The sequence below is a fragment of the Pelobates fuscus genome, chromosome 11, assembly GCF_036172605.1.
Source record: "Pelobates fuscus isolate aPelFus1 chromosome 11, aPelFus1.pri, whole genome shotgun sequence".
In the NCBI taxonomy this organism is placed as follows: domain Eukaryota; kingdom Metazoa; phylum Chordata; class Amphibia; order Anura; family Pelobatidae; genus Pelobates; species Pelobates fuscus.
The window spans coordinates 137,820,731-137,950,616 of record NC_086327.1 but is presented as its reverse complement, the minus strand read 5'-3'; the positions used below and the strand labels follow the sequence as shown (position 1 = coordinate 137,950,616).

Sequence of the window (129,886 nt, the reverse complement as noted above, 5' to 3'; positions counted from 1 at the left end):
CCAGTTCTGACACACAGATGTTAACCTGTGAGACGCCCGATGATCAGTGAAGATCTATTTGAAAAGAGAGTGAGTAACAAGGTACCTATCACGCTTCAACAGGGAGAGGGCGTTTGACATGACTAAGTGGACTTGTATTAGGGACATGTGTTAGTGTGTGGGGAAAATCTGAATGTTTCCATCCAAAGTGTTGCCAAGAAAATCATGAATAACTTGTAAGATTTAAACTTTCATTGATGATCAGCTGCTAATGTCTAAATATTATCACTTGGAATAATTTATCAGGATTATATCATCAATTGCGTTGGTTACATTCAGGTCAGGAGGAGAATCTGTACTAAGAGCTGATTAGAGCGTAAATTTTCATTTAATTATGTCATGGATGCATGCGTATGTTGCAAGATTCTGGTTAACTGTCTGTGCTCCAGTAGGCTGCTCTAGTAGACTTGTATTTCAACTGTGTATTATAACTGCAGCTATAAGGTTATGGTGTAAGGAGGTCCCCTGTCCCTCTTTCCCCGCACACAGTGTATTATGACTGCAGCTATAAGGTTATGGTGTAAGGAGGTCCCCTGTCTCCCTGCACAGTGTATTATAAGTGCAGCTATAAGGTTATGGTGTAAGGAGGTCCCCTGTCTCCCCGCACACAGTGTATTATAACTGCAGCTATAAGGTTATGGTGTAAGGAGGTTCCCTGCACAGTGTATTATAAGTGCAGCTATAAGGTTATGGTGTAAGGAGGTCCCCTGTCTCCCCACACACAGTGTATTATAAGTGCAGCTATAAGGTTATGGTGTAAGGAGGTCCCCTGTCTCCCCACACACAGTGTATTATAACTGCAGCTATAAGGTTATGGTGTAAGGAGGTCCCCTGTCTCCCCGCACACAGTGTATTATAACTGCAGCTATAAGGTTATGGTGTAAGGAGGTCCCCTGTCCCCCCGCACACAGTGTATTATAACTGCAGCTATAAGGTTATAGTGTAAGGAGGTCCCCTGTCTCCCTGCATACAGTGTATTATAACTGCAGCTATCCGGTTATGGTGTAAGGAGGTCCCCTGTCTCCCTGCACACAGTGTATTATAACTGCAGCTATAAGGTTATAGTGTAAGGAGGTCCCCTGTCTCCCTGCATACAGTGTATTATAACTGCAGCTATAGGGTTATGGTGTAAGGAGATCCCCTGTCTTCCTGCACACAGTGTATTATAACTGCAGCTATAAGGTTATGGTGTAAGGAGATCCCCTGTCTTCCTGCACACAGTGTATTATAACTGCAGCTATAAGGTTATGGTGTAAGGAGATCCCCTGTCTCCCCGCACACAGTGTATTATAACTGCAGCTATAAGGTAATGGTGTAAGGAGATCCCCTGTCTCCCCGCACACAGTGTATTATAACTGCAGCTATAAGGTTATGGTGTAAGGAGGCCCCCTGTCTCCCCGCACACAGTGTATTATAACTGCAGCTATAAGGTTATGGTGTAAGGAGGCCCCCTGTCCCCCAGCACACAGTGTATTATAACTGCAGCTATAAGGTTATGGTGTAAGGAGGCCCCCTGTCCCCCAGTACACAGTGTATTATAACTGCAGCTATAAGGTTATTGTGTAAGGAGGTCCCCTGTCCCTCTTTCCCTGCACAAAGTGTATTATAACTGCAGCTATAAGGTTATGGTGTAAGGAGGTCCCCTGTGTCCCCGCATACAGTGTGTTATAACTGCAGCTATAAGGTTATGGTGTAAGGAGATCCCCTGTCTCCCCGCACACAGTGTATTATAACTGCAGCTATAAGGTTATGGTGTAAGCCGCAGGGATAGGCATCCTTCGGCTCTCCAGATGTTGTGGACTACATCCCCCATAATACTCTTACACACAATGCTGGCAAAGCATCATGGGAGGTGTAGTCCAAAACATCTGGAGAGCTGAAGGTTCCCCACCCCTCGAAGGAGATCCCCTGTTCCTGTCTCCCTGCACAACTGGTACCAACAAAGGATTATGGCTCCCTTAACATACAAATTGTCAGCAAGTAAAACATTTTATATATATATTTGTGTAAGGGGCAAATAGCCGTATATAGAGTAAGGATCCAGCATAAGCGTAGGATAGTATAAAGGGAGCAAGTCGGTTGTGGTGTGCCGAGACCGATGATACGGTAGGCCTGTAAATAAAGAGGGCCCACCATGGAGTAAGAAAGTAAAGTAAATGGAAAGAAAAGAAAGTGTTGAAATGAGGAGTGGGTGGAAGGGTCATTCTGATGCTGACCTCAAGCGATATGAGTCAGGTAAGGGGTGTCCCTTATATAGGGGAGTGGATTCATTTAAGCCCCTCCCACAAATACAGGCCAAACGGCCTTAAAAAATTATATATATATATATATATATATATATATATATATATATATATATATATATATATATATATATATATAATCTATTTTTTTTTTTTAAATCAGAAGGTAACATTTAACATAAAGTCTAATCATAGTGCGTAGTTCATTACTCATCGGTTACGGTACTTTTATACTTTCTGAGATGGAGCTCTGTGTGGTCAGTATGGTAACCTATAACCCTCGCAATTAAGAAGCAAAATGTAGATTGTAAGCTAATTTCAGCAGGTCCTTCTTCTCCTTCTGGATTTGTCAACATTATTTTCCCTGTAAATGACTAACTATTCATCCCCTCTGTATAATTGTAAAGTGCTGAAAGAATCTTGGCGCTGTAGAAAGGCTACTGATAATATTTGACAGCGAGGCAATATGGATGCAGGGCAGAGGTAAATGCAGTGTTAGAGATCTCTACATTTAATTTTATTAAGATCTCACAAACACATGTATGTTAAAACTAGGGTATAAGAAAGCAGAATAATAAGAATGCTGTGAAACATCAGTTTCCCTTTAAATGTTTGTTTCTATCGGTGATATATCCTTTCCGGCCACTTTAATAATAATTCTGCAATACTGGTAGAAAATTGCATTAGCCATACTACTAGGAAAGTATAGTTGGATCCTTGGACCAAGGCAGAAAAAAATCATAGCCAGTCTGGATAGCAGATCTTCAACACCCTGTGAACTCTGCAAAATGCCCACTACCAAGGGATAGTGCAAGGTTTAGTGTTCATGCAAGAGGGCATAAAGCAGGAAAATAAGAGAATCTAAACTTGCTTTTACTGTTTTCATAATTATGTAATGTTGTAGTTTTAGTAGGTTACGTAACTGCAAACCTAATTAGCAAGTGGAAGATTTAGTGTCATGGAACCATTTTTACATTTTTTAAAAAAAAAATTTGATGCTGATCACATTACCTAATTCAAAGATAAACTGCTGGGATTATATTAAACACTTCACTGTATAAAGTAGCTGCTAATGAATACATTGCATACAGTAATACATCGTAACAAGACACTGCATTTTCACTTCAGAAACAACATATAGCGATCCTCTCCATGACACTGTGATTTTTATAGATAGATGCTGGGGCAAAGTTCTATATGTGTAGAGCATTGGTAAAATTCTAGTCTATTGGTTTCCATGGTAATTGCTCACTTTTAGAGCTGTCTACCATTTTTAGAGCAAGTTGCACCATTAATAATGAATATCAGTTATTGCATAATCATTTATTGATTACCTGCCTAAGTCAATACATTTCCCACCACCCTTAACCCTGCAAGTGTAATTATTGCAGTTTTAATAAAATTATTGCAGGGTTAATCTATCAGACAGCCACTAGAGGGACTTCCAACACACGAAAAGTGTTTTAAACAATGCTGGACGTCATCACGCAATGCCTTAAGACCTCCAGTGTCGAAAGAATCCCCATAGGAAAGCATTGAAGAATGCTTTCCTATGGGGAGGTCTAATGCGCGTGTGGCCATTGCCGCGCATGCGCATTAGGTCTCCCGTCGACGGTCGGTGTGGGAGGAGCCTGACCCAGCGCCAAGGGACATTGGCACTGGATTCAGATGAGTCACTGAAGGGGTTTTAACCCCTTCAGCAACATGGAATGGGGGTTGGGAAGGAGAGGGGCACTGGAGAGTCCCTTCAAGCAACTCAGCAAGCTAGCTCCCTGATCATTCCTGATTCTGCCTTGTAGTATCTGCAGTATACATATATTGGTATATTTACTATGTGTAGGGTATATGACAGGTGTAGGCAACCATTTTTGGCAGCACTGTGCCAAAATAAGATTGTGATGGCCCGTAGCGTGCCGGTCCTATATTTTTATTTTTTAAATTGAGGTGTGTATGTTGCCGTATTCTGCTTGTTATTCATACTGCGGTTGCTTTGCGTCATTGTATTTGTGCGTATATGTTCATGAGTAGTTAGTGGTATTGTGTCCCTATGAATGTGGGCTGTGTATGGGGGCTGCTTATGGAATTGTATGTGTGGATGGAAATGTCACATTGTGTGTATGTGTGGGGTTGTTTGGGGTACTGCATGTGGTATTGTGTGCATGTATGTGGATTGTTGTGTTGCGGTTGTGTGTATGTTCGTGTGTGGGCTGTTTGTATTATTTGTATGAGGGCGGGTTATTGTGCCTTTCTGTGCATCTAGCAGTGTAGGTGGCTTCCCTGGAGTGCAGTGGGGACCATGATGACCAGGTACAGGTCAAGGACAGGAGCTGCAATAGCAGCTGTGGGCTGCTTTACTCCAGTGTGGATTCCCATTCACAAGTGTTAAGAGGAAGTGCTCTGAGATCACTTACTCTACGTGGTGCAATGCATAAATTGAGGATTTTCCTTCACAACCTTTTCGTATTGGCAAATATCTGAAGTTTAAATGAGACTCCTGATAGGCCAGACCCTGTTTGACTCTGGCAGCCTCAAGTGCCATAGGTTGCCTACCCCTGGTATATGATGTGTTGAATGTGTGTGTTTGTATATATGTATATAATAAGGTATATTTACAATGTGTAGGGAATGTTATTATTGGTATTTATATAGCGCTAACTAATCCACAACGCTTTACAATATTATGAAAATGAGGAAATTTACAATAAATGAGACGACACAGGAACAATAGGTAGATTAGGGCCCTTCAAACTAGCTAACAGTCTAGAGAAGGTGGGGTACAAATACACAACAGGGCAGCAAGAGTGACAGCCACCAAACAAGGTGGAAAAGTAGCAAAGCTGGAGGTGAGCGTGGAGTATGGCTCTTTTAGGAGAGCAAGGGACAGATTTAGAAAAGTATAGATAAGCTACTCCTGGAGTCCATAAGCAGTTCTAAACAGATGTGTTTTGAGTGACTAGGGAAGAGTCTGACGGGGGTAGGCCGGCTGTTCCTAAAGAAGGATGCCGCTCGCTAGAAGTCCTGCAAGCGCGAATTAGCAAGGGTTCAAGCAGCGGACAGGAGAAGGTTACCAGCAGAGCAGAGAGACCGAGAAGGGGCATATCTATGAATCAGGGAAGAAAAGTCAGAGGGGCTAGAGTTGGTTAGAGCTTTATAGGTAAGGGTTAGTATTTTTAATTGACACCTATAGGATACAGGAAGCCAGTGTAAGGATCAACAGAGGGGCGAGGTATGGGAGGAGTGACTGCTGAAAAAGATCAGCCTGGTGGCAGCATTCATTACCATTTGTAGTAGGGCAGTTCAGCTTTTGGGGAGACCAACTAGGAGAGTTACAGTAGTCCATGTGAGAGATAACCAGAGCATGAACAAGCTCTTTGGCAGCATCTTGCGTAAGAAAGGGGTGGATGCGGGCGATATTTCTAAAGTGTAATCGACCTGTTTTAGCAACATACTGGGTATGTGGCGCAAAGGTGAGGCCAGGATCAAAGATAATACCAAGACGAGCTTGCAAGGATGGACTGATACAAGTACCATCAACTTGCAGGAAAAGCGAAGGAGGAGGATCGGCATTATGGGGGCGGGGGGAGGGGAATAAGAAGCTCTGTTTTAGAGAGAGTGTTTCAGAAAGCAGGAGGACATCCCATCAGAGATTGAAGAAAGGCAAGCAGTGACATGTTGCAGGACAGGGGAGGAGAGATATATCTGGGTGTCGTCGGCATACAGATGGTAGCGGAATCCAAAGGAGTTAATGAGTTTGCCAAGAGAGGCAGTATAAAGAGTACAGAAGGGGACCAAGAACAGATCCTTGGGGGGACTCCAACCGAGACAGGGTGCGAGGAGGAGGAGTCTTTGCAAAAGACACTGAACCAACATTGGAGAGATGGGAGGAGAACCATGGGAGGACAGAGTCACAGAGACCAAGGGATTGAAGAGTTTGGAGGAGGAGGACATGATCAACAGTGTCAAAAGCAGCAGAGAGGTCAAGAAGAATTAGTATGGAGTAGTGGCCTTAGGATTTAGCTATGATTAGGTCATTTGTAAGAGCATTCTCAATAGAGCGAAAGCCAGATTGAAGGGGGATCGAGGAGGGAATTGGAATTTAGGAAGTGAGTCATACGACAAGTTTTGACGAAAAATGAAGCAGGAATATGGGTCGATAGTTGGAAAGGGAAGACTGGTCTATTTATATATTTGACGTCTACGTGTATATTTATGAAATTTATGTAATTATGTATATGGACATATGTATATTTCGTATTATTTTTATTTATTTATACATAGATATATATATATATAATTACATTCTAAGTGTGTTTTGATATAAATATATATATATATATATATATCAATATCAAAATACTGTTAGAATAAAATTGCATATATATATATATATATTTTTTTTTAATTATTAAAAATTATTTTTATTTTTTGTTATTTATTTTTATTAACATATTATTTGTATTTTATAATATATATATATACCATATATATAGTAATTATATATATTGTATATATTCGTGTGTAATTTAAATATAAGTGGTTTTTTTTTTTTTTTTTTTTTAAATTCTTTATTTTTGGTGTGCAAGAAAGATACCAAAAGCCTCGATGTGCCACAACAGCGACATCTGGGTACTTGATTAAACATTTGTTTTACATGTCATGGAAAAAGATTGTCATGCACATTTTGGTTATGAATAATAACATTGTAGCATTTTAGTCGAACATTTAGCTTATTCAAAAGAGTGTCCATGCGCTTTCAAACTATGCATTGTGAAGTATAACGTATATTTTAAAGTAAAGTAAATCATAAGTAACTTATAAACATGAGTAGCTCAGTGATGCTTCGGTCCTAAAGGTGTGGGAACCATGTTGTCTTTCGTGTGTGCCCTAGATAGCCGTGTTAGGTTGAACTCACTATGTCAATGGGGGTCTGGATGGTGTCTCTCTGTGTTGGACATAATTGTGTCGCAAATTATGTGGTCCTGGATCATATGGGGGTAAGCGACCCTCATCGGTACCCCCTAGCCTGCCAATTCGCCGTCGGTGCATACCCCGAGTTGAAGGTGTGTAGGTATAGCTTGGTGTGAGAATGGGGCACTCGGTGAGGTGAAAAAGCTTGTACTGCCATACTTCTGTATTGAGTGGTTTGCCTATCAGAATGCCCAGGTGGTGTGGCCAGTGTAGGGTTGAGTAAATATGTTAGCTAATTGTGGGGGTAACGCTTTCTAGCTCTGACTGGCGGCTAGACCCATGAGTTTACTGTCACCTACTTGGTATCTCTAGGTGGCCAATATTCGGGGATTTGGTGTGCAGGGTTACGCTGAGTTCGCTGCCCGCAGAAAGTTAAGGAGCTGCCGGCGGGATGTAAGAGTGGTGGGGCTTATTCCTGTCTGTTATCGGTCGTTACCAAGGCAGAAAGCTAAGGCTCAGGGGAGTTAGGAGTAAGGTAACATGCTGTAACTGGGCTGTTTACATAAGCAACATAGCATAACTTAATAAGAAAATTGCAGCAAAAATAAAATGTAGACTCAGCAGTATAGTCCGACAGTTCTGGTAGCCTGTTCTTCTGTGTGCCCCTCCATGGCTCAGGTGCCCATCGGTTGGCGGCTAACCCTCTGCGCCTTGAACGCGGTAGAGGGTGAAGCAGGAGTCCCAGTCGGCTGGAATGTGCGCACTTTTGTCATGTCCCAGACGTGGGGGTGCCGCTGTCTCGTGGCTTGGGTAGTTGGCGCTGGGTGTGCAGTCAGTCCAAGAGCTAACATCACCGAGTCCATCTCTGCTGCTTCCGTCAAGCGGGTTGTGGCTCCTCCATGGGAGATGACCAGGTTTCTGGGAAATGTCCATCTGTATGGGATGGAGTGTTGTCGGAGCGCGGAAGTGAGGGGCTTGAATCGGCTTCTCCAGAGCACCGTGGGCCGAGACAGATCCCGATAGAAGGACAGGGTAGAGTTTTCAAAAAGAGAGGTAGGTTTTCCTCTCACAGCTGTCATGAGGGTTTGTTGAGCTGCCCGTGTCTGTAGTTGTATTATGACATCCCTTGGGGTGTCCGCCGGGGTTTTTGCGGCTCTCGGGATGCGGTAGATCCCGTCGATCACGGCTAGAGTTGCTTGGGGTGATGTGAGTAAAGCAGCAAGCAGTCTTCCGGCGTATTGCGGTAGATCATTTGGGGTCACTGTCTCCGGGATTCCCCGGATTTTTACATTTCTGCTCCTGTGCCTATCCTCTAACGCGTCGAGGCGGCCGGAAAGATGTGACTGGGCGCGCTGCAGCTCAGTATTTTGGGCTTCTAGCTGTATGCATCGGGCTGTTAGGCCTTCGGAGGGTCCCTCTACAGTCTTCACTCTCCCCTCCACCGATTGTATTTCCTCACGCAGAGCGGCCACGTCTGCGGCAAATAGCGTACGGAGGTTGCGGAGAAGGGCTTTAATGTCTCCCTTCGTGGAGGGTAACTCGTTGTCCTCGTCGGAGGAGGCCTGGTGTAAGCCCCCAGAGCTCGGGAATTCATCCAGCTCGTCCATAGCTTGTTCCTCGGAGGAGGCCGAGGTCGCGTCGCCATATTGTTTTGGCGCGGTGAGGCTTGAGGCCTTTGCGGGACGGAGGAGAAGGTCTCCGATATCGCGGGCCCCAGCTGGTTTTACGGTTCCCTGGTGTTTAGCTTTCTTCCCCATCCTGCGATATCGTAGTTGGGGTTGGTGATGGGGCTTTTAGGGTGAATATATCGCTTTTTTAGGCTTGTTTCGGCGGAGCTGTCTAGAAGTGTATTTTTATATTAATATACGTATATATAAATATAAAAATACACTTGGTATGACAATATATATATATATATATATATATATTTTTTTTTTTACACTGATTGCTTTATTTTGCAACTTTATTTTTTATTTTCCACTTGCAGGGAGACTGCCTGTCAGCACAGACAGTCCCCCTGCAGGCAGACACATGGACACCTATTGGGGTCTTGATCTGCTGAGGGGAGCGCTGATCGCCGCCGGGGGACCGACGGCGATCAGGTAAGTAGCCCCAGACCGTTATGACGGTTCAGGACAGTCAGCGGTCCAAACGCACGTTTTACCGTTGACGGTCCTGAACCGTCAGCGGTCCTGAACCGTCAGCGGTCCTGAAGGGGTTAAATCACTTTGTTTATTTTTATGCAGCCCTAGCCACACCTCCCCTGGCTATGATTGACAGAGCCTGCATGAAAAAAAAACTGGTTTCACTTTCAAACAGATGTAATTTACCTTAAATAATTGTATCTCAATCTCTAAATTGAATTTTATTCTCATACAGGAGGCTCTTGCAGGGTCTAGCAAGCTATTGACATAGCAGGGGATAAGACAATCTTAATTAAACAGAACTTGCAATAAAGAAAGCCTAAATAGGGCTCTCTTTACAGGAAGTGTTTATGGAAGGCTGTGCAAGTCACATGCAGGGAGGTGTGACTAGGGTTCATAAACAAAGGGATTTAACTCCTAAATGGCAGAGGATTGAGCAGTGAGGCTGCAGGGGCATGTTCCAAGCCATGGTTTGTGTGGTCCATGGCCAGGTTTGGGGTTCCAAGCCATGGTTTGTGTGGTCCGTGGCCAGGTTTGGGGTTCCAAGCCATGGTTTGTGTGGTCCGTGGCCAGGTTTGGGGTTCCAAGCCATGGTTTGTGTGGTCCGTGGCCAGGTTTGGGGTTCCAAGCCATGGTTTGTGTGGTCCGTGGCCAGGTTTGGGGTTCCAAGCCATGGTTTGTGTGGTCCATGGCCAGGTTTGGTGTTGCAGTGTGTTGTACATAGCCAGGTTTGTGTGCTGAATGCTCAGGTGTGGGGGGTGCTATATGGTCCCTGGTCAGGGTTGGGGGTGTATGCCCAGGTATGATTTGGAGGTCCCCGCTCAGGTTTGGGGGGGTGTATGCTCAGTTGGGTTTCCCAGCTCAGGGTTGGGGGTGTATGCCCAGGTTTTGGGGGTCCCCGGTCAGGTTTGGGGGTGTATGCCCAGGTTTTGGGGGTCCCCGCAGCCTCCATCCCCCAGCATTGCGCAATGATACTGCGGCTCTGCGCACCGCGCGCTGCAACCTAACCTGAAACGGGTCAGTCGGGCTTCGACTACCGACTGGCACCTCCCCCGGCCAATCAGCGCCCACTCCGCCCCGCCCCGGCCAATCAGCGCCCACTCTGCTCCACCCGGCCAATCAGCGTGTCGCGGGGGCGGGTCGAGGCTGTATAGAGCCGGCTAGGCTGCGCCCGGTTGCTGGAGCCCGGACTGGGCTGACATGGAGCCGGGGGAATGAGAAGGACATGGGGCGGCACTGAGTGCACCGAGCCGGGGCTGGCCGGGCGGGCGGGCGGGATATGATGCGGCTCCGGACTGGTGCTCTGCTATACTATGATTCGCTATGTGCTCACATTGATTGTCAGTGTGCTCAGCGCCCGGGGGCTGCGGGGACTGCCGGCTGCTCAAGGTGAGTCAAGTGCAGCTTACTGCGGGCACTTACCGGGACCGGGGGGAGGGGGGGACACTGTGCTAAACCCGGGGGCCAGAGGGGACAGCCAGCACTGTGCTAAACCCGGGGGCCAGAGGGGACAGCCAGCACTATACTGCACCCAGGGGCCAGAGAGGACAGCCAGCACTGTACTGCACCCAGGGGACAGCCAGCACTGTACTGTTATCCTAGCATCCCTGTCAACAGCACTCATTGGGACATGATCTGCACCCATAGGGGTATTATCACCATCCATAAGGACATTGTCAACACCTACAGCATCACCATCACATTAGCACCCTCAGTGATTTTAGCACCCATAGGGACCTCCCATATCCGCTCCCTCAGTATCATATGTTCACCTTTATCCTCTGCACCCACAGACACACTATCTCCCTTATCCCCTGCATCATCACTCCTATCATCTGCATCAGCACCCAAAGCAACACCATCAGTACCAACTAATTGTAACAAGCACCAGCCTGTTCCAGTTAGGGCTATATAGCAGGAGCAGTCAATGTAAAATAAGGCTGTACAAGCACAATCCAACTTCAAGTTGCACTTTCTACTCCTAGCTCTGCATTTTGCGTCTAATCATTGTCATTTGTAGACATGTTGGGAAGATAGATTTACTGCTTTATGTATGTCCTCCTTCTTAAAGGGTCATATTGTAGTGTGAGCCATCATTTATATTGTATTCCAAGGGAAGTATTGGAAATGTCTTTAATCTAGCAAACAGGAAGGGTTATGAGGAGAAATGTACAAGGTCTTAGAAATCCTGCAGTTAAAATGTGACCTTAATGCTTTTTTAAATGCCCCATCCCATTACAGGGTTTGTTGCATTGATTCATTTGTATTCATGCCATTGCAAAACGCCTATCTCAATGTCTGTAGACTGGGATTTTCATAGAACCTCTTGCCAATCTTACTACAGGGAAGATCAAATGATTGAAAAAATTGTAAAAGCATTATGGGTATTCTAGTTCTAAAGAAGTTGGAGTTCCACCCTTTGACCACCCATGCTTTGCTACCTCTTACTGTGCATCCAGTTATATAGAGCAGAAGGCAATGCTTCCCTCCTGGGTCACTCACAGACACTGGCTTCATGCAGTTCATGATTGATAAGTGGCTTCTGATAATAGTATAAACTATAAATAGAAGCACTGGCCCAGGGGGTGACTGTCACCCGCTAGCCCGCTGCCTGTCATTGTGTGGACGAGACTGGCTGACTTAATGAGCAGTTTATTGAGCAGGAATGCCTTTTTTTTTTTCCTCCAAAGTGCAAATGAGGACAGGATGATACATTTGTTTAATTCCGTTTCGGAATGTTGCTATAGATAATATAGGACAAGGTGCAATTTTAAATCCCTCGTAGGTAACTTTTTCCTTGTCAGAGGGCAGAGACTTGCTCTGTGGCACTAAAAGGGGTTAATGATATGTAAGTAGACTCATTCCACCTCTAACAGATGTGTGGTAGGATTTACTCACACAAGTATGTAATTTTACGTGGAGGTGTGAATGTACCACATGGAATCATTCAGGCGCTGTATTGTGGGGGAGGGTGGGGGGAGTATCTCACGAAGTAATATAGAGGTCACTCTTCACAAAAGTATTAACATAGCAGCAGGCCAGTGCATAGATTGATTTAGCCACCTTAGATGTAGTTGGCTCAGGGAGTGGGCAAGTTGATCTCAGGCAAGGTGATGAAAGTGGGTGAGTGTTCCCCAAAACACAGAGCTCAGAGTTCATCCCCTTGAGAGTGGTGTGAATCAGATAAAGTTCTTGTTCCCTCCAAATGATGGAGAGCTGTCCATGGTGATGCTAGGTTGCTCACCATTCAGGGACAACAGTAGAAGACAGTATGTGAATTGAATTTAAGAATGAACCCCATTGGAACAGGCCCCACTAGTTGTGCCAGTGGCAGATTGTTTTATTGGAGTGATTGAACTTCACTGCAAGTGATCGCATACGTCACTCACAGTGCATTTATTAGCATATGTTTGAGTTTAACACTTGGGGTGTTAGAGCAGTATACAGCACCAAGCTGTGTCCTGCTTTACCCACATGGTATTTAAAGGGCACAGCACGTCAGCTGGTTTTAGATTTATTCAGGGAACTGGTAGATTTCAGGTTTGTGTTTCGCTGCCCTAGATGATGCCTCAGTTCACTATGATTCTGGTATTTCTGGACTGTAGGGGTCCATGCTCCATTATTCATAAGTGAGAACTGGTAAAGTAAGCTCAGTATTGCACTTAGTATGGACTATATCCCTCCTCCTAATTTGGAGAGAGGGGGTATTTAACCCTATCAGTCTTCTCACTCAAGTTGGCATCAGTTGACCAGGGGTTGGGGCTTGAACCACTTCAAATGTAACACACTCTCTGTATGTGGATATTCATTTGCAGTGCCTCTCTTCAGATTTGATGGATATCTTGTGAAAACCCTTGTTGGTTCTGCAGGTGCCTGCAGAAGAGGGGTTAACTAGATTTAGGACGGGCGTTGCAATCTAATTTCCAGGCTGTGGTTCCCATGCTCTTGATCGATGACAACTTGAAGTTCCTGTCAGTAATTGCAGAGATTCATCTTGATCTAAGGTGACTCTACTGAGTGCAAAATTCCCAGCCACATGCCTGAAACACAAGGATAATTGTAAAAGGTGTCCACAAGTTGTATATAAATAAGCCGTGGATCTGAACTAATACACAAGATTCTTCTTTTTATGCATAACAGGATATGTTAGCAATAGCTTCTGCTAAGTGGGGAAAAAATGTCTGTAGCGGAAATGATAATGCATCGTTGGGATAGTGGGATGTGTTGACCGGAAAATGAGGTAATGATGTATTTATGGTGAGAATCTAGAATGAATGGTGCACATTGAATACCCCATTCCATACCAGAGAAATACAGCAGTGAATTGGTGACTAGAATGTGCAAAAATGACAGCTCCAAGGGGGAGTTCCAGCTAATGTTCCTCCCAAAAATGATCTCTACCATGAATCTACTTTCACACACTTTTTTTTTTCTTTTCTGTATTGCAGATACAATTCTGTTATTTGGCTTTATGTTTATATTTCCCCCCAGTCAATCTGTTTTTATATTAAGTTATTGGTGCATAAATACTACTTTATATTTTTCTTTCCGTGATATTTCTTCCTAGTTGCAATATCAAGATTTAAAATGCCTTTCCTTGCAGTGTAACTTGATTGATTGGCTGAGGCTGGCCAATTGTCAAGTTACCTATAGTGTGGGATGTGAAAAGTGCGTAAGGGAAATTAATACTCTACCGCAGTGGTTCCCAACCCAGTCCTCAAGTACCCCATAACAATCCAGGATTTAGGGATTACCCTGTTGTGTCTAAGGTGTTTTTGAAGAAGGGGAAAAAAAAAACCCCATTAGCCACAACAGGGTATTTCCTATATCCTGGACTGGTAGGGGGTGGGGGTACTTGAAGAATGGGTTGGGAACCCCTGCTCAAACGTATCCTTACTGAGCCTACAGCAGAAGAGGTTATAAGATAGTGTTGTCTTCTTTACCTTACAATAATTTTACAACTGGTCTATTGTTCAGAAACCTGAATAAACGCTGCATGTAGAGATTTTGAAACAGATTTTACTAATAAAAAAAAAAGAAATTATCGAAGTGTTACTATGTCCATATGTTACTTATTTGTAAAAGCATGGAGCCAAACTTAGCAACTGATAAGTTTTGTCTTTTCGCAGTCAATTAAGAGAGCCCCCTCAAATTCTGTACATAAGCCAAGTCTGAGGCGGGCCAGCGGGTGGCCCATGCCCATAGGGCCATCCGATGGCAATGTGTTTTCAGGGACCCGATCTGTGCTGCGGTGCTTTAAGAGGGCGACTGGGCCCCTATAATGGTGTCATTGTTGGGAGGAAGTGTCAGCCAGCTGGCCACTTACTCGCAGCTATCAAAGAGCCGTGCGGGAGGAAGACAGCGATGAGGGGAGTGCAGCATGGGAGATCCTTTTACTCCCAACAACCTGAGCCAGCTGATCTTACCCCAGGGAAGTACCCTAAAGCTAGGAAACAGGAGGGAGGGTGGCTAAATAATGTCCATTTTGCCTGTGTATTTGCATGTGTGTCTCTGTATCTGCATGTTTGTCCCCTGTGTATCTGTGTGTGTCAGTGTATGTATGAGTGTCATTCTGTGTGAGTATGTGCCTAAATCTCAGCATTCAAACACCAACACTACACAAAAATACACCCCTGCATGGAGTATTGTATGCAGTACTGGAGACGTTATCTCCAGAAGGATATTGATACTTTAGGGGGGAGGGGATATGATGGAAACATTTAAATACATAAAGGGAATTGTGACACACCACCTGGCACCCCAACCAGGTACCTCTGTCAATCAATGCTCCTAATGCTCACGGAGGACTCCAAGCACTCCACCAGACACCATTAGCACCGTAGACCCCCAAACTGCCGCAGCTTGGTCAGGGTCTTGCCGTTCTTTACCCACTCTGGACCCAAGACCAGGATCCAGCTTCCAGTGGGTGAACCTCTCCTCCTACTCCAGAGAGCGTAGCAGGAACAGCTCTTATAAGAGCTAGTGATTATACCCAGGGTAGGATTATATTATAGCAACACCTAGAGTGAATATAGCTATCCCCTCCACACATGAGACGAGGCTATATGTTGAGGGTGAAGAGGAACTGATTTTAATGGTGCCACACTTTGCCTTATATGACAATTCCCATGCAAGGGGTACGCCCACATGGACCTTGTGGGGAACTGAGTTACAATATTCACAGACCAATAAGAACCGTATTCCAATTCATGACCTTCCCACACATAGCATACAATCCCTCCCCTCTGCCTGGGAGATAATTGAGTCAGACAGTGTATTAACCCAATTATCTCCAGGCAGAGAAAACACACATTTCTATAAAGTCCCAAAAGTACCACAAAACACATAATATCCCCACAAATGTTACATCCCCCTGATAGCTCTGATCTGGGTGACAAACCTATCCAAAAATCACCCAGATCAGTTCAGGAATTTCCTGGAAGTCATAGTTTTTACCGCAAACCATGAAGTCTTCATGACAAAAATAGTTCCAGGGTATTCGCGGCTAAGTCTCCCTGAAGTCTATTCGCGGTTTTGGTCCATGCAAATGGCCGCCAGGGAGCTAGCGTTCCCTCCAAGCACCCGTGACGAGGTTCAGTTCTTCACATTTCCTCCCCCCCCCCCCAATGAAAGACTAACCAGGTACCTGACAATCTGTTGGTCGGCACCTGAGTTTGTCGAGTAGCCCACCCATACACAACTACTTGACCTGGTGCTCTGTACTGTATGTCCCAGGTTGCTGAGTGGGTGTCTGTCACCCCCGACTTTCCTTGTGCTCCCAGGCATGGAGCCATGAGTACCTGGTGGGCAGAGGCCAGCGGCCGTCTCATCCACTAACCCCATTACCCAGTTGGGAATTTGATGTGGAGAGGAAGGATCACCTACCTCCTCCTCCAGGTATTCCTGCAGGGTTGGTTTGGGATCTGGACCGGCCGTCCAATATCCCTGTAAGTCTGCTGCAGAGATGACTGTCCCATCTGCACCATTGGGGTCAGGGGTGCTGTCCCCCTGTCTCCTCTAACTGTATATCCAGCTGCTGCTGGGGGGGACGGACAGTTTGTCTCCTCTTCCTGTAACACACACTGCCGCTAGGGAGTGAGACCGACCGTCTCTTCTCCCATCAACACACTCTGCTGCTGGGGAGGAAGGACGACACCCTCCGCTCCCTGTACTGCACACGGCTGCTGGGGAGTGAAACATAGAATGTGACAACAGATAAGAACCATTCGGCCCATCTAGTCTGCCCAATTTTCTAAATACTTTCATTAGTCCCTGGCCTTATCTTATATCTAGGATCACCTTATGCCTATCCCATGCATGCTTAAACTCCTTTACTGTGTTAACCTCTACCACTTCAGCTGGAAGGCTTTTCCATGCATCAACTACCCTCTCAGTAAAGTAATACTTCCTAAATTAAATTTTTAAACCTTTGCCCCTCTAATTTAAGACTATGTCCTCTTGTTGTGGTAGTTTTTCTTCTTTTAAATTTAGTCTTCTCCTTTACTGTGTTGATTCCCTTTATGTGTTTAAATGTTTCTATCATATCCCCCCTGTCTCGTCTTTCCTCCAAGCTATACATGTTAAGATCCTTTAACCTTTCCTGGTACAGTTTAGTAGCCCTTCTCTGAACTCTCTCTCTATCAATATCCTTCTGAAGATACGGTCTCCAGTACTGCGTACAATACTCCAAGTGAGGTCTCACCAGTGTTCTGTACATTAAATGTCAGTTGCCACATCTCTGGCCATTTTTCTAGTTTACCTAAGTCATTTGTAATTTGGCTTATCAACCCTGTTACATATCTTAGTATCATCAGCAAAAAGACATACCTTATGTAACGGATCGACGGGCACCCAGAATGGGTACCTCCGTTGAAGGATTTTCCTAGTGCTTCCTGAGGACTCCAAGCACTGCAGAAGACACCACAACCACCGAACCGGAGAAGCATATGAATGCTGTAAACAGTTCAACAGGAAAAGCATACAATCGGCTTACACTCCTGGCAATCAGCATACAATCCAATTCCCCCAATAACGAGGCAACACTTTGTTTTGAGGTTAAGCAGAACTGACTGTACTGCCACATACAGTCTCTTTTATTCACAATCCACAAACATACTGTAGTACTGCACACAGGGTTTTGAAATACAACCAATCAATCCGTACAATACACACAGAAACTCCCACACAAAATCCTCCCCTCTGTCTGTGATATGATTACTGAACACAATGGGTAATATAATTATCACAGGCAGAGAAATACAGTTTTTTATAAAACATTTCACAGGGACCCCAAAACATGCAATAACCCCATAAAAAGTATATCCTCTGAACTGGGGGATCTGGATGAACCACATATCCAAAATTCACCCAGTATTCAGTAGTTTGGAAGATACAGTTTAATGCAGATTCCGGAGAACATATACAGGCTATATGAAAAATAATTACTGTATAATGTGTCCCCTGTTGTATAGTTTAAAACTACTGCACGATGTCTTTGTGCACCAAATACCGGCGAGATGGCACCTTGTAGAAAAGTCCAAACAGTGTCTGTGAGTTAAAATGGCCACCATCCATGGTTCTCACCATGTGCTTCATCCATGGTTCTCACCATGTGCCTCTGATACATGAAATGGTGGCCACCCAGTAACTCCACAGTATGTCCCCAGATGGGTCTTAAAGGGCCAGCAGCAGCATAATAAAATACAATATGCCCAAATCTGTTATTTCAAGGGCCAAACCTCCCAGGGACCATAATCACATGGCAAGAGGCTGGCAATCAGTCCTCTCCAGGCACAAGTGGTGGGGCTGTTTCCGCCACATTTCTCCCCTTTACCCACCAGACTAACAGGGTATCTGACCTCCTGCTGGTCAGTGCCCTGGTTAGTCTAGCAACCCACCCACAAAACAGAATCTGCAGTATAACCCACCCATGAAACTTGGTTACTACATCTGGAGTAGTGGGTCGCTTGTCCAGGTCCAGGAGCTCCACCTCGGCTCTGAAGGCTCCGGATTGGTGGGTTGCTGAGTGGGCAGAGACAAGCAGTACTCTGCCCTGTTGCCAGCGCTACTATGGGAGTAGCCTGGTTGGAGCCCAGTTGAGGGAATGGCATAGTAGGCTCCTCACTCTGGACCTGGTACTGCTGCTGGAGGGAAAGACAGGCTGTCTCCCCTTTGGATGAACATCCCTGTTGCTGGGGAACAGGACCGACTGTCCCTAGCCCCTGAGGGGCATGTGCAGAGACCACGGTCCCATCTGCACTGGTGTGGGGCTTATCATCTCCCCTTGGTGGGCTAGGCTGCCGCTGGGGAGAGGGGGTAACAAGTTCCTCTCCCTTACACACTTTCTGTCTCTGGGTAGAGGGGGTGACAAGCTCCTCTCCCTGACTCTCTCTCTGCTGGTGGACGGGGGGACCGACTGTCTCCCCTTTCAATATATTATCCTGCTGCTGAGGGGCTAGACCGACTGCCTCATCTGACCCATCTGGGAGAATAGGGTCTCCCCTTTGTGAAATAAGCTGCTGCTGGGGAGAGGTGGTCACCGACTCCTCTCCGTGGAACACTTTCAGCCACTGGGGAGAGAGGGTAGCAGGCTCCTCTCCCTGACACTCTCTCTGCTGGTAGAGAGGGGGACTGACTGTCTCCCCTTCCAATAATGCGCTCTGCCGCTGGGGAGTGAAACCGGTGGTCTTTCCTTCCTGTCATGTACTCTGCCGCTGGGGGTCTGGGCCGACTGCCCAGCATCTCTGTAGGGCCGGTAGAGAGATCTCGGTCCCATCTCCACCTGCCATCTGTGGGTCTCTCCAGGACCAGTGTATGAGGTCTGGTTCTGCTTGTTGGGTAGGTTGGGGCTGCACAAAGCTGAGCAGGTGTTGGTAGTCCTGCTCCAGTTCCCACTCCCTTGTTACCAGGTGGGTCATGTCTTGGCTCACCTCGCATTCGTCAGCCCAGACATACATGCCCATCCGGTAGTCGTAGATGTCCCAAAACCTAGACCCCTCCGTGCTGCCAAGATCAATGTCGTCCTCCAAGGCATCCCATAATAAACCCGGGCCATCATAATCATCCCCCTCCGGTAAGTTGTGCTAGGCCGTCCAGGCCGTCCAGGTCGAATGGTATGCCACCAGAGGGCCTGGTATGCGTTGTCTAGCCAGATCTCTCGCCCTACCAGGGTCTCTAGTCTTGTCACCCACTCATCCAGGGGCTGCTCTCCCAATAGATACATCCGCATCGCCATACGCTTCTGTAGCCGCTGCTCATCACTGGGGAGACTCTCACCTCGCCGCCACTGGGCATCTTCCAGGTCATCATACCAGAGTTCCTTTTTGTCTGCATCCCTGTAGTCCGTGGCCGCCGCCGCCTCCTCCTCATCATGGAACGCTGTCCAAAAACTAGCCAATTCCATCCTGCTGTAGCCAGGGGCGCTGTACTGATACTAGCATTGCCCTCAATTTGTAACTCCAAACGTTACCAGTGTCTCTGAGCTGCTTCTTCTTGGCTCCTCAACGACTTGTTTTAGAGACAATCCCAGTAGGGAGTGCTCCTGGCACAAGCCACTATTTTGGTTTTCCAGTTCACATCAGGAAGATTAAAGTCACCCATGATGATAACTTCCCCCTTCATTGTCATTTTAGCTATTTCCTCAACTAGTAGATTATCTAACTCTTCTATTTGTCCTGGGGGCCTATAAATCACAGCTACACGAGTTACTGTGTGATTACCAAATTCTAGCGTAAGCCAAACGGACTCTATGTTCGCCTCACTAACTTTTATTAGGCTAGATTTTATGCTATCCTTCACATACATGGCCATCTCTCCCCCTTTCTTGCCTTCCATGCCTTTTCTATATAAAGAGTACCCTGGTATTGCTATATCCCAGTCATTTTCTCATTATACCATGTCTCAGTAACAAATCTACAAGGTCTAGTTACGCCTGCCACTGTGGTCTGGACCCTGCGGTTTCCAGTTTACCGTCTGGAAGGCAGCACAGTGCTGTGTTGTGTTCTGTGCTGTGTTCTACCGCTCTATGTAGCATGACCAAGCAGTCTTACAGGAAGTGCTCACTAAGAGGGCAGTTCCTGACAGATGGGTACCACAGCGAGCAGGTACCACGTGTGAGTGAGGTAGAGACACATGTCTGAGACACATGGAGGGGCTGGTGTGGGGAGGAGGGGAGAGTGAGACAATGAGTGGGAGCTCCAGGCCAATTTTTACATTGGTGTCCAGTGGTTTACGCCTCCTGGTTCTAAATGAAAATTTAAGTTGGTCATTGAGTTTGTGTTAGTCATTGAGTTTGAATGCTCTCCTTTGAGGTAAACTATCGTTATAAGGTTGGAGATGCACCGCGATGAGGAAATCTGAAAGGATTGCAGGACTGTGTGTATATATTTTTTTTAATTTTTGTAATTTTAGAAAAGCAGAAGAAAATTAACATATCTACATTTAGTGGCATTTGGGGTTTGTTACTGTTGTCTCTCACAATGAGCGGCAACGTGCTTAAAGGGACACTCCACTGGCCAAATACAAAAAATGAATCACTGTTTAGTAGGTATACTCTCAATGAAAACATGCATGGATTTAATTATGCATTTTGTTCCCCATTGGGCTATATCTAGGCCAGCTTGCAAAAGCTGCAGATCTCTTGTCTGCAGCCTTTATGTGGCTGCCCAATCACAGACTTTCCAATGCAGCTTAATTAGAAGTCTTTTCAAGACAGGTGCTCTGGACAAATGCTGCCTCTTGAGTTTAGCTTTACAAGTATTGGGTAAGGCATAAGAGTATCACACTTTTTTAAAGTAGTGAAAGAAAAGGAAAATTGTTCATGCTAGGTTAACTTGCCTAAACTTTGAAACACACAACATACGAGATAGGAGAGAAGTCAGTTATGGTGTGTGTGAGACAGAATATGCAATGAATAAACCTTGAGAATTACTGACATAAGGCTCATTCTTGACAAACTATGCTAGTGTGCTTACGATTTTCTAGATTTGAAAACTATTAAGGTAAAGCATATGATGCAGAAGTTTGAAAATAATAAAATGTGAAAAACATGCTGACAAAACACCTGACCTGAAACTAGGACTGAGCACTGGCAAATCAGTCCACAGGTGGGTTGTATGTCCAGGATGCTATGTTTGGGCAGTAGTCCCAGAAAATGCTGCATAGGTGAGAAATGATAGGCAAGGTAAGTAATTCAGCTGATGCCCCTTTGCGAGGCTGATTCCGGCAATGTGCCAGGTGTTCCCAATGGAGACTGCCTCCAGGCTTCCCACGGTTATAGCAGATGGCAGCTCCATGCAGGTATCGGTGCATAGGGACAAGCTTGCCCCAGAACAGTCCCTTTCACAGTTGGGAGGCAGGTGCCACTCTGGTGTCTCATTCATCTCCTGTTTTGGACCCATATATGCGTCAAGCCTACTGAGCTTTCCCAATTTTAGCATTTTACACCCTCAGGGAATACAAAGGTCTCTGTAGCAGTCCAGGGTGATCCACCTCTGAGGTGCTATCTGTTCAACACCTGTGTGCTTCAATCGGGGATCCTCATGTTGCCTTAGCTAAAAGGCTGAATAGATGCTGTTAAATGCAGGGACCAGGCCTCGCATGCCTCGTGGAGTCTTTCTCCGTCACCATATTGCATGCAGGAGCTCATAGCAAAGTGGGCTCAAGTCAGTCCCAGATGATGGTAGGTGACTGAAAGTGCCGGGATATCCCTCAGGAGCCCCAGGGATGAGGTAAGTCAGCAGAGTTATATAGAGCCAGATTTGCATTAAGATTAGTTCATATTACTTTGTTTACCACAATTCAGTTATCAGTAGAAAATATTGCGGCTATGGTGTGTATTAATGAAACGCACATTTTGCAGACTTGCACGTGAACAATTGCAATACCTGAGGGGTCTTTGTACAGAGAACATAGAATATATGGAAATGTTCTTCTTAGTGGTTGGTACCACTCTGGATCTCGATTTATGCAGGGTTATGCATGCCTGAGAACTATCAAGATTATTTTTTGCGTTATTCACATATGAGATCAAAGGGCCACATTGTCCTATGCCCCTGTTGGCTCCGTATCTTGCAGATTCCAGTAAGAGGTGGTAAAGTCAATAGGAGCGATCAGGGAGTGACACTGAAAGCTGAAAAACTACTGAGCTCACAGAGTCCTCCATACCTCACTGATTGTGCAACTTCTCCAGCATCTCCAAATATTGGCATAGTTCCGGGGGGAGGCACTCCAGATGGTGTGGACTACATCTCTCACAATGCTCTTGCAGCCATAATGCTAGCAAAGTCCACAACATCTGAAGTGCCCAAGGCTGACTACCCTGGCCTAGTGAAAGACAAGATTTGCAAGCAGATCCTGCCCCCATGTCTATCTCATCAGGGAGATTTCAATTTTACTCTGAACTCTTTCAAAGAAGGGGAAGAATGGTTGGCCTTTACTGGCTAATGTATGTATGTATGTCACTGCAACTGACGCGGATGTTTCAAGGGAATTTAAATTTGCAGATCTTTCTATTAATACTACAGCAGAGCCCTTGCAGTCCTTTGCTTGTGTGTACATCACAAGAGCTGGTTGGAGAATGTGATTATGTAAGAATGGCCCCTGTTCTCATCCTGAATTGGTATATTTCACCAGAAGTGAACCAAGCAGTCTAGATCCAAAAGTAGGTCTGTCATCATTTTGCTCACAGAATAATACAATTTAGCAAAATCTGAAGGCTTATTTAAACTTTTCATCAAATTATAGTTACAGGCAATGTAACTGATGACAAAAGCCTGCCAGCAGTAAACTTATAAAGTGTTTGTTTAAGCAATGTGAGTTAATGAACATTATTTTGGAAAAATGTGTTAGAGATTGTAAGGATATGCAGTAACAAATGTGTCCCCTCCCATCTTCTATAAATACATTAAAAGTAGATACATCAGCAAATACAGTACAATCGTAAATATAATGTAGTTCCGCAATAATGCCCAATAATAATACCAAGAACGATGTTATAATTAACCAACAAATATACGGAGAGAGGAATGTAGGAACTTTAATAGAAGGAAGAAACACAGAATGCTTTCATAATAGAAAGTGACCAAGTAGACGGTTCTGTGGCAGCCAAAATAATTTGTAGAAAGGGAAAATATCCCTCTGGTTGTGCCTTTCATCTCTCACCGAAACAAGGCATGTAAGATAAAGCAGTTCCTGTTTTACTATAGCAACGCCAAATTGGGCAAATTATTGGGGAGGGGTGGGAGTGGGGGGGTTGAAACAAACCATACGTCGAGCTGGCGTTTAATGCAGAACCTGTTAAATTTGAAATAAATCAAAACCAATCTTTATTAACACCTTGTAATTGGCCAAACCATTAAAAAAAAAAAAAAAAAAAAGCTAAACTACTCGCCACCCAAAAACTACATTAACCAACAGACCAGCTGCTATGGGTTAAATTTTTTTTTAGATTTTAGCCCTCTCCACACATTTCTACACCATGCTTAAACTGTTATTTTTTAAATAAAAATTTACTTTGTATCCCTTTAACGCAGGTCGATTTTGGTGAGAATTGGCAGTCCATGTTACTTAAGCTACATAATAACCAAAATAATTTGATTTGGCCTTGCCGTCCCCATTGTAATGACATTTCCTGTGGCACGGGAGAGAGGGTCTATATATAATATAGCTATCTGAAGAACGGCTTGACTAAGTTAATGCCAGGTACAGAATTAGATTCCCTGTCAAGCAATTGCGCTAGGACTGTAACTGTTATCTTTACACTGAATCCCGTACTTTAATATGTTTCGGAGATTATATGAGGAGATGAAATGGTCAGATTAGTTTTGCAGTTATTCACTGAAGTGAGCATTGATGTGAATTCAAAATTGGAATTCAAATTCTAGGCCAAAATAGTTGTGTGTATGTATGTATGTATGTTTTTTTTTTCCCTCCAGTTTGGCTATTTATAATGTCTCTTTGAATTCACTTTGATTAACTGACAAATCACACTTAAAGGAACACTATAGGGTCAGAAACACAAACCTGTATCCCCGGCCCTATAGTGTTAAAACCACCATCTTCCACCCCCACCCCTTGCTCTCCTCAATATAGTAATATCTAACTTGTATTCAAGTTTGAGCTGGCTCTGCCCCTGATCTGCCTGCTTAGCTGACATCTTCAGAACTGATTCTGTGAGCCAATCACAATGCTTTCCCATAGGACTGGCTGAGACTGTCAAGGCAGACAGATCAGGGGCAGGGCCGAACACATCTCTATGAGGAAAGTTCAGTGTCTCCATGCAGAGGGTGGAGCCACTGAATGCCAGTTACACTGTGCAGCACTGCCCCAGGAAGCACTTCCAGCAGCCATGTGAGGAGTGGCCAGTGGAGGTAACCCTAGGCTGTAAATTAAACCTTGCATTTTCTCAGAAAAGACAGTGTTTGCTCTAAAAAGCCTGAAATGACTAATTCTACTCACCAGAACAAATACAATCAGCTGTAGTTGTTCTGGTGACTATAGTGTCCCTTTAATGTATTCCTGACACTACAGCTGTAAAAACATAGTTTTGGTCCTCTGCCTCCCTGTTAGAAAAGTAAAAGGTGTTTAATCTCACCTTTTTTCCAGCTCCGTGCAAGTCTTGTCACAGCTGGCTCTGCCCCATGCCACCTCCTTTACTAAGATCATCAAATTTGTCGATCTCAGCCAATCCAATGCTTTCTCATAGGAAAGTGTGGCTTGGATCCCTGCCAGAGTTAGAAGTCAAACTGTTTTAAGAACAGTTGACAAGTTACTTGAGGTCCACCCAAGTTGGAACCTCCTGCACTGAGCTAAGCCCAGCGCTGCAGGTCTGTGCTTGATTGAGCGTGCTCAGTGAATACTCAGACTTGGCCCTGCATTCTAGAGGCTACTTGCAGGAGGGAAGATGGCGACGGCCGACGGGTGGTCTCCAAGTAAGTTTAGACCATTATTAAACAGTTTATTTAATGTTACTTTTTCTTTTTTTGACATATACAGCTTTCATACCTTTATAGTTAGTTCAGGGATTGACTTTCAGCGAGACGACTTGAGAGCATGCAAGAACCTAAAACATCATTGGTCATTAAAGACACAATAAATCAAAAAAGATTTAAACATCTCTGCTTCAATGTCACCCCAGAGGAGGAATCGGAAGAACTTTTTGCAGCTGCAGAAAGTGTCATTCTTTCTGCCTGGACTTGACAGACAGAAAATATTTTAGTAAAAAAATAAATAAAAACTAATTAAGTAAAAAATACAACAAACATATTTTATTTAAATTACTCTAAAATGTCAATGTATTGCTCTATTCACCTTTTCAGTGCCGGAGATGTACGTAATGGGCGCTACCGTCACTCAAATAATTAAATGTAAAATTTTGTGATCCATTTACTAAACTTGCTATGAGAAGGACTTGACATTTGGCGCACACTGACTTATTTCCCCGATCTGGATTCACCGGTACATTTCAGAAAAAAAAGGGTTATGTATCAACATGTCTCCGTAAATCAGCATGAATGCGACAGCGGACGCTTTGAAATAAGGCAATTCTAACCAAATTAGCTACCAGTGTCTTCTATGCACCAAAAATGTTAACCTTATCTGGTTATTATTCAGGAATGTTTTGCAGATAAAGTCTAGAAATCATTGCAAATGGCGCTGTGCGTTTAGATGACTAGATTGCCCCACAGCTCCCGACCATCCTTTTATCTAGCCTCATTTACACTGTGTGAGAATATAGCAGATTTAAAAAAAAAATTTCTGCCCCCTCACTTCTCATACTTAAAGACTTTAGAGATCTTTATATGGACCGTGCAGACGTCAAGGTGACAATATGACCAAATAAGTCATAGAGTGTTAAAATGCGTGCTGTTATTTACCAATAATCCCCATCCTTGCCATTATATCTGCAAGGCCCCCAATTCCCCAGACACTGTTTGTAGCTTGACTGGTATAGTAGGACCCCATGAGGTATTGGAGACTGACCGTGAGAATTCAAAGTAAATTTCAAACTTAAGGCAAACGTAGCTGAAATGGAAACATTCTCCAAGTTCACTAAGCTTTCAGCTTGATTACTCCGGCCTTACACTTAAAATTCACTGTGAAATCGTTTTGAATCTCACTTTAGTGCATAAGAAAGTGGATTTCTGATTTTACGTCGGTATAGCTATATTGAAACCATTTTTAAACTGTTTTCAATTTATATATGTTGGTCAAAAATGTTAAATGCACTTTGAATAACTGACAATTCATTTAATAAATCACCTTGGTGTGTCTAGAAATCTCTAGTCTAGAAAATCAAAGTCTCTGTGTTGCAGAAACATTCTTTAGGTTTTGATTCCTTTCCGGATTGAAAATAATGACATTTAAAACCATGGAATACATGAATGTGCTTTTTTTTTTTTTTTTTTGAGCAATTCAAGTCTTGGTGTAACGTATGATCATCAGAGGCGAATGTCACATATATAACATGCCGCGGATCATTCCGCTGGTGATATTATCCTCAATGTTTGTTTCTTTTTTGCAAAGAGACATTGTCGGCGGTATGTGACATTAGATTAGGCATGTCATTTCTTCGAAGAAAGGACTAATATGTTCTCTCACTGCTTTGTTGTCGTACAGTGTAAGAATACAGTTATTGTTGTTCCGGAGACAGGTTGACACTCCTTGCAATACACTGTTTATAGCTAATTAAAAATGATCTCATCTAATTCACGTTTTCCTAAATCGCTGCCGGTAACAAAGCGAGCACTACTCTACATTTATATATTCTCTCTGGAGTTTGTAGATACTGACAGGGTTATTCACTAAGGTGTGAATTTCTGTGAATTCAAAGTAGATTTAAAATGTTAGGCAAAATAGCTGATTTGGAAAAAGTCTCCAAGCCAGCTATGGCTTTAAGCAAGCTAGTTTAGCCCTACATTTTAAACTGAATTTCCATTAAGTTACATTTTAATTAGTTACCCTGAAGATGGACCAGTGTAGCATCCTATAATTTGTTCTGCGTTCCCCTTGTGGTGCGCTGCGATCTATTGCCGGGCAGGGGGTGGAGTTGTAGTCGCCCCCCACTATCAGAACTCTGAACGGGAGCATTTGTATTAGCCTACATAGCCGTTTTCCAAAAGTCTGGGTCAGGTTGGTTGGGCGCATATATGTTAACCAGGTGATATGTGGTGTTATATAGGGTGCCCGTGAGGATAATGTATCTGCCCACGTCATCTGTCTGCGAGTTTCGTGTTACAAATGGGCATCGTTTATGTATTAGTATGTCTACCCCGTTTTTCTTTGAAGTTCACCTTGAGGAGTATGATCTGGTGTATAGGTGGTCTGTGAGCTGTATTCGGGCCGAGCGCAAGAGATGCGACTCCTGTATAAAGGCTATGTCCGGTATTTAATCCATTTACATTGAGGGAGGTGAGCTTGAGTAAGGCCATGATGTCTGTCCTGGTCTTGGGAATTGCCCCTGTCTGTGATCAGTTGGTGTTCAGGTCTGTTCTGTCCCGCAGCGCGCTCCCTAAGGTGGTGTGGAGTCTGGCGGGGTGGGTAGTGTATCCTTAGGCTCCGGGATATATACTCCCCTAGTCTTCTGTGTGTTCTGTGTGTTTTCCCCTCCCCTCCCCTCCTTCTTTTCTTTTTCTTTTTCTTTTTCTAGTTTTTTTTTTGTTTTGTCTTTTATTTTCCCCTTCTTGTTCCCCCCTCTTCCCTGGAGCCAAACATTTGTTTTTTCCCTTTTTTGTATTTTCTCTTTTTTGGGGGGGGGGGGGCGTCCGATTTTATGCTGCTTCTGTTGCATTTCACTGTGTTATGTTGCGTGGGGGCCGTGCCGTTGTGGCACCTTAGGGAGCGTTTCTGATGCGTGCCTATCCCTCCCTTGGTATTTGCCCCAGTGCCCGGGCACCCCTGTCAGGTATGCGGAAGTGGGCCGGTACCTCTATGCCGATGTCTCGGAGGAATACTCTGGGGTCCGCTGCCGGTAGGAGAACCGCTGGCCGTGGGCCATTAAAAACCCCAGGCGAATTTCAGGCCCCTGGCTCTTACCAGGTCGGCTATTGGCTTCCAGTCTCTTCTCCTCGCCAGCGTGGCAGGCAAGATATCCTGGTATAGGTGTATAGGTGAGCCATCATAGGTGTAAGTGTGGCTCCTGGTGCTCTTTATAATGGCTTCCTTTGTAGCAAAATAATGCCATCTCATTATCACGTCCCGCGGGAGTCCGTCAGGGGGGCCCTTTGCTCTGCGCGCCCTGTGGGCCCTATCCACTGCCCACAGGTGTTCGGGGACATCAGGGAGGCGAGCGCGGAACAGCCTCGTGAGTACCTTTTGCAGATCAGTGTCTTTGACTTTTTCAGTGAGGCCTTTAATTCGGAGGTTGTTTCTCCGCAATCTATTTGATGCATCCTCCACCTCAGTCTCCAGCTCAGCCACCCTGGCAAGCAGATTATTAGTTGTTGTAGCGGCTTCGTTGTGGGCTGCGACCACATGGTCCATTCTCCATTCCAGGGCCTCTGTACGCTGGCCCACAGCTTGTATTTCGGCTTTAACTTCTTTAGTGGATTTTTCTATTTCTGCTGCCAAAAAGTGCCTGACCTCCGCCAGGGATTGGAGGATTTCTCCGTGTGTTGCCTGGTGTGGATGGTGGTCGAGTTTCCCGGCCTCCTGTGTGCACGGGGGGTCCGCGCTTTCAGGGCCGGCGCCATCTTTAGTGGCGTGCGGCCTGTGTGTGTGGAGCAGGTCCGCCACTGACGGGGTGCTGTCTCTCGATTTTTAAAAAAAAAATTTTAACCGCATTTTTTATTCCCGGTCGAGGCCATCGTCCTCCCTTCTTGTCTGGGGTAAGTTACAGCTGTGTTCCCAGGGTTAAATAGCAGTTTGCTGGGTTTTGGAGATCGGTCGGGGCGCAGAGCTCGGAGCTTAAGCTGCCATCTCCTTCGGCGTCAAGCCACGCCCCCCGAGTTGCACTAATTTTGTAGATAAAACAGACACACTCACTGATACTGCAACCCTCACACACATTTTCACACATGATCACAAATTATTTGTTTGATTTTAATTTTTCCACTCAGCCTCCCTACATTTGGGAGATCTGGAGTGGACCCTTTCCTGCGGTCCAGCTGCTCTGCGTCCTATTCCGGCTACGGGGAACCAGAGTTTGCAGAGCAGGAGCCGCCCGCCTGCCTCCGCTCTCCGAGAGCTGGCCGCCCACCTCCGATCTCAGTCAGCCAGTCACCTCTGGGGCTGAACGGACTGGCAAACACCCAGCTTCTAGGACAAAGTCCCTTCACATCACCCCCACCCCAAATAACAACAGGCTGGAGTGTTCCTTTAACCCCTTAAGGACCAAACTTCTGGAATAAAAGGGAATCATGACATGTCACACATGTCATGTGTCCTTAGTTAAATCTAGTCCCTGAACCTGTATCTCTATCCCAATTTGTTCATCACTCCCTGTATAGAAAATCCACTTCTACTGCTTGAGTCACTCCTGTTTGTTCATTCTGTCTGTGTTCTGTCTCGCTGTGCATTGCAGTATGTTCATGTGTGTCCTCTAGCTGTGTATCACTAACATACAAGGGATCAATAGTACGTCCCCTAGGATTTGGTTTGCACAAAGGGCTGGTGACTGAATTAAAACTGTCCAAAGGGCACAGTTGCGGATTGTCTGCTTGGGGAACACTGTCTCTCTGATTCCAACTGCATCTACCAGCTTCCTGCCTTAATATGATCACAGCGTGCCCATTAAACCATTCCCTGGCAGTGCCGCTCCCTGCAGAGTTCACCTCGTTTCACCCCTCTCTCGCACTTATTTTGCTGATTTTTCTAAAAGGACATGGTGAAGAATCACTCTTAGCTCTGTTCTTGGAACGTGGAGTGCCAAGATTATCACTGACCGTCATTTTGTTATAGCTCAGCACTCTGGGACGCATATACCAAAAGTACAAAAAAAGTTAAATATTTTTTTGCATTTCAGAACAGCCAGACATATTGATAAATTATAACTATTTTTGCTTCTTGGCTGATAGCGTGTTAAAAGTACACATAAGTATTTTTTACATGCCATTTTGTGCAAGTGATATTTACCATGTGACAATTTATCACAGGTGTGCAATTATATTCACTATCCGGGAGTTTGACAGTGAAGGATCGGTTATTAAAAATTAGGTAGGTGCAACTTTTTATCTCACACTGTTCATTGTGGCTGCATAGGTTGCACCGTAATTAAGGTAATAAGGCAACTAATTGGCATAGAATCCTTTTAAAATGCATCCATAACTTATTTTTCAGCGTTTCCCCTTACATGAGAGAGGCCGCTGAGCCTGTGATTATTTGACGCTGTAGGGGTTTGCAAAGTGAAAACGAAGACTCTTGCTGTCCAACAAAAAAAAAAAAAAACGTTCTCTGCATCAGCTCAGAAATATTCAGGGCAAACTAACTTCAGAGAGATTGTTTGTTTATCTATCCCCAGAATTTAACAAATGTGTCTGGGTGGTCTGAAAAAGAATCAAATATAGAAAGGTACATAGTTTTTGTATTTTGCTATATTCTAGAACTGGGCGAGTCCATCTTGGCTCCCTGTCTGTCATTGCTATAAGCTCTGCCCTTTAGATCCCGTTTACATATACTCTCAGACGCAATGTTCCAATGCAAGTTGCATCCTGGCTGTGCCAAGACGAAACTCTGTTGTGACATCCGTTGCTAAATGTTTAATATACATTTGAAAGGAAATAGAGGATCACATGAAAACTGGTTTACACAAGTTAGTCTTTTAGTGTTTTATTTCTTGGTAAGTGGCAGCTCCGTATATCCCAAGTGTTACTATTTAGGAGAGACAGTCCCCATTTTGGATCTAAATCCCTCTGACCTTCTTTTCTGTCCTAAATAGTTTCTCAGAACAGCCCAGTGTCTGACCACAACCCTAAAATTAAAGTGCCCCTCTTTGTCAGTATCAAATGTTGGGAGGTTTGCAGTTCCCATTTAAAACCAAATTCAGGTTCTGTGTGGTGACCGTTCACATCAGGGAAGAAATATAAAAGGTAATTTTAAATCGGTGTTCCTAAAAGAAGAGCAATCACCATGGAAATAAGTGGAATGTTGATGCTAATTGCTGCACTTTTAGCATTTTTAGTCCCAGAGTGCTCTTTTTGCAGACCCTCATTGTTATCCTGTTGTATGGTATTGTATGGATCTCTGTCTTGCTCAGTAATATGACAGACACCAATGAATCTGTTAGAATGTCTACTCCGAGGTACACTCAGCTGTGATTTTTAGTGTTTGTTGTGAGACCATTACAAATAGCCCATCATTAACCAATTCAGTGCTGAGGACATGCACATGCTGATGGAGCTTGAATGGTTAAAGGGCCCCTTTGTAACAATGCTATTAGAAAGACCTATTATATACTGCACATGTAAAAAGAGTTAACATAATGTAAAAAAACAGTACTTTACATGTAATCTTAAAGGATCACTATAGAGTCAGGAACACAAACATGTATTCCTGACCCTATAGTGAAAACCCACCATTTAGGTGGCTTGCTTCCTCAGAATGGGTTAAAACTCACCTTCTTTCCAGCTCTCCACGGGTCTGCCTGTGCTGGCCCCGCCCCCTTCTCCTCCTAGAGATGCATTGAATGAATGTATATCTATGAGGACAATTCAGTGTCTCCATGCAGACCCCTGACCCAGGAAACCCATCCAGTGGCCATCTGAGGAGTGGCCACTTGGAGGTGTCCCTAGGAGCAATGTAAACACTGTATTTTCTCTGAAAAGGCAGTGTTTACATGAAAATGCCTGAATGGAACTATTATACTCACCAGAACAACAACATTAAGCTGTAGTTGTTCTGGTGACTATAGTGTCCCTTTAAAACCGCACTATCACACCCGCCCCCCACTTTGTCTCTGTATTTCTCCTCTACCTGACTTTCGTAGACTCTGGGCAGAGTCTAAGTGTCAAACTCCACAGCCGTCACCAGTCATGGCTGCAGGGAATTGGATGTGTCCATGGAGGATCCTGCAGACCTCAATGTAGTACTCTCGCGCATGCTGAAGACGAGCAGACTGGCAAAGAAGATGGCATCTGCAAGAGCCAGGTTCGGGTAAGAAAATCTCACCTTTACCTGCCCCCCCCCCCCCCCTCTGCCTGCTAGCTGCCAGACCTCATCAGTGATATCATTCGGGAGTCTTTGTGAATTCGGTAACATCCTCTAATGATGACAGTGCCGCTTTAATGTTTTACTGGAGGCGAAAGCAGTGATCCATTTAAAGGAACACTATAGCGTTGGAAACATAAATATGTATTCCTAATGCTGTACTGCACTAGTCACCGTTTAGGTGGCTCTTCCAGCGCTGTCATAGTCATCATCCCCCACCCCCCCGCTACACCGTTCTCCTCGCTCAAGTTCCGGCTCTTGTTGGTGATCTGAGCCAATCCAATGCTTTCCCACACTGTGATGCTAGTGTGTATGAGTGGCAAAACACCACTGCACCAATCTAATGGTTTCCTGACCATTTACTCTTTCACTGAAGCTCCTCTAGTGGCTGTCATATGGTTAACGCTTCAGAGCAGCAATGTTTTCAACTGCAGGGTTGAAAGTTCGGGCACGTTGTACCCACACCACTTCATTGGGGCATTCACGAAAATGATGGAATCTAGGCCTAAAGACCTGTGTTGGAAATAAATCCCCACTGTCAGACCTTGGTCACTGCCTTGTTATACAGAGAACTATGTCCCCGGGTTGTCTAGGGTACGATAGTGCCCAAACTTAATCTCGTGTTTACGGCTGAGAATCGGATACACCCCTTAGCTCCGCGATAAAGGGTTTTGGTCTTAATTCTAGTAATGGGGGTAAGCAGGGGGAGCAGAGCATCTGGTTGTCAGCCATAGATCAACTTTGAACCGCAAATAACCGTCAGTCCTGGACTTGAGAAAGCTTGGTGTCAAGTGTCAGTCCCATTGCCTCAGGTGGTGGCTGCGATATAGGCATCTGGCAAGGCTTTCTGCAGCACAAACAGTATGACCTATCCCGGGTCCCAGCTGTGTGCTGTTTGTTTTGTTCCCTTGGATCCAGGTTGAGGCAGAGAGTCCTCCAGTAGTCCCAGCGTTCTCAGAAGGGTGGTCGCTCCTTGAAGGCCAAATATGCAATGGATAGCATCCCCTTACACGACTTGCAATGCTCATGGGGAGTGCCACCTGTATGCTGTGGCCCCTGAGAAGAATGGCTGCATGTGTCTTCTTCACTGTAGAGTATCTCCAGAGAGGTCGGCATTAAACGATAGGGACATCTATTCGAAGGAGTAAGGCGTATTCCCCTTAAAGGCGCACTGCTTGTTTGTCTGCCCTGTTGCAAAACCTCACCACTAGGTTTCTAGGGGCTGTTTCGGGACCCCAAAAATCCTGTCAAAGCTGACATATTTGGCTTGTTTTGGGGCTAGTAGTGCTCCCACTAGTCTCCGTATCAGGTGCGCAAGCTCCACTGTGGCAATCTCCTCTGACCGTAAGATTATTGTGGCAACCTGCTGCTCCGATACAGCTTGCTGCTTCTTTGCACTTCTAGTTTGAAGTCTGCAATCATTTGCGTGTGTTGGTCCATGGAGTTCTCCACTACTCCCAGGCGGTCAACTAGGCCTGTGAGGTCATTGCGGAGTGTAACGGATCGCCTGGCACCCCGACCGGGTACCTCCGTTAATGGATGCTCCTAGCGCTTCCTGAGGACTCCAAGCACTCTGGCAGACACCACAATCACCGAATCCGAGAAACCTTTTAAATTCTCCCAAGCATATGAATGCTGTAGACCATTGAATAGGAACCATACGAATAGGCTTGTACTCCTAGCAGTCAACTGGAACAGCACTCAATAAATCCTTCCCCCCAATAATGAGACGACACATCACTTTGAGGGTAAAACAGGAACTCTGGACTGGCTCATCCAGCCCGGCTTTTATTCACAAACAGGTACATACAGGACACTCCCAGGGGGAGGATGAAATTGACCAATCACATGGATGTACCTCCCACACCTTTCCTCCCCTTAGATTAACACTTAATCCAATTATACAGTACACACTTTTCCCCAATTCCTGGATGTACCCCAAATACATATGATACACCCCTAAAACAGGTATCCCCTGATAGCCCTGATCTGGGTGAGCAACATACTCAAAAATCACCCAGATCGGACCAGGGGTTCGGGAGTTATGAGCAGGCAAAGTTTTGACCGACCGCATGGGTAAAGTATCCGAAAACAGTTCCATGCATTTTGGCCCTGCGGTCGGTCACAAACAAGGGAATGAAAACAGGCGAATTGCCTGTGTTATAGAGCCTGGAGAGGGTTTGAATGAATTCCCTTGTTTGAGGGGTTCTTTCTACCGAACGGCGGGCCATTCGGTAGTTTCTATACGAAATCCTGGAAGTCTGGAGGTCTCAGCGGTGTTTGCCTAGTCGAGTGTCCGATTTTAGTTCCAGACGCTCGACGGCAAAACACCGCTGTTCGGTAGTTTAAGATGGCCGCCGCCACGTGTTCGGCTCCCGAATGGCGGCCACCCAGAGGACACAGACCACACTGCACTGATTGCCATTTACCTGTTTGCAACATTGTTGCAAACGGTAATTGGAGGCACACTCATTCCTGGGTGGTCTGGTTGTTCGGTAGTTTCACTCAATATACTGAATGGAGTGATTCTACCGAACAATCAGCTGAATGCTGCATACAAATCACCCAGGATAAACACATCTATAAATACATATATAATATTACAGGCAGTACACTCGAATATGCTTCACAGTCTTAAAGGGACAGTAGTCCCAAAAGTCCCAATATGTCCATAGATGCTGTTAAAAGGGCCAGTAGCAGCAATATACAGTACAATATGCCCCAAATAACCCAGGGGCCATAGTCAGTAGGTAGGAGGCTAGCAAACAGGCTTCTCCAGGGCCCAGTGGCGAGGTTGGTTTCGCCACACGGAGCATAGCTACATCCGCCTGTAGTGTTCTCTAGAGGCTGCCCAGCATCTTTCTGAGCTGTCACAGGTTCGTTGTCTCCAGTTTTTGGGGCTGGCTGTGACTGTGGTGGAAGTGGCATCCTGCTAATACCTCCGTTCAGATCCTCAAAGGAGTTAGAGAAATCCTCGAATTTGGCGGCCATCTTGGGGTTCACACACACACACACACACACACCTTGCGCCTGCCAGAGAAGATCTCCTGTATTAATGCCTGACCTGGACTTGTCCGGTTTCTGCTTTTTAGTTTTGTGGCCCATGGTGAACAGTAGCCTGGTGAGTGCATTTTCCAGGCGCTAATGTAGCTTAAAATTGCTGGAATAATGTATTTTAACGGAGCCCATCGATCGAGCGACCATCCAGGTCAGTTGAAAAGCTCCGCCCCCTCATTAAACCTTTAATACACAGTTAAAGGAAAACAGTGCACTGCATGAAAAATGCAATTAGGCAATTTTCTGTGGTTTCTTTGAATTTTTTTTTTTTTTATTCATTGGTGTTTTTTCAAGAAAAGTGACCGTTACCCTTTAATCGAAAAGTTACCCTTCCATGTTCTTTGGACACTAAAATGCCTCTTTGGTTTGGTCGGGGGAGGATAATGGAATTTGTGTATTTTTTAAGTGCTAGCGAGATGCAGGACATTAACCCTGATTTAATTGAATCCATTAAAGTCCGGATGTGATTCTGATCAATGGGATTTACCTGTGTTCTGTCGGCAGTGCGGCCTGTAGTGTTCTGTTTATAGCGATAGTCCTCTAATGGTTTGATATGTGGTTCGACCTGCTGTAGCAATAATAGTGTGGAGAGGGTTATGAGAGTTAATGAGGATACTATCTAAGCCGAACAAGTGACTTAGAGCAAGGCAGAGCATGGCGCACAGGGTGGATGGCGATTGCTGGTTGTATTATTGTGCAATTATACAACTGCCATTGCAGTAATATTCATCAATCGCTTTGGTAAATAGAAGATGGAGTGCATTTTATTACAAAAAAAAGATTTTAATCAGCAACGTGGACAGGCTCAATAACTAGCGGGGTAACAGTCCTGAATTCAGAGAGGTTTATTCTTTAAACTCCGATTTGTATTGAGGCTGAAGCAGAGGATGATGTTAAAATGCAGCAAATCCACTATAGTCACATAATTTCAGATATTAGACTCCTTTAAGTTAACTGACTTTTCCGCTAACAATTTCCATAGTCCATAGTTGTTTTTGCATATCCAACAATTCAGACTTCAGCTGCTATCCCTACCGGAATGTCCAAGGAAAAATATGGGCCTGCCTATCTTCTCTCTGTATAGTCAACGTTTTCTTTGGAGAAGCTGACATTTGTGAACCAGTGATGGCTTAGACGCTCAAGATATGTGTGAGCTACATTTCCCATGAGCCTTGGCCAGCCTTTAACCAAAGATTCTCAAAACATGCTGTAAAGCAAGCATTTTAAACTCAAAGGCTAGCAGGGTCCAAATAAACAAGGTTTAAGTTTGTGTGCCACAAAAAAACAAAAACTTAAATTTTCATAGAAACTTATGTTTATTTTGAAAAGTTCAGTATATAAAAAAAACAGCTCCCCCTTCTACTAAACTCCTGCCCCTGTTTAAAAACCAAGACACACTAACTCACTCACTGACAGACACACACATTTACACATTCTTGCACACACTCACAAATCATTTTATTTATTGCTGGTGTGGGGCCTCTTCGTGGGGATGTTCCCTCTGCAGATCTCCCTACATGCTCCTCACTGCTCCCCCAAACACGCATTTAAGTGATTCCGGAATTACATCATATTCCGGCATCACCACAGGGGGCACACACGACCAGTAAGCAGGAAGAACAGACTGTGCTCGCTGCCGCCAGCTTCCTCTACCCTGGCCCGGGTAAAGTTTAGCAGACTAGGCACCTGCAATGGGGAGAGCAGGTGCCTACTCTGCCTTAACAGTAAGCATGTACTCGCGGCTCGCCAGGCCGCAAAGATGTTCATTGTGGGCCGCGAGTTTGACATGCTTGCTGTAAGGCATGTCTCTGCGTTCCACACCAATGGAGCTTATCATAGCCAAGCCTGCAGCTACTGCAGATTTATTTATAAACTGAAAATGTTAATGATTCAAATCATGAATAAACACTGTATACTTTGGACATCCATGGAGTGAATATAAAATTAATAATCCCATATTAAACATGGTACAATACCAGCACTTAAATGGGGCGGCTAAAATACGCTCTAATCTGCACTGTAAATTGGGACTTGTAGTTCTTGAATAGCTGTGCAGGAGCTTGTGTTAAAAGATTGTAGACACGAGTTCCAACATTCATGTAAGTTTGGGGAAAGGATGGGTGACCTGGGTGGGATCTTCTCTGACCAATTGTTTTCTTGTTTGATACAAATTTACATTTTAAAGGATCACTATAGGGTCAGGAACACAAACATGTATTCCCGACCCTATAATGTTAAAACCACCATCTAACCCCCTGGGCCCCTCATGCCTCCATAAATATAGCTAAATCTTACTGTATTCAAGCCTGAAGCTGTAGATCTGCATGCTGTTTGCCTCAGAAAAACAAGCTGTCTGCTGACATCATCAGAAGTGGTAGCCTGATCCAATCACAATGCTTCTCCATGGGATTGGCTGAGACTGACAAAGAGGCAGATCATGGGGCAGAACCAGCATGATTCAAACACAGCCCCGGCCAATAAGCATCTCCTCATAGAAATGAATTGAATCAATGAATTTCTATGAGGAAAGTTCAGTGTCTGCATGCAGTGGGAGGAGATACTGAATGTTTGGATGCATTTTAGGCAGCCATGACCAGGAAGGATCTCTAACAGCCATCTCAGGAGTGGCCAGTGAAGTTATCACTAGGCTGTAATGTAAACACTGCATTTTCTCTGAAAAGACCGTGTTTAAATTAAAAGCCTGAAGGTAATAAAACTACTCACCAGAACAAATTCAATAAGCTGTAGTAGTTCTGGTGACTATAGTGTCCCTTTAATCTTATCATAATTACCCTCAATAATGCTGGACTTTTTTTTTTCTCTCTCTCTACAAGCCAATCTCAAGTGAGACTGCCCTAAACATTTCTCTCTTTTTGTTTTTATAATGTATATAAGAAATAGTCCAGTATTACAATGCCAGTCTGCAACCTGGGCCAGCGTGATATAAATTCGTTGTTAGGGTGTAGGTACGCCCACACGCACACCAACCCACGGATGTTTTGATACATTGCGTCTTGTCGCTCGTGTTATTTCAACTTTGTGGCAACAGCATATCACTTTCTATTGCAGGAGCTGTGAATTGAGGGGTAAAGCCATCTTTCTGCTCATTAGTTTACCTATTTTACATAATAACATCATTTTAAAACTGTGTACACTCAGAAAATATTTTAATTAGAGCTCATAATTATTGTCCGTTCTGAGCTGTTTTTAAAGAGAGAGTGAGATGTGCTCATCTATGTGCGTTTACAATGTAATGCATGGATTCCTTAAACCACCAATAGCATGAGGGCCTTTTGGTACAAGTTACTTCTGGGATGTTAAAAGCTAATCATAGAACAGAAAGTCCAGCGAGAAGATAAACCGCCCGTGCACAGAAGTTCAGTTTATGCGTCCAGTTTGTCAGACCGGGGACCTCGCTGGTCTCTTCAGGCGTGCATGTGACAAGAATTTGTTTAAATACAATAACACTACTCCCAGCTACACATGCCAACAAGCAGCCATTTTTATAAATCTGTACTTTGATGTCTGAGGTTCTGACTGGCAAGCAGTAAGATTTGGGAAGAATTCACTGCATTGAAGACATCCTGGAATCATAAATGGCATCTCCTCCAGTTCTGTAAGGACTCAATCTAACATCCTAACTCTTCCAAGAGATGTAACTCATTGAAATCTGTCTTGGAAGTTATTAACATTGTTCTTCAGGTTAATAGGAATATCAGCCAGGCGTATCTCACATTTTTGGAAGACATTGGTAGCTTAGTATGTGGAGTCCCCCAAATCCTCCAATTCCTGCAAGATGGACTTAAGAATGTATGTACATAGTCATTTTAAATCATTATCTGTTCCTCTATTTCTCTTTTTTATGTAACCCCCCCCCCCCCCCAAAAAAAAAAAAATTAAAACAAAGGCAAATTTCACAAAAAATGTACCCACAATCCAGGGCTGCACAGACTATCTTCATATCTACTTAAAACATTACTCATCTGGGCATCCTGGCCTAGGAAGACTTTCATTTTGGACTAAAGGTGCTTTGAGTTGTATATTAAAGGGAACTATAATGCCAGGAAAACAAAGTTGTTTTCCTTGCACTATAGCTCCCTATAGTGAGTGACCACCTCCCCTTCTGTCACTTACCTGAGTCCAGCGCCGATGTCCGCCTCTGCTCCTAAGGAGACCTAATGCGTGGCAATGGCCCCGCTCACATTACGATTTCCTAATCGAAAAGCATTATTCAAGTAGTCTGGGTGCCTATAATGTCCCTTTAATTGAAGATCTTACCCACCCTATTCAGTAATTGTCTTGTTACATTGCATAAGAGAGAAAACTGTCCATAAGAAAAACATTTTATTTTTTTCATTTTTTGGAAACTTACTATTCCCTCATTCTTTCAATAATATATTTTCGCAGCATTTGGTTGTTTTGTAATAAGAGACATGTTGGGTCTCTTCAGAGTTTTAAGGTGATTGGAGGTGGAATCTGAGACCGTTCCTGTTCTGTTAGTAATAGTCTTTTAAAACCAGACTTAGTAGTCCCGATTTGGTTTTGCTCTGTCCATCTAAACACCTAAGCAGTTTTGCAAAGCCTGTGATTGGACAGTCACAGAAAGTCTGGGCGGTATTAGAAGGGGAGGGCTTGTAACGACTGCAGATGAGATAAGCAGCATGTGCAAGCTGTTTTTTTGGATGTATCCCTAATGACAAAATGCATAATTAAATACATGCATGTTCTCTTTAGGAGTATTTCTCTACTAAATAGTGTTTTGTTTTTGTTTTTCTTCCCAATGGAGTATCCCTTTAAATAATACTTTTTAGAGATAATAAGGAGAAACGTTGTTATGGTGTAAGGAGGGAGCAACTCTATCTGGAGTGTCCCTTTAGAAAATATGTATGAATGAAATGTCTTACTGATTAATTCATGGCTTAAATCTGCATGGTCAGAAAGCACTGGCTGCAGTTTGTATGGACCTTGTCTAGGGTTTCTGACTTGACTTGTATCCTAAATCATGTCAACCTTTGTCTGACTGGGTATTCGTTCTTGCAGATGTCTCTGTTTCTAATCACTAGGTAGTGAATTTAAAATTGATTTGAAAATGTTAATTTAAAATAGCTGATTTGGAAGCATTCTCCATCACAGCTCATACTCAAAACTTGCCTATTTAGCTTGTGTTTTGCAATCGTCTGCAGTTTGCCATTTAGGCAATATACCTCTTTTTCTGCACATGGAATTATCATTGCAAAATAATAGATTTCTCCCTAGCTGTGGAGTTGTTTATCTTTCTTTTGGACGGAACTGAATCTCTGTTTCGTGTTTGGCTTGCTACCCTGTATTTTCTCTTCTCTCTCTAGAGTGTCGTGAAAGGCTGTTTTTATTTATTTTATTTTTTTTGTTTGGCATCGGCTGGGAGCCCTGTTCCCTTCTGATGCTTTTTGTCTTTGACTCACACGAGTTGCGTTCAGCACTGGCTTCCTATGGCCAGCTCAGTTCAGGACCTGGGACAGCTCTCAGAATTGTTTAGGAACATTGTAACTTGTAGGATTTGATACAGATCACAGCCTGGCTTTTTTTTATTTTTTTTATTTTTATATTTACCCCCTGGCTTGTGAAGAATTGCAACACATGCAGTAGTTGTAGTTCCATTAGAGAAGGAACATAATGAAGAGTATTATGTTTCAATATTTCCTCTTTAGAGAGGAGAATCATTGTATCACTTAGACTCCCTGTCTCCCTCTGATTCGGGAAATGTTAGCCGTCTCTTTAAACTACGCTGGGTAATGTTCTACCCTTGAAACACGGTGGGGGTTATTCGCTAAATACTGAATTGCAATAAAAACGAAATGGTGAATTCTAGTAAACGTGCCTACAATTTAAAATGTAGTTTTCATCACTTGACAATGTGCTGTTTAGTGAGTAAACCCCAGATTTTTTTTTACATTTCAGCTCTTTGTTCAATATCTTATGATTGTGTCCTTATCTGTCTCTCCCTCTGTCTCTGAACTTATATTTTCATTCTCTGTTTATCTCTCAATCTTGTGTCTATTTTAGTATCTTTGCTGGTCTATACATTGTTTGATGGATATTCGGATACATTTTGGATGCTGCCTCCCACTGTGTCATTCCTATGACTACTGTCACTAGCGTTTGTTGTATTTTGGCATCTGTCTCTTTTTGCAGAAGTCTCTGGTGGTCTCTGGTTACCCCCCTCCCCCTGTCCCCTTGTTTTTGTGTAACCCTACACTTGCTGCTGGTTCACCCTCCCATGTCTGTTGTGTTGCAGTCTGGAATTCAGTCAGTGATGGCTATTTGGCATTGAATGGCTATCTACTGTGCTGTCTATCTACTGTGCTGTCTGCATGCAGGTGTGTGTTACTACATTTATCTTAATAACCTCGGAGACATGGCGGATCATAGAGCCATTATTCAGCCGGTGCCCTTTTTTCCCATAACACATTCACTACCAGCCACAGTTTATACATTGGCTTGGTAAGAACGATTCTTAAAGGACCATTTTGTGTGACCAGAGGGTGAGGTATATTGACCGAGCTGTACCAGTCCCATAAATTACACCACCAGACTCCATACACATACATGGATCGAATTATTTATACGCTGTTTACTAATCCCCAAATCATACCGGATGTAACCTTGATAAGAAAATCTGCAACAAAGCGGTTAATTTGCTAAATGTGGGATCTGCTAAATGCTGTATAGAAAATAATTTGACTTTATGACGTGACAATTTGCAGTATGGCTGATAGAAAATAATTTGACTTTATGACGTGACAATTTGCAGTATGGCTGAGGATCGTAGGAGATATCTACAGCAGAATATGTATCTATATATATATATATATATATATATACACATTTTTTTTTACATGCAAAAACACACACCTATATACATACACAAGCATATGTAAACACTCATAAATGTACACCTACAGAAATACTCACATTCCTCTACAGATGTATAGACTACACACACACACACACACACACACACACTTTTAAATGGCATGTGGAATAAACCAGCTGTAATTGCATGCCCCGATGTCCTCTGTGATGGATGCTCGTGGGGTCTGCATGTGTTAATCCTGTCACTTGGGGTCAGTGCTCTCTCCTTTTTTGCTTGCCCATTTCTTATGTATCAGAAATATCCCAGCTATCACTCCCCAGAGCTGGTGATGTCACCGGCAGCCAATCAGAGAGCCAGTGCCAGCTGTATATTCGGTACACGCTCTCAGCTCCCCTGTAACCCTTTCAGTACTGGAATGACGGAATCTGCCCTGCTTTCTTAGAATGCAGAGTGCAGATAGTTTGCTGCTTCTAGTAGAGCAGAACTTTGCAGCCTGGATGTGCCAACAAGATCTCTTCTATTACTGCAGAGCAGTTTCTGCAATCATTTCTTTTCTGGGGAGGGGCAGGTGGGCTAGAATGATCTATACATCATGAATCCGTTTGCTACCAACCATTGCAGTATAGTTTGTAGCCTATTTAACATTAATTGCAAATTCTAAATATGAATGTATATAATCTCCTGGTATCTGTGGAACAGATTGTATTAACCTTTTGCAGAGTAATTATGTGTACACAAGTTATAGAGTATATGTTTATCTCCTGTTAGCCAACGTGCCTATAATTAGCAATATGGGCTGCCATCTGTCCAATGCAGGTTTATTTGGTCCTTTAAGTAAAAAAAGGCTCTGCAGGTCAGTGCACTGCATGTGGGGGTTATGTTTGCTCAAGGCTCTGCAGGCATGGAGGGTGCAACACAAAACTCTGCAGGGTTATTGAGATACCTCCTCCCTCCACACAGAGCATTGAGCTAACATAGAGCTCTGCAGAGAGAGGGGGAGACAACCTAGAGCTCTGCAGTGAAATGGAAATAGTTCAAGGCTCTGCAGAGTGGGAGAAGAGGACAAAAAGATCTGCATTTCCTTGCATAGTTTTGTACTCAAAACTATGCAAGGACATAAAGGTAGCAAAAGGTTAAGCAGATGTATAAGCAGATAAAGGCCATGTAAAGGGATGTAAGTAGCAACAGGTTCTGCAGCAAGGGGGTAGCTAGGTAAAGGCTCTGCAGAAAGTGATATTTAGCTAAATTCTCTGCAGAGGGGTACATAGCTCAGTGCTGTTTAGGGATTACATAGCTATCTGCAGGTGTAAGTAGCTTGGGTTGTTGTCGTTTAGGTAATTACAGGCTCTGGAGGGGAATAAGTAGCTCAGGACTCTGCAGGCAGGAGGAAGTTAGTGCAGACATAGCTCTGCTGGGGTGAATCAGACTACCTTTTACACAGTCATCATGCCAGCTCAGTATGGATATTAGTCCATGCTTTTTCAGTCATATGCATGTAATACCCTAGCCTGTTACACCATCTCCTGGGTTAGATTTACATTGCAGGCTCTGCCCGACACAAAATGACAAGTTTATATAAAATAATAATTTATAATAATTTTATAATAATATAAAAAAATCACATGCTAACTATCTACTGACATCTTTTTATGGGGAAACTCCCATTACTACAAACCAGCTCAGCACCCATTCTTTACTTTCTATTACAATATTTCTGGTTAAAGTAGTTGATCTTTGTTGCATCACTCTGTGGCAAACACAGCCACTGTATATTGTCCTTTGTGTGTGTATTATGTTATTGCATATGTGTGTACCACTTTAAGAACCAAGTGTATGTATGTGTAATATGGTTCAGGTGAACTATAGCGTTCGTATGCTGGCGGCATGAAAACCGCCAGCATTCATGCAATTGTTTCACGAACAGTGAATTTCAACACTGTTCGTGAAAAGAACAAACTACCGAATGGAGACCACACACAGGAGGTCGTGTGGCTCCCATTAAGGATTGCAACATTGTTGCAATCGGTAATTAAGAGGATTCAGGGTGGCCGTCGTTCGGCTACTGACCACGTGGCGGTCGTCCATCTTGGATCCTTTGTTAGCCCAGCGGTATTTGGTCGTCGAGCGCCTGGAACTAAAATCGGCTATTCGACGGCACGAACACCGCAGGACTTCCAAGCTGTTCGGGAGCCCCTGTCCTTCGGTAATGTGTTCCCCTAAGGTCAATCGGTAGTTTGAATGTAACTTAGAAATAATGTGTGTTTCGTGCGGCGTTCGGTTATTTAAGCTGGGATCTGAGCAGTACTTTCACGAGAATGTGCGCTCAGACCCCAGCTATCTACCGAACGTCCATTCGTTTAAATCTAGCGAATATTGTAAAAGTTATGTATTTTCATGTGGAATATTGGTTCTGCTGTACGGAGGGATAATCCACTTAACTGTATATTCTAGTGGGAGTATCCCTCCCGTACAGCAGTGCATGATGGGGGAAATGTCCAGGTTGTTCAGTTCCCCATGTAGTCCCCTACTGTACAACCCCTGGAATGTCTGTAGGGAAACCCCTTGCGTGGGGAATCCCATAAATACTGGAAGCCTGTGAATAAAGCTCAGTTGACTCCCAGCCTATGTGTCGTCTAGTTCTTGGGAGGGAAGGATTCTATAACGCTACCTAGATTATTGTATGCTGTACCTGCCTATTTGGATTATTGCTTGTTTTTCCTGTCTACCAGCGGAGATTTTGTGGATTATACTACCTCTCCGCTACACACTCTGACAAAATGCTTGAAATTTTTTTATACAGTGAGGGGGAAAAAAAAGTATTTGATCCCCTGCTGATTTTGAACGTTTGTCCACTGACAAAGAAAGGATCAGTCTATAATTTTAATGGTAGGTGTATTTTAACAGTGAGAGACAGAATAAAAAAGAAAAAAGAAACGCATATCAAAAACTTTATAAATTGATTTGCATGTCAATTATTGAAATAAGTATTTGAACCCTTTAACTTAATACTTGGTGGCAAAACCCTTGTTGGCAATCACAGAGGTCAGATGTTTCTTGTAGTTGGCCACCAGGTTTGCACACATCTCAGGAGGGATTTTGTCCCATTCCTCTTTACAGATCCTTTCCAACTCCTTAAGGTTTCCAGGCTGACGTTTGGCAACTCGTACCTTCAGCTCCCTCCACAGATTTTTTTATGGGATTAAGGTCTGGAGAGTGGCTAGGCCACTCCAGGACCTTAATGTGCTTCTTCTTGAGCCACTGCTTTGTTGCCATGGCTGTTTGTTTTGGGTCATTGTCATGCTGGAATACCCATCCACAACCTATTTTCAATGCCCTTGCTGAGGAAAGGAGGTTCAAGATTTGATGGTACATGGCCCCGTCTATCGTCCCTTTGATGCGGTGCAGTAGTCCTGTCTCCTTAGCAGAAAACACCCCCAAAGCAAAATGTTTCCACCTCCATGTTTGACAATGGGGATTGTGTTCTTGGGGTCATAGGCAGCATTTCCTACTCCTCCAAGCACGGCAAGTTGAGTTGATGCCAAAGCGCTCGACTTTGGTTTCATCTAACCACAACACTTTCACCCAGTTCTCCCCTGAATCATTCAGATGTTCATTGGCAAACTTCAGACAGGCTTGTACATGTGCTTTCTTGAGCAGGGGGACCTTGCGGGCAGTGCAGGATTTCAGTCCTTCATGGCGTAGTGTGTTACCAATTGTTTTCTTGGTGATTATGGTCCCAGCTGCCTTGAGATAATTAACAAGATCCTCCTGTGTAGTTCTGGGCTGATTCCTCACCATTCTTATGATCATTGAAACTCCACAAGGTGAGATCATGCATGGAGCACCAGACCGAGGGAGGCTGACAGTTATTTTGTTTTTCTTCCATTTGCAAATAATCACACCAACTGTTGTCACCTTCTCGCTAAGCTGCTTGTCCCTGCCCTCCTTGGACAGCTCTTTGGTCTTGGCCATGATGGAGAGTTTGTAATCTGATTGATTGCTTCTGTGGACAGGTGTGTTTTATACAGGTTACAAGCTAATCTCCATTTGTTACCTGTATAAAAGACACCTGGGAGCCAGAAATCTTGCCGATTGGTAGGGGATCAAATACTTATTTCACTCATTGACATGCAAATTTATAACTTTTTTGACATGCATTTTTCTCTTTTTTTTTTTTTTTTTTTGTTCTGTCTCTTACTGTTAAAATACACCTACCATTAAAATTTATAGACTGATCATTTCTTTGTCAGTGGACAAACGTTCAAAATCAGCAGGGGATCAAATACTTTTTTCTTTGACTGTATCAAGTTTAATGCATTTGTATCTGCGTGATGCCATACAGAAATAATAGGATGGTATTTTGGGATCGCAGATGGTTTGAGGGTACCAAGGAATTCATAGAACAGAAAAAAGCACTAAGTAAAAATATTAGCAAAAAATGCTTATGCTGTATTATTCTGTATCAGATTTTCTATATAATACGTGGTCATAAAGTCCTACTACATATAATTAATATGCCCTTTAATTCTTGTTTTTCAGGTGCCGTAGGCTCACGGGAAGAGCCACAGTTTGTCACGGCCCGTGCTGGAGAAAGCGTGATATTAGGTTGCGATGTGATCCACCCTCTCACTGCACAGCCCCCACCATATGTAGTTGAGTGGTTTAAGTTTGGCGTTCCCATCCCCATCTTCATCAAATTTGGGTTCTACCCTCCTCACGTGGACCCAGAATATGCAGGCAAGTAATACGTGGGATGCCAGTTCCTACGTCCTAAAAGTCTAATCTTCTTCCATGCATGACATCGCTCTTTCAATACGTACAAGTTTAAAAAAATAAAATATCAACCTTTGATACCTGTGATATAACACACCTCCTTATCAGACACCTTAGCGCTGTCGTCGTGTGAAGCTGACAAAGTTTCACGTCACGCACGTGTTTTGATATGTGCAATGCTTTGCTTACCTAAACCAGTAAATATTTAAAGAGCCATTCTTGTTTAGTAGGTGTTGCCAGTAGGAGTTATTGAACTTCAAATCCCACAGTCTTCAGCCAGCCTAATACTCTCTTGCTAAAACTCTTGTCTACGCCAGGACTTGCCACCCATGTTTTTTCACAGTGTTTAGCATGGTGTTAGCTAGAGTAGTTGAATATTCAACTTGGAACGTATTAGTAGTTGGTGAACCTGACTTTTTATTTAATTACCAAATAAAAATAGTTAATGCAATAAAACAATAATACCTCTGTCCCCAGGTTTCTCAGAAAACACATTTTTCTGTAAGGGTCACAGAAACCAGAAATTTGCCACTGCACAGCCATTCTTTAGTCACTTCTGGTTTTCAGTGTTGGAAATAGTGGGCATGTGTTTATGTGGGACCTCATTAACATACCTGCTCGCTAAGCTGCCATAGAATTAAATGTTTGTGGATGCATTATTCATACCCCTGGGCAGTTGCTGAGAACTGCTTAAGATTAAAGCTTGATCTTACTCTCCCTTCATCACCAGGCCGTGCAACCCTCCATGACAAGGCTTCCCTGCGCATCGACCAGGTGCGTTCGCAAGATCAGGGCTGGTATGAGTGCAAGGTCCTAATGTTGGAGCAGCAATACGACACATTTCACAATGGCAGCTGGGTGCATCTCACAGTGAACGGTGGGTGATTTTTCACTAACTGGTACATAAAACAAAACAAAAAAGAAAACCTGATATCGAACTTTTGAGGTGACCCTGTAATAACTGTAACGATCTGTGGAATATATTGAATATAGTGGCAGTTGATAAAGAAAATACAATAGTATATAATGAGAATTAAAAAAAAAGTAATCCTTTATTCTATATTTTTGTTATATTATTTACTTGAGTAATATTTTCACTTTTTTTAATGTTTATTACAATGGGGGCAATAAAAAAAAAAAAAAATGAAATAAATGTATGGTTTTCCATAACATGTCTCAGGCTGTTAATGTCCTACATGTATTTATGTCACATTTTATTCCACTTAGTTTAGTGCTTAATGTGTTCCTGAAGTGTGTAAATTCTGTAAGTCGAACTGTAAAAAACCTTTCTGTTTTTAACCCGCTATTGGTTAGTGTGGTTTACTCCCTTTTAAATGAGCACAATTTATTTTGTAACTTGTGAGGTAATGTTGAATGACGAATGCAGCCCAAATTCATATTATACCTATTCAAGGGTCACTGTAGTGGTTATGGTACCAGAAATCTCCTTGCTCATGACCAAGGCAAGTGTCCTGTAATGTGAATATTCTTCTGTTTGTCTGTCCTCAGCACCGCCTACTTTCACAGAAACCCCACCCCAGTATCTGGAGGTAAAAGAAGGCACCAGTATCACTTTAACTTGCACTGCTTTTGGGAACCCCAAACCCACTGTCTCGTGGTTCCGGGAGGGACAGTTCCTGGCAGGAACCTCAAAATATCAGGTAAGATTTAATCTGTGTTGGACCATAATCTCATGTTTTGTATAGGCTGAGACTGGGGCCACCTTGTCTGATGCCGGAGATCTTTCTTGCTTGAATCACTGTTATTCACTGTCTGCCACGTGGAGTGTTAAATCCCAAGGCTTGCAGCTACAGAGACACGATAAACCGAAATCCATGCCACTGGAGACCGATCTTCATGCATCCACTTTTTAAACCTCTGAATTCCTCTGCACACAATATCCGGTAGAAAACCGAGAATGAGCATACAAATAGGGATAGGGTCCCTTAAAATGTGGCAGAATTAAATCCTTATCATCCATGTTCTGCCAATAGTCTTGCAAGTCTATATTATTCCAACACTTCTTGGAGCTAAACATTATTTAAAAAAAACAAAAAACAGGTGACAGCACCACAGAATGTTTATATTATGTGTAATTTCTCAACTGTATTCTCACACACACACACACACACACAAAATTGTGGGGAAATCAAAGTAAATTTCAAATTTGAGACTGAAATTGGGGAAAAAGTAGCTTTAGTCACCCATACTCCTGCTCAGATACTTTGGTCTTAAATTTAAAATTCTCATTTTAGTGATTAAACCTGACCGTGTTTACTTTATGCAAGAACAGAACCTCGTTTTGTCATGTGATTTGTCAAGACTTTGATTTACTGAAAAATTTATTTAAGGGCATTGGTAATTAAAAAACAAAAAAAAACAACAAAAAAAATCATGGTGGGTGATGTTCTTAATGTTATATTTAGTTGTAAAGTGATAAATTATGTAGAGTAGGTGGAACAGAATGAGTAATATGCCACTATGGATGTATTTACTCATCGCACACCTCCCACTACAGAGCAAACCTCACATATCCTCGAAAGCAACACATGCAGTGACGTTTCTAAAATATAATCTGAGTTTGATAATTTGAGGATTCCTTGGGCTGTGTGTGGCAGTGAGACAGTCTGTGTGGGTGAATGAAAGAACATACCATGCTGACAGTCAGGATTTTACACAATGTCTCCTAATAGCTGTCTATTTTGGGTTTTTATAATTATGTTGAAACTGTGTAGCGAAGTGATAATTTCTTGTAATTTTCCCTCTGTGTTGTGTTTTGTTCTGTGGAATTTTTGTTTGTGTTTGTACTGGAGGGCTATCGTGCTGTTTGTGTATCCCTGGGCGCCTGGTATGAGAACAGTTCTTTGTCTTATAAGGATTGGTTACATGTAGAGTTACATTTTATCTTTTGTTGATTATATGAAAATTGTGTGTGTATATCCCGTGGGATCACTTCCGGGTTCGGAAGGATGGGGGAACACAATCACTCACCTTTGGTAAGTCACAAATTTGTTACAGATTTTATATTATAGATTTGTGCACATTACTGTATGATGTTAATCTTCATAAAGACCCCGGAGGGTTGAAACGTTGATTTCACATTATACTTTAGAAAAAATCCTGTGGAGTGCGGGGTGTGGGTATGTGTGTCATTACTAAACACAAATATACACACCTGTCAAGCCATATGACATATTAACTATCCACTTACTTCAGGTGTAAGGGGTTTTCATCCATACTTTTTTCTCCACCACAACCCTTGGTATATAATCAATATATATATAACATTTTGGATGTTGATGTGTAGGCAGTGCTTGTCATTTTGTATAGTTAGATTACAATATTTATCTATAGTGAACTGGTGCAGGTGTTTTTAAAAGAGATGCATGGTTATATAGACAGCAATCAATAATCAGGTGCAATTATATCAATCTATTAATAGTAATTTTGTCATGGATTGGTAGATAATGGGGAGAAGAGGGAATAAATGAAGCAAGTAGCGGGTTGTATTTAGAGATACTAGCGAGAAAGAGGAATAGCTGGGAGGTGGGGTTAATCATTGAAGGATCATGAAAGAAGTTTATTTGCCAAGCCTAGTTTCCGGAGTCCTGGCTGACTGAATGCTTGTAACTGTTATTGTGAATGAATAGGTTGTGATTTCCCCATCCCCACCATGGCTTTGTGTTCTAAAGGTGAATGTTCTCCTGCGAGTACTTGGCATGTGGTTTAATAAAACTTCATGTTAATTGGTGAAACCCTGGAAATCTGACAAGATTATTGTCCAAGTGCCAAAACCTTTCTTTTTATTTATGTTTGCATTAAGGTGAATGATGGGAGTCTGACCATCTCCTCCATTGGACGTGAAGACAGAGGGTCTTACACCTGCCGTGCTACCAGTATTCAGGGAGAAGCAGTCCACAGCACACGACTGCTCGTACAAGGTGCCTAATTGATCTTTCTGTTACCTTGTGAACTCAGGCGCTCTCGCAGAGGGAGGCCAGGGAGCGTGAGACCGTAGCAAGCTCTGAGGTCCCTTGGGCCTGGCCCTTCCTGGCTGAGCTCCAGGTGACAGCACGGGCTGTTTTGGGCAGGTGAGGTAATGTTTTCGTTCCTTTCCCCAGGGTCACCCTTCATTGTTTCCCCTCCGGAGAACATCACAGTAAACATTTCCCAGGATGCTCTGTTCACATGCCAGGCCGAGGCCTATCCAGGGAACCTTACCTACACATGGTACTGGCAAGAAGAGAATGTCTTCTTTAAAAAGTAAGCAATGACCGCATTCTTTCCGCTAACTCCCACATTAAAGCTTCCCACTTGACAAAAAACTTTACATTTATCAACACCCTGAACAATGTCTGTACGTCTGGTTAACATTTGTTTAAGTTGTACCCCAGTTCTGTCTGACTTTTAATTTTAATTTTTTCACTTGTTTGAATGTGATCTATTTTTTTATCTCTCTCTCTGTGACATAGCAACATTCTTTCTTTTCACTTCTTTTAAGCTATTTAACTCCCATTTTCTTTCTTCACTGGTTTCTCTCTGTCACATATTGGACAGTCTGAAAATCACATTTTTTTTTAAATTTCAGTTTCATGAGATACAACACATCTACTGCAAAGTCATCTTTACATTTTGAAAACAAAAATGTGTTTTTTTAAGCTTAACTAAAGCAATGATTCTGTGATGAAATGTTAGATCCAATTTGGAAATAAAGCAAACCATTGTTGAGAGATTACCCACTAAATGGAGACATGTATTAAGTTGCTAATAGTCTTAAAAATATAGGTTGAAATCCACCACTGTAGAATCCTAGAAATAAAATTTATTTATTTTTACGGACTTGCCATTCTTTTCCTCATGCAGTGACTTGAAGATGAGAGTTCGAATTCTGATAGATGGGACACTCATTATATTCCGAGTCAAACCAGAGGATGCTGGGAAATATACCTGCACACCAAGTAACAGTCTGGGACACTCACCATCTGCATCTGCATATCTAACTGTCCAATGTAAGTGTCATTCTGCCAGCTGTATGCCTAACCTTGGGGACAGAGACCAGCGAATCCATTTCCCTTGATGCCCACACTGCTAAAATGTGCAAAGTTCTACTTTTAGATAAGATCCTCCCGGGCTGAGCTCTGTATTGTAAACCTCCCCCATGGTTGAGCTTTATATTGTAACCTCCCCCCAGGGCTGAGCTCTGTATTGTAAATCACCCTCTCCCGTACTTCTCCCCCCAGGGCTGGCCTCTGTTCTGTAACCATACAGGTTTTCATGAGGGAATGAATTATTATTATTTTTTTTTTTAACTTCCACACACCTTGCCCTGTCTATATTCCCATAGATCCCGCACGCGTTGTGAATATGCCATCAGTTATCTACGTCCCGGTTGGTATTCACGGTCACATTCGCTGCCCTGTGGACGCCGTGCCCCCTGTGACATTTGTGAAGTGGAATAAAGATGGTCGTCCACTGAGGATAGATAAGGTAATGCCTTCTTCTGCCGTTGCAGTGACAGTTTCCCAGCCTTTGGCCAATATCCTATGTGAAGTGGAACAGGAGGAGGTTTGTGCGTTTAATGAATCCTGCCACACACCATTCTCCATGCATCTTGCAGCCCAGTGCATGTTGCAATCAGACCGGGCTAGCAGACTAGCTGTACGATCTGTAATATTCCAGCACACGCTAGGCTGCAATGGAGCAGTGAAAGAAATGTCTGTGCGGCTGGACATGACAAATGTGCACCTCCTGCTCCTAAACTTTTGGGACATAGGCACCCCTTCTGAGGAAAGGAAGGTGAATAACACATGCAGGTTTACCTAGGGTACCAAGAAGTTTACCTTTTACCTGTCCCTCAGTTCTCTGGCTGGAAGCTCTTGGAAGATGGTTCTCTTCACATCGAGGAGGCTACGGACGAATTACTGGGCACCTACACCTGTGTGCCTTACAACGCGTTGGGGACCATGGGCCAGTCCCCTCCTGCACGGCTGCTGCTGAAGGTATGGAATGTAATGTAATGTAATACCAACGGTTCTTTAAAGCACAGACATGACTTTCTGGAAGTCAGGAAAAGGATTTATCATACTAAAAAAATCAATACTGTAATAGTCTGTACAAATATTACTGTTTGCCCAATTGAATAGTTTGTTCCATTTGAGCAAAACAAACTCATTTTTGTTTTACCGGGAATTATGATTTTAAATTAATGTTCCTTTGGGTCTATCAGACAACAGCGCCCCCTGTAGACTGAGCTCCTTATTTGGTTTTATTGTGTGTTTTAGTAGTATTTCACTTTCTGTGAACACATGTAGAGATTGGACATTTGCATTAAAATAAATGCTGAATATTCCAACTTATATCAAACGCACGTACACTTTTTTTTTTTCCCCTTTCCCTAAATTAAAAAATCTAAAAAAACAACCACGAGAAAATGTTTACCATAGTGAGGTGTTCTTCCATTGTTGAAACCATTTTTTAAATAGTAAATTTGGAGTATTCATTTGTCAAGCTGTCGCTGTATTTTATTATTTTTGTGTGTGTTTTCTTTTATCCCGATTTTTCCTGATTTTATTTTTATTTTGATTTTAGTAAAGCAATGAATGGTTGCATTTAAAAAAAAAACAACAAAACATTATATGCAGTTTGAGCTACTGTATCTCGAAACACAGATACTGTTTAAATGACATGAGATCGATGAGTTGTTGGGTAGACAGACAGACGCTGTGCTTTGGAAGGTAGCGAATGACGCACACTACTTTTTTCAGGACCCGCCCTATTTTACGGTGCTCCCTGGCTGGGAATACAGGCAGGAGGCTGGGAGGGAGCTGCTCATTCCTTGTGCCGCTGCAGGAGATCCCTTTCCCACCATCTCATGGAGAAAGGTAAAACTTCTTATTCTAGTGGTGCAGAGCGGAACAAGTAAACTTTATACACTTTCTGAAAAACACTTGATTTCATAAAATAACTTTCTATCATTTGGGATGAAATTAACTCTTACTGTACATTTGGTTGGAAAGGATATGGGTGCGCCTGGGATCTATTTAACAGAATACGAATGATTTGTAAATTGGCGTTTTCGTTCAGGAATGAAACTTTGTTCCATCTCCTTCTGCAAGAGGAAGAATCTAGGGCAGGTTATTCCCATAATTATGATAGGGAAATGCTACTGGATAAGTAAAACAATTTGGTTCTCTTTTGGCATTCTCTTTGCGGTAGCATATGACAGTGGACAAAGCAACTGACCGTAAGCTGCAGGAATTCTCAGCAGGGTGACACCAAGTTACTGTTTCCATCTCAGACATGTAAACACTATATGAAATAAGCTGTATTACTATAAATGCTGTCACATCAGGTGGATATTTTGATGTCCAAATGGAGGACACGGGATAATCTACAAATGTGAGCACACGTTTCCTCAACATTCTGTGGATCTAGAATGCTATTAATTGCAGGCACCTTAGAGCTTAACTGTGCTGCGAAGCCTTGACCTAGTTGCGTGAAGGCTGCCAATTCCCATAAATACATATAAAACCTTATGTTGGCTCTGTCTAGTTGCTGGCCCAAAGAAAACCGATGATGTTGGCTGTATATCCTGTGGCAGAAGGGGTTCCTGGTATTTTTTGGTAATAGGTGCTCTTGTCTAATGTACTAATGATAAATGTTTCCTCTATAATGGCACAAGTGCAATTAAACTGGTTTTCAACACGAGCTAAACTATTGCATTAGCTCGTTCTTGGTGTTCTCATATCTGTTTTTACTTGAACATATTGTTTAGAACCATTTCACAACACAATGAGATGTATTGGCTAAATGGTAATTGTAGGCCAATGTCAAGTGGTGTGGTTTTTTTTGTTGTTGTTTTTTTTTATCACCAAAATGCTTGACTTTACTGGCTACTTCTTCAGAATAAGTGGTTTATTGATTAAACCCCAATATATCCAATTCCATCAGGGACTAGATCTTTTATGAGCCTTTTGTCTATCCAATTGCTACTGGTAACAAATAAAACTTTCCAACAGGCCCTGGAAAATCTGAATTCCCAGGTGTCCACCTCTAATAAGATATATACCCCTGAGAAAATAGTTCATTCTAAAACTGTCTCCCTGTTCTATAAAGGTGGAGTTCATCAGCTTGGCATAGAGCCCCTCTTCTCCGGTAATTCATATATAAAACAAAGCCCACTTGGAGATAGTCTGTGCGGCTCAATATCTTTTAACAGTGTTTCTTTTTTAATGAAATTAATTAGTAATGATCAGTCCAATCTAAATGAACATTTGATCACACAGGATTTTCAGTATGTGAAAAGGAGAACGTGAATACATTAGTGTGTAGAACACTGATCATATTCTGTAATAATTGTATTAAATGTAAGCCAGGCTTTTTGCACTGGGAGCAATGTTCTCTTAGGTAGCTAATTTACACCTCTTCCTGTGCTGAATATTCTCACAGGTTTGGGATAGAAGGTGTCTGAATGTCTCATCCACTGATTAAGTCATGTGTAGGTCTGTGAGAACATTCTTTATTGTATTGCCCATGATTCAGGTGTCGCCTCCTGGTGGCCGCTGTTCAGGGCCGGACTGGGAACTAAAAGCAGCCCTGGAAAAAAATTCTATACCAGCCCAATAATGCGTCGCGCCAGCATAGTGTGCTGATATAGAGGGTGAAAAAATAACTTAAAATTGAAAACTATTACTCCAGCGAAAGAACGCATATAGGGCTTCAAAATAAACAAAGGAGCGCTTTTATTTTAAGCAGACATTCATTTGCATGTAATCAATGTTTCTGTACAACTAATTTAGCCTATTAAGGACATTTTAGTACTGAGATTGAAATGGTGAATGTATGCGGTTGCACAACTGAAAAGAAAAATTAAGTTATCTTGCTCATTTTGAAGTCCTATGGGTACGCTCTTCACTTTGAATATGTTATTGTGCATGAGTATGCAACTAGCAACAAGACTGGGCCAATACGTGCTCATTACAAATATGTATATATTAATGACATTTATATGTGTATTATGCATATATAAATGTATATTAATATACATACATGTATATTACACACATCAATATACATGCATATATATATATATGTGTGTGTATTACTGTCAGGATCACATCAATTACGTCTATTACTTTTACCTTGTTTAGTGTATCGTCTCCTTTTAGTCTCTTACAGCGACCCTTGTGTTTCTTTTACTTCATCCCAGTCCCTGTGTGTTTCTTTTTACCCTTCTCCAGCCTCTGTATGTCTCTTTCCCCCAGCCCCTTTGTCTCTTTCTCCCTTTCCAAATCTCATCTGTGTGTCTCTTTCTAACTCCAGACTCTGTGTGCCTCTTTCTCTTCTCCCAGCCACTCTGTGTCTCTTTTCCCCCAGCCCAGTGTTTCCTCCCACAAATCTTGTGTTACTTTGTTCCCCTTCCCTTCTGTATGTCTTTGTTCCCCCAACAAACCTTCTGTGTCTCTGTCTCCACTCTCCTCCATGTGTCTGTCTTCCCACTCTCCTCCCTGTGTCTCTCTTCCCAGTCTCCACCCGTGTCTCTCTCTCTTACCCCTCTGTCTCTTTGCCCCCTTCCCCTGTCTCTATTACCCCTCTGTCTCTTTGTCCCTCCATCCCCTGTGTCTCTCTATTACCCCTCTGTATCTTTTTACCCCCTTCCCTGGTGTCTCTCTATTACCCCTCTGTCTCTGTGTCCCCCATTCCCCTGTGTCTCTCTATTACTCTTTGTCCCCCCATCTCCTGTGTCTCTCTATTACTCCTCTCTTTGACCCCCCATATCCTGTGTCTCTCTATTACCCCTCTCTTTGTCCACCCATCCCTGTGTCTCTCCATTACCCCTCTCTTCCCCCATTCCCTGTGTCTCTCTATTACCCCTCTCTTTGTCCCCCTTCCCCCATGTCTCACCATTACCCCTCTCTTTGTCCCCTCTTCCCCTGTGTCTCTCCATTACCCCTCTCTTTGTCCCCCTTCCCATGTCTCTCCATTATCCCTCTCTTTGTCCCCCTTCCCCTGTCTCTCCATTACCCCTCTCTTTGTCCCCCTTCCCATGTCTCTCCATTACCCCTCTCTTTGTCCCCCTTACCATGTCTCTCCATTACCCCTCTCTTTGTCCCCCCTTCCCCTGTCTCTCCATTACCCCTATCTTTGTCCCCCTTCCCCTGTCTCTCCATTACCCCTCTCTTTGTCCCCCTTCCCCTGTCTCTCCATTACCCCTCTCTTTGTCCCCCTTCCCCTGTCTCTCCATTACCCCTCTCTTTGTCCCCCTTCCCCTGTCTCTCCATTACCCCTCTCTTTGTCCCCCTTCCCCTGTCTCTCCATTACCCCTCTCTTTGTCCCCCTTCCCCTGTCTCTCCATTACCCCTCTCTTTGTCCCCCTTCCCCTGTCTCTCCATTACCCCTCTCTTTGTCCCCCTTCCCCTGTCTCTCCATTACCCCTCTCTTTGTTCCCCTTCCCCTGTCTCTCCATTACCCCTCTCTTTGTCCCCCCCTTTCCCTGAGTTTTTACTTCTCTGTTTGTGTCCCTGCTGTCTGCCCATTGTCACAGGAGGACTGAGGGAGGGGGCGGAGCTAACTACCAAGCTCCCTCGCGGTTCCCATAATTCCTAGCACAGCCACATCATAGAGTAATCCCTACTCTATGATGTGGCTGTGCTAGGAATTATGGGAACCGCGAGGGAGCTTGGTAGTTAGCTCCGCCCCCTCCCTCAGTCCTCCTGTGCTGACAGCTATGCTGCTGTCAGTATCAGTGAGTGTGCTGCTGCATCGCTTAGGCGGCCGCCCGGCACACTCACTGATACTGACAGCAGCATAGCTGTCAGCAGAGGAGATGGGGCCGCCGGCCGCAAGGTAAGTATACACCCTCAGAGTGTGCCGCCGGACTGGCCACCCGGCGGCACCCACATGCGGCCAGCGGCCGCGATATTCTTAAAAACGGCTGCAGGGCTCCCTCTCTATAGGGAGTAAGAGCTCTGCAGCCCCCAGGTGCCGCGGCCCACCGGGAAATTTCCCGGTATCCCGGTGGGCCAGTCCGGCCCTGCCGCTGTTCACAAATCTTTTATATCTGTTGCAGGTCGGAAGGCCATCCCTCAGTAAGCACAGTGTGCTGCCTAGCGGCTCCTTGCAGTTCCGATCACTCGGTAAAGAAGATCACGGGGAATGGGAGTGTATAGCCAGCAATGTGGTAACAAGCATCACTGCCAGTGCTCATCTCACGGTTATTGGTAAGTTGAGATTGGACCGCAGCATTCCCTGTATGATATTATCAGACTGGTGAACATGTAATGGTAGAAGAATGACAATGTATCCTGTTATTGGTGAGCACGGTAAAATAATTTCCAGTCCAAGTCCCTACAGCCAGTATATATTTCAGCAAATAGCACTCTCTGCAAGGCAGGCGGTATAAATAGCAGCACAGTGATTGCCTAATTATTCTGTTGGGTAATCGGCTTAATGTTTTAATATTTTCCCATTAAGTGTAAATATTTATAGTATTATTTTTCAGTTGGATGCAAGTGTGAAAGTGTGATGTGTTCTGTCTTTTTTGTAATATGTAAATATATGTAAAAACAGATAAAATTTGTATCTTGTAATACCTTTTTTATTGGACTAACAGAATTTTTTTAATGACAAACTTTTGGGAGAACCTCCCTTTCTCAGGTCTGAAGCATTCTGAGCAACACGACACATAGAATTCAAAGTTGAGGGTTAAAAAGGGTTAAAGAGACATGAGTGCAGATAAGACACAGGTTTGTTAGAAAATAGACACCATTCTTGCAGAGGGTCATAAATATCTTTCTGAAGAGCAGAGTGAGGGGGGAGAGGGAGAAAACTAAAACAAAACATGATATGATTTTTTTTAAATGTTTTAAATATGAATATAATTATATATATATAAAAAAAAATTATGTTCCCTATAAACCTTGATGGGATTTTATTTTTTGGGGGGTGTATTTTTTAGTTAGTTGAAAGTAAACTCAGTTTCCCTTTTTTTTTTTTTTTTTTTTTTTTTTTTGGTGTTGGTTTGCAATATTTATAGTATCGTTATTTGTTTTTGTTAGGTACCAGCCCTCATGCCCCTTCTAATGTCAGAGTCATGGTGTCCATGAATACGGCGAATGTGTCGTGGGAAGCGGGATACGATGGAGGATTTGATCAGATATTCTCTGTTTGGTATGGCGCTCTGTGAGTCACCCCCAGCATGCTTTGCTGCTTCTTTTCCGCCTTCGTCTTTCTGTGCTCACCATTTCTGCCAGAGGGGAACTTCCCTGACCCCTCAATGCATTCCTCTGGAAACATATAGAAAATTCTCTATATGTGGATATCTCTGTGGGTGTGTGTGTATGTATATATATATTTGTGTGGATATATATATATATAGATATATGTATGTGGTATACACATATATATATACACGTGTATATCTAGCTGTACATTTGAACATATACGGAATGCTGTGCTCATACATGGTGTATTATTGATAGATGATCACTACTAGGAGATTAACACAGATGTAAATGTCATCAACAATGCATATTTCACATCATTTATTCGTCAGGACAGAACTTTACATTTTGTCTTACCCTGTCAATGTGTTAATTATTTTGTGAGAATGCAAAATATGTCTGAGAATATCTGTATCTGCAGGTTGGGGCTCCGAGTGGAATACACGCAAAGAGATTTCATTGTCCATTAGCTTTTCGCTGTTCTGCCAGTCTGTCTAATCTCCTATTACATCAAAATGATCTACTTGATAAGGCCTTATCCCAAAATCATTCACAGCAAAATGACACTTAATCTACAAATAATGCACGGTACACTTAATGACGTCTCTCCATTAATAAATAAGGAGATAAGTAGTGGAATGAAAGATGGTGGGTGCTTGGAGAGGTAGAGTGCTTGCCAGGAGCTGTAAGCAGACTTTAGGTTAGGTGGGTGGGTGGTGGGGCTGTTAAATTTAATTGGTGGTTTGCCTGTGCATACAAATGATTTTGAGGAACGGGTTAAAATATAAATCAACAAATGTGAAACACTAATACAATATGTGGCCGTTCATTCCGTCATTTAATAGAGTTCAAATACATACTTACACTGTTATTCACTAAAGTGAGAATTATCAGCAATTCAAACTCAAGACCAAAGCAGCTGAACTGGCAAGGCTTCCATATCAACTGCTTTGGGATTGCATTTGAAATTCACTTTCTGATTTCCCAACAATGCTCACTTCGGTAAATAACCTTGACATTCTCATGATTTTGTCAAGTTTGGTATTGATTTGAGTTCTGTCAGTGATATAAAATGTATTCCATGTTTTGTATGCTTGAAGTCTGTTTGATGTATGCTTAATGTATTCTGGTGGTATTTTTGAATTCACTTGGACTTGTAATGGAGATGAGCATATTTTTTTCATTACGATTCTCCTCTTCTGCTTTATAAACATGAAAGGTTTATTCACTAAACTGGTTGTTGAGTTTTTACTAAAGGCAAGGGGAATTTAAATGTTAAGCCAAAATAGCCAATTGGAATCATAGCTGAGTTTTTCCAGATAAGATGGTTTTAATTAACAACAATTCACATATTGGTGAATAACTGGGCAACCAAAATGTGTATTTAAAATGTGTTTAATGGTCATTGTCCATATTAAGAAAGTGAGACACTTTTCGATAATTTGTATTACAAAGGTTAGGTTACTAGGTGGGAGATGCTAATTGACTGTAAATCATATCTGGCTACAATCACAAGGTCAGTGATTAACAGATGGTGGTTTTAGAATTGTAACATACTTTCCTGCTTTAACATCATTTTCTTTCACAGATCCACTCTTTTCATGTTATCCTTGCCTTTATATTTATATTGAACAATGAAAAGATTTCACACAATTTGTCTCGACTATTTACAAAATTCCAAAAAGAGGGGAATACACGTGTACTTCTGATATAGAAAACCCATTCTAGAGTCTGTGAGAGCAATTGTCTTTTGCTAAATTACCATATAGGTGTAGGCGGAGACCAAAGCACAGATTTAACTTGACCTGTTCAAACCCCCACAATGCTTTCTGCCAACTAAGAGATGTAATGCTCCTACATTGTCACACCCCTGAACCACAGACATAATGTGTTTTTTATTTCTTTTTTTTTGCACTATAAATCCCAAATACAGATGCAAAGTGTATCTTTTAAAAAATATATAAAAAATTTTTAATTGGGGATCATTTTGGACTTTTCCTGCCACTTTCGACCTTAGCATAGTGATTTAAATTGCCCTTTGCAGATGTCATCATCAACATGCCTAGTTATCTAAAAAACAAAACAAAAAAAATGTGTGCTTTTTTTTTTTTGGCAACATTCCACAATTGGAAATACTGAACAAAAAGCAATTCTGGAGTAAAGTTCTAAAAGGAGAGCAGTACCCTTGGAAACCAGTGGAGTGTTCTTGCCGATTCACCAGAATTGCCCTTAATATAGACCATACTTTGTGTCACAGGGATTTGAAGAGTGTAAAATCTTTTTACGCTGGAGGAAACCAGGTTTTTTTGCTTATTAGGAATATTGTGTTTTACTCTGACCACTCCAGCTTCTCTGCCTTTCAATGTCTGCTTTTGGACTCTTAATTAAGTGACTTTCATTCTGCACATCTGACTCTCCCAGTTCTGTTTGAAAAAATATGTTGGATTTTCCCCACTTTTGGGACTGTTAAAAATGTCTGTTTACAGTGTAAGCAGACGATAGCTGGTCAATGCAAGTGATATTGAGCCAAACAGTGACACGTTGGAATGACACCAATGCTCATTACATGAATAAATCCCTTTTATATTTAAATAATTAAGGCACATTTCCAAGCCTGGTTTACGCAGACCTAGTGAGAGTCAGAGGCAGACTGGTGGTCGCAATACTTGTTTGCTCTTATTGTGAAACCAAGAAATTAAATATCTAGTCTTTAACCTATCTGCACTATTCCATGATCTCCCAAAGAATCTGCTCTTTTATATGTTTCCATCTGGTTCTCTGAAGGATCAAGCGTGCTCAGTTTGGACCCCATGATTGGGTCTCCATGCCTGTTCCTGGTGGAGTATCTTTCCTTCTTGTGGACTCCTTGGATCCTGAGACAGAATACCAATTCAGTGTTCTCGCTCAGAACAAATTGGGGACAAGTTCATTCAGCGAGGTGGTCACAGTGAAGACCCTAGGTGAGGTGGATCCAATTTTAATACTTTCATTCTCTCAGAGTTGAAGGATTTACATTGTATCATGCTGCTTGTATGTAAGCATGAAGGCAACTGTCCTGTTGGTGACCTTCAGACTGTCAAATGTCAGACTGGCATGATTAACTGGGTTTTTGCATGGGATTTAATGAATGTCATCTGAACATGTTACTTTGTGTTATTTTAAAAGCCTTCCTTCCCACAACCCCTGAGCCTCTTCTGGTATTGACCTCACCCCGCTGCCTGATCGCCAATAGAACTCAGCAGGGAGTCCTCCTGTCTTGGCTTCCTCCATCCAATCATAGCTTTCCTTTAGATCGTTACATCATGGAGTTTCGTCTAGCAGAAAGGTGGGAGATTCTAGATGACTCGATCGGGGGCAGTGACACAGAGATCTTAGCGAAGGAACTATCCCAGGTAAAACTGTAACTGTTTTATAAACCATGAGATTTCTGTCTAGTTCTGTCACTTTTTCTAGATAGTCTGTAGGCACTGGAGTTCACTATTTTGAACTGCTTCTTTACAGGATACATGGTATGAGTTCCGGGTGCTGGCTGTGATGCAGGACCTGATCAGTGAACCCAGTAACATCGCTGGAGTGTCTAGTTCAGGTGTGTAAATGGCCATAGACCATCAATATTGTGCCAAATATCCACCGATCTATGGGCTGAAGTTTTAAATTTTCCTGAGTGAACCCAGCACCAGAAGAATAACCATAATACAACCAAAATAAATTCATCTCTTAACCTGATTGGAATTTGTTTTGGCTATTACAGTGCTTGAATAGTCATTTTCAACTTACCTGGAAAGCTTTATTTTCTCTCCTTAGCTTCAATGGCCTGCCCTCTTCTGGTCAAAGATTACATTGCAGCACAAAACTGTCATTCATGTACCTGGTTTTTGAGAAATCTGTACATTCCAAGGAGAATTTCTGTTATCTCACTTGACAGGGCAGTTTGATTGAAAAGGACTTCCTCTTAGCTAATAATAATAATAAAAATAATAAAAAATAATTAAAATTATATATGGATATAGTTGTATCTTTTTTAGGTTCTTGTTTAGGGAAAGGTGGAAAAAAAAGCTTAATGATCCATGTGGGACGAGGGGGTTATACACACAGAGCTGTGCATCTATTGGCTCTTTATTGGGGCTAGGGCTCAGTGTTGGGATTATATGACATCATAATAAATTAGGAGTCTGCAGGTTACACGGTAAATGTTGACGCTCATTGCTCGGACTCTTCCTCCTATCCAGTTTTAGTGCAGAGTACTACCCACTTCCCGTATTGTATGTGTATTGTGGGCTACATAGTCTTGTATGAGTGGGCTTATGTGCTCTTGTAGTATGTCAGAGCCAGAACTTAAAAAGATGACGATCCCCGCTGTTCTGACATCCGTTCAATTTTGAGGTTGTAAATTATCTCTCCTCTTTTCTTTCAGATGTTTTTCCATCTCCAGATCTGAGTGACGAGGGGTTTGCTCGCCCAGTGCTTGCTGGCATTGTGGCAACCATCTGCTTTTTGGCAGCTGCTGTCTTGTTCAGTACATTGGCAGCTTGCGTGGTGAACAGGCAGCGTAAGCGTAAAATGAAAAGGAAAAAAGGTGAGTCCTGGGTCCTGCGGGGTGCTTGGGAAAAGACACACTCTGTAATATGCAAGCTGTTTTAGATTGTGTATTCTTCCCTATGCAGTTTTGAGCACCTGTTCTAAAGAAGGATATTGTGGCCCTAGAAAAAGAAAAGTGCAGATTAGGGCTACAAAATTGATAAAAAGGAATGGAACATTTTAGCTATGAAGAAAGGTTAAGAAATTTAAACCTCTTTAGTTTACAAAAACGTCGCCTGAGAGGGGTTATGATCTTGTACAAATATATTTGGGGCCAGTAAAAACCATTGTCTAGAAATGTGTTTATAAACAGGGCTATACATAGGACACAAGGCCATTTAGACTGGAAGAAAGGAGTTCCAGTCTAAGGCAAAGGAAAGGGTTTTTTACACTAAGAACAATCAGGATGTGGAGAGTTGTTTGGTTTTATCAAGAGTCTATACAGATGTTAAACAGCAATTGGATAAATACTTGCAAAAACAAAATATTCATGGATGTAATTTTTTATTAGTGAGTCAATAACTTCATGATCCAAGGAGATATCTGGGTGCCATTCTGGGGTCAAGTAGGATTTTTTTCCCCCTAGCTTTTTGCCTTCTTTTTGATCAACAGCAAAATCAAATATGAGTGAGGCTGAAGTTTATGAATGCATGTCTTTTCTAAGCTGTGTAGCTATATATTGAACTGTGCACTTCATGAGTTATTTATGTGACTTGAACTTTTCTTATTGCGTGGTCATCATGATGTCACACATGTGACCCCTTCTTGGCAAGGGAAATCAGAAATAACAGATTTAAAATGGAAGCCTTCATTTTTGTATAATCAGACCCTTCAAGTGAACAAAACAAATTGCAAGCATTAAAACAAGCTATTACCCTCCTTTCTTCCAATTTATGGTCCGATAGTCACTGACATATTAAAGCATCCCTGTCACCTTTAAGCTTTTCATGACGTTAGAATCTTTATGAAAAGCTGTTGTTGACAGTGTTGTAACTTCACATACACAAGACAAATTACGGACTACTTTGTCTCATTTAAGTGCTGATTTTTGGCAGTATTTGGCATTGGGTGGAGCTTACACTGCCACTTTGCATTTACTTATCCGGAAAAAAACTCCAGCTTAACCAGAGTACCAGCTTGGTTCTCTTCGCCTAAACTTTATATTTTTGTCTGTATGAGAGCACCACTGCTGATAAATGCATGTTGCTGGCGTGCCCCCAATTCATTTTTACTGAATAAATCACACAGGATCACATATCATATTTCAGAAATATAACACATAATCTCCTTCAATACAAAATCTCTAGTTGTGACAATCTAAACATATTCTTCACAAACTTGGCTAACCAGCTTGGATCATTGTTTGATTCTTGAGCTCTGTTTTCCTTTTTCTCTACAGATCCACCTCTTTCAATCACTCATTGTCGAAAAAGCATGGAGTCTCCGTAAGTACACAGTAATATATACAGAAATGTTGTAACGGATTGAGAGTTTTCACTAGTTTTACAGTGCTTGTGTGCATTAACAGTCCTGTTAAAGTGTTTTGTTTGTGGTAAATATACTCCTGGGGGAATAAACTGCTTATCCTGTAAACCTCTGATACAGAGTCTCATGGATGAAAAATAAAACCCAGACACTAGGAGAAGTCTTTCCTGACTTTAACTTTTAAATTCCCAGCAATTCACACTTTAGTGAATAATGCTCTAAATCTTCATTTAAAACAAAAAAACAAACAAACTGTGCCAGGGGACTTTAGATACTATAACCACGTCAATGTGAAAGTACTGTGCCTACAGAGTCCTTTAGTTTAAATCAACTGTATAAGGGTATTTTTACATTTGTAATTATTCTGAGAAGTATGCAAGGTTATCGAAGAACTTCCTATGAAATTACAGTATTTACACATTGTTGTCCTATCTCCCTCTCACACTTTCTGCAGGTTGTCCTCTGGAAAGGTAAGCCCAGAGAGCGTACGGACACTCCGTGCCCCATCAGAGTCATCAGAGGATCAAGGCCCGCCATCCAAACGCCCTTTGAGTCCTGGGCGTGAAAAAGAGCTGTCATTGTACAAGAAAACCAAACGTGCCATGGCCAGCAAGAAGTACAGCGTCAGCCAGGCCGAAGCAGAGGTTACCACTCCCATTGAATTGATTAGCAGAGGTCCAGATGGGCGTTTTGTGACAGAAAGTCCAGACCAGGAACCAACTCTCAGGAGTCGCAGGATTCAAGGTTTCCCCTTTGCTGAAGAGACAGACATGTACCCAGAGTTTCGTCAGTCAGATGAGGAGAACGATGAGCCATCAGGCATGAAATCCCAACTCACCCCATTGTCATCCAGTCAGGACTCTCCTCTCCAGCCTCCGGCATACAGTCCCCGCTTCCAGCATCCATCTAGTGAGGGAAGGCAACAAGCATCAGGCCAGTCCAGACCTGGTGGATACCATCATGGCCATCTGTATGGCTACCTCAGCAGTAGCCCTCGTGATTCAGATCCACCTCCACCCTTCTACATGCCGGAAGTTAGCCCACTGAGTTCTGTTATGTCCTCCCCACCATTGCTTCCAGAAGGATCTTTTCCCCCCATCCCAGAGGAAAATGGAGAGAACAGTTCCAGTAGTACACTTCCCCTAACACATACACCTACTGGAGGGCGCTCTCCAGAACAGTGGGGTGGCCCTGACTTCCCTTTTGGAGGTTTGGAGGCCCCGCCGTCTCCCTCCATGTTTGTACAGCACAGGTACGAGACAGCGGAGATTAGGCGTCCTCTTCCTCCACCTCCTCCTGCACCTTTTCCACGTGGACACCCACCACCAAACTCCCTACAGGTCCCATCATATGCTGCCATTATACCCCTGGAACCTCATCCTGGCTGGGCAGGACGGCTTCCAAGTCGTTGCCCACCTCCACCTCACCCCACTTCTTGGCAAGATGCAGCTATGCAACTGGCTGTACAGGGCCAGCTTCGGCACACCAGCCAAGGAATGGGAATTCCGGTGCTTCCATACCCAGACATCCATGAAGCTGGGCCCTTTGGAATGGATGCTCGCTGGTTTGAAAGCCGGACGCGTCCACAGATGAGCCCTAGGCAGCACCGCAGACTAGAGCCCAGTCTACATCAGGTGGTGCTACAACCCTCTCGTCTTTCCCCACTCACCCAAAGTCCCCTAAGTTCCAGACATGGTTCCCCTGAGCTGAGTGCTAGAGCCAGGCCCCGTCCTGGTATGCTGCCCCCACCAGACTGTTCTGGCATTGCCCTTCAGCCTCCAGGCTTCCTACACAACTCACCTCCTTCTTCTGGATCCCCAGGAAAGAGCAGCCATGGGGGAAGCCCTAGCTACAGAATTACACCACCCAATTCCTCCCCACATGGTGATGGACGAAGGAGAGGAGAAGAAAGGGTGCACGCAGAGACGGCGGTGCTGTGCACTGCAGGGTGAGTGTACAATGGTAACATTAGATTATGTGGGGCAATATCAGCTTGGAAAATGAGAAGCAAAGGGTATAAAGTGAATTGAAGTGATTCAGAGACAGTTTCTGACATTTTATCTAGATTTGTAGATAGTCTAGCCAGGAACAGGAAGCCTGCTGCCTTACTCTGGTACTGCACGCGTTTGTAGACTAACAGGGCAATTCACTAAATAGTGAGAATTCAAAGTTAAGGCCAAGTATTGGAATTTTGATCTTTACTTTCAGTTTGGCTACTCTAGTCTTAAATATAAAAAAATTACTTTAAAAGTCATATCTTTAGTAAATAACTCTGTAAATATCCCATGATATTAATCAAGTTCTGTACGTTTTCTGAGCATTATGGGAAGTTAGTCAACAAAGACCTGCAGTGCCGGGGATCGCCATCAGTGCCATTGTCTCTGGTTGAGAACAGCGTGTTATCTGTATTCCATTTGCTCATTGTCTTGCCAAATTAGTAATAGGACATAAATATATATAATTTTATCTTTTTGCTCCCAGGTTAGTTTTAAGATGAGCAGGAGGCAGAACTGAGGATGAAGATCATTGGCCAAATTGTACATTATTCCATTCAGAGGCACGCAACACCTACAATACACATGGCACATGATATTAGGATAAAATACATTGCCACTTTACTGAGTATACAGGGACAAAAACTGGATACAAACACCCGTATGTGACAGTGCTTCTTGTAATAGCAAAGTATTTTCACCTGTCTTTCCATGCATGTAAAAAAAATCTACTTGTCTTTGGTTGTGCATCCCTGTATGTAGAAAGAAGGGGACTATATGGCCACAAAGTGGCTACCAGCTGCCATCAGCCTCATCTTTATGAACCAGAGTGACAAATGCAGTATTTATAATGACTTCACAGTGATTGAGGAGGTTTTTAAATGTATTAGGATTTTTAAAGCTGCATTGCCTGGCTTTGAAGCTGGACATTGACATATATAAATATATGTTTTTTCTTTGTCAAGTAATCATTTGACAACTGAATCAGCAAGTGGCTGCTGATGGCTGGGTGGATGCTTTAATAATGTTAAAAATAATAAAGGCAAATTTGTGTGCAAAGTCTAGAACTTGAAGACAGACCCCCTGAGATTTCGTGACCTGTCTTGGCAACAGCATTTTAGGGAATTTGACTTAATGGATTGTTTTTGAAGCTGTGTTTTAGTAACAGTCATATCCAGTCTTTGGTAGAACAGATAATTGCTGAGCATGTCTATGGGTGCTTTTTTAATTCGTGCCTTTACCTAACCCTCCTCAGCATTGTAATGGAAAAACAAAATACCATTTAACATTTCTTCAGTTTCTTTAGTTCTTAAACTAACAGAAATAGATTTCTTCACTGGTGGTCTTTGCATTATGCAGAGGGACCTGCCATGCGTCATGCAATACTCTATCGAGGTAACGGAGTTAGCCCAGCTAATTGTGACCATTATTGATGGACTAGCTATGGAGTTTGATCTACATTTAGAAAGAAAAAACAAGCTGTACACAATAATAAATTTTGTACACTTTGTGCAATTACAGTATCATGATTGGATTAAAGATTACACATCTGTAAAGTTAGATTATGTTCAGTCATAGTTGTTGATTCAGAACAAATAGAAAAATACAGATCCTTCTTAGAATTTTGTCTCAAAGAAAAATGTATTTCTCCAACTCATGGACAAGATGATTAAGAAAACAGTCATCGCTGTTTTCTTCGGCCACAAAGGCATCATCATTGTTTAACCCCTTAAGGACACATGACATGTGTGAAATGTCATGATTCCCTTTTATTCCAGAAGTTTGGTCCTTAAGGGAATAAGGTTTTGTAACTAATGTCCAAATAACGTTCCATTAATTCCACATTGAAGATGAGGTTTATCTAATGAGGTTTAACTCTTTCCTTTCACTAATGATGAAAGGATTATTATATTAAAAATATTTTTTTTTTATGTTACTGCTGTCTATTAAATCCAACCACACAATATAGAAAATCCCAACCATTTTAAATTGAATGGTTCGCCCTTATATCCACGGTTTCAGTCATATAGCAGGGGTACCCAATAGGTAGATCCTCAGATGTTTCAAAACTACAGTTTCCATGATACTTTGTCATTCTTAGCACATGCAAAGCTTCATGGGAGTTGTAGTTTAACAACATCTGGGGATCTACCTTTTGGGAACTCCTGGTGTATAGTTTCTAGGAAGGAGGTTGGATTCCAAACTCCTCCACAAGCCATAGAGTTTGTTTAATTGGCATTAAATGAGCAACTTGGAGAGTAGTTCAATAGGGCAGCCATTCAAAGGTTACAACACTACTAGTTGCTTTATCTAGATTGCATTCACTGTTAGTAATAATATCACCTCTTAGGGGTCAAATAATCAAAACGTCTTGTTTTGTTTAACTTCTGTGTCCACCTCTTATTCCGTCCAAGCTCTTTAATATCCTATGACCGTAACTGCTCTGTATATTGAATACATGGCATTTAATACGTGGTAACTCCTTGTTTGCCTTCCCAGCAGCCGCCTGAGATTCCGCACAGCTATAAAATCTATCATCGACAAGTCGGCCCAGATCTTTCTCCATCTACATTTTCCATAATAAAGCTTTTCTAATGTATAACTTAGTATGACGATTTTTTTTCTTTCTTCCATAACGATATCCTGAAAACTTTCAGAGATGCACTAAAACCCCCTTTTCTGATTGTATTCTGTCATTTGCACCTTGTCCAAAAAGTGAAACATAGATTTCAGCATTCACCAGCCAAACCACTCAAAAACAAAGCAAAAAAATCAGCAAAGATAAATATTTTAGTTACTCATATTAACTGTTAACTTTCTAGTTTTTAAAAAAAAAAAAAAAAAAAAAAAAAGACCTGACAATTGAACTACAACTTCCACAAACCCATGATATACCCCAAAAGCACTTCTTGTAAGATTGTCCGCTTTTCTCTAGAAAATTTAAGGAAGTATCCATGATTTCCTGGTTTGGTGAAAGCTCTTTGCAAGAGCTGCCAACACTATTTTACAGTAAATGCAAGAACGTTAATTTTGAGCATACTGTATATTTATTGTATTTATAATTGTGTTACTTTTTCAATTTGTCTACTAACTCCTTCTAGTCCTTTTAGGTGAATAAGAATAATCTGGAAATATATACTTTTTCTTTTTTATACACACCCTTTCTCTCTAGTAAATGAAATTGCTTGCACTTGAGGAACTTTTATGCAGACAAAATCAAACATTTATTTAATCCACAGTGACATTCTGTCCCACCCACAGTAGCTTTATGTATTAACAGGGTCATTATCTTCCTAGTCTCTATAGTGATTTTCACGTTAATTTTGTGCATAAATTATATCTTACATGCTGTGCGCTAGGAAACCACTCCTCTTGCAGTCAGCACTGGGAGCGCACTTGCAAGGGGAAGCTTATACAGTCACGGGAAAAAGAAAGCACACCCTCTTTGCATTCTATGGTTTTACATATCAGGACATAATAACAATCACCTGTTCCTTAGCAGGTCTTACAATTCGGTAAACACCAACACATGACATATTACATTGTGTCATGATTTATTTAACATATGTAGGTAGTGGAAATGCACTCAACCCTTCGTCCTGGAATCCTGGGTGCTGCACTGGATAAGTCCCAGTACATACTATTATTTAACAAACCTAAAGCCCAAATGGTGAAGCCATATGTGAAAAACCAAGTACATCCTTGGTGATTCCATAGGAATTAAAAGGCTAAGTAGCTGGCAGGTGCTGCTAATTAAATGCCCTTGATTAACTGATCATCAGCAAGTGTGACCATCTCGATAAAAGACAAAGTTTTAGCGGTTTGCTGATCTGGAGCATGCGGATATTTGTTAACACAATGCCAAGGAGGAAAGTCATCAACAATGATCTTAGAGAAGCAATTGTTGCTGCCCATCAAACTGGGAAGGGTTAAAAAGCCATTTCCAAACAATTTAAAGACCATCATTCGACAGTGAGAAAAATTATTAAAAAGTGGAAAACATTCAAGACAGTTGCCAATCTTCCCAGGAGTGGACGTCCCAACAAATTCACCCCAAGGTCAGACAGTGCAAATATTAAGTAATAAGCTCATGCCATAAAGTATCCATCTAATTTTTTTTGGCCACTTTAATGGAACTATTAACGTAACCCCACTCCATGAAGGTAACTGTGCTGGCAGGGGAACTATCACTATTACAACATTGAATTTTTTTTTGAAAATCACGATACCATTTTTTTAAATGTATGTTAAAGATTTAGCAAATGCCGTCATAATCCAGTTAAAGCAAAGCTAGGGCAGACATTACAGAGGAAGAAGACAAATAGAAACGTTGTTTCATTTCTCTCCTCCGTAGGCAAAATATGCCAAGACCCCTGATGGTGATGTCGCTGCTGGTGGTGCAGCGACAGTGAGTGACTTACCTGAAGCTGTCCCCCGTAGGATCTTTAGCTATTTTAATTCTATGTTGCACACTTCATAAATACATATTTGAAATGTGTGTGTATATATATATAAACATAAGGTTACAAACCTGGGAAGTGACCGTTAAATATATAATAATAGTAAAATAACAAAACACCTCCTAACCAAAATAAAAAAAGTTATTTTGGCAAAAACATCTGCATTGTTAATAATAAAATGGAAAGAAATGTGTTTATTGGTGTCATGATGATGATATCGGTGTGCACCTGGAAGGATCCTGTGATTTAAGACATGGCAGGTACAACCATTGGAACTGTGTACGAGCAGCAATGTGGTTAAATTAAACCCCACATTGTCACGTTTGTAAAAAGCACATTTTGTGTTTCATTCAATAAACCTTTGTTTTCCTATGATGACTCCTCCATTTCATTTGTAGCTGTCAGTCAATTGTTAAACGCAGAAAGTCAATGATTTGTACAAAAACCCGAGGCTGTGGATGATTGAGGTGCTAAAATAACAGATAATCACTTGCAATGATTAATTCTTAATAAACAATACTCAGTCTTGTTTACAGGCTACTTCCGGCTGTTAAATGATATTTAAAGGGAACCTGTAGTCTCGAATATAAGCATTGTGATTTTGGGACTGTAGGTTTCCTTCTGCCCCCCACTCCAACTCCTAGCTGGTAAAAATTAATGTTTAAGAAATTACATATATTTGGGCAGACTAGATGGGCTGAATGGTTCTTATCTGCTGTCATATTCTTTGTTTTTACATTCCTCCTTTTCAGCACTGGTACTCCTTATCTACAGCCGCCCACCCCCGTGTCTGTTGTTAGTTCGTGCTTAGTTCTAATCCATTGCCTCATAGAGAAACAACATTTGATTCCCAGACAGTGTACAGGACTGACATTGGTTTAGGCTCATAAAGCGTTGAAACCAGCAGCAAGATGATGGAGGTGGCTGTGAGTGACAGGTTCAGTTAAGTAAAACTCGCCTTTACCTGCACCTTGCAGCCCCTCCCTGAAAGTGGCAAACTCCCCATTGGGGGTCTTTGCAAAATGTTTTTTTTAATTTTTCAAGGATGTGTATTTTGCAGATAAGAGCTGCATTGTTCTTTTCAGTGTATTCCTTTTGGTTGCAAGCAATCTAGCTATCTCCTCTTGCTTTGCTGCAGAGAATATTGGAACCACTCCACTTGTTTGTCACACTTGCCAAAAATACCAATTTCAGTGCTTTGTTTGTATTCCTCCCATTTACTACTCAGTAAGGTGGCAATCATTTCTATGAATTTAGCTCTATAGTTTTACACGTAGAGCACATTTACTCTAATCTCTGAGGTTTATCATTTACTGTTCAGACACGTAACATTGAAGGGTTCTAGAATTCTATCCTGTCAGGAAATGAGATGTTTCAGAGAATAGTACTGACTGCTCACCATGAACTACATTAATGAGGTTGTTAGAATATATTTTCCACTAAGTTCAATTTACAAATATTCCTGAAAACACATTTTTTTTACAGTTAATGGTTTTACATGTCTTATTAATTGTAAAGGGGGATTAATGAGTGTACTTACATTGAAGGTATACCAGTAACAGTTTAGGCGATTAAAACCTTTTTTTCCATTTAAGCAGAAACTCTCCAGTCTCTCATTAATTATGTGAGAGTTCTATCTACATTTATTAGTGCTAGACATGTAATTAAGATTAGTTTGAGACCAACGCGTTCCCTGTAAGTACTTTTTGCCATTCAGCACTGTAACTGTTAAAAAAAAAAAAAAAAAAAATGAATAAAACTCCACCTGCATGGTTTGCAACAGTGATTATAAATTCAAATCTAATTTTTAATGGTTTCAGTCTTGAACCACACAAAGAGTTATTTTTTAAGGGCACCAGGCCATCTATACTTGTAATTTGTACATGTGGTATAACTGACCGTTGGCATGTTAACGCCAAATCACATCACTTTCCACCACTCTACCCATGGTAATTGTGTCTGTTTCTGATTGATCTCAGCTATCTGAGCAGTGTTGACGTCTTGAACGCCTCCATCCAATAGGTAAGGGTGATCCATGTGCGAAGGGGGGAAGAGGGAAGGGGAGGGTGTCTGGAGGGGTGGCAAAACATTGGCAGTATTAATCCCTCTGTTTAACAATCCCAGCGCCTGCTTTAAAGGGGAACAGAGCACATCACTACACCCAGTCTCTAGAAGCCTATTAATGACTGCATTTACAAGGACACAAAGTACATTTCATCTGTCTTTAGTTTCACCTGTGCCACCTGCTCAGCCTGTGTAGAAATACTTTAAAGAAACTGGCAGTGCCCCACATTAACCCCTCGACTGCTAAACCGTTACTTGTCATGTGAGAGGAATAAAGAAACGTAGGAAGTTTCACATTTATCAAACTGTGTTGTCATTTTATTTAATGGAAAAATGAGAATAACACACTAAAAAAATGGACACAAGAACCCTAAAGATACAAACTAGTCTGTAATTTATTAAACACAATATAAGCAGCTGCCTTAGTATTGTGATACAGAGTCCTGCACCAGTGACAGGAAGTTGTAAGTGATATCACTGGAGGTGTCCTCTGCTGCAAATCAGACCCAGGCATGATAAGCCTCCTGCTTAATGACCCAAAGCACAAACCCCCAAATGGGAGAGATCTGCTTTGTAAAAAATGTTGTCTTACATGTTTCTTTTTTTAAAGGAACACTATAGTCACCTAAATTACTTTAGCTAAATAAAGCAGTTTTAGTGTATAGATCATTCCCCTGCAATTTCACTGCTCAATTCACTGTCATTTAGGAGTTAAATCACTTTGTTTCTGTTTATGCAGCCCTAGCCACACCTCCCCTGGCTATGATGGACAGAACCTGCATGAAAAAAAAAACTGTTTTCATTTTCAAACAGATGTAATTTACCTTAAAGGCTCTTGCAGGGTCTAGCAAGCTATTAACATAGCAGGGGATAAGAAAATCTTAATTAAACAGAACTTTTTTTTTTTTTTTTTTTGACAATCTTTATTTTTATTTTGTTTTGGATAGCATAGCAAGAGGTATTACAACCATAGCAAGTAAAAACATGACATGAGTACAGTTCACCAAACTTATAACGGGTGTACTTCAGAAAGTCCAGGGTAGGAAGATTTAGTTAATGGGAGACTTCATAAGATATTACGTGTGCCATATACGCATTGCTGCTTATACATAACTTGTTAACCCCTAGTACAGTCAAGGTGGTAGGGCTTTCGTAGAGCTTTTGCCGGAGTCCCCTGCGAGATATTCCAGGCTATTAGGGTGTCTGCGCAATGTTAATGATACAAAGTTATAACAAGCAAGAACATAACATGAGTACACTTCACCAGTCTTAGAACAGGGGTATGTCGGAAATTCCAAGGGTAGTAAGTTTTAGTTAATAGGGGACAGCATAAGATATTGAGTGCGCGATATATTCACGGCTGTTTATACATAGCTTGCTAACCCCTAGTATAGTCAAGATGGTTGGGTTTTTGTAGAGCTCTTGCCGGAATTCCCTGCGAAGTATTTCAGGCTATCTGGGTTTCTATGCAAGGTTTATGATACAATGTTATACCGTTATGAAGCCGCATGCGGCTCTCAGCCTATTTCACTTTGATTCAGTGTCACAATTCACTCCAGTAGTTCCCCCCAGTAACATGTGGGACTATCCGTGTATCTGAAGTCAATCTACGTGCCAGCTTCACATTGACATGGGGCCATCATGAAGATGAGCGTCAGAGGGGTATCTTTATCCGGTCCATGGGGGCTGAAACATGACAGTAAGTGGTAGTAAGTCAAGTCGGTGGGGGTGTGAATGTCTACACATTGACGTGTCTGTGAGTCCGTCCCTCGGGACGGTCGAGAGCGCTTATAGTTCGTACCAAGTATGGTGCAATATGGTGCGGCAATCAAGGGGGTAGTCTCTACGGGGGGGTTACGGAGTCTGACTGTCGGGGCTAAGGGGATGGGAGGATGGAGAGAGGGAGGGTGAGGGTAGGGAGGGTCGGGATGCCTGTCTCCCGCTCCCCGCACCGGCGGCCGATAAATGCCACAGCCATGGCGTCCAGACTTGAGTAAATTTTTCTTGTCTCTCCTGTAGGGCCGCCGTAAGGGACTCCATCGTATATATATCCCCCACCCTGTCCATCCACTGCCGGAGTGTAGGCGCATCCCGCTGCTTCCACATTGTGGGGATCAGTGACGTGGCTGCCGTTAGCAAGTGTTTTATCAGGGATTTTTTATAGGCAGCAAGCGTCATGTCTGTGTGGTGAAGGAGCATGGAGAGGGGTTGGAGCGGTAGTGTAATATCCGTGATCTGTTGAATGGAGTCCCTGACCGCTGACCAGAAGGGTATAATCTCGGGGCAGCTCCACCAAATGTGCAGGTAGGAGCCGTCTGAGGCTCCGCACCTCCAACAGTCTCCGGGAATCTCTGCGTCCATGCGGTGCAGAGTGTCCGGTGTCCTGTACCAGTGTGTAAGGATCTTAAAGTTCGTCTCTTGGAATTTGGAGCTGATGGAGCACTTATGTGACAGTATGAAAATCTTTTCCCACTCCTGGTCAGTGAGTGTGGTCCCCGTGTCCCTTTCCCACCTGGTGACATATCTCGGGTGTGACTGGTGTTCGCTAGCTAGAAGATGGGCGTAGAGCCTAGATACCCCCTTAACTGGGTGTGTCCTGGCTGAGCAGAGAGTTTCAAATTGTGTGAGGGCTCTGTGTAGGCATTGTTTGACTGGGAAAGTCTTGTAATATGCTCGAATTTGCATGTAATGGAAGGTGTCTAGTCCCGTGGGTACCTTGTCCCCTAAAATGTCAGCCAAGGGTTTAAGTCGGTTCCCTAGTGTGAGATGCTGAAAGCTGAGCCAGTCGGTGTCGGTGTATGTGCTAAGGTCTGCGGGCGTTAGTCCCCCACCTACTCCCGGGTTGTGCGTTATGGGCGTGTGAGGACTGTCCGTGGTCGTAAGTTGGTGTGAGTATCGCAATGTGCACCAGATTTGCAGTGTGGCGTCAATCAGGGGGTTGCCAGTTCGCAAGGCTCCCAGAGTTAGGGTGCTTAACCATAGGCGTGAAGGAAGAACGCCACCCGTCTGCTCGAGTTCCATGGGGACCCACAGCTTGGTGGTTGGGCGGGCATGCCAGTCCACTAGCCTGAGTAGATGGGCTGCTTGATAGTATCTTAGGAATGACGGGAGCCCTGCGCCTCCTCTCGTTTTTGGGCGTTCTAATATAGCCTTGCTGACCCTACTCTTTCTCCCGTTCCAAACAAATTCTCTCACCGCCGCTGAGATCGTTTGAAAAAAGGATCTTGGCAGCGAAACGGGGATGGCTTGGAACAAAAATAGCAGGCGGGGCAGCACATTCATTTTAATCACGTTGATCCGGCCGAACCAAGAGACATAAAGGCCCCTCCAGCGGCGGAGGTCGTTCAGTAAAGCCGTAAGGATGGGGAGGAAGTTTAACTGGTACAATAGGGTCAAATCAGTAGGTAGCCAGATCCCTAGGTATTTGAGCTTGTCGGGACACCATGAAAAGCGGAATTGTGAGTGCAGGTGAGCGATCCCCGCCGCTGGGAGTGAGATTGGCAGGGCCTCCGATTTAGTCATGTTTAGTTTGAGATTGGAGATGCCCCCAAACTCCCTGAAGGCCCGAAGCAAGTTGGGGAATGACACTATGGGGTTGTCTATGAAAAACAGCATGTCGTCGGCGTATGCCGCCACCTTATGCTCCACTCGATGCATGCTGTACCCCGTAATACCCCCGTCCCGTCTGACCGCCTCCAGGAAGGGCTCCAGGGTGAGGGCGAACAGGAGGGGGGACAGGGGACAGCCTTGCCTGGTGCCGTTGCGTATGTTGAATGGGGCCGAGAGCGCTCCGTTAATCCGGATTCGAGCCGTGGGGTTAGTGTACAAAGCTAAGACCCATGCGCGGATATTGGGCCCGAACTGCATATGGCGCAGGGTGGCTTCCAGGTACTTCCAATCCACCCGGTCAAAGGCCTTCTCTGCGTCCGTGGAGACCAGTACCAAATTTTTGCCGGTCGACCGGGCGGAGTGGATCAGATTGAGGGCTCGGATGGTATTGTCCCGCGCCTCCCTACCGGGGACAAAGCCCACCTGGTCCGAGTGTATCAGCGCGGGGAGTATGCGGGAGAGTCTCAGGGCCATGGTCTTGGCAAATAATTTTAGGTCCGCGTTGAGTAGCGATATTGGTCTATAACTCCCGCAGTCAGAGGGGTCCTTACCGTCCTTGGGTATTACCGTCACCGTCGCGTGTAATGTGTCAACAGGGAACCTGCCACCATCTATCAGGGAGTTGAGACCCTGTAGCAAATGAGGCAGCAGTATATTTTTGAATTTGCGTAGGTACGAGGTCGGTAGGCCATCAGGGCCTGGCGCTTTGTTGGACTTAGATTGTTTAAGGGCTGCGGCTAGTTCCTCCTCAGTTATCGGGCGGTCCAAGTCCTCGGCTACATCCGCCGGGACCTTGCACCCCACGTACTCAGAGAGGAACGTCTCTATCCTATGTTGATGTAGGGAGGTGTCCGCGCGGTGTGAGGATGCGTCGATATTGTACAGATCTGCGTAAAAATGCCTAAATGCTTGTAGGATGTCCGGGGGTGCCCGTTTCACCGTCCCATCCCTGCCCCTTATCTGGTGCACATGCTGCTGTCTATGCCTCTGTGTCAGGGTGCGGGCCAACATTTTCCCGCATTTGTTGGAGAATTCGTAAAAGTGTCTATTAGACTTCCGTATTGTATGTAACAGATTCTGTGAGAGCAAGTCCCTGAGTTGTCTACGTTGGTCGGTGAGAAGGCGGTAGGCATCGTCCGTGTGGTCTTGTTTGTGTTGCGTCTCCAAGTCCGCTATTGTTCGTGTCAGTGTCTGTATCCGTGTGGCATGGTCTTTCTTGCGTTGGGTGCAAAGTTTGATAAGCTGTCCCCTTATCACACATTTATGTGCTTCCCACACCATGAGGGGGGCCACGTCGGTGTCGTCGTTGTCAGTAAAATAATGTGTCAAGGTCTGTGCTATTTGAGTGGTGAAGGTAGTGTCTCCCAGTACACTTTCATTGAGTTTCCAACAGCGTTCCCTGGGTTTGAAGAGTGGGGATTTAAGTGTGATGAGAACTGGGGCATGGTCCGAGTCTCGTTGTATTCCGATGTCAGATGCGAGGAGGAAGGGGAGGTATTCTTGGGCAAGGAAGACATAGTCTATCCGGCTATATCTATTGTGTACTGCGGAGTAGCATGTGTAATCTCTAGCGTCGGGATGCGCCACCCTCCAACAGTCGACTAGGCCCGATTTACCCAGAGCTTGTTTGGCTTGCCTTAAGCAGTGTGCGGGAATGGTACTGGTGCCCACGGACGTGTCCATCCGGGGGTCCAGCGGAATATTAAGATCGACAGCTAGTATCAGGGTTCCCTCTCGGAACCTCTCCAGTTGTGCCAATGTTTTCATCAGAAATCGATGCTGTCCCTTATTGGGGCAATAGATCGTGGCGAATGTGTACCTATGTGCTGCAATTGCCCCCTTCACAAATAAAAACCTCCCCTGGGGGTCAGCTTGTGCGGTAGTGTCCTCGATCGGGACATTATTAGCGAAAACAATGGCCACGCCTGCGCGCTTGGCGTCTGGGTTGTTAGCGTAAAATCCCAGCGGGTACCGTCTATCCCGTATCTGGGGGGCCTCGTTGCCTTTAAGGTGCGTTTCCTGCAGAAACGCTATCGAGGCCCTATGTGACCACAATGTTCTCAGTAATTGTCGCCGTTTTTCGGGGGCATTAAGACCTCGAATATTATGTGAGAACAGTGTCAGGGAGGCGGGGGTGAAAGTGGTCGCCATGGCTGTTCGGGGCGGGGTGGGGAGAAGGAAGGGAGTAGGGGAGGGAAAGGTAGGGGTACTGTCCTTGTCCGTGGGTTCGGGCCCGTCTAGGGCTACGGGGGGTTAGGCAACTAAGACCCTAGGTCGTGTAAGGGTGACCTGATCTACAGGTGGGTCGGTTGCAGGGGGGTGAGAAAGTCCGGTAGGATAAGTTCGTTCAGAGAGAGCGGTGTCCGCTCTCCCTCGACCCACGTTGTGGGGCGTATGTCTCGGCTATTAGTCGTCGGGGGAGTGTGAAGCACGTGGCGGAGCGCCAGGGCCAACCCGGGAACCGGGCAGGGGGTGTGGTACCGTCCTGGTGGGGAGTCTGGGTACCCGTTGTGAAAGCGGTGTCACCTCGCGTCATCAGCATACCCCGAAAACCCTATGCAGGTTGCTTACATCAAGGTTATCTATAACGTAATAAAACTACATGGAACCAAACATAACTGTAGGAATACATCATAACTGTCGACAGCCATTAACCGCTAAGGGCCCTGTGAGTCGGGGGGGAGCGACCCCGGGGCCGCACCCCAAACCGCCCGCCACGGCGTGGTAGGGAGACCACGTACAGTTTAATTGTGGGGAAAGCACGTGGTGCGAGCGATTCAGCGCAGCCCCCGGGCCGCACCAGCCGTAATAAACACAAGACCAATCCAGGTTGTCGTTCCGTACCGCCAGACTGCAGGCGCCGGCCTAGCGGCCTACCGCCCGCCGTGGGGCGGCACGAGCTACTAAGTCAGATAAGGCGACACATCATGGTACAGTACCAGCCCCCCGCCCTCCAACAATATACATAAATTGCCCAAGTACATTTACAGCAAGACTCTTCTGCCCCGTGGATGCCCCTTTGCCAAATATGTGCCAATAATTCAGGCTGGCCGGCCCCCGTAGGCAGCGCATAGGGGTGGTTCTCAAACTGGTCCTGCAACTGCTGCCATAGGGTAAATTGGCCGCTCCCCAGGCGGAGTAGTATTATCAGTCGTGCTGGGCCGGCCCGCATAGGGTGTCAGGGTGTATGGAGTCCCAAATGTCCCAAAAAACAAGAAGGAGATGGCATTTACCCATACCCCACCCAAATTCGGCAAGGGCCTAAATGTGGCTTTGGGGAAACCGCCACTGTTCACATCGCAACAAGTGTGTAGGGGGGCCCTGCCGGCGGTTAGTCCCGGTTCCCACCCATATTACAAGCTAAGTGTGCAAGTGTAAAAATAGTCAAGTCAACTTATCTGTTAGCGAAGTCGCCTGGGGAGGCCTCCTCAGGCCGTCTCCTGCTGCCACGGGACCAAGACGACAATAGGCTTATCTAGGGACCGAGTGTTATTCTTCGGGGCCTTCCGGGCCCCCCCAGCGGGCGGGTTGCGCATCTCTCCTAGGTTGGTTACGGAGAGCCTCAGGGACCTCGGGGTGAGCTGGTCGCGGTGGAGGCTGGTCCAGGATCCAGTTGCGGACCGTGACTGGCGGTAGATCGAGGGCCCTCAGAAAGCCGGGTATATCGTTAGGCCAACGTAGGGAGCACCACGTGTTGCCCTTCTTAGCCTGCAGGCTAAAGGGGAAGCCCCACTTGTATGGGATGCGCTTTTCCTGTAGGATGCCTGTCAAGGGTCGTAGGGCTCTTCGTGCATCTAATGTGAGGGCAGAGAGGTCTTGGTATAAGGAAATCGGGGCATCCAGATAGGTGACTGTCTGTGTGCGGGCTGCCCTCATAATGGCTTCTTTGAGCTGAAAGGAGAGGAGGCAGCAGATCACATCTCGGGGCAGGCCATCCCTTCTCGGGGGCCGCAGGGCCCTGTGCGCGCGTTCAATGTGGTAGTCATCTTGAGCACCGTCGCCCAGTATACGGGTGAAAAGCTGTGCGAGGGCAGTACCCAGGTCCTCAGATTCAGCCTCGGGCATGCCCCTGATCCTGATATTATTCCGCCTGCCCCTGTTGTCCAGATCCTCCACCTGTCTGCGGAGGTCTAGGAGTACTGAGCCCTGCCTGGCCGTGGCATGGTCAGCTGCCTGGGAGTGTTGAATCGCCTGCAAGTTTTCATGCTCTAGCTCTGTGACACGCTCTTCCAAGGCCGAGAGGTCCCTGCGCACCTCCAGAATCTCCTCACGGATCGCCGCCCTCAGTTCCGCTACCATGGCAGTCTTATCTTGCTTGGTGAGCATATTAGCAGATATGGCTGTCAGTTCCGCCGTGATTTGTGTCAAAGTTTCCCCTCTGGCTGGGCTTGGCTCCGAGCCCGCTCCGCTCTCAGTACTCGGGGATGCAGCCGCCATTTTGTCTGCCTGCCTCGTGGCACGGTAAGCGTCTGGCGTGGAGAGAAAATCATCCATCGGGCCGGCCTGTTTTCTCGATGGGCTAGTGCCCGATGGTCCAGGGGTGCCCTGGCGCTTAGTTCTCCCCATTTCGCCTGCGTGGTTCTGCTAATAATAGGGGCTATGTGGGTCGAGTTCGCGGAGCTCCGAAAAACACGTCTCACTCCATGCACCGGCAAGCCACGCCCCCCTAAACAGAACTTTAAGCCTAAATAGGGCTCTCTTTACAGGAAGTGTTTATGGAAGGCTGTGCAAGTCACATGCAGGGAGGTGTGACTAGGTAGGGTTCATAAACAAAGGGATTTAACTCCTAAATGGCAGAGGATTGAGCAGGGAGGCTACAGGGGCATGTTCTATACACCAAACCTGCTTCATTAAGCTAAAGTTGTTCAGGTGACTATAGTGTCCCTTTAATTGTTTCTGGCCACAGTATGGCAATTCCCCCTACGAGGTAGAATTGCAAGTTTAATTTAATAAAATCTTTCTAAATTTATTTAATCATTCCAACTAGAATAGTGTGTCTTGGTTTACATTGATTCAGTTGATACAGAGATTTAACGTGGTCCAGATACTCTTCCTTTTACCTTACTTCATGGCAGATGTGGACTGACATCATTCAGACTCTTTCTTAATGTGTTCAGCTGCCTGACTTATCTCCAATTACAAAACGCCACTGCTGTATCTTGATAAAAAAAACTCTAAAACAAGTAAAATAAAATAAAAATACCGTAAGCCCAAAAACATTACAGAACGAAAAAAAAAAAATGTTTATAGTCCTACTTCATTTAACAGAAAAAAAAATGTATAATCTTATGTCGCAAGGTATTAAATAAATTATAGTATGATGTGTTCTTAATTTTGTTATGGCCCATACATGATGGCTTCATCTAAGGATTCCAAGTTTAACATGTAAAGAGAACAATTAACGTTTTAGGAACATGAACCAACTAGAAATAACCTGAGAAAGGCTGTCCATAATATCTTATTGGCTTGTACCATACTAAAATCACTTTATATGTTTCTCAGGTGGGTGTATAATCTACAAGCAATGCAGTGCCCAATGTAGCTTTGAGATCAAAGCATAATTTAATTGTTAGATCTCCTAGAAATCTTCTCATATTCCTGCTTAAATATGAGAAAACCTGGGACATTCTGTTTAAATAAAAGCTAACTATCGTAGCTGGAATGCTTTTTTTTTTTTTTTTTAAACAATGCTTCAGAGTTCCTGGTTTGGTGATCAACACTCAAAGGGTTAATGTCCATGCCCAGAATATGCCATGGGTCTCACAAGAACTATTAGTGTAGGTTTTTGAAATCCATCCTTAAAGATGTGCCACTCCACTCACTGAATCCAGCCTGGAACTTGCATATTAATTGTATCTTGTTCGGTTTGCGATGGGCTTGATAGAGCCTTTTCCACCAACACAACCATTTAAATTATGCTTGAAAGTGATGGCCTATGATTTATAGAAGGGGTTTTCAAGGTACACCCAATATTTTGAAGGCAATATCGCAAGGGGAGAGGTGTCTCTTTAACAATTGTTCATTTGATGTAACCCTCACAACCAACACTACTGGGAAATATTGAAGACTGAGCTTGACCAACCATTGGTTTAATGATCACTTAATCTATACACAGGACAAATGTATTTAGCCATTAATCATTCATTAATCAATCAATCATTAAATATCTGTATTCTAACTAAAGCAGCATATTCATAGCAGTTTGGTTGAAAGTCATAAAGTCTTCAGAAAGGCCCATTGTCATGTAGGGCTGTGTAGGTTTTACACGTAAGTGCCGGGTTCCCCTTTAAAGGAGACCACTGCAGATCCTATGCATGAAAAAGCTTTGTTCCAATGCTGTGACTGTAGCTATCTCCTCCGTCTTCCTCCCTTCCTGTCATGGTGGAACCCTCTGCAGGCAGTTTCCTGACAATTCTGTACATTCTGCAGCCTTAAACACAGCATTACCTTCTTCATAGCCTGTAGCAGTTTTTTTTTTTGTTGCACTTTGTCCGTCCAAATGCTACAATTCTCTGTGTTGGAGCACCTGTCTTGGAATTCATGTGTTTTCACTTTAGAATGTCTGCTCTGTTACATGAGAATGTCCATGTCTCTCTGAATGTATGCTTTGATTATCATACATTGTCTCTCTATTACTGGGGGGTGTGGGAATCCAAATAATGTCCGCTTTGATCAGTTCTTTAAAGGGAACATGTCACCTTTATACAACCTTGCCTGTGTGTTACTGTCTTCAGCTACAATATATATATATATATATATATATATATATATATATATATATATATATATATTTATATATATATATTTATATATTAACAAAGAACAAATAATCTGGCATTCTACCCAAAAATTTATAAACAAATACCTTATTCAGACCAGGGTGCTACACTGCCCTCCAAAGTATATAAAATACAAAAATATGAGAGCACTCACTGGATTTTATCAAGATCAATAAAGATCTCATTAAGGTCGACACTTTCTAGGCAAACTTTAATACACTAATTTGATTGATTTGAAATCCAGTGAGTGCTCTCATCTTCTTGCATTTTATATATATATATATATATATATATATATATATATATATATATATACACACACACATATACACACACACATATACACACACACACTCTCCCCCTCTCTTTCCCCCTTCCCCTCTCTCTCTCTCCCCCTTTCCCCCTCTCCCCTCCTAATAAGGAGTCATGTGTTGGTAAGAAGTACCCATACAGCAATGCTATATCAGCAGGAGAGTCTGTAAGTCACCCTGAACTTAAAAGCCCCATTACACATTACCATGAGACATACCTACATGTAAGCCACAGGCTTTGACCCCTATTAAACACACATGGTTTTGCTGCACATCACACAGGAAAATAACTGCATATGCAAAACAAATACTCAGCCAGTCCTAGCTGCACACCAGTAATTAACAACTTACAGTGGGCCATCTATTGAGGCTCACCTCCACATCTTTTGCACTCCGGTCCGTCACTGAACTTTTCGGTACAATTCGACACACCATCACAACTTATCTCCCTATCATTACTTGTACTGTATGATCCAATACCACAAGCATGTGTTTAAAAATATTTTGATACGCTTTATACTAATGCAAATTTTATTATATAGTACATATATCCCTAGTTACATTGTTATATTATTCAAACACCCTTCATGTTATAATAAAACAATGTCTGTGAAGCTTGTAGCAGATTGTACTGCAATGTCTGCTAATGCTGAGCTATGTATCCCCAAAAAGTTATGGTAGAATGCGGTGTATGTGTGATGACAAAATAAGTCTTCGCTAAAACCGATCAATGCCCTCTGTTCCTCTAAACAAGTTTTCTCTAGGAATTACGTCCTCTTCATTTTCATAAACCTGTTTCATTGTGTCTAATTTTTTCTTTTTTCCTTAAATTGTTTTACTGTCCTGTGTTCAAGACTACCTCTATGTGACATAAGCAACTAAACTCAGTCGTCCTCCCCATAATTTGTTTTATGTTGGTTTGTTGATTGTCCGAATCCATCTCCAAGGGATGTTCTCAGTGTACTGACTCTGCCAAATTATTTTCTGTGATATCCTATCTAAACTGTCATTTTATTTGGTGAGATTTTATTTAACAAGTGCTAACTTGTTGTTATCCTGTGAGAGGGAAATAATACTTGAATCCTGTGACCCAGTTCCAGAAATACACATGAATCATTCTTATCCTGGTTACTAATTAACCAGACTTTGCTTTTGGAATATCTTCAGTGTTATTTAGGACAAAGTGATTAAGGCCGTTTAATTGGGTAGGCCATAAGTATTTGGGTCGTGAGTAGTTTTGGATCTGTGATTCAGTGAGCTGGATGTGAAATGAAACAATCACTAAGAGGATAATCTGCTGTCTGTCGGCTTTAATTCAACTTTATTTACAGTTAGAACCGTGAATCCTTTAGGAATTGGATAGTCCGATTTGCCGCTTTTTATTGGCAATGTGTGTGCATTTGCTAGTTTAGGCGCATAGCAATAACAAAAGATGTATTGGTGATTTAGCACAATAGAGAAAAACAACTGGTAATGATGAAATTGCTGTGAGTTTTGGTATGAACGATTTAAAAAAAAATTACAATGAAAAGAAAGCAATGGTAAAATTTACAATTAATAATTTTTTGCTTGGTATAAAACTACACCAAATATTCTGTAAACATACATGCTGGAGTCCATGATAATGGCTTTGACTTTGACAGGAGCTGCATTGACTTTGCTCAACCTGTCTTACGCAGACTAAACTAACCTGCACATAAGACACTATACGTTGCTGGTGTGAAGTGCCTAATCTAAAAACTGATGTTGCAGGGACAGAGCGTCCAGTGTACTGAGCAGACACACTCTTGCAGAGCTCTTTGCCCACAGCATAATCGAGTGGACGATTGACAATGGACGCCACATAACGCCACCTTTAAAGTTCTCACTCATATTTCCAAGATAATGGATTTACTGGATGACAGAGTTATGAGGCACAATTGTAGAAAGAAATGTGACCGAGAAGCATCTCAGTTAAAGAGTTAAATTCAGTATTCTCAGGAGGCTATTAACCTCATTTGTAACACCTGGAAAAACTAAGGGCATAGTGGTTGATGGTTCCATATTAACAGGTAACCTTACGCTCCTGGCTTCACGCCCAGGGAATTAATAATTCAATACCAAATATATTCTGATAAATTGAGAATTATGAATGCAGTTCATGGGAAATTAAAACCCACAAGCTTAAATTCTTTTAAGATCTATGCAAAAACACTTCTACACTTCTACAATAGTACACTCATTTCCTGTCCCATTGTTCACTGGTTATGGAACATATGCTATAGAAGGACACTTCTTGCTGCCTCTCTTAGTAGAATTGGCCTATTTGATTATGGTGTGACCTTCTATCTCTTGCTGAGGCCATTCTGATTCAATAAACCTGTTTTACTATAAAATTGTAAAAAGTGTCTTTAAAAACTGATGTTGGGGATCACCTGGAGGCCACATTACTGAGGGAACCTACAATCCATTTCTTCTTTACACATTTTAAAAAAAAAAAAATATTAACACTAGGTAATGATCCCAGTGATTTCTTAGTAACCAGGTTAGTATGTGGCCTTCTCTCAACCAAAGTGTTGTGATGCTAAGGGTCAGGAAGTTAAACAGGGGTTGTTTGTTGTTAAGTGGCCATTGACCTTGTGTTCCTTGGCCCACAAAGTTTCCTAGATACCCACCACCTTAGAATTTGGGCATACCCTGATCCAGTTGAAAAAAGGAAAGGGTGGCAGTATTGGAGCTTGGGAATCCCTTGGCCTTTTCTTTTAAATGAGGGATTTGACCTGGATTCCTATCATCTTCTAGTGAAACACTATTGGAGAAGTGTAACAGTATGTTGGCCAATCTTCTTGACGACTCCTGAATCACTCTACGGAGGAAGGAGAGAGAGAAGGTGTAATTCTGCAGTGTCTGACCTAAACATTCTTACACATGTGAACCCTTTTTAAGTTGGTGAAATATAAATGTTATGGCTTATCACAAACAGAAGACTGCACCAGCCTAATTTCTGAGGAATGCCATGCAAACTGTTGGTCTTGGGAAAGTAAAATAGGTTTACTAAAGAGGTTAAATAATCTGCGAGGTTCTGGAGCCAAAAGTTTGTGGACAGTTGGCATGGAGATTATTTCTTCAATGTTTTCGCTTAGGCTTTCCTTAAGTTAAAAGGGTAATCCAGACTAGGATCCTGTGGTAACATCTATACCTCTCTGACAATACTCAAAGATTTTATTGATACTGCAAGTTATCTCCTGTTCTGTTAATTGGATTTTAATCACAAAACGGTGTCTCCTGCATAGTAGTCTATTAACAAAGCAGGTGATAAGAAAATTCTAAATTAAAAACAGTAATAATACACCACACTACTAAAAAAATTCAACAAAACCTGGGACCCTTGGTTCTATGAATTCCCTATCCCTACTTAACCATAGCAGTAATTGCAGTATTATTTTTCCTGTTTTTTCCCTTATATTTTATTTCATAACGATAAACCAACAAGATGTATGCAACATAAAAAAGCTTGTACCGAAACAATGTCACTGTCTAATACTTCTTACAGCGCTTCCTACTTAATGCTTGTGGAAACAGCCAATACGATCTACCAGTTATTTTATCGTTTGTTGTAACACTGTATTGTATAAATTGTAATCTCACTTTATTTCAATGAAAATTTAAAAACTTTAAAAAAAAGAATTATGTATAAAAACAATTGTTCACTGAGGGTAGCTAAAATGTGCACTCCTTTTCAGGATGTGTGTAGAGAAGCTGTGTGATTGACAGGCATGGAGGTGTGGCTAGTGCACCATAAACAAAACTATTTAACTCCTAAATGTCAGAAAATTGACCAGTGAGACTGCAGGTACATGATCTATACACCAAAACCACATCATGAATCTAAAATGTTTTGGTGCGTAGACTATCCCTTTAAGGTTAGCACTGGGAATACACATACATGGCATAGAGATGCAATGACTCAATGCGTCTCTTTGGGGAAAACTCAGCTCCTTCCCTAAGGACACCTCAGCTCCTTCCCTAAAGACACCTCAGCTCCTTCCCTAAGGACACCTCAGCTCCTTCCCTAAGGACACCTCTAGTGGCACATTGATTCTCCTTGTGCAGCACTGATCCAGGAAGTATCTCCAGTGGCCGTAAGTGACTGCCACTAGAGGTGTCCTTAGGGAACAACGTAAAAACTGCTTTTTTTCTGAAAAGACAGTGTTTACAGCAAAAAGTCTGCAGGGACTGACTATACTCACCAGGACAACTACATTAAGCTGTAGTTGTTCAGTTGACTATAGTGTCCCTTTAATTGCCTTACTATTAAGTAAATAGTTTACTATGCCGAGCCATATTTCTTATTACTAAAAGCAGACTAGCTGGGTTTACTTCTATGTGCTGAGACATGAGACCATATTCTATGAGCTAATGCAGAGTGTGGTGAATTTTCAGATGGATAACAGAAAGTGGTGGAGAAGTAAAACCAATGAAGGGGAGTAAAACAGTGCCCCCAGCAAGATAATGGTGTACAAATGGTAATCAGGGGGGTATTACAGATGTAATCCGCTTTGTACAGCCTTCTTACAGTTGAAATTGTAAAGCAACGTGCAAATCATCATTTAATCCAATAGGAGCACAGCAGTACACTGTCTTTATTTCAGGAACCTTTATGTGCCGGGGCCCAGGTTTTTCATAACTACACGGTGGATTTTTCTCTTATTTGTGTTTGATCCCAGATCTTGTTAAGACGTTGTGACAGTTGTCTTTAATCTAACTATGAATGGGAACCCAGTAAGCATCTTGTGTTATTTAATGGTCCCTGAAAATCCTCTTTGTACCTTGCAGAGTTGGGATTGCTGCTGTACCTGAGAGACTGGAAATTGTGAGAGATCAGCGTGTTCACAAGCCCAAGAAATCCAACAAGGGTTCTTCTAAATCCCGAAAACACTCTGGTAAGCGTTGTTCTCTCTCATTAATAAATTACAGTTTGGGCTGCTGGCTTTTCCAGTTCCATGTTATGTATGTTCTATAGCACATACTACAACAAACTATCAAACTAACAATCTTATACTGTAACAATGTAAAACTCCTATGATAAAACAAATCTACACATTTTGTACTGACAAGCTATCTACCCAATACTGTACCAACCTTACAATCCTTTATTACAATAAACTGACCGTCTTATACTTCGTCAAACTATGAACCATATACTTCAGCAATATAACAATCCTATACTGCAAAAATATTATTATTATTTTATTTTTTATATAGTGCCAGCAAATTCCATAGCTCTGTACAATGGGTGGACTATCAGTCACATAATTGTAACCAGACAAATGGATCCACAGGAACAGAGGGGTTGAGGGCCTTGCTCAATGAGCTTACATGCTAGAGTGAGTGGGGTATACTGACACAAAGGGTATAAGTAGGAATAATGAAATAGGTTGCTAGAAAAGTAATCACTGAGAACTTAGTAGGTTATTTTTGACAGTTGCAGGAAAGAAGTCAGGGGGAGAGGTAAAGGGGTTGGGAGTGGGGACCCGCTAACAGTTTAGATGATATGCTTTCAAAGATTTTTTGAAGGAGTGGAGACTGGGTGACAGTTTAACAGAGAAGGGAAGGGAGTCCCACAAAAAAGGAGCATCAGATGTGGGCGTAGGTCTTCGGCAGAGTGCATGGGCATTGACAGGACATAATTGTGTATTAGGGAGGATAGGTAGGTTGGAGCAGCATTTATAGGGCAGTGATGGCTAACCTTGACACCATAAATTGTTTCTGGAATACATTTCCCATGATGCTCAGCTAGCTTTTAGACTCTAAAAGTTAGCTGAGCATCATGGGAAATGTAGTCCGAAAACTATTTATGGTGTCAGGTTAGCCATCACTGATGTAGGGACAAGCACCAGAATCCTAAATTAAGCCCTACATCTAACTGGAAGCCAATGTAGGGACTGAGAGAGGGGGAGGTGTGGAAGGTGCGGGTGGACAGGAAAATTAGCCACTTTCCATATATATTGCAGCGGTGCAATCTGGGAACACGTAAGACCACTGAGAAGTCTATTAGAGCAGTTCAGGCAAGAAACAACAACGGCATGGACCAGCACCTTAGCTGCGTCTGGTGTTAAATAAAAGCAGATGCGAGCTATGTTTTTGAGATAGAAGCGTCAGTGCAACACTATAACACTCCTATACTGTAACAATATAACATTCCTATACTGTAACAATATAACACTCCAATACTGTAACACTATAACACTCCTATACTGTAACACTATAACACTCCTATACTGTAACAATATAACAATCCTATACTGCAACAATATAACAATCCTATACTGCAACACTATATAAATCCTATACTGTAACAATATTACACTCCTATACGGCAACACTATAACAGTCCTATACTGTAACAATATAACAATCCTATACTGTAACAATATAACAATCCTATACTGTAACAATATAACAATCCCATACTGTAACAATATAACAATCCTATACTGCAACACTATAACAGTCCTATACTGTAACAATATAACAATCCTATACTGCAACACTATAACAGTCCTATACTGTAACAATATAACAATCCTATACTGTAACAATATAACAATCCTATACTGCAACACTATAACAGTCCTATACTGTAATAATATAACACTCCTATACTGTAACACTATATAAATCCTATACTGCAACACTATAACAATCCTATACTGTAATAATATAACACTCCTATACTGCTACTATATAACAATCCTATACTGCAACACTATAACAATCCTATACTGCAACACTATAACAGTCCTATATTGTAACAATATAACAATCCAATACTTCAACACTATAACAATCATATACTGCAAAAATATAACAGTCCTATACTGTAACAATATAAATCCTATACTGTAACAATATATCAATCCTATACTGTAACAATATAACACTCCTATACTGTAATAATATAATAATCCTATACTGTAACACTATAACACTCCTATACTGTAACGATCTAACAATCCGATACTGCAACACTATAACAATCCTATACTGCAACACTATAACAATCTTATATTGTAACACTATAACATTCCTATGCTGTAACAATATAACAATCCTATACTGTAACACTATAACAGTCCTATATTGTAATGAAATAACAATCCTATACTGCAACACTATAACAATCCTATACTGTAATAATATAACAATCCTATACTGCTACTATATAACAATCCTATACTGTAACACTATAACATTCCTATGCTGTAACAATATAACAATCCTATACTGTAACACTATAACAGTCCTATACTGTAACAATATAACAATCTTATACTGTAACAATCTATCAATTCTATACTGCTACTATATAACAATCCTATACTGTAACAATATAACAATCCTATACTGTAACACTATAACATCCTATATTGTAATAATATAACCATCCTATACTGCAACACTATAACAATCCTATACTGCTACAATATAACACTCCTATACTGCAACACTATAACAATCCTATACTGCAACACTATAACAATCATATACTGTAATAATATAACAATCCTATACTGTAATAATATAACAATCCTATACTGTAACACTATAACACTCCTATACTGCAACACTATAACACTCCTATACTGTAACAATATAACACTCCTATACTGCAACAATATAACAATCCTATACTGTACCAATGTAACACTCCTATACTGCAACACTATAACAATCCTATACTGTAACAATATAACACTCCTATACTGCAACAATATAACACTCCTATACTGCTACTATATAACAATCCTATACTGCAACACTATAACACTCCTATACTGTAACACTATAACAATCCTATACTGCAACACTATAACAATCCTATATTGTAATGAAATAACAATCCTGTAACAATATAACACTCCTATACTGTAACACTATAACAATCCTATACTGTAACACTATAACAATCCTATACTGCAACAATATAGCAATCCTATACTGTACCAATGTAACACTCCTATACTGCAACAATATAACAAACCTATACTGTAACACTATAACAATCCTATACTGTAACAATATAACACTCCTATACTGCAACAATATAACAATCCTATACTGTAACAATATAACACTCCTATACTGCAACACTATAACAATCCTATACTGTAACAATCTATCAATTCTATACTGCTACTATATAACAATCCTATACTGTAACAATATAACATCCTATATTGTAATAATATAACCATCCTATACTGCAACACTATAACAATCATATACTGTAATAATATAACAATGCTATACTGCAACAATATAACAATCCTATACTGTAATAATATAACAATCCTATACTGTAATAATATAACAATCCTATACTGTAACAATATAACATCCTATATTGTAATAATATAACCATCCTATACTGCAACACTATAACAATCATATACTGTAATAATATAACAATCCTATACTGCAACAATATAACAATCCTATACTGTAATAATATAACATTCCTATACTGTAATAATATAACAATCCTATACTGCAACAATATAACACTCCTATACTGCAACACTATAACAATCCTATATTGTAATAATATAAGTCCTATACTGCAACACTATAACAATCCTATACTGTAACAATATAACACTCCTATACTGCAACACTATAACACTCCTATACTGTAACAATATAACAATCCTATACTGCAACACTATAACAATCCTATACTGTAATAATATAACAATCCTATACTGTAACACTATAACACTCCTATACTGTAACAATATAACAATCCGATACTGCAACACTATAACAATCTTATACTGTAACAATCTATCAATTCTATACTGCTACTATATAACAAACCTATACTGTAACAATCTATCAATTCTAAACTGCTACTATATAACAATCCTATACTATAACAATATAACAATCCTATACTGTAACACTATAACAGTCCTATACTGTAACAATATAACACTCCTATACTGCAACACTATAACAATCTTATACTGTAACAATCTATCAATTCTATACTGCTACTATATAACAATCCTATACTGTAACAATATAACATCCTATATTGTAATAATATAACCATCCTATACTGCAACACTATAACAATCCTATACTGTAATAATATAACACTCCTATACTGTAACGATATATCAATCCTATACTGCAACACTATAACACTCCTATACTGTAATAATATAACAATCCTATACTGCAACAATATAACAATCCTATACTGTAATAATAAAACAATCCTATACTGTAATAATATAACACTCCTATACTGCAACACTATAACAATCCTATATTGTAATAATATAAGTCCTATACTGTAACACTATAACAATCCTATACTGCAACACTATAACAATCCTATACTGTAACAATATAACACTCCTATACTGCAACACTATAACACTCCTATACTGCAACACTATAACAATCCTATACTGTAATAATATAACACTCCTATACTGTAACACTATAGCAATCCTATACTGCAACAATATAACACTCCTATACTGTAACAATATAACAATCCAATACTTCAACACTATAACAATCCTATACTGTAATATAATAATCCTATACTGTAACGAAATAACAATCCTATATTGCAACAATATAATACTCCTATACTGCAACACTATAACAATCCTATACTGTAATAATATAACACTCCTATACTGCAACAATATAGCAATCCTATAGTGTACCAATGTAACACTCCTATACTGTAACAATATAACAATCCTATACTGTAACAACATAACAATCCTATACTGCAACACTATAACAATCCTGTACTGTAATAATATAACACTCCTATACTGCAACAATATAGCAATCCTATAGTGTACCAATGTAACACTCCTATACTGTAACAATATAACAATCCTATACTGTAACAACATAACAATCCTATACTGCAACACTATAACAATCCTGTACTGTACCAATATAACACTCATATACTGCAACAATATAACAATCCTATACTGCAATGAAATAGCAATCCTATACGGTCACAATATAACACTCCTATACTGTAATAATATAACACTCTTATACTGTAACACTATATAAATCCTATACTGTAACAATATTACACTCCTATACTGCAGCACTATAACAGTCCTATACTGTAACAATATAACAAATTTTATACTGCTACTATATAACAATACTATACTGTAACAATATAACAGTCCTATACTGTAATAATATAACACTCCTATACTGTAACACTATATAAATCCTATACTGTAATAATATAGCAATCCTATACTGTAATAATATAACACTCCTATATTGTAACACTATATAAATCCTATACTGTAACAATATAACAATCCTATGCTGCAACACTATAACAATCCTATACTGTAATAATATAACAATCCTATACTGTAACACTATATAAATCCTATACTGTAACAATATAACAATCCTATACGGCAACACTATAACAATCCTATACTGCAACACTATAACAATCCTATACTGTAATAATATAACAATCTTATACTGTAACACTATATAAATCCTATACTGCAACACTATAACAGTGCTATAATGTAACAATATAACACTCCTATACTGCAACACTATAACAGTCCTATACTGTAACAATATAAAAATGTTATACTGCTACTATATAAGAATACTATACTGTAACAATATAACAGTCCTATGCTGTAATAATATAACAATCCTATACTGTAATAATATAACTCTCCTATATTGTAACACTATATAAATCCTATACTGTAACAATATAACAATCCTATACTGCAGCACTATAACAGTCCTATACTGTAACAATATAACAAATTTTATACTGCTACTATATAACAATACTATACTGTAACAATATAACAGTCCTATACTGTAATAATATAACACTCCTATACTGCAACACTATATAAATCCTATACTGTAATAATATAGCAATCCTATACTGTAATAATATAACACTCCTATATTGTAACACTTTATAAATCCTATACTGTAACAATATAACAATCCTATGCTGCAACACTATAACAATCCTATACTGTAATAATATAACAATCTTATACTGTAACACTATATAGATCCTATACTGCAACACTATAACAATCCTATACTGCAACACTATAACAGTCCTATACTGTAACAATATAACACTCCTATACTGCAACACTATAACAGTCCTATACTGTAACAATATAAAAATGTTATACTGCTACTATATAAGAATACTATACTGTAACAATACAACAGTCCTATGCTGTAATAATATAACAATCCTATACTGTAACAATATAACAATCCTATACTGTAACAATATAACACTCCTATACTGCAACACTATAACAGTCCTATACTGTAACAATATAAAAATGTTATACTGCTACTATATAAGAATACTATACTGTAACAATATAACAGTCCTATGCTGTAATAATATAACAATCCTATACTGTAATAATATAACTCTCCTATATTGTAACACTATATAAATCCTATACTGTAACAATATAACAATCCTATACTGCAACACTATAACAATCTTACACTATAACAATCTATCAATTCTATACTGTAACACTATATAAATCCTATACTGTAACAATATAACAATCCTATACTGTAATAATATAACAATCCTATACTGTAATAATTTACCACTCCTATACTGCAACACTATTACAATCCTATACTGTAACAATATAACAATCCTATACTGTAACAATATAACAATCCTATACTGCAACACTATAACAATCTTATACTGTAACAATCTATCAATTCTATACTGTAACACTATATAAATCCTATACTGTAATAATATAACACTCCTATACTGTAATAATATAACAATCCTATACTGTAATAATGTACCACTCCTATACTGCAACACTATAACAATCCTATACTGTAACAATATAACAATCCAATACTTCAACACTATAACAATCGTATACTGCAAAAATATAACAGTCCTATACTGTAACAATATAAATCCTATACTGTAACAATATATCAATCCTATACTGTAACAATATATCAATCCTATACTGCAACACTATAACACTCCTATACTGCAACACTATAACACTCCTATACTGTAATAATATAACAACATTATACTGTAACACTATATAAATCCTATACTGTAACAATATTACACTCCTATACTGTAACAATATAACAATCCTATACTGTAACAATATAACAATCCTATACTGTAATAATTTAACACTCCTATACTGCAACAATATAACAATCCTATACTGCAACACTATAACAATCCTATAATGCAACACTATAACAATCCTATAATGCAACACTATAACAATCCTATACTGTAACAATATAACACTCCTATACTGTAACACTATAACAATCCTATGCTGTAGTACTATAACACTCCTATACTGCTACTATATAACAATCCTATACTGTAATAATGTACCACTCCTATACTGCATCACTATAACTATCCTATACTGTAACACTATAACAGTCCTATACTGTAACAATATAACAATCCTATACTGCAACACTATAACAATCCTATAATGCAACACTATAACAATCCTATAATGCAACACTATAACAATCCTATACTGTAACAATATAACACTCCTATACTGTAACACTATAACAATCCTATGCTGTAGTACTATAACACTCCTATACTGCTACTATATAACAATCCTATACTGTAATAATGTACCACTCCTATACTGCAACACTATAACAATCCTATACTGTAACACTATAACAGTCCTATACTGTAACAATATAACAATCCTATACTGCAACAATATAACAATCCTATACTGTAACAATATAACAGTCCTATACTGTAACAACATAACAATCCTATACTGCAACACTATATAAATCCTATACTGTAACAATATAACAGTCCTATACTTTAATAATTTCACACTCCTATACTGCTACTATATAAGAATCCTATACTATAACAATCCTATACTGTAATAATATAACACTCCTATACTGTAACAATATAACACTCCTATACTGTAACAATATAACAATCCTATACTGCAACACTATAACAATCTTACACTGTAATAATATAACTCTCCTACCAATACTGCAACACTATAACAATCCTATACTGTAACAATATAACAATCCTATACTGTAACAATATAACAATCCTATACTTCAACACTATAACAATCGTATACTGCAAAAATATAACAGTCCTATACTGTAACAATATAAATCCTATACTTTAACAATATAACAATCCTATACTGTAATAATGTACCACTCCTATACTGCAACACTATAACAATCCTATACTGTAACACTATAACAGTCCTATACTGTAACAATATAACAATCCTATACTGCAACAATATAACAATCCTATACTGTAACAATATAACAGTCCTATACTGTAACAACATAACAATCCTATACTGCAACACTATATAAATCCTATACTGTAACAATATAACAGTCCTATACTTTAATAATTTCACACTCCTATACTGCTACTATATAAGAATCCTATACTATAACAATCCTATACTGTAATAATATAACACTCCTATACTGTAACAATATAACAATCCTATACTGCAACACTATAACAATCCTACACTGTAATAATATAACTCTCCTACCTATACTGCAACACTATAACAATCCTATACTGTAACAATATAACAATCCTATACTGTAACAATATAACAATCCTATACTTCAACACTATAACAATCGTATACTGCAAAAATATAACAGTCCTATACTGTAACAATATAAATCCTATACTTTAACAATATAACAATCCTATACTGTAACAATATAACAATCCAATACTTCAACACTATAACAATCATATACTGCAACTCCATAACAGTCCTATACTGTAACAATATAACAATCCAATACTGTAACAGTATAACAATCCAATACTTCAACACTATAACAATCGTATACTGCAAAAATATAACAGTCCTATACTGTAACAATATAAATCCTATACGTCAACAATATAACAATCCTATACTGTAACAATATATCAATCCTATACTTTAATAATATAATAATCCTATACTGTAACGATCTAACAATCCGATACTGCAACACTATAGCGTTCCTATATTGCAACACTATATCAATCCTATACTGTAACACTATAAAAATCATATACTGCAACACTATAACAGTCCTATACTGTAACAATATTACACTCCTATACTGCAACACTATAACAGTCCTATACTGTAACAATATATCAATCCTATACTGTAACAATATAACAATCCTATACTGTAACAATATAACACTCCTATACTGCAACACTAGAACAGTCCTATACTGTAACAATATATCAATCCTATACTGTAACGATATATAAATCCTATACTGTAACACTATAACAGTCCTATACTGTAACAATATATCAATCCTATACTGTAACGATATATCAATCCTATACTGCAACACTATAACACTCCTATACTGCAACACTATAACAATCCTATACTGTAACAATATAACACTTATATACTGCAACACTATAACAGTCCTATACTTTAACAATATATCAATACTATACTGTAACGATATATCAATCCTTTACTGTAACACTATAACAGTCCTATACTGTAAAAATATATCAATCCTATACTGTAACAATATTTAAATCCTATACTGTAATAATATAACAATCCTATACTGTAATAATATATCAATCCTATACTGTAACAATATATCAATCCTATACTGTAACAATATAACACTCCTATACTGTAACAATATAACACTCCTATACTGCAACAGTATAACAATCCTATACTGTAACACTATAACACTCCTATACTGCAACACTATAACAGTCCTATACTTGTAACAATATAACAATCCTATACTGTAACAATTTAACACTCCTATACTGCAACACTATAACAGTCCTATACTGTAACAATATATCAATCCTATACTGTAACGATACATCAATCCTTTACTGTAACACTATAACAGTCCTATACTGTAACAATATATCAATCCTATACTGTAACGATATATCAATCCTATACTGCAACACTATAACACTCCTATACTGCAACACTATAACAGTCCTATACTGTAACAATATATAAATCCTATACTGTAATAATATAACAATCCTATACTGTAATAATATATCAATCCTATACTGTAACAATATATCAATCCTATACTGTAACAATATAACACTCCTATACTGTAACAATATAACACTCCTATACTGCAACAGTATAACAATCCTATACTGTAACACTATAACAATCCTATACTGTAACACTATAACAGTCATATACTGTAACAATATAACAATCCTATACTGCAACAATATAACAATCCTATACTGTAACAATATAACAGTCCTATACTGTAACAACATAACAATCCTATACTGCAACACTATATAAATCCTATACTGTAACAATATAACAGTCCTATACTTTAATAATTTCACACTCCTATACTGCTACTATATAAGAATCCTATACTATAACAATCCTATACTGTAACAATATAGCAATCCAATACTTCAACACTATAACAATCGTATACTGCAAAAATATAACAGTCCTATACTGTAACAATATAAAGCCTATACTGTAACAATATATCAATCCTATACTGTAACAATATCATAATCCTATACTGTAACAATAAAACAATCCTATACTGTAACGATCTAACAATCCGATTCTGCAACACTATAACAATCCTATACTGCAACACTATAACAATCCTATACTGCAACACTATAACAGTCCTATACTGTAACAATATAACAATCCTATACTGCAACACTATAACAATCCTATACTGCAACACTATAACAATCCTATAATGCAACACTATAACATTCCTATACTGTAACAATATAACACTCCTATACTGTAACACTATAACAATCCTATGCTGTAGTACTATAACACTCCTATACTGCTACTATATAACAATCCTATACTGTAATAATGTACCACTCCTATACTGCAACACTATAACAATCGTATACTGCAACACTATAACAGTCCTATACTGTAACAATATAAATCCTATACTGTAACAATATATCAATCCTATATTGTAACAATATAACAGTCCTATACTGTAACAATATAACAGTCCTATACTTTAATAATTTCACACTCCTATACTGCTACTATATAAGAATCCTATACTATAACAATCCTATACTGTAACAATATAGCAATCCAATACTTCAACACTATAACAATCGTATACTGTAAAAATATAACAGTCCTATACTGTAACAATATAAAGCCTATACTGTAACAATATATCAATCCTATACTGTAACAATATAATAATGCTATACTGTAACAATAAAACAATCCTATACTGTAACGATCTAACAATCCGATTCTGCAACACTATAACAATCCTATACTGCAACACTATAACAATCCTATACTGCAACACTATAACAGTCCTATACTGTAACAATATAACAATCCTATACTGCAACACTATAACAATCCTATAATGCAACACTATAACATTCCTATACTGTAACATTATAACACTCCTATACTGTAACACTATAACAATCCTATGCTGTAGTACTATAACACTCCTATACTGCTACTATATAACAATCCTATACTGTAATAATGTACCACTCCTATACTGCAACACTATAACAATCGTATACTGCAACACTATAACAGTCCTATACTGTAACAATATAAATCCTATACTGTAACAATATATCAATCCTATATTGTAACAATATAACAGTCCTATACTGCAACACTATAACACTCCTATACTGTAACACTATATAAATCCTATACTGTAACAATATAACAGTCCTATACTTTAATAATTTCACACTCCTATACTGCTACTATATAAGAATCCTATACTATAACAATCCTATACTGTAACAATATAGCAATCCAATACTTCAACACTATAACAATCGTATACTGCAAAAATATAACAGTCCTATACTGTAACAATATAAAGCCTATACTGTAACAATATATCAATCCTATACTGTAACAATATAATAATCCTATACTGTAACAATAAAACAATCCTATACTGTAACGATCTAACAATCCTATACTGCAACACTATAACAATCCTATACTGCAACACTATAACAATCCTATACTGCAACACTATAACAGTCCTATACTGCAACACTATAACAGTCCTATACTGCAACACTATAACAATCCTATACTGCAACACTATAAAAATCCTTTAGTGCAATATTACAACAATACTATACTGTAACAATATAACACTCCTATACTGTAACAATATAACACTCCTATACTGTAACAATATAACAATCCTATACTGTAACACTATAACAATCCTATACTGTAACGATTTATCAATCCTATACTGCAACACTATAACAATCCTACACTGTAATAATATAACACTCCTACCTATACTGCAACACTATAACAATCCTATACTGTAACAATATAACAATCCTATACTTCAACACTATAACAATCGTATACTGCAAAAATATAACAGTCCTATACTGTAACAATATAAATCCTATACTTTAACAATATAACAATCCTATACTGTAACAATGTAACAATCCAATACTTCAACACTATAACAATCATATACTGCAACTCCATAACAGTCCTATACTGTAACAATATAACAATCCAATACTGTAACAGTATAACAATCCAATACTTCAACACTATAACAATCGTATACTGCAAAAATATAACAGTCCTATACTGTAACAATATAAATCCTATACGTCAACAATATAACAATCCTATACTGTAACAATATATCAATCCTATTCTTTAATAATATAATAATCCTATACTGTAACGATCTAACAATCCGATACTGCAACACTATAGCGATCCTATATTGCAACACTATAGCGATCCTATATTGCAACACTATATCAATCCTATACTGTAACACTATAAAAATCATATACTGCAACACTATAACAGTCCTATACTGTAACAATATTACACTCCTATACTGCAACACTATAACAGTCCTATACTGTAACAATATATCAATCCTATACTGTAACAATATAACAATCCTATACTGTAACAATATAACACTCCTATACTGCAACACTAGAACAGTCCTATACTGTAACAATATATCAATCCTATACTGTAACGATATATAAATCCTATACTGTAACACTATAACAGTCCTATACTGTAACAATATATCAATCCTATACTGTAACGATATATCAATCCTATACTGCAACACTATAACACTCCTATACTGCAACACTATAACAATCCTATACTGTAACAATATAACACTTATATACTGCAACACTATAACACTCCTATACTGCAACACTATAACAGTCCTATACTGTAACAATATATAAATCCTATACTGTAATAATATAACAATCCTATACTGTAATAATATATCAATCCTATACTGTAACAATATATCAATCCTATACTGTAACAATATAACACTCCTATACTGTAACAATATAACACTCCTATACTGCAACAGTATAACAATCCTATACTGTAACACTATAACACTCCTATACTGCAACACTATAACAGTCCTATACTTGTAACAATATAACAATCCTATACTGTAACAATTTAACACTCCTATACTGCAACACTATAACAGTCCTATACTGTAACAATATATCAATCCTATACTGTAACGATATATCAATCCTTTACTGTAACACTATAACAGTCCTATACTGTAACAATATATCAATCCTATACTGTAACGATATATCAATCCTATACTGCAACACTATAACACTCCTATACTGCAACACTATAACAGTCCTATACTGTAACAATATATAAATCCTATACTGTAATAATATAACAATCCTATACTGTAATAATATATCAATCCTATACTGTAACAATATATCAATCCTATACTGTAACAATATAACACTCCTATACTGTAACAATATAACACTCCTATACTGCAACAGTATAACAATCCTATACTGTAACACTATAACAATCCTATACTGTAACACTATAACAGTCCTATACTGTAACAATATAACAATCCTATACTGCAACAATATAACAATCCTATACTGTAACAATATAACAGTCCTATACTGTAACAACATAACAATCCTATACTGCAACACTATATAAATCCTATACTGTAACAATATAACAGTCCTATACTTTAATAATTTCACACTCCTATACTGCTACTATATAAGAATCCTATACTATAACAATCCTATACTGTAACAATATAGCAATCCAATACTTCAACACTATAACAATCGTATACTGCAAAAATATAACAGTCCTATACTGTAACAATATAAAGCCTATACTGTAACAATATATCAATCCTATACTGTAACAATATAATAATCCTATACTGTAACAATAAAACAATCCTATACTGTAACGATCTAACAATCCGATTCTGCAACACTATAACAATCCTATACTGCAACACTATAACAGTCCTATACTGTAACAATATAACACTCCTATACTGTAACACTATAACAATCCTATGCTGTAGTACTATAACACTCCTATACTGCTACTATATAACAATCCTATACTGTAATAATGTACCACTCCTATACTGCAACACTATAACAATCGTATACTGCAACACTATAACAGTCCTATACTGTAACAATATAAATCCTATACTGTAACAATATATCAATCCTATATTGTAACAATATAACAGTCCTATACTGCAACACTATAACACTCCTATACTGTAACACTATATAAATCCTATACTGTAACAATATAACAGTCCTATACTTTAATAATTTCACACTCCTATACTGCTACTATATAAGAATCCTATACTATAACAATCCTATACTGTAACAATATAGCAATCCAATACTTCAACACTATAACAATCGTATACTGCAAAAATATAACAGTCCTATACTGTAACAATATAAAGCCTATACTGTAACAATATATCAATCCTATACTGTAACAATATAATAATCCTATACTGTAACAATAAAACAATCCTATACTGTAACGATCTAACAATCCTATACTGCAACACTATAACAATCCTATACTGCAACACTATAACAATCCTATACTGCAACACTATAACAGTCCTATACTGCAACACTATAACAGTCCTATACTGCAACACTATAACAGTCCTATACTGCAACACTATAACAGTCCTATACTGCAACACTATAACAGTCCTATACTGCAACACTATAACAATCCTATACTGCAACACTATAAAAATCCTTTAGTGCAATATTACAACAATACTATACTGTAACAATATAACACTCCTATACTGTAACAATATAACACTCCTATACTGTAACAATATAACAATCCTATACTGTAACACTATAACAATCCTATACTGTAACGATTTATCAATCCTATACTGCAACACTATAACAATCCTACACTGTAATAATATAACACTCCTACCTATACTGCAACACTATAACAATCCTATACTGTAACAATATAACAATCTTATACTGTAACAATATAACAATCCTATACTTCAACACTATAACAATCGTATACTGCAAAAATATAACAGTCCTATACTGTAACAATATAAATCCTATACTTTAACAATATAACAATCCTATACTGTAACAATATAACAATCCAATACTTCAACACTATAACAATCATATACTGCAACTCCATAACAGTCCTATACTGTAACAATATAACAATCCAATACTGTAACAGTATAACAATCCAATACTTCAACACTATAACAATCGTATACTGCAAAAATATAACAGTCCTATACTGTAACAATATAAATCCTATACGTCAACAATATAACAATCCTATACTGTAACAATATATCAATCCTATTCTTTAATAATATAATAATCCTATACTGTAACGATCTAACAATCCGATACTGCAACACTATAGCGATCCTATATTGCAACACTATATCAATCCTATACTGTAACACTATAAAAATCATATACTGCAACACTATAACAGTCCTATACTGTAACAATATTACACTCCTATACTGCAACACTATAACAGTCCTATACTGTAACAATATATCAATCCTATACTGTAACAATATAACAATCCTATACTGTAACAATATAACACTCCTATACTGCAACACTAGAACAGTCCTATACTGTAACAATATATCAATCCTATACTGTAACGATATATAAATCCTATACTGTAACACTATAACAGTCCTATACTGTAACAATATATCAATCCTATACTGTAACGATATATCAATCCTATACTGCAACACTATAACACTCCTATACTGCAACACTATAACAATCCTATACTGTAACAATATAACACTTATATACTGCAACACTATAACAGTCCTATACTTTAACAATATATCAATCCTATACTGTAACGATATATCAATCCTTTACTGTAACACTATAACAGTCCTATACTGTAAAAATATATCAATCCTATACTGTAACGATATATCAATCCTATACTGCAACACTATAACACTCCTATACTGCAACACTATAACAGTCCTATACTGTAACAATATATAAATCCTATACTGTAATAATATAACAATCCTATACTGTAATAATATATCAATCCTATACTGTAACAATATATCAATCCTATACTGTAACAATATAACACTCCTATACTGTAACAATATAACACTCCTATACTGCAACAGTATAACAATCCTATACTGTAACACTATAACACTCCTATACTGCAACACTATAACAGTCCTATACTTGTAACAATATAACAATCCTATACTGTAACAATTTAACACTCCTATACTGCAACACTATAACAGTCCTATACTGTAACAATATATCAATCCTATACTGTAACAATATATCAATCCTATACTGTAACGATATATCAATCCTATACTGCAACACTATAACACTCCTATACTGCAACACTATAACAGTCCTATACTGTAACAATATATAAATCCTATACTGTAATAATATAACAATCCTATACTGTAATAATATATCAATCCTATACTGTAACAATATATCAATCCTATACTGTAACAATATAACACTCCTATACTGTAACAATATAACACTCCTATACTGTAACAGTATAACAATCCTATACTGTAACACTATAACACTCCTATACTGCAACACTATAACAGTCCTATACTGTAACAATATAACAATCCTATACTGTAACAATTTAACACTCCTATACTGCAACACTATAACAGTCCTATACTGTAACAATATATCAATCCTATACTGTAACGACATATCAATCCTATACTGCAACACTATAACACTCCTATACTGTAATAATATAACAATTTAACACTCCTATACTGCAACACTATAACAGTCCTATACTGTAACAATATATCAATCCTATACTGTAACGATATATCAATCTTATACTGTAACACTATAACAGTCCTATACTGTAACAATATATCAATCCTATACTGTAACGATATATCAATCCTATACTGCAACACTATAACACTCCTATACTGCAACACTGTAACAATATAACACTCCTATACTGCAACACTATAACAGTCCTATACTGTAACAATATATCAATCCTATACTGTAACGATATATCAATCCTATACTGCAACACTATAACAATCCTATACTGTAATAATATAACACTCCTATACTGCAACACTATAACAATCCTATACTGTAACAATATAACAATCCTATACTGTAACAATATAACAATCCTATACTTTAACAGTATAACAATCCAATACTTCAACACTATAACAATCGTATACTGCAAAAATATAACAGTCCTATACTGTAACACTATATAAATCCTATGCTGTAATAATATAACAATCCTATACTGCAATACTATAACACTCCTATACTGTAATAATATAACACTCCTATACTGTAACACTATAACAATCCTATACTGCAACACTATAACAATCCTATACTGCAACAATATAACATCCTATACTGCAACACTATAACAATCCTATACTGCAACAATATAACAATCCTATACTGCAATACTATAACAATCCTATACTGCAACACTATAACAATCCTATACTGCAACAATATAACAATCCTATACTGCAATACTATAACAATCCTATACTGCAACACTATAACACTCCTATACTGCAACAATATAACAATCCTATACTGCAATACTATAACAATCCTATACTGCAACACTGTAACACTCCTATACTGTAACAATATAACACTCCTATACTGTAATAATATAACAATCCTATACTTACATAGTTACATAGTTAGATAGCTGAAAAGAGACTTGCGTCCATCAAGTTCAGCCTTCATCACACCTGTTTTTTGCTGTTGATCCAAAAAAAGAAAAAAAAAACCAGTTTGAAGCACAATTTTGCAACAAGCTAGGACAAAAAATTCCTTCTTGACCCCAGAATGGCAGTCAGATTTATCCGTGAATCAAGCAGTTATTACCCTACATTGAAAGATTATATCCTTGAATATTCTGTCTTTACAAGTATGCATCTAGTAGCTGTTTGAACATCTGTATGGACTCTGATAAAACCACTTCTTCAGGCAGAGAATTCCACATCCTGATTGTTCTTACAGTAAAAAAACCTTTCCTTTGCCTTAGACGAAATCTTCTTACTTCCAGTCTAAACGCATGGCCTCGTGTCCTATGTAAAGTCCGGTTTGTGAATAGATTTCCACACAATGGTTTGTATTGGCCCCGAATATATTTGTATAATGTTATCATATCCCCTCTCAGGCGACGTTTTTCTAAACTAAACTAAACTAAACTATGCTGCAACACTATAACAGTCTTATACTGTAATAATATAACACTCCTATACTGCAACAATATAACAATCCTATACTGCAATACTATAACACTCCTATACTGCAACAATATAACAATCCTATACTGCAATACTATAACAATCCTATACTGCAACACTGTAACACTCCTATACTGTAACAATATAACAATCCTATACTGTAACAATATAACACTCCTATACTGTAACAATATAACAACCCTATACTGCAACGATATAACAATCCTATACAACGGTATAACAATCCTATACTGCAACACTATAACAATCCTATACTGTAACAATATAACAATCCTATACTGTAACAATATAACACTCCTATTCTGCAACAGTATAACACTCCTATACTGTAACACTATAACACTCCTATACTGCAACAATATAACACTCCTATACTGTAACACTATAACACTCCTATACTGCAACAATATAACACTCATATACTGCAACAATATAACAATCTTATACTGTAACAATATCACACTCCTATACTGTAACACTATCACACTCCTATACTGTAACACTATAACAATCCTATACTGTAACAATATAACAATCCTATACTGTAACAATATAACAATCCCATACTGTAACAATATAACACTCCTATACTGCAACAATATAACACTCCTATACTGCAACAATATAACACTCCTATACTGTAACACTATAACACTCCTATACTGCAACAATATAACACTCCTATACTGTAACACTATAACACTCCTATACTGCAACAATATAACACTCATATACTGCAACAATATAACAATCTTATACTGTAACAATATCACACTCCTATACTGTAACACTATCACACTCCTATACTGTAACACTATAACAATCCTATACTGTAACAATATAACACTCCTATACTGCAACAATATAACACTCCTATACTGCAACAATATAACACTCCTATACTGTAACACTATAACACTCCTATACTGCAACAATATAACACTCCTATACTGCAACAATATAACAATCTTATACTGTAACAATATCACACTCCTATACTGTAACACTATAACACTCATACTGTAACAATATCACACTCCTATACTGTAACACTATAACAATCCTATACTGTAACAATATAACAATCATATATTACTATCAACTGACAAGTCTTATACTACATGAAACTATGAACATAATTCTGAAACAAACAAACAATTATATGATGGAACAAATGTAACAATCCTACACTACAGTAAACTAATACATATTACACCAAGGTACCAAAAAAGTAGATCCTTAGATGTTTTAAATCTCCATCTTCCATGATCCTTTGGCATTCTAAAGGCATGCAAAACATCATGGCAGTTGTAGTTCTAAAAAATCTGGGGATCTATCTTTTGGACACCCCTGCCTTACACAAGGACACATTGCTTACACTCTCTTTGCATACTACTTGAAATTCACAACTAAACAATGAAAAATCATTAAACTTCAAATTAGAAAAAAATAATTTGATATATTTAGTGAAGAGGTTTAATAAAGTGTCTGTCTTATCATTAAAGGGACACTCCAGGCACCCAGACCACTTCTGCCCATTGGAGTGGTCTGGGTGCCAACTCCCACTACCCTTGACCCTGCAAGTGTAATTATTGCAGTTTTTTTTATAAACTGCAATAATTACCTTGCAGGGTTAACTCCACCTCTAGTGGCTGTCTACTAGCGGCTCAATAGAGTGTGGCACAGCCGTTTTTCTGGGTTTGTTCTCTATGTTGACCCGACTGCAGGGGCATTGCTGTAGTAACCAAGCACAATTTGCTACATTTTATTTAAAACTTTTAATTGCAGTAATTGACATCAAGTTTAGGAAATTTTTAGAAACCATGTAATAAGTTGTATATGTTTGTGAAAATACAAGAAATAAATATTGTAATAAAGTTTGACAGTGAATGATGATAAAATGCTCCCAATACCGTGCAGTGTCAAATGAAAATCTTACTTTCTTGCAGCAGTCGCTCCAAGATGGCAAGATATCAAAATGAAATAATTCTTATTACTGTCCCCTTATTACCTTTTTGTATCATTCAGTTCCTTGTCACCTGCCCTCGAAGTCCCACTTTCTTTATCCACCTCACTTTCCTGCCTCTTCCATTCCAATGATTTCCATTTTGGTTTTCCCTCTCCCAACACTTTACGTCTCATCCCAGTTCCCTGTCCACACCCCTCTTCAATTCTAACTCTCCTATCCCGCAACCCTATTTCCAAATTCTTTCTTTCATACTCTGTCCTATTTATTATAGTGATAAACTCTTCAAAAACCAATATGTGATGATAGGTTAATCTTCACTTCAAAAGTTCTGGACGGGAAGGTTTCTTTGGGCTTATAGTGATGTCAGCGTGACTTTATAGTAGGGCAGCGTGAAGACGACATTATCAAGCAGATGTGCCTTGATATTGGCAGAAAGCTATGGCAACACAACTGACACTCAGTTTGAGACACATTTCCTTTAGCTGGTCTGCAACATGGAGCACTGGCAAACTCTTCTAGAGTCCTGATGCCCCTTTTGCTAATGTTGCATTTAGCCCTTTTTAACCATTATCTCAAGGATAGAGACCTTGGTAACCACAATGACTGAGAATGTCTTGATTTTGTTTAATTACTTCACAGGTTCCAAGTAGTTTAGTGTTTGTCATTTTGTAAAAGAGGAGTGAATAATGATACTGACGACTAGATTTAAAAAAAATAATAATAATTCTTCTTAAATCTCTACTTTAGGAAGCCTACTTTAAGGTTGTTTTTTTTTTTCTCATACTTACCAGATGGATCCAACTCGCAGGTTCACCAGCCGCCCCCATCCATGTACACAGACACTCGTTGCATCCGTAGGAAGAAACGTGCAGCTGGACACGACCCCCTCTCTCGCCTCTCAGCTCTGAGGGACGAGCTTTGTCACCGAGCACTGTCGGATGATCGGGCCGCCATTCTGACCAGCACCGAACCTGATGACTCCAGCGGCCATGCCACCCTTCTGTGACCATCCCTGGAGAGAGGCCTGGCTTCTAGGCTCTTTCTGTCTCTTGGTGCTTACACCCCCCGTTCCTCCCTAGGAAACAACCTGTACACAAAACCGTGAGCAGGAATCGTGCATTCAATGCCTACCTCACCAACCCTGTGTGTGTGCTGAGGATACGCCCGTGCCTCCCATCTCGGAGCAATGTACAGTGTTAAGACTGCAAACTGAGGATACATGCATAGGTCACAGATCAGCACTATGTATAGTGTGACTATAGCACAGTATAGGAGCTCTGAGAAGACACCATGTCTCACCGCTCATCTATGTGTATGGTGTTCAAACCCTTAATTCCACTAGAGGCAAGGTCCATAGCTCTTATGGACACAGCACTTGCCGTGTGTATGCATAGTGTATGTATGTATTTTATGTCAATTCTCCCACAATCAAATTTGGAAGGTATCTCAATGCATTGGTGGCCTAAATTGGATGATAAAATCGGTCAGTTGTTTAAAGGGAAGCAAACACCAAAGCTCTGAAGAGTTTTTTGTTGGCTCCTTCTCACTACCTAACCATGTCCATACATAGACACCATGTCTAAACGGTTTAGATAACAAACAGTGGTGTGTGGAGTGTTGACAGATGGCTACTGGTGAGCTGGCCATACCTAGGCCACCACGTTCAAGCTGGAAAATGTCTCCTAGTCAGTTGGCTTTTAGATTATTGTCTCCTATTTTAGCCTAAGATTTAGCAGCTCTCCTTTAATCACCGAAGGACATAGATTAGTGAACATGTGTGCAATTATGACGTAATTTACAGCTAAATATTCCTAATATTTTACTCCTGGCAAAAAAAAACAAAAGAAAAATTATTGTGGCCATGACTTACTTTGTAAATGGGTGCAGCTATTACCGGTAACAACAGTTGGAAATAAGTCCTTATTGGCTGTCTTGGAGTCCTCAAATTGACTTACAAAATTGATTGGTAATTTCTAGTTTTTCCCATTCATCCTGAGGATCTTCCCGTTGATCTTGCGTGTCCACAGGTTAAACCCATTTTAAGTAGAATATATTTTATATGCAGCCAGTACAAAATATGGCTGTATGGGCCTGCTAGGACCTCAAGACATGGTTGACATGAGTAGGTAGTAGAAGGTAGATCTTCAATTATTGACTTTGATGGTTTATGTGTCTTTTTCCCTTTTGAGACAGTTCTCGTATTAAATCGAAGAAAAAGGTGCAACCAAATAGCCCCTGATGGCCTGTAAAACCACTACTGCCTTGCGTTGACTTCCTCAAACATTTTCCATATGAATGACGGTTGTTACCCCTTGTTCAAGGCATTTATTATATTACATTTACACTCCCAGCATTAGATCATCCTATTTATTCGTCTCCTAGATATAGGAGTACAATACCTTATTGCTGTGAATGTAAAATGGTGCCGTACGGAGAGCCATTTTGTTAGAGGGTGTGTAAGCAATAATTTTCATGATCTGATATACTGCTGAAGGTATAATAATAGTTCTTTTTGCTCAGTGCTCCTTCCCAAGCAGATATATGTTCATCTTATGAAGTCTTAACATTGTTTATGCTGTTGTAATACTGCATTGTGGTGCTGGCTTGTCGGATTATACCGCGGTAACATAACAGATGTCTAGCATTAGAAAGCGGCTGAGCGCCTTATTACCATGACTCAGCTGGCAGACGTGTCCATAAACCCATTGTGGTGGGCTTTAAACACTAGATAAAATGGCATTTAACTTCCACAAGATCACAGGGGAAGGATGCTATGCTGAATTTCTAACCCTCTAACCCTTAATTTGTGCCAATGATACACGAGAGGAGCTAAACCTCTGTGTGTCACCGAGTATATACAACGCAGGGAAAATTTCATCATCCGCGTACATTAGGAACACTGATCTGTGAATATTTAATACTGCTTATTATAACTTGTATTCTTACAACAAGAGGTTTCTGCCTCCTACTGGTTAATTGGAGTATTGTGTAAATGGCGAAGGTATTGTAACCCATACTGAGCCTGGATGTGATTTGAAGAAATCTTTGAATGCATTGACCTTATTTCAACGGTGCTTTATAGAACTTATTCATTTCATTAGACTTTGTTACCCATAATTAGATATGTGTTTTTTTAGGGTTGTTTTTTTGTCTACCCAATGACTGCGACCAACGCATTTTCCAAAGCAGTTTCTAGAATTTAATGTAGAAGTGGAATGGTATTAAAGGCAGTAAAATTACAGACAATTTTCACTGTGGAAATAGGATTAAAGGTTGGTTTGTATGTTGTTCGAAAAAGAGTTTTCATCATGGTCAGGTAACGGGGAAATACTCATCGAAATGGGGAGAATTACAAAAATTGTCCCATTTCAGATCTTCTTGCACTCCTCCACTAAGTGTATTTCATGACCATATTAAGAAAATCTACAATATATATATAGAAATGAGCAAGAAATAATATCTGGGGGGGGGGGGAATTGAAATGTAGTTTCTAAATTTACTTATTTGGCTGTCATTGATACAATTCTTGTCAACTTTCATCAAATAGCAGAAATTCTCCTCAGTAAAGTTTTTTTTTGACATTGGGGTGATTTAGAAAAAGAAATAAAACCGGGAACACTCAGTCTTTTAAAGAGCCCACAGTAAAAACCTAAACAGATACAAACGGGGCTATTTGCCAACGTGACAATTCAAAGTGAATTTTAACTTTAAATCCAGACTAGTCAAATTAAAATCATAGTTGTCTTAGAGAATTTTTCCAGTTTGGCTATTTTGAAATTACATTTGAAATCCACTTTGGATTGTAGTACAAGGGAAATCTATTGGAAAGCTAAAACCATGGTCTTCCTGCATCTGAAAATATTCCCAGACAGTCAAAAGAGAGCTACAGATAGCTTTACTAAATGGAATTCTGGGAGTTAAACTGTAACAACAGTCGTTCTCGATTAACGTGTGTCAAAACGTTAGAGTAAATTATCAGCATTTCTTGCTTCATCATAAATTCTATCTCTAGGAAAATTGGGGTGCTATTTACTAAGCACTGAATTATACTGAATAGAAAACTAAATAGCACAATTCAGGCTAAAATAGCCAATTTGTGTTTATAGCTGAATCTTATAATTTTTCTAAATCTGTTACTTTAGCCTTAATTTCAAAATGCAACGTTTACTAAATAACCCATTAATTAACTGAAGAGTACTGTATTGTTGTGGTCTAGTGCAAGATGGTATCACTGGTTTGACATTATAATTACAACTATCGCAAGCATAAGTGAACGACAGCATCCCTCCATAAATTTTGCTTTATGATTTATGCTGTCATTTCTTTCAATATAAATTGAGTAGCCAGATATTGGCAAACCTTACAACCCCTATAGGCCATGACTTAATCACTGATAAAGATTTAATGGTAACTTGCTAAGTTTATTGATGGTAACGCATCGAGATGGAACACAACAGATCTTTATTTCAAATATCGCTAGATAAATGTCGGTTTCAGTTTAATCTTTACCTCCAAGTCATTATTAATCAAAGATTTTAAGATAATTTGATGTTTTAATTTAAATACATAGATTATACTCAATACAAATTATTTGTTGTTGCGGTCTGTGGAAATGTTAATTCCTATCAGTTTAAAAACAGAATTAGCCATTATTCCCATGGACATTCACATAATCAAATATGAAATTGACTTTGAATTCTCATTGTAGTGAAATTACTCCTATGAGCTATTTGTGATGATTTAAGACCTTTTTTTTTTATTTGTGTAACACCTCCCGTATGTTGTGGGGAGTAGACATCTGACTTGCAAAACTTGGCCAATGTAGTCATATTGGGGAAAAAATATCTCCAAATCAGTTGCGTCAAAGAATTTTTCCAGTTTATCTTATTTTGACCTACATTTTACAATTAGGAGTTAAATCTCTTTATTTATGACATCAAGCAAATGACATATTTTAATGGGTACGGCCTGAAATTATTTGGTTTAATTAATTTTTAGGATGTAGCTGGATATTGTGAAAGCTAATCAATATTAACCCCTTAAGGACCAAACTTCTGGAATAAAAGGGAATCATGACATGTCATGTGTCCTTAAGGGGGTTAAAAATTTAGCTTTTATCCCTCTGAGTGAACACTATAGAGATGATGAAGGCAGGGCTGAACATTTCAGTCTCTATGCTACTAGCCAAACCTAAAAGTTACTTGCCTCTGCAAGCCTGGGGGGTCTATGGCACACTAACCAAGAATTTTCTACTGGCCATGGCTGAATTTTCACTCCCCAATGGCTAGTGGGTATGTGTATATTTTGAGCTCTGATTAAGGTGCGATAACGTTTGGCTAGTTTTCTTATCCTGGGATTTAAGTTACTGGCGCATTCTACAAGAAAGGGAAATTTAATGGTGCAGAGCAGTCTTTGAAATAAGCAGTTGGGTTGTATATTTTCATGGTGCTGATATTTAGGGCTAATTGTTCAGTAATGGCAGGTGGAGAATGATGTCCTCCATTACATGGTGCTTTTTATATATGTGTTTTCAGTGACGAGGAATGAAGTAAAAATGCTAATGTACATCACAGCTTATGTACACGGGTCAGCCCTCGCTTACTGAATAGTATTAGCCGGCATCAGGCAAATCACATACCAGCAATCATTTTAGCTTGTGCCACACCTAGGGACACGTTCCATATTGCCATGCTGATCGACAAATCCCCAAATCCCTGGCATTACAAATAAATATATGTGCTCAGGGCGTCCTGCTTTCTGAGTTATTCCCTTTAATAGCAAGGTTATTCACTAAGGTGGGAATTGCGAGGGATTCAAAGTGAAATCAGTTAGTCGACCTGAAAACACAGCTGGTTTACAAAATGTTTCCAGTTTAGCTGTTTTGGCCCAAAATCGGGAAATGTAACCTATACAGGGTTATTCACTAAAGTGAGAGTTGTTGGGAATTCAAATGTGAGGCCAAAGTAATTGAACTGGAAGAATTGCTGACTTGGAGAATGTTTCCAGTTTGGTTAGTTTGATCTGGATATTCACTTTGAACTCACTGGGAATTCTTGGCTAGACTCACTTTAGTGAATATGTGAAAAAGGTCTATGTAAGGGTTATACAGGCTATTGTCTTACAGCTACTGCCCGACTGCAATACTAGTTACTCTGAGCAAGCCAGAGAAACAGGGGATACTACAGAGCAAATTGGGTGATGAAGTATTGTCTCTTGATGAGAGTTTAATGTCAGAGCTTCATGGAAATGAATATCAGTCCATTCACAGGTCCTCCCCCCCCCCCCCCAATACCCTTAACTTAAAGGGACACCCTAGGCAGTACACAATACATTTTTTTGTAATGCTTTATATTGATAATGCATTTAAAATATATATAAATACAAAATAAATTTAAAAAAAAATAATAGAAAACCTAAAGATGACATTCAAATCAACAGGCTTTGCAGCTTCTGCTGTGAGGCAGTATTAATAGAAAAGAAAGTGGGGGTTTGGGTCCTGATTATTTGGTGAGATGTTCTGCAGCCACACGATATTGCGTCTCGTGATCCACCATGTTTTCCTGGCCATATAACTCTTATTCTGACTGATAAGCAATACATAAAACACATTGACTGTAATACGTAGCATTCATATGCTACAGCAGGAGGGAGATTAATCAAGGCAGTTCCTTTTAGATTCCCAAGTCAGCGATGAATTGAACAGCGGGATAAGTATTACAGACAATAGGTTAGCACTCTTCATGTACTGCCCAACAACATGTATGAGAGACACGTGTCCCAGGAAATCTGTTTATCTACCAGCTCTCTAATTAACATGAATTCAGCCCCAAACACTTACAAACAATCTTCTTGATGACAAGGACATTTTGGTCAAACAATATGAAGCTTATAATTTCAATTAATTTATTACCAATTACTTTTCGTTTTCCTGTCTATTTTAAACGTTCCTTTTTTTGTGTGTGTTTGATCAGTTACTGTTTTTACTAGACTATCACCTGCTGGGAATTTAAAGCAAATTTTACATTTCAGACCACACTAGTCAAACTGGAAATATTCTCCAAGTTAGCTATATTTTCAGTTTGGCTATTTTAACCTAAATTTCTGATTTCATGAATATTCACACTTTAGTGAATAACTTTGCAGGTGTGAGAAGTTGAACTTTCATTAATTATTTGTTGCTGGGTCTGCCATGTTTTTACTGGAAGGCTTATGGGCTTGATGTCTTCATGCTGTTGGGCTGTACATGAAAATTTCTCGCTTACAGTATGTAACGTCCACATTCTGCTTAAGAGAAATCAGTTTATCGCAGTGTTTCCACCCGACACACATTAAACGGTCATTATATTCGTTACGGATTTGGTTATAGACAGTGTAAAGTTTAATTAAGCAAATGAGAAAATAAACAGGCAAGTTATCTCGAGATGTGTTGGATATCAGTATAAGTACTTTAAAATGCTCATGTCTGGTCACACGTGGGTAGAAAATAACAGGTATTCTCAATTTCTTGTGAAATTAGCAGCTTACTGGCTCATTAACTTCTTTATTCCCAATTTATTAGCAAACAAATGACCACTGCAATCTAGATTGATTTTAAGTTATGTTGTATCTCTTATTTTATTGGGGCACTTGAACAAAAAATGTGTCCTTTAACCCTCTCTGATGCATATTTCAAAGTTTTATCGGAGGCAAAATGAAGTGATTAATACAATCTTCATTTCACTTAGTTACTGAATTACCATACCTCCCAAGTGTCTTTCTTTAGGTCTTTCTTTTTCCTACTTTATCCCCAAATCTTTTTTCTATCCTAATGTCCCTCTTTTCTAGTAGCTTCGTTTCGTTAGTGTGTGAGAGTATAACGAAGCTCCACAGCAATAATACTCCCAGTAATGTGTCTTTAAACTACAATAAATGTGTTTAGAAATTAGTCTGTGGAAATAAGATACATTCTTCTTGTTTTACGTTACATTTTCGGTTCCATAAATCAGTAGGTTATGAAATCACCTAAACTGTCCTGTTATAACCCCGCCGCTGGCTACATAATTCAGAGGGAAGAGTCTCTTTTTGGCACTTAAAATGCTGGAAAGTATAAATTAATTTTTAAAATTATTTTCAATTATATTTAGTAATAATGTTTTTTTTATAAGTGCCTCTAATAGCAGCAAGAGGTAATATTACTCCCTGTGTCATGTGTTCTGCTCACTCCTCAGATTTAATCATATATCTAATTATCAGCTTTACATTTAGATTTAAAACTTTTTAACACTTGGGGTAGGTCTTACGAGTGAGATTTCTAGTAGCAGGAGGTATTTAGTTGTTTATGAATTAACTCTTGGCTTGTAAGAACTGCTTGGTAAGTGGAAGGCTGAGACAACTTCATCAGCAGGCCACCAATGATCCATTTATTCTGAACATTTCAATTTGTCCAAAATTTGGTAATCCTTAAAGTTACACCATAGGCACCCTGACCAGTTCAGTTCATTGAAGTGGGCTGGGTGCAGTGACCCTGTCCCCGTAACCCTGCAATGTTAATTCTGAGAAACTGCAATAATTACCTTGCAGGGTTAAAACTTCCTCTAGTGGCTGTCAATCAGACAGCCACTAGAGGCACTTACTGGTGGTTAGGTGACTTCTGGTTGCCTAACTGATGCTGGACATCCTCATGCTCTGCATGAGAACATCGAGCATCAGTCAAAACCCTCATAGAAAAGCATTGCAGAAAGGGCCTAATATGCTTGCAGCATTTACAGCGCATGCGCATTAGCGTTTCCCCCGTTGGATACGTCGGAGGGGGCAGAGTGCAGACTGAGCACCAGGGGACATTGGCACTGGAATCGGGTAGGCATAGTAAGGGTTTAACCCTTACACTGCTGGGGAGCTATAGTGCTAGGAATACAACGTTGTACTCCAAGCACTATAGTTTCCCTTTAAATCTTGGACTATTACATGGACATTGAAAGTGGGCAAAAATGGAATATAATGACGTCTGTACAGATGGGTATCATGTAGCACATTGTAGCTAGCCTTTTTCTAATTTAATAAAAATGAAAAAAAAAATCAATTGCAATTATAATAATATTGATAGAGAGTTTTAACCCAGGTCAGATATTTTGCTGTGTGGCGTTTTCCTGTTAGGGTAGTTATTTGGCCTTATGGATGATTTTAGGCTACAGGATCACATTAAATAGGATCCATGTTGTATATACTTCTATTTATGGTTCATCATAAATTTTGTTATTTTTCTGAAGGCAAGGAGGCGTGCTTGTTGTAGCGGTTTATGTGCAGATATTTAAGAATAAATAAACAAATATATATATATAAAAAATATATATATATACACAGACATATATATATATATAGTGAAAAAGAGGTCTATATATAGCTAAGTATAAAGTATGTTTTATTTTTGTATCAAGCGACTTGTAGAAGTACAGACTGATCTGGGATTCGTTCTCTGATTCTGATTTTACTGGTTCATTAGTTGGGAAATGTCATGCCCGCTACAGGGATGACGTAAAAGAAACATTTTGGTGCTATAGCTTTTTGGTTATCGTAGTCAAAATTATTATCTTTGGTGCAATTGGCTACCCAGATAGGTATAGATGGTGAAGTGTTGTGAATAGCGCAGGGCTGTCTGTAATAAGGTAATTATTGGTAACATTTTGGTGACAATCTCTGCAGACATGGATTTATAGTTCATATCTATCTCAAGACTGGCAGTCCCACTCAGTCCCTGGTTTTAAGAAATGTATCTATTTTATTTGTAAGTTATTCATTCACTCACCTCACCGCATTCACGGAAATTCAGATTGAAATCTAAATAGCCAATTGTCTGTGGCGTTTATTTAAGGCATTCAAAGGATAACTGTAATCAAAATTTCACTGCTTTTAAGTTTATTACATTAAATAAAAAAATTAGTGTTTTTTTGTGTAAATTATGTATTTTGATTTATTTTTTTAGAGAAAATTTCAGTCTTTATCTGTTTGAGCGGCCATGTTGAGTCAAATTCTATCTACTATTATCTCACCACCTGCTGCTCAAACTAACTTGTTGCTGCTGTGATTGTTCTTTGTGAAACGGTTGCAGCATCTAACCCAATATGTATGCTTAGTTAGATTTAAAAAAAAAAAATCTTTTTCTTAAAAATCACCATTCATTATTAAATAAACAATCATTACGTTTCATTAAATGTAATATACTTGTACAAAACAAAAATTGTAATTTTTTTGACAGATGTCCTTTAAGTAAATAATGGCCTGTGGTTTGGCTAATTTTGACCCACAGTGGGAAAGTACGGAACATGTGTAGTGCAGGGCTGCATTTAAATCACTTCATCCCTGCTTGCTAAACATTTGCTTTTTGGCAGCCCCTGGGCAATACACTGTTGCTTTAATGGTTTCTGTGTGGTAAGGTGGCAAATGTGGCTTTATGGTGCAATAGAATGGTGTAGGAATCTTTGTAAATCACTGTAACAATAAATGGATATTTGACAGTCTGTCTATATAAGACAAGGAAAATATAACAATATAATGTTTTATTAATGCTTCGATTCTGGGCTGACAATTAAAAGTAATATTGTCTCAAACATAAACCGACAGAAAAGTCGTGATCTCCTGACATACTGAATCAATGCGGACCAGACAAACTTTGCTTTAGGTTTGAGAGGTTTTATAGATTCCTTTTAGGGTCCACACTCAGGACATTTGACTTCTGGATCTCTTGAAGATATTATCAGAAAGTCTAGAAGCAGCTAAACGTTTCTGGGAATGTTGGCAATGTATATGGTGAATCCTCTGTATCTTTAGCCCTTATATAAGGGCACTGCCATCCTTCAGTGCCTTATTGCCATCAGAAGCACATGTTCCATCGAAAAAATAAAATATAACCCATCAAAGCCGTATGTGGACCATATAGATTTGGTGGGAATAATGCTTTGAATGGACACAAATGAGGTCAACATTAATAATGAAAGGTGCTGGGATCAAGGCAAAATTGTTTAGAAGTTGCTGCTCATAATTTGGTTTTATGGGGAAAGTTGTGATATTTACTAAGCACATAGTGTACATGTGGGATCTATAAATCACAATAAAGCCAAGGCAATAATATATACTCTCTGTGTTGGGGCCATGTGAAAGGACACATCTCACTAGTAGAGTTTTTTTTTTTTTTTAAACTGTTAAAACTCGCGTTGTGATGCTCTTTAATTGAACCCACTTTATAATTATTTTTGAATATTAATTAAACACAAACAAACAACAACAGAAGGAGCTCTATAAATAAAACGTGCATCAAATCTGTAAAGATTCATACCATCATAGATATACTGAGTACTGTGTGAATGTGTTTGATACATAGTAACAGCTCTCTGCTTTTTCACCCTATTCCTGTCAGTGATTTTTAGCATTGTGACATTAAACAAGGGGTATTTAGGGTTGCTGGATCCACTGCATTGTCTTTGACATGTATTGTTTCATCATGCGGTAGGGCAGTCCATGAAAGGTTGTGCCTTTTAAGGTAGAAATATTCCCTCATTTTGTTGGAGCACATTACACAGGAAGCCATTCATCACGTAGCAGTAATTTGTGCCTAGGGCAGGGGTAGGAAACCTTCACCACGCCACGGGTTGTGCACTACATGTCCCATAATGCTCTTCAAAGCATCAGGGATGATGTAGTCTACAACATCGGGAGTGCTGAAGTTTGTCTATCCCTGGCCTAGGTAAACATAGAGAATCTGAAGAATCCAATATGACTTCACGCTGATAAGTGATAGAATGTTATTTTAAATAGTCTAGGATTTATTAAAGGGGAATCATCACTTCTCTGGAAATAACACCATGAAATAAAACTTTGAAATCACCAATAATTTGTGTTAACCTTATTATTATTATTATTATATTTTCATGTGATACTATTTCATATAAATTTATATTTAGCGACAACACAGTCCTGGCACAGCCAAGGCACATATTACATTGGAGGTTCTCCTCCTGCACCTAATGTGACAGAAAAAGGCAGAGCTTATACTGATTGACAAGGAGCCAAGATGGAGGCACCCAGTTTCAGGATAGAGTTAAATACAGCCATGGGGATTAATACATTTAATTAAATTTTTCATAATTTTAAACACGAATTTGTTATATTTCGAGGATAACAAAATAACAAATTCATAGTTCCCATTTAAAGGACCACTATAGGCACCCAGACCACTTCAGCTCAATGAAGTGGTCTGGGTGCCAGGTCCCTCTAGTTTTAACCCTGCAGCTTTAAACATAGCAGTTTCAGAGAAACTGCTATGTTTACACTAGGGTTAATCCAGCCTCTAGTGGCTGTCTCACTGACAGCCACTAGAGGCCGCTTTCGCGATTCTCATTGTGAAAATCACAGCGAGAAGACGCTGACGTCTATAGTAAAGCATTGAGTAATGCTTTCCTATGGGCGTTTATAAGGCGCACGCGGCTCTGGCCGCGCATGCGCATTCAGCTCCACTCTGGGGCCAACGTCGGAGGGGGAGAAGAGGTCACCAGCGCCAAGGGAGTCTGGCGCTGGATAAAGGTACATGGCTGAAGGGGTTCTAACCCCTTCAGCCCAGCAGGAGGGGGGCCATTAGGGTGGGGGGGACCTAAGGACTACATAGTGCCAGGAAAACGAGTGTTTTTTGTTTTCCTGGCACTATAGTGGTCCTTTAACCCCTTAAGGACCAAACTTCTGGAATAAAAGGGAATCATGACATGTCACATACGTCATGTGTCCTTAAGGGGTTAAAGGCAGTTTTCCTTAGTTAACAACATTTAAAAAAAAAAAAAAACACACACTTGTTAAGATTATGCAGGGATTTCTTTTTTACGTTGTATCTTTGCTTTGTGATTTGTGTGCATTAAGTGTGTATAAAGGCAAATTGATAGGCGGGAGAATGCAACCTCGGAGCTTGTTAAAAATGCTGATTTGTCTTAAAATCTGCACTTTTATAACGTACAAGAGAGGGGGGACACTCTGTTAATCCCTAAATTACTTCAGCAAGCTGAAATGTTTAGGGGCTTGGAGCATTTCTTTAAACTAATATGGCCTATGACTAGAGCGTTTTGGATGAACACATTATTATATTATTACTGGTATTTATATAGCGCCCGCATATTCTGTAGCGCTCAACAATATTAACATATCACTCCTTCATGCTGATGGACAATACACAAAAAGTGATTCCTGACATATTAACCATTCATATGCCGCTGAAGGGAAAAGCATTTCATTTGGGATTCTATCTTGATTGATGAATTAACTTCCTTTCTGCAGTTTTTGAGTTTTACAAACCACATCTATTTTCATGTACTGCCCTTGGAAATCAACATGAGCCTGTTCGGAAGGGCAGATCTGGTTGTCCCTCTTTGCTTTGCCAATGTGCACTGGTTTACATTACCTGATGTGCACAAATCCTGAAATAGTAGACCACAAAATTACTGAAATAGCAGACCGCAAAATTACTGAAATAGCAGACCACAAAATGGCACTAAGTCACACGTGTCTGGTTTGTTAAATGTATCAATGCATATGTTGTCAAGTTATCCACAGCAACACTTTTATATGTGAACACATTCAATAAATAGCTAAATTAAACACTAGTTTAAAAATTAGGACAAAGTAGACAAGTTGGAATAAAGTTTGGGTGAATTTGAACACAAAGATTGTTTTCCAGTTTGTCTGTTTTGGCTTAAAAGTTACAAGTGCTTGTCAGTGAATGTCCCTGTAGACTTAATTAAAAAAACATTACCTAAGAAACACTATAGGGTCAGGAACAGAAACATGTATTCCTGACCCTATAGTATAAAAACCACCATCTAGTCCCCCCTAATTATAGTAAAATTATACCTTTATCCCAGTCTGCTGCTGCTGGCTCTGCCACTGATCTTCCTTCTTGGCTGACATACCGTATATACTCGAGTAGAAGACAAGTTTTTCGGCACATTTTTTGTGCTGAAAAACCCCCACTCGTCTTATACTCAAGTGAGTGTCTGTATTATGGCAACTTACATTGCCATAATACAGACAAGGACCGCCGGGCTTGTTGGGGCTGGCAGGAAGCGTTTACTTACCTTTCCTGCAGCTCCCGTCAGCTCCCTTATCTCTCCACCGGTTCGGTGAGCTCCACTGCAAGTCTCGCGAGAGACGCAGGGTCAGAGCGTTGCCACGGGTTACCGTGGTTATCATCGCGAGACTTACAGTGGAGCTGACCGGATCGGAGGAGAGAGAAAAGGAAGTTACGCTTTCTGCCAGCCCCCTCCTACACAGTGCACACCACTGGACCACCAGGGAATGAGAGCCCCCCTCCCTGGCCAGCTAACAAGCAGGGAGGGGGGACGGAAAAAAATAACATAAAAATGTAAATAAAATAACATAAAAATATTAATAATATTAAAAAAAATATATATATATAAAAAAAATAATAAAAATGCCCATCCCCCACCAAGGCTCTGCATCACATACACATACACACACTGCACTCATACACACACACACACTGCATTCATACACACTGCACTCATACACACACACTGCACTTACACACACACTGCACTCATATATATACACACACACACACACACACACACTGCATTCATTATATACACACACTGTAAATAAATATTCAATTAATATAATTTTTGGGGGATCTAATTTTATTTAGAAATGTACCAGTTGCTGCTGCATTTCCCACCCTAGTCTTGTACTCGAGTCAATACGTTTTCCCAGTTTTTTGGGGTAAAATTAAGGGTCTCGACTTATATTCGGGTCGACTTTCTAATAGGAAAGCATTGAATTGTCTGAGCTTGTCAATAAGGCAGATCGGGGCAGAGCCAGCACAAGCCAAACACAGCCCTGGCCAATCAGCATCTCCTCATAGAGATCCATTGAATGAACTGAATATCAGTAACACTGTGCAGCACTGCCCCAGGAAGCACCTCTAGTAGCCATATGAGGAGTGGCCAGTGAAGGTATCACTAGGCTGTAATGTAAACACTGCATTTTCTCTGAAAAGACAGTGTTTACAGCAAAAAGACTGAAGGTAATGATTCTACTCACCAGAATAAATACCATAAGCTGTAGTTGTTTTGGTGACTATAGTGTCCGTTTAATACACACAGCAGTTGATTTGCTGCACACTTAGCTATAGTAAATTGAAAAGCAAATTGCAGAATTTTGATCAAAATAGCCAGACAGAAAAAATTGCTGATTTGATTATTTTTTTCGATCTGAATAATTTGACCTAAAATGTAAAATTGGGTTTTCATTTCCTAGCAAGCTGTATCGGGACTCAAAAAAATCTCAAACTCACCTTTATTAAGCTCCAGTTTACCAAAAATGTACAATTCCTGCCAATTCTCAATTTAGTGAAAAACACTGAGTATTTAGTTAAAAGGCCCTAGAGCATTTTTGGCTTAAATAATGTTGAATCTCTAAATGTCAGTGTTCCGTGGGGCATCATCAACCAACTGAAGACATATCCATACTTTTATATTCCCCGTCCCCTTATTCATATACCGTTAATTTACATCAGACAACAGTTTTGGCACTGTTTGCCCTGGTTCATTCAACTTCTGGAATAAAAGTGAATCATGACATGTCACACATGTCGTGTCCTTAAGGGGTTAAACACATCATATCTAACTGACTGATCCTCTAGAACAGAGGTTCCCAACCCAAACCTTAACTATCCTCTATCAGTCCAGGATTTAGGGATTACCCTGTCATGTCTAAAGTGTTTTGGTTTTTTTTCTTTCTAAACACACCTTAGACACAACTGGTCTAATCCCTAAATTCTGGACTGTTAGGGTGTACTTGAGGACTGGGTTGGGAACCACTGCTCTAGAATGTCCAAAGACCTTGTAGTTTGTTTTGTATTTATATATTTATTTTTTTTAAATGTATTCTATTTTATTTAATTTGCATTCCTCATCAGTTGGCAAAAACAATGAAGGAAAATACAGAATTTAATTTTTTATTTTTTTTTTACAGAATATGATATGAATTCCTGTTTATACACAATCATCATTGACCAATCCGATATTCTGTCCAGGAGAAATATCACAAAGCACATTTTGTTGGGCATCACATGAAACGTATTGCCCTATACTACATGGCATTCACATTCTGCCCAAGTGAAAAATCTATTAGTTAATCAATCAGGGAGGGAAACTGCTTTGATTCATTAATTGTTTTCTTCTTGTACCATGTGAATTTCGCAGGCAGTACTCTTTATGCACAGCCCAAAAGACTGAAGAAGTGATGTTTGTTCAAGAAATGGTGATTCTGGCAATTCTAAAGGCAATCCATTTAACTGTTTCTTTGGTTGATGTACCTGTGTTTAATTAGGAATATCGTTAAATCTTGGCCTTTTGTTAACTATTAAACAACTTTCCCCACCACATTTCCCCCCCAAAACATTTTATTATATTAAATACACCAAAAAAAAAAAAAAAACCAACCCAACCACAAAGTCTGTCGGGATGACATTACCGAGCACACTAATTAATATTTACTTACAGAAGATAAACATCTAAATTCAGGAACAAACAGATGAAACAGTATTAACATTATAAGCATCATGGTCAGTTCCAAATGAGATCTAAATTTTTTTAATTAAAATAACAATTAGGCTTTCTCCCACAAAGGATTTCTAACCCTTTCAGATTATAGGGGATATTTGATTATTTTATGTTAATCTGCAGGTTGATTAGCAATCATTGCGCCTGTACCTGATGTTGATATGCGATTTCTTAACTGTTTGGGGAAAATAGTGTCTATGAATACGAACAGGAAACTTACGCAGAGGTTTTAGAAGTAATGCATTCACACACTTTTTTTTTCTAGAATTAGGTAAAGTCAGTTTTTGTTGAACAAGGGTCTCTGACTGAAGCAGTGTGGTGTCTGAAGTAGGATCTCAAGATAATCAATCACTTTGTTAAGCAGACGATAATGGGAATTCTGTTCAGATGCCAGTATCACAGGAGCTAGTATGGCTAGAGCATTGTTTTATTTCAGGGGAAAAAAAGACATGAAAAATCGTAAAATAATCTGTTCACAAAACTAAATGATTTGGGATATGGGTTTTGTTACATTTATTCAAGTGGGGAGAAAAAAATATAACAGAAACCTAACGACAAGTATAAGATGGGAACACAAAATAAAAGTCATTTTCAATAAATATTTGTACAAGTGAATGCATATTTAATGAAACAAAGACAAATCTTAAAATAAATATATCTGTTTTATATTTGATATTTTCTTGCCTTTTTCTTTCAATAACAAGGAGATAAAAGGACTTTTTTCATGGACCACTGAGCACAATTAATAAGATTTGGATAGGATAATAGCTTTTGGCAGTAATTGTATTTCCATTTATTTTTCACAAGCTTTTGCTTTATTGAATGATCTGCCAGGTCTGGAATGAAATATATTCATTTACTTAATACATTGGCTGATGTGGAACAATTTCTTACAGCAAATGATGCGTATTATGTGGCCTTACAATGTAACGTAGAACGGAATTTTAACCCCTTGAGTTATAGAACCTGTGGGCAATCTAGCAGATAGTGCATACCTCCCAGTGTTCTCCTGTAAGCAGTGCATATCAGGCTGCTGTCAGTGTTCTCCTGTAAGCAGTGCATATCAGGCTGCTGTCAGTGTTCTCCTCTAAGCAGTGCATATCAGGCTGCTGTCAGTGTTCTCCTCTAAACAGTGCATATCAGGCTGATGTCAGTGTTCTCCTCTAAGCACTGCATATCAGGCTGATGCCAGTGTTCTCCTCTAAGCATTGCATAGCAGGCTGCTGTCAGTGTTCTCCTCTAAGCATTGCATAGCAGGCTGCTGTCAGTGTTCTCCTGTAAGCTGTGCATATCAGGCTGATGTCAGTGTTCTCCTCTAAGCAGTGCATATCAGGCTGCTGTCAGTGTTCTCCTCTAACCAGTGCATATCAGGCTGATGTCAGTGTTCTCCTCTAAGCATTGCATATCAGGCTGCTGTCAGTGTTCTCCTCTAAGCATTGCATAGCAGGCTGCTGTCAGTGTTCTCCTCTAAGCAGTGCATATCAGGCTGCTGTCAGTGTTCTCCTCTAAGCAGTGCATATCAGGCTGCTGTCAGTGTTCTCCTCTAACCAGTGCATATCAGGCTGATGTCAGTGTTCTCCTCTAAGCATTGCATATCAGGCTGCTGTCAGTGTTCTCCTCTAAGCATTGCATAGCAGGCTGCTGTCAGTGTTCTCCTCTAAGCACTGCATAGCAGGCTGCTGTCAGTGTTCTCCTCTAAGCAGTGCATATCAGGCTGATGTCAGTGTTCTCCTCTAAGCAGTGCATATCAGGCTGCTGTCAGTGTTCTCCTCTAACCAGTGCATATCGGGCTGCTGTCAGTGTTCTCCTCTAAGCACTGCATATCAGGCTGCTGTCAGTGTCCTCCTCTAAGCACTGCATATCAGGCTGCTGTCAGTGTTCTCCTCTAAGCACTGCATATCAGGCTGCTGTCAGATTCTCCTTTAAGGACTGCATATTATACTGCTGTCTGTGTTCTCCTCTAAGCAGTGCATATCAGGCTGCTGTCAGTGTCCTCCTCTAAGCACTGCATATCAGGCTGCTGTCAGTGTTCTCCTCTAAGCACTGCATATCAGACTGCTGTCTGTGTTCTCCTCTAAGCACTGCATATCAGGCTGCTGTCAGTGTTCTCCTCTAAGCACTGCATATCAGGCTGCTGTCAGTGTACTCCTCTAAGCACTGCATATCAGACTGCTGTCAGTGTTCTCCTCTAAGCACTGCATAGCAGGCTGCTGCCAATGAGCCAAACAGACAGACTGACTGCTGTCTGTAAAATAGTCAGGGAACACAGCAACCCCCACTGGGCTATAAACATTGCAGCTCAGGAAAAAACCACATATTATGATGTACAATGCAGATGGTAAAGCACTGAGAAGTACACTTGGCATATTATACAGGCTGCAACACATTCCTGCAAGATATCTCTCTTTCTCAGTATTTAATGGAGAACTTGAAATGAAAGAGGTCGCACCTTCTGGTCCTTAATTGTAGTATATGAAATGACATGAATTAGAACAATACAGCAGGTATAATAGTGAAGTGTGATCATGTGAATGGAGAATAATGGATAAAAATGAGCATTTACACTCATTTTAGCTCCATCCTCTAAATACAGGATAATGTAGTGCATTTACACTCTCTGGAGCTAAAGTTTAGCCCCAAACTATGAATAAAGAATAAGGTAGTGCACTTACACTCTCTGGAGCTAAAGTTTAGCTCCAAGCTATCAATAAAGGATAAGGTAGTGCACTTACACTCTCTGGAGCTAAAGTTTAGCTCCAACCTATCAATAAAG

At 40.3% G+C, this 129,886-nt stretch overlaps 1 protein-coding gene across 1 annotated transcript; it reads left to right on the top strand.

The window, feature by feature from the left end:
- The first annotated feature begins 10,627 nt into the window (after positions 1-10,627).
- On the top strand, positions 10,628-112,507 carry IGSF9B (immunoglobulin superfamily member 9B). The gene is made up of 20 exons (XM_063436949.1): positions 10,628-10,723; positions 46,923-47,120; positions 47,887-48,033; positions 48,666-48,817; positions 50,980-51,097; positions 51,278-51,419; positions 52,020-52,165; positions 52,501-52,643; positions 53,015-53,155; positions 53,921-54,037; positions 58,225-58,375; positions 59,213-59,324; positions 62,162-62,337; positions 62,543-62,769; positions 62,879-62,963; positions 63,792-63,953; positions 65,355-65,400; positions 65,895-67,388; positions 89,473-89,579; positions 111,310-112,507. The coding sequence occupies exons 1-20, from the start codon at positions 10,648-10,650 to the stop codon at positions 111,522-111,524; spliced, it is 4,155 nt and encodes a 1,384-aa protein (XP_063293019.1). The 5' UTR covers positions 10,628-10,647; the 3' UTR covers positions 111,525-112,507.
- Positions 112,508-129,886: the final 17,379 nt, after the last annotated feature.

Coding starts and splice junctions, on each gene's coding strand:
- IGSF9B (XM_063436949.1), top strand. CDS start 10,648: ATGATTCGCTATGTGCTCACATTGATTGTCAGTGTGCTCAGCGCCCGG. Junction 51,098..51,277: donor CACACGACTGCTCGTACAAG/GTGCCTAATTGA, acceptor TCCTTTCCCCAG/GGTCACCCTTCATTGTTTCC. Junction 54,038..58,224: donor CCACCATCTCATGGAGAAAG/GTAAAACTTCTT, acceptor TATCTGTTGCAG/GTCGGAAGGCCATCCCTCAG.